This window comes from Diadema antillarum, unplaced genomic scaffold (genome assembly GCF_040938485.1).
Source record: "Diadema antillarum isolate AM-2024a unplaced genomic scaffold, OU_Dant_1.0 seq00000348_RagTag, whole genome shotgun sequence".
Taxonomy (NCBI): domain Eukaryota; kingdom Metazoa; phylum Echinodermata; class Echinoidea; order Diadematoida; family Diadematidae; genus Diadema; species Diadema antillarum.
In genome coordinates, this window is record NW_027271358.1 from 120616 (window position 1) to 236685 (window position 116070).

The 116070-nt window shown below is 37.9% G+C and overlaps 6 protein-coding genes across 6 annotated transcripts; 5 read left to right on the top strand and 1 right to left on the bottom strand.

Moving 5' to 3' along the window:
* Positions 1-8695: 8695 nt before the first annotated feature.
* Positions 8696-17000, top strand: LOC139730999 (ubiquitin-conjugating enzyme E2 variant 2-like). The gene is made up of 4 exons (XM_071641870.1): positions 8696-8855; positions 12896-13041; positions 15107-15232; positions 16860-17000. Exons 1-4 carry the CDS (start codon positions 8843-8845, stop codon positions 16998-17000), a joined length of 426 nt encoding a protein of 141 aa, XP_071497971.1. The 5' UTR covers positions 8696-8842.
* A 13926-nt stretch (positions 17001-30926) lies between these two features.
* LOC139731000 (ubiquitin-conjugating enzyme E2 variant 2-like) lies at positions 30927-38391 on the bottom strand. Its single transcript, XM_071641871.1, has 5 exons — positions 38288-38391; positions 35576-35721; positions 34719-34841; positions 33131-33317; positions 30927-32182 (listed from the first exon to the last, which is right to left on the bottom strand). Exons 1-4 carry the CDS (start codon positions 38295-38297, stop codon positions 33177-33179), a joined length of 420 nt encoding a protein of 139 aa, XP_071497972.1. The 5' UTR covers positions 38298-38391; the 3' UTR covers positions 30927-32182; positions 33131-33176.
* A 6423-nt stretch (positions 38392-44814) lies between these two features.
* Positions 44815-53438, top strand: LOC139731012 (retinol dehydrogenase 12-like). Its single transcript, XM_071641888.1, has 6 exons — positions 44815-45098; positions 47197-47340; positions 48791-48982; positions 49414-49692; positions 50237-50438; positions 51306-53438. Exons 1-6 carry the CDS (start codon positions 45050-45052, stop codon positions 51406-51408), a joined length of 969 nt encoding a protein of 322 aa, XP_071497989.1. The 5' UTR covers positions 44815-45049; the 3' UTR covers positions 51409-53438.
* LOC139731028 (uncharacterized) lies at positions 51439-67452 on the top strand. Its single transcript, XM_071641910.1, has 7 exons — positions 51439-51534; positions 60253-60559; positions 64180-64282; positions 65024-65149; positions 65743-65932; positions 66913-67090; positions 67325-67452. Exons 1-7 carry the CDS (start codon positions 51439-51441, stop codon positions 67450-67452), a joined length of 1128 nt encoding a protein of 375 aa, XP_071498011.1.
* A 2808-nt stretch (positions 67453-70260) lies between these two features.
* On the top strand, positions 70261-80748 carry LOC139731001 (retinol dehydrogenase 13-like). Its single transcript, XM_071641873.1, has 6 exons — positions 70261-70458; positions 72761-72904; positions 74398-74589; positions 75918-76196; positions 77689-77890; positions 80513-80748. The coding sequence occupies exons 1-6, from the start codon at positions 70401-70403 to the stop codon at positions 80610-80612; spliced, it is 975 nt and encodes a 324-aa protein (XP_071497974.1). The 5' UTR covers positions 70261-70400; the 3' UTR covers positions 80613-80748.
* A 17620-nt stretch (positions 80749-98368) lies between these two features.
* On the top strand, positions 98369-103387 carry LOC139731029 (tetraspanin-18-like). The gene is made up of 7 exons (XM_071641911.1): positions 98369-98488; positions 99586-99792; positions 100135-100209; positions 100833-100937; positions 101635-101904; positions 102521-102604; positions 103175-103387. The coding sequence occupies exons 1-7, from the start codon at positions 98369-98371 to the stop codon at positions 103385-103387; spliced, it is 1074 nt and encodes a 357-aa protein (XP_071498012.1).
* The last annotated feature ends 12683 nt before the right edge of the window (positions 103388-116070 follow it).

Consider the following 116070-nt stretch of genomic DNA (forward strand, 5'->3'; position numbering starts at 1 on the left):
TTCTTCATATTCAAAGGAAGGGACTTTAGAAAGAAATGATATTTCGGGAAACGGATGTGTTAATGAATGTTTACCCCAGATGTAACAGATTCATGTCATTCACAGTCAGTTTTCAGACAAGTCATTTAAAAAGCTGACCCACCTGCTATAGGTCTCTCTATGCCTGTTTGATTTCAAATGTCATTTTTGTTTTGTGTGACAGAATTTATGTTTAGTTGTAATTTAGGGTCACATGACACATGTTATGCAATATCTCAGTCACCAAACCCCAAAGCACGATGCTGCTCTCGAGGAGAGGCTGCCTTTTTCACTTCAGTTTATTAATTGTTGATGTGTTTTCACTTTTGGATGTGTGTAAAGTTTTAAGTTGGGGATTTATTTTCATTTATTTTATTTGTTTATTTATTTATTTATTTTTTGACATTTCTAAATTCCTTCATTGAAAATGGGAGGGCAAATGAAGGGGAAATTTTGTACATAATGTATGTATGTCTCCATATGAATCTGTAAATAATTTGTTGTGAGATTTTTTAACACTTTCCCTTCCCTCCTCTGTCCCTATACCCACAGATTTGAAATCCCTCCGAAATTAGGTAACACTGTGTTCGGTCTATTTTTGCCAGCCCCAGTACTTCTTTCTGAATGTAACATACATGTATATGTTAAGTATTTTGTGTAATCATAAGTTACCTGAATTCCTGTGGGAATGATGCATTCAGAAATGTTTTAAATACTATCCGAGTAGAAGATAAAGGCTTCTGATGGATTCAGACAGAAGGTTTTAATCTAATCCTATTTAAAAACCAAGCAAAATTTAAAAAAAAAAAAAGAACATATTCCAATTTCTCTCAGAGACCTGGTAGCATGGAAATTCATGGGTAGCCCGATTCATTCGCTACCTACCGAGATACATTCAAAAGCCACAAGTAACACTGGTCGGCAAATGTGTGCATCGTACCATGCACTCATCGATAGCAGTCGACTCCATTCAAGATTATTTTGCTGTGTGTGTACTTACACAGAGATCTGGAACACATTAGTAGTATACCTCCAAGTTGAAATCTGACGAGGTAGAAATGTACCATGAAGTTTTCCAAAACACACACACACACACACACACACAATGTAAAAGAACTAAATAGTTCTAATGTTGAAGACCTTTGTATGGGTTCAAAGCTGCATCCGACAAACTGTGTTGAAATTAATGCAATGTAATGTACAGATATGCATTTTCTATATCATTTTTCTTCAGTGTCAGTAGAATGTTGTGACATTTGATGTGGTTTTTGTGTGTAGATTGATAAAACAGCTGTATGTTTGTCTTAACCTTGTATTGTCTGTCTTTAATCATGTGCTCTGGGCCCTGTTGCATAGAATCTCATTCCGATAGTCACTAAATACCATAGGCTAACAACAAGATACCATGGTAACAAGGAGAAAGTCTGTTAAAAAAAGCTGATGGGGACTATTGGCTAAGGTAGTTTCTGTCGTAATGAATATTATGTTCGATAGGGCTGAGATCTTTCGCTGTTGTATTCTTGTGCTGCAAACTGTAATTTGGTTCTGTTACATTATGATCGTGAATATTTACTTTGTCTTACGTCCGTAGCCGTGGAACAAATGTGTTTCTATAAACACTATTTTTTTTTAAGTTCGTGTTTGATGTTTCTTTTTTTCTTTTCTTTTTCTATATATGTGTATTCCTGAAATAGGAACCACTGCAAGTTTGGTTTCAAAACAAATGCAGTTCGTTTCCATTCTTTCCAAGCTGCAGAAAGTACTGTCAGCCATAAGCAAAGTCATCTTCTATGTGATGACAGCAAATTGTCGCTTCCTTTTCTCGACTTGTAGTGAAATACTTTCATCTTGTTTAGTACAGCTGAAATAGTCCTTCAACAGTCATCCTATGAGAACCTTGTCATTTAATAAGTCAAGAATCCTCCCAGATTGAGTTTTCCCCCAAAGTCAAAATTACCACCTCGCACTGAAGGGGGAAAAAAAACCAAACAAAACTGGAGAGAACTTGATCTACATAGGCATTGTTGACGGAGGATTTGTTATTTTGCCAACTTATATTTACTACCATTGACATGAAATAATTTCTACATTCCTTCTTCCAGTATTTATTATGACTATTTATGATTGATCTTAGCAGGTGACAGATGTAAAGATTGGACTTGGTATTACCTTGGAAACATAGGTAAAGGGCCTCAGGATGCTACGATAATTGATTATCGATTATTTATTTATGCCTATACCATGGACATGCACAAGCTGTTATCTCCTATTGTGTGTGAAATAGCCAAAATTTGGAGTAAGGGTGTAGTTCTAGTGTTTGCTCAAGGTAAGACAAATGTGTTACATGTATACATTATACTATGCAGTCATCCAGTAATCAAGACACAGTAATGCATATAGAATCATTTCATTTATTCATATCAATGATATGGAGTCTATATTATTCGGAAGGCAAATATTCTGGTCAGTACACAGATCATCATTGTGAGAGAGTAATTTTAGTGTAATGCACCATAGCTGACGCAGTCTTCATTTACAAATGATCCTGCATTTGGTCATACTTTTCCATGTCGAAGTACAGTTGTATGAAGACTAGGTGTGGGAGTATTGTACAAGTAAAGGCTACTTAAAGCGTTTTAAGATGCTCACCAGTAGTGTTAATGTAAAGATTAGAAGAAAGAATGTCATCTTTATTCTTAACACACATGAAAAGACACTCTATTAGCTAATAATACAAGGGTTCCTTTTACTGTTATCGAGGTTTTACCCATGCTGACTAAGTCAGCAATAGGTCTTTTTACACAGGTGTCTCAGATAAAGAGCCTGTGTTGTCCCTTTTTTGTGGACTGAGAATGAAAATTCATGACATTTGTCAGTGTCCATTAGAGCTCAAACTTGTTTTAGGAAAGAACATGCCTGGCCAATCTGCACAATATATATATCAGTTCCAGTCAATATAGCACCAGTATGCCATTGTGATATAATAGGCAGCGTGATAAGAACTAGAATTACAATGTACTTTGAATATGAGTTTAGGCAATTACTTGTGATGTGTATTCCAGAAATATGTGCAGTTTCAGTACTATGCAAAGTTAGGGGGTATCCCTTTCCTAGCCATCGAGGTCACATTTGTAACTAATGAAATAAGAATGCTGCTTCATTTTGTGGTTTAGTCTGTCTAGTAGCATCTAATCAGATGTCATAATCTGATGCCATGTATACATTCTTGCTGGCCAATGTCAATATGACAATTATTTGGAATGAAATATGGCTGTCTCAGTCAGTACTAAGAAAGTAGTACATGTAGTGCAAAAGGTACATGAATTGCCTATGGTGTCAATTTGATGCAGCTGAGATTCCTTCAGAAGAGGTCAAAGGTCAACCATTTTGAAAGACAGGCACCTCAAGTATTGGAATTAGAAATTGTGGTTAGGTGAATAAACACCTTACTTTGTTGAAGTGTATACAAGTTTTAATTAGCCAAAGAATGAGGCCAATACAGTTACACCAATGAAGAAGTATGGCATGATGATGTGGTTTTGGTTGTTTTGATTTTATTTATTTTTTTGTACGACATACAGCATTACAATTTCTAAAAAAATAAGAATTGGGACCCAAGACGTTACAACCTACCCTGAATAGGGTGTCAGTATACATTGTACCTGTATTTCATCGCCTTGAAATAACCTTTGATCATCCATAGGCTGTTTGATTCCTCATTGAAATCCTAATGTGAAACAAATTATTGGTCCGGGTAATTCCACCCGAAGAAAATGAACTGTCCTATAAAGGATTTCCAATCATACTGTCAACATGGAATATTTTGCAGTGTGGGAATTTCCTAAAAATTCTGCACTCTTCTGAACTTTGATAAAATCATGAAGTACTTCCATAATCAATTTCTATTGTAAATCTTCACCACGTAGAGTTACATTATACAGTGGCTCCAAAACATTATCTTTTACATGGACTCTTAATTTACGGAACACCATTGTAACAAACTGTCATTTTAACAGAGTATATTGTCTTGCGCCAGTTCAAAGTTTCATAGTACAATGTATTTTGTTGCTTTTAAAACCCCGACATCACAAACTTTGGATAATATAAGAAAATTATTTTTTTGATAGCAAGGAGTTGTAATAAGAGTCCACTCCATCAAAGGTTCAGTAAATTAGAATAAAATTAAAGCAGTCAACAAAAACATGGCAATAGAAAGAGCAGCTGATCTGATTTTATGAACAGCACCTGACTTTTAGATTGGACAAATTAGTTCAGATGATTAGTATACCAGTATATCATATTTAGAACATTATAGGAACAAGTTTTTGTCGTCACTTGAGCAGAAGGCAGATAAAATGCACCTGCATATGGAAGTCAAATTTTGAATGTATCAGAGACCGGTACCTGCTTCAAAGAACTGTTAGTTTGAACTTCTGCAAGGGTTCCCAAGTGTTTATAGCCTGGTGTTTCTTAAGCATCTTTGACTGGCTTCCTTATAACTTTTTTGACTCCAATAAATGAGTAGTGGCATGAGTAGATAATCCTGAATTGTAGCCACAAGGTAGCTTCTGTGGTGTACCCAGTGTATCAAGTAAAGAGTGTAAGACTGTTAATGGTCAGTATGGTATTACAGTTATTTCCATCTGTCTGTTTGCAGAGTATTCTATAGTGTTTTTATGCAGTTACTTTGGACCACAAACAATTTAATCTGCACAGTTTGTCTGACCATGTAGTGCATAACATTAACCCGTTGAGGACGAGTCCCGAGTATACTCGGGCAGGTGTCTATGGGAAATGCGTGTTGTAGCAAAATCAAACCGTCCTCAACGGGTTAATAAGTATTGCATTCCTTGTGGTATAATATTGCTGCTGTAAGGAGAGATATGTATCCTCAAAGTGAATGACAACTTAGAGCAATTCTATTCTATCTATACAATCTCCAAATATAACCGGTAGTAGCTGTGTGCAGTCACAAATAACTGTAGCTGAAGCGCATGAATAAAGCTGAAATATAGTCTGTGTAGAGAGTATAGACCAAATTATAAAATATGTTATGAAAATGGCTTTCTACCAATATAGTATTCAGAATAAGTATCTTACAAATAATGTAATGGATGGCACTATTCGTCAATAATGTTTTTTCACTTTGCAAAGGAATAGTTACAGTAGCTAAAAACCCTTGACTTCTTGCAGTAATGTAACATTGCAATTTTTCACTGAAGTGTGAATGAACAGCTCAAAACATTGCAGGATTAATGTGGCAGTGTTTCTTATTGAGAATGTTGGTTCTGCTATATTTAACTTTGCCAACCTGTTAAAGGGGAAATTAACATCCTGACCCAGGGCTGTCATTGCACCTTTTTTCTTTTTCTGTGAATGCCAGGAGCCTTTTATGGCCGATTACAGTCACACTTTATGTGGTGTAACATAGCACCCATGGTAATTTCATTTTTTAATTTTTGACCCAGTATATACACATTGTGTGTGACTTCAGTACATTTATTTGTATGATTATGCCTACGTGTATATGGGAATGCTGTCTCATGAGTGAATAACAACAAGAGGGGAATATATCCCAAATAAAATATGTGTGATTTGGAGCCATCTTCTCAGCGTTTTGTGCTTTGATGCAGTCTTATGGCCTCGGCACACCAAGCATGGTAACGGCCAACAGTGTGGTGTTTTGCTATGGTGCGCCAAACGCAGAGCTGCCAACTAGTACTGATTTTCAGTAATTTCTACTGAAATTGGACAAGAATACTGAAGGTTACAAGCAAATTACTGATTTTAGAAATCATTGTCTGTGATAAATTCTATAGCACTGTTAAGGATTACTGATTTTCACTCAAAAAAGGTGCAAATTACTGATTTTCAGCCATCAAAGTACTGAAAGGCTTCTACAAAAGTTGGCAGCTCTGCAAACGGAACCATATCTGGTTATGTTTCAATTGAGTATCACTTCCCTGCTGATAATTGTGTTTCAAAATAAATCTTTAACCAGTTGTGTTGTTGCTCTCGATTTTGACATAAGTATGATTTTTTTTCATGATTTTTGTATCGAGTTATAGATTTTTTAAGAGAACCAGACATGATTCATTTTGGCACACCATAGCAAAACACCAGACTGCTGCTGTTACCATGTTACCATGTTTGGTGTGCTGGCACCTTTACACTGTGCTTGTGTCCCAATTTTTATTTTTTTTTTTTTCGGTTTCCTTCTGTTTGTGCTTGTGTCTATGTCTGTGGGTGTGAACATGTGTATGTGTGTGTGTGTGTGTGTGTGTGTGTGTGTGTGTGTGTGTGTGTGTGTGTTTGTTTGTGTGTATGCCTGTGCATTTGTAAGAGATGGATTTGCGTGAGAGTCACAAAAATTATAAAGAAAATTGTCATTTTCCTCGCATAACAAAAGACCACTAGACTTGCCTCTTTCAAAAGGCAGGGCAAATGATTACCCTTGATGTACCTCAGTGACAAGTCGAGTACTGTAGAATGATTAGTGTTTCCATAAATTGTAATTTCGCAAGAGCCAAGATTAGCGAAATTAAAAATGCATGCAAAAGCTATTGTCTACACTATATGCATTGAATGCCACAGGCACTTCGCAAAAATTTCATGCCACTAAAATATGAAGGGTTTGTTCGCAAAAAACGATAAGTCCATTTTTGAAGATTTTGAAGTCCGGTCTCTGTCATAAAGTACAAAATAATACCTTTTAAATAATATATTGGTCATTACATATTAAGGTACATTTTTGAAGTTATGGTCAAAAGAAGCAAAAATATTCTTATTATTCTCTTTATTTTTCTTGACCTTTAATTGCAAATATCTCCATTTGGCAAATATGGACTTCATATCATGTTTGAGAGTAATGTACCGGTACTGTAAAACGAGGAATTTTCATGTGCATTTTAATTTCGCGAATTTCGCGAGCGCCAAGATTCGCGAAATTAAAATGCACGCGAAAGTTCTTGTCTACACTATATGCATTGAATGTCAGTGGCAGTTCGCGAAAATTTCATGCCGCAAAAAAGGCCATCGGCTACAATTCGCGAAAAATTAATGCCGCGAATATATCATGTTTTACAGTATACTTCCCCTTCCCCACTCAAAAAAAAAAAAAAAAAAACTGTGAAATTTTGTTAAATTCTTTTGTATCTTCATTATCGTTCTATGCATTTAACATCACAAACTGTAGTAGTCTTCTCATCCAGTGATGGCAGCACTGAAACTTCAAAAATTCACAACTTTTGAACGGATTGTGTGATTTTCCTCAAACTCTCTGGTGTGTTCTGCTAATAAATTGCTACATTCACTCAATCCACACATACACTTTACATACACACACACACACACACACACACACATACATACAATTTGTACACTTACACATACACACATACACACACATACATATATACATGAAGAGTTTGTTCGCAAAAACCGATAAGTCCATTTTTGAAGATTTTGAAGTACGGTCACTGTCATAAAGTACAAAATGATACCTTTTAAATGATATATTGGTCACTACGTATAAAGGTACATTTTTGAAGTTATGGTCAAAAGAAGCAAAAATTTTCCTATTATTCCCTTTATTTTTCTTGACCTTTAATCGCAAATATCTCCATTTGGCAAATATGGACTTATCGGTTTTTGCAAACAAACTCTTCACATACACATGCACATACGCACTCACATACACATATGTGTGCACATACACACACGCATACACATTTCTGATAAGAATGAATGTGATATAGGAAATTTATTCATTTATTTATTTATTCTTCATTTATTTATTTATCTATTTATCTATTTATCTATTTATTTATTTCACCAGGTAAAGAATAAAGGATACATATCATAAAACATTACAAACATGAAACAAAAACCAGAATGAACATGTCGTCCAACAAAGAGAATACATCCAAAAGAGAATGTCTTTTTAGTCGGTGATGGCATCTGTTGGATGACATGTGTTCCTTCAATTTGTAGAGCTTTGTGAATATCCCTGCAAGTAAAGGTCCTATTTAAATTGGTAAGGAATAAGGAATGAAGATGTACTGAACGAGAAAAGATAAATGTATCTAATTTGAAAACATGTTTTCTGCAGAATGCAGTTGCAAGCGTCATCAATACAAGGTACTTGTATCTCGTGGAATGTCACAGAGGTTTCAACTAAACCACTTTCTTCAATCCAGGTTTCAGGCAGTGTCTACTGGTAGACCCTATAGTTGGCTTATATACACACCCCTACAAAATTCTCATTCTTATTTTTGTCATATAAAAGTAACACTTTATTTCCCTAATTTTTCCTTCTCCTTTTCCCCCTTCTCTTCCTTCTTCTTCTCCTTTTTTTCTTACTTCGTTTTGTTAATCTCCATCATTTCTCTCTTCTTCTCTTTCTTCTCTTTCCTCTTCTTTTCCTTCTTCCTGCTTCTTCTATTTTTCTTCTTCTCCTAATCCTCCTCCCCTTCTTGCTTCTTCTTCTCCTTCTCCTTCTCCTTCTCTTCTTCTTCTTCTTTTCTTCATTCTTTTTTTTTTTCCTTCACCTTGAATATTGGTTTTATCTCCATCCATCTTCCAGTGTACATGGTTATTGCTGATAAGTTGAGAGGGCGCTATCATACTTCTGTTGCTACTTGTATCGCGATGATGAAGGAGTAGCGGTACGGTAATTGTACGTCGTGCTGCTGTCTGTGTGTAGTCCTCGCTGTGTCCAGCAAGTGTACGTGTGCATTAGTGTATAGAGACTCTGTGAACGTGAAGGCGGACAATTCTGAAGTGAAACGAAGATACTTGACGACGTGATAAGTGTTTTTCCAAAATGTCGGGAGGAGGTAAAGCATTGTTTTATTATCCGTTAGTTTCACAACGTCTGTATTAACTGCAAATGATAGTAAGTGTGATATATTTATGACCGGAGACGACAATTACGGGACACCGAGCGGGTCATGATTTACTCTGAACGTGTGTTAAAATACTGTTGCAATGTTGTGTTGTTCGGGTTGTGCCTATCGAATCCGTGCTGCATGCTGCTTTAAATTGTAGTTCAGTGGTGGTGGTGTGTATTTTACTCTAACTATTAAAGTTTATTTGTCAGTTAAATTACTAATACTAAATATATCTACTAACTAGAGTTCTAGTGGTAGTACTATAGTATAGGCCTAGATTTCTACTTTGATGGGATACCTGGATCAAGCGGATCAGGTCCCTGTTGCATAAAAAAACCCTTACTGCTGGACTTACCGCTCCTTTCTAGCGGTAAGTCTTCAAATTAGCGGTAAATTCTATAATCCTTGATGCTGATTGGCTGTGACACCTGATTTTGACGGTAGTTACCATTGAAATTCAATGACAATGGTAAGTTTTATGCAACGGGCCACAGGTCTAACTCTAACGCCCGTAACGGTTAGGGACCCAATTCAATTGTCTAACATTGTTAGAGTCTAACTTCTATAAAATAAGTGCAGTGAAAATTTATAGGATTGTAATGTTGTTTCCACCTTGTCTCGGCTCTGACTCTGAGTCTCAGTTGAGCTGGGCGTTGTAAACCCATCACCGTAATCAATCTGGGAAACCTGCTGATGAGGGGTGCTCCCGCTCATCAAGACCCCTCCGCCTCATGAGCATCCCGTCCATGCCCATGCTCATGAGACCCCCGGGCCGGGATGAACTGCTCATACTTGTGTCATGAGGCCCCTGGTTCACTTTTCATCCATCTCACATCTGACATATATTTTGTTGCAATTTTGCACAGTGATTTTTTGTTACACACACCACATGACCACTGCACTGTCCATGATTGAAAAGAAGAAAAAAATTCTGTCTGCGCTTTTTGACAGAAATCAAGTTTTTTAATCAACCGACGTGCAGCGACCCATCAAAACAAGGATGCCAGCGGGTCCCCTCAATGCAGGGCTGCTGCACCTATTGGCCTCATCCAGCTCGAAAGTTTTGGTGCTTTTTTTCTGCGGCTATCACCTCTCCACGCACGAATCAGCCTCGCTTGGATGAAGCTGAAGTCTGACATCATTTTACAAAGAATCGTAAAGAGAAAAACAAAGCCAGAACTAACCTCATCTTGTACATACTGGTACATTACAAATTACTATAATACCATTCCACACTGATGGAGTGGGTACCGGTACTCGAATTTGTCAGCAAACTAATGACTTTGTAGGTATTTAGGGTTCACTTTCTTGGTAAATTCTGCTGCACAAGCCTTTGGGTGCCTTTCGTGCATGCAAGCTGTGGGATTTTCAGAGCGAGCTTGCAGGGATGCCAAGTTCAAAAGAAATTTATGAGTGAGATTTTTATGACTCTGCATCTCGGCGAGCGGATGTGCGCGCAGCCTCCCCCCCCCCCCCCCCCCCTTCCTGGACTCCCACGGCAGGGAGCTTTTTCAATTTTTAGCTCTTAATGGTGCAATCAGGTGCATACTTAAGTGACTATTTTTTACTTATTTTGAAAGACGGAAGGAAAATATGCCTTCAATTGTAACTATCACTTTGAGTATCCTTGTAACCATCCTTTGAGCTATGCTCCTTATTATGTGCCCAAATTGCAGACTTTGACCAATGCGTGAGAAAAAATGGGTGCCATGCGTGAGATCGTGAGACGACCCCTAAATGCTTGAGTCTCACTCAGAATGCGTGAGACTTGGTAGCTCTGAGCTTGTGCACGCTGGTGAGGAGATTTCTGTAGGCCTACATAGCATTTTATTGAACTTGGGGCCTCATGAGCAGCTCGCCCCGTGGGCTTCATGAGCATGGCCAGGGTGCTCATGAGGTGGGGGAATCCTTGTGAGCAGGAGCACCCCTCATGAGTGGGTATCCTAGACTGTAATTAGGCCCTATGTAACTTATATTAGTATTACATACACAGCAGAGCAAGGCAGGTATAGAGTGGTCTGAGTGATACAGGGTCTAACTAGATTTTCTAGAAATTTTTTTAAGATAAATCTGCCTCTTGCTCGGTGGCCTCTTGTTAAAATCTGTTGATAAAGAGGCTCAATAATCAGGTACGAGAGTAATCTGCCCTCCTCTACCCTGAACACTTGCTTGCGAAACGATTAGTGTTTAACTGCTGGATGTAGATAAAGACTATTCGGCAGTGTGCTAGCGCGGAAGTAACATCTTTTTCAACATTTAATAGCGGTTAGGAAGTGTGAAATCCATGACCATAGTACCGTAGTAGACACCTACAGTGATTGTCAATAGGCGTTTTCACATCAGCCCGATAAAAATCCAAGCTCGAGATATTTTTCGCAGAAAATAGTCAGCAAAATAGTGCGCTATTTCGAAGCATGGGGCTGATGTGAAAACGCCTAATCAGTTGCAATGAAAATACCTCGACGGAAGAATTTCATGAATTTGAATACACCTGCAGTGACTTGAGAGAGGAGTGTGTTTTGTATGTTTAAAAATACACAGATTATAAAGGATAATACACTTCAGGCAAAATGACATAGTGTATCCAGGTAGAGGGTTGACACAATTTAGAATGTTGAAGATGAACCATGTATGACCCTGCATCACAAAACCAACAAAAAGTCGCCAGACATGCATTTTTAGTTAAGAACAAATTTTGGAAGAGCAGACTCAAAGCTTTGAAATGAGGTATAACTCAATTCAAATGGACTCTCCTAACCTATCTAAATATTGGAAAGAAAGGCCACACCCTGGAAAGTGTGAACTGAGAAAAAAAGGCTCTGAAGTATAGGGTCTATTAAAGCACTTAATCTTTACCAAGCTGTGCTAGCTGTGGGATGAATGGAACAAAAAACAGGATGTTGATCACCTGAGCAACAACAGTGAAGAGATTATCAGATTAAGCTGAAATTGAGCATGCTTCATTAACACATTTTGTAAATCCTTAATGCCAACTTCAATGCAGTAGCATCACTCTTTACAAAGTTATTGGAGCTGAAAGTGAAGAGAATGGACAATGTTTTAAAGAAATGAAAAGAAGGCTCTATGAGAAACACCTAACCACACTATTCCACCAACACGTGTTTGAGAAAAACTGCTGAAAACAGAAGTTCCTGTTTGTTTTATGATCCCAAACTTTAACATAATGTAGAAGAAGGGTTTGCTCTTTCAGAAAATATGAAAAACTCAAGATTGGTTAGGTTGACCATTTCACCCATTTTCAGTCCTCACACAAAATCAGTGCATGCGACTTTTTGTTCGTTTTGTGATGCACTGTCACATATACAAGCGTACACTGTATTTGTACACATACAGTACACATACAGTGTAAGTTGGGGAGTATCAGTCCAATAGAGTTTGTGAAAGAGTGGTTAGTTGTCAGGAAAGTACCTGGATAGACTGTGTATTTCTATTCAGGATGAGTGGCTACATGTAGCTATCTGTATGAATGTGAGTGAAGATAGAAGTACAAGACAGCTTTGTAATATTTCATAATTAAATAATAATTGTTTTAGTCAGGTGGTGGGAATGAACGTATACAATTGTACATATGATACAAATTGTACCTTAAAAAACAACAGTATAAACAAACAGTGATTGAAGGCCCAAAGGCCATCATTCTAAAGATTACTGTAAACACCATATATTTAGCGAGTCTAAATTTTTGCGTATCGGGACTTCCCGACGATTTAGCGAGTGATTGAATACGTGATCATGGAGTGCTCTACTGAACTGAAAAATGTATATGTGTGCGTCACATTCATATCGGGAGCAGAGTCATTATTTTCGTGTGTCTTTAATTTTGCGAAAAGCACCCGACTCGCAAAATTTGCGAAAATGAAAACCTTGTGAAATATTTGGCGTATACAGTGCCTTCTCCCTACATACTTGTAGTGAATCTTTATTGGACATTGCATGACTTGTTCTTGTTTCCTCCTTTCACCCAGATTTTGTTGTACCAAGAAACTTCCGCCTACTGGAAGAGCTGGAGGAAGGCCAGAAAGGAGGGGATGGTACCAGCAGCTGGGGGCTGCTCAATGATGACGACATGTCTCTCTCGGAGTGGACGGGCATGATCCTGGGACCACCAAGGGTAGGGACCTTGGTCCCGTTTTATGAAACTTGTTATCAGTGACAACTGCCACTTTCTGTGACAAATTTGCTCTTGGCCTATCAGATGCAAGGATTTCAGTAGCTTATAACAACTGTGACAACTTGTCAGTGATAACAAGTTTTATGAAATGGGGCCCTGGTATCTTGAGAATTATTTCGTTTTGGCATTAGTATGATTACCAACTCTCTTGGTACACTGCGAAGCAGTCCAAACACCGTCAGCTATCACCTCGGGTACGTTAGACTGTTTCAAAGATACTGTGTGTGTGTGTGTAATTCTTACTAATGCCCTCATTTATGTGCATTATTTATATAATTACATGATGGTAGGAAAATAGGAGGGATGTTGGTGTTGTATGTGTTGTATGGTGTTGTATGTGACTACATGTAGATATTCTATGGTGATAGTCTAAGCGTCTTGCTCAAAATTAACAGCATGCTGAAAATAGTTGTGCAAATATGTTTCATGCATAAAAGATCTGTAATTTTACTATTAGTCTGGCGAAAGATTCATCCTTTGACTGCAGCTCTCTCATCGTGGGTGAAGTATTCTACAACAACAAAAAAAGGGGGCAAGATAACATAGAGCAGCTAGAATCATAGAGCTTCCAGGGACTTGAGCCAGCCTGCAGCCTGAAGGAGCTTTATGTCTATTAAGTAATTTGTGCTTCATGCATACAACAGCCTTGCTCAATATCAAGATTGTATTGTCCCCGCTGAACGAGTTCGAGCAGGGGACTATGAAACGGGCTCCGTATGTGTGTGTCCGTGTGTGCGTCCGTGTGTGATCAAAATCTTCAATTTGCTACTTCTCTGTCATTTATGAGCCGATTTTGATTCTGTTTGCTTTATATGATAGCACTACGTGGGAGCTTTGAAACTTGTACACAGAATTTCAGTTGTGACCTTTGACCTCGACCTTTGACCTATATTGTACATTTTGCTACAAAATGCTACTCCTTCGCCATTTCTAACCCGATTTCGATTCCGTTTGCTTTATGTGATGGCACTAGTTGAGGGCTTCAAAACTTCTTCACAGAATTTTGACCTTTGACTCCTTTGACCTTTGACCTTGATTTTTTGACCTGTATTGTACATTTTGCTACAAAATGCTACTCCTTCGCCATTTCTAACCCGATTTCGTTTCCGTTTGCTTTATGTGATGGCACTAGGTGAGGGCTTCAAAACTTGTATACAGAATTTTGACCTTTGACTTCTTTGACCTTTGACCTTGATTTTTGACCTATATTGTACATTTTGCTACAAAATGCTACTCCTTCGCCATTTCTAACCCGATTTCGATCCTGTTTGCTTTATGTGATGGCACTAGGTGAGGGCTTCAAAACTGATACACAGAATTTTGACCTTTGACTTCTTTGACCTTTGCCCTTGATTTTTGACATATATTGTACAATGGCTACAAAATGCTACTCCTTCGCCATTTCTAACCCGATTTCGATTCCGTTTGCTTTATGTGATGGCACCAGGTGAGGGCTACAAAACTTCTACACAGAATTTTGACCTTTGACTTCTTTGACCTTTGACCTTGATTTTTGACCTGTATTGTACATTTTGCTACAAAATGCTACTTCCGGCGGGGACATATATTACGCACCGCGTAATTTCTACTTTTCCTTGTTTTTCATGAGACATGTCGAACATGAATCTTTCTGGACCACACTGGTCTGGTGTAGTGTAGCTTGGTTTTGTGTAGTGTGGTATAGTATCGTGTAGCATGGACTAAGGGGGTAATGCAGTGTAGTTTAGTATAATGCTTTTTAGGGTCATGTTGTGTTTAGTATTTGGTGTGACATAGTGCTCTTCAGTGATTGGTACCACGATTTGGGTTCTGTGTGCATGAAATGCAAACATTAAAGGTTCTAAATGATGACATTTCTCATAAATGTAATTGTTAGAGTATATTCACTTTCATCCAAAATTATATCTGTTTAGGGACTTCTGGCATTGGGTCAAAGAATCCGTTTCTTAAAAGTTCAGTTGATGATGATAATTTTTTTTCCCTCCGTCTTGCTTTGCCCCCACAGACTGTTTATGAGGGTAGGATTTACAACCTGGAGATACGATGTGGACCCAAATACCCAGACCACCCACCAACAGTTTGCTTCACAACACGTATCGCCATCTCTTGCGTCAATCCACAGACAGGGGAGGTATGTTAGCACATTCAGGCTCACTTTTGTGGCTAATTAGATGGATTTGCCATTTCGCACAATCCCAGTGGCAAGCTTTTCCTTACACTGATGTTGTGTCCACCATGAAAAGATGTTGAAATATACATAAAATGCCCATTGTTGCCCGAGATGTTATTCTTTGATATTGCTTTGGTTATTGTAGAACCTTGCTTGATTGCTTTTTCATAGAAATACTGGCCATCATTTTCACACAATTGAAATTGAAACAAAGTCAAAATGTTGTGTTCCTTCAATGGAAAATATGTAATGTTCCTTTAATGGAAAATATGTAATGATCCTTCTATGGCAGAAATGTTCAACATTTCAGCAATGTTTGTTGGCCTGAGAATACTCATATTCCAGTGAAGAAATTTCTAATGTTAACATTTTGTGATAGTTAGATCATGTGTAATTTCTGTGATAATCAAAGATTTCTGCAAAATCTTTAAGATCCAAACACAGAAGGGTTCTTTTCAGGTATTGTGATAATTTTGAATGAGGATATAGGTTCTTCAGTGTGCTATACCAAACTTGCAGTGTTATTATATAAAGAAACAAAGTGATCACAACAAAAAGATATATTTAAATGAGCATGAACTTTACAGCTATGTTGGGGCATCCAAATCAAGAAAGACATTAAAGGGACAGTGACACAGCATGCAGTCATAATAAAACACTTTGTGTCATATCTTTTTGCTCTCTCCTACAAGAGCATTGTGGATGTCATCACATTTCTATTTCTGTTAGTATGGATAATGACAATTTCCGGTCCTTGGTGTGACACTGGAAAGACTGCTAACTCTTTATGTGCCATGTTAGCACGCTCGACTCAGTTGATGGCGTACCAACTTCGCATATTTTGCTCAAACGCACAATCCCGCCCAAAACGATCTATAAATCGCCAAATGCTGCTGTACATTGAAAGCATTTCTCGCGATTCCATGCCTTTCATATGTAGCTTGCATTTTAAGTGGTGATTGACAATCAAGGGGTATTCCCTAGTGGATTTGCGAGAAAATTCTTAGTTTCCATTTCTGTTCTGTGTGCACAAGTCGTACACGCCTCTATGATAATCTAGGTACTGGTCATTTGAAAGAAAAGCAAGCATAGATTTGTCATACAATTTACATCAAAGCGAAGCTTGGCATATTCTCTACCATTTTGCTCATTACAAGTCCAGGGTTAACAAATTTTAAAGGTTACATAGATTTGAAAAGCAAAACGATTTCCTAAAGCATGGGTATGTTGCAATCTCAGAATATTAAAAGTTGCTCACAGGGAGTTTACATCATGGCACATAAAGAGTTAGATTAACTTCAGTAACATAACTAAGGCTGCTTTACATTCTATTACTTTTTATCTGTCTTCTTGAATTTTGTCTGTTCCCTCTATCTATCTACCTACATGTATCCATCTGTCTATCTATCTGTCTGTCTATCTATCTATCTATCTATCTATCTATCTATATATCTATCTATCTATCTATCTATCTATCTATCTATCTATCTATCTATCTATCTATCTATCTAATCTATTTATCTTTCTCATTCTCTGAAGGTGTCTCCCTATATGTCTCTGTCATTTTTTTTCTTGTGTGTATCAACAGGTGATACGGAACACTCTACCAAGTCTAGCACGATGGCAGAGGAGTTACACAATTAAGACCGTCTTACAAGACATCAAGCGTTGTATGACCACCAAAGAGAATGCAAAATTATCCCAACCTCCAGAGGGAAGCAGGTTTTAGCACCGTCACATCAATTATTATTAGTTTTTTTAGTCTTTTTTTCTCTCTATCTATCTTCCTCTCCTCTCACACTATCTATCTATTTATCTATCTATCTATCTATCTATCTATCTATCTGTCTATCTATCTATCTCTGTATCTATCAGTCTATCTATCTATCTATCTATCTATCTATCTATCTATCTATCTAGCTATCTATCTAGCTATCTATCTATCTACCGGTATCTATCTATTTCTTGCCCTCATGTTTCTTTCTCTCTGTAAGGAAGGAGGTTGTTATGAAGTTGGAGTCATAGTGTAAATATCATCTGGTATATGCTGAGAGCCATAACTCTGAGATGCTTGTAACCGGGTCTAGGGCAATTACCCCCTGGGCAATTACCCCGCACCCTTTCCCTGGCCCTAATGCTAATCCTAATCCTGAACCTAACCCTAACCCTATTCCAAGCTCCTAACCCTAAACCTAACCCTAACCCTAATCTGTACTCTAACCTTAGCACTAACCAGTATTTGGCCGGGGGGTAATTGCCCTCTGGGGGTAATTGCCCTGATACGCTTGTAACCATTCCCATTGATGATACCTCCCCCATCAGCCTGCATCATTTCATCGGTTCTCCTTCTGATGCTTCTCTCCCTCTCACACCCATCTCCTTCTATGTCTTTCTGTCTATTTCTCACCTTCTCTCTATCTCTCCCTTTCCATGTATTTCTCTAGGTCTGTCTCATCCTACCATGTATGTAATTTTTTGCCATCGCTGTTATATTTGATATTGTTGTAAGTCTCGGTTAATTTCCTGAGACAAAAACACTTGGGGTGTTTGCCAGCCCATAGGCTATCGTGACAGAATACTAATGAAAGTTTACATAATTGTACTCAGTTTTGAATGGTTTGGGCCCGAGCAGTGCATGAATAGCCCCAGTTGGTGAAAAGTTCTGACATGACAGCTAAGCTGTTGTTAATTCCATGTTTTCTCAGACACCAGACACACTTTGTCATGTACAGTTGTTTCATAATATTTCATATATTTATTCATTTATTAGATTCTTTCTCTTCCTGTTTTTATACGTCTTGGCTGACTCAGGCTAAATATGCAAGTGCGTACAGCAGAGAATTTTGCAGCACTGTTAGCTCATCATTTACACCGTAATTTGAGTACTCAGACTTCTCGTGCTACAATGTACAGTGTATCAATGTCTTCAGTACATACATTTTAATACAGTTTGCATGGGACTTGGCCAGTAACAAACAAACCAACCAAACAAAATTTAGCACTTTGTGATTGCAGCTTGGTTGGGTGCAGAGCTCCTGTGAGGTTTTGATTACCATGCATAGTGTGAGAGTACATTAGGTTTTTCTTTCTTCTTGATTGCATTATTCTGGATTGGATAAAGCACCGTCGATCAAGGCAATGGTTGTCTATCAGTGTGTCTGGCTTGACATATGTCGATCGTTGCATCGTAACCTTTGGACATTTGCAGTCAAATATGGTTAATTAAGCAGAACTTGGTACATGTATATTGAAGTGCGATCATACAGAGATGAGGAGACTAAATTTTGGAGTCCTTGTTGGGTGAACGGAGTGCACTGGTCTCAGGGAACGTCTTAAATGTCACACTTTTTACGACCAGTTCAATCAGTATTTGGTGCAGGGGTAATTAAGAAAGGTTAAACTTTGAACAAATCCAACTAAGGAGAAAAAGATTAAGCTCAGAGTCTCCAGTTTCCTTGTATGGGAATCTATCAAATGCTTTGGGAAAGATAGTCAAAGGATTCAGTGCCGTAGTGGTTTGAATGTTTTCTTTTAGGAGGGGGTGTGCAAATTCACAGAGATTATTTGTTGCTTTTTGCATCCAAATGCAGGGTGTGGGGTTAAAAAGTCAAATGTTCAGATTGTTTTGTCCAGAAGATGATACAACATGTTCAGTGAGTGGAGATACATCTTTTATTTTTCTGGTAAAAATTCTAAATGTAATATTGAGATTGGTGACTTTTTGGATCATAGGTCAAAGGTCAAGTTGCAATATTTGACAGTCTTTGTGTCATTACCTTCATAGAGAAAATAAAGCACAATGTTTAGGTCACACTTTATTAGGAAAGTACATTGTAAAGGTTTAAAACTAGACACATGAATAAGAGACATAATATGAAGTACCATGTCAAATATGTGGAGTTTCTGGTATCTTGTGGGAAGAGGTTAGGGCATGTAATTTGCAGGTTTGGAAAACATTAGTCCACACTTACAGTGTTATATCATGTCACATGTATGAGACTGGGCAAATACTGTTGCTCTTGTGGGTGAGGAATGTATTGTAGCATGTACAAATTTATTAGCCCACTCCTTTTTCTTTCTTTTTTTTGTCTGTGTGTGTTTACAGATGTATAACTCAAACTAATGTGATAGGGTGAAGTTTTTTGTGTGATGTGCATACATACACAAATTATTAAAGTCATTGCAACTTGCTGATTGTAGAAAAGTTTAATTATTTTCAAGTGAAAAACCTATTTTGCGCATGAGCAGAAGAGTACAAAGAGATGATTTGTACTCTGGAGGATCTTGATACTGTTTCTGTAACCCACAGAAGGTTTGAGAATTCTACGTCTTGATTGAAACATGCCATCAAACTGTGTGCCATTCGGTGATGCACTCGTAAATAGCGTTGGTAAGGGGAAAAGGATGAAAGAGACAAAGGTTTTGGAGAATCCCTACCTCTAGCATGTACATGTAGATGTGCTACAACCAGGATGTAAATGTATTATTTTTGGAGCAGACCTGCATTTGAAATGGTCTTTCAAAATTATTATTATATGTGTTATTCTTTCTTTTATCATTGGTTTAATGTATGCCATATTTACCTGTTCTAACTTTGACTTTAAGATGCCCATATATTTATTAGAAAGGCACACAGTAATGTAGACTAAAGTAGCATAAACATGTCTGTTTCGAATGTGATTTTTGCCATGGCTGCCATGTTGGACATACTTTTTTTTTTCTGTGTTTAGAATATGGCCTGGGTCTGAAGAGTACAGACTAATCATTGTTTCTTAAGTTTTATCATTTTTAAGAAAGAGGGAGTGTGAGAATGTGTGTGTGTGTATTCAGAAGAAAGATGCTTAGTTTTCTGTTATCAGCCTGTAGTGTGTAAATTCAAAGAAGAATGTATAAAAATCACATACATTTGTACCAGCTCTGGACATTTTGGATATAGCACACCATGTCCCGTGTCTGGTGTATGAATTTCAGCTGCTGCACTGGTTCTGTTTGTTTTGTGAGCGCAAAATTGTCTACTACAGTGGAACCTTGTTATAATGAGGTCAGACATAGCCAAGATACCTGGTATAACGAGGGCATTTTGCAGGAGGCATTCCATTTATATTCTCCTGGGTATATCCCGGATATAACGAGAAAAGTTCAGTGGTATGAAGCGGCTCCTGAAAATGGGGTTCCCTGTAGTCGTATATTGCATTATAGATGTGAGCATTTTTATTTTTTCCTGACACTTTCTTATCAAATGCTTGCTATGGACTTGCATCTAAGCAACCTCGATCAAATGCCAATTCTTGTCTCTGCTCATCATAAACATCAAGCCCCCCCCCCCCCCATTGTGTCAATGCATATCGAGAATGTTAATCAACATAGTCGCATTTTTCTTAAGTCATCTGTACTTCAGTTGGTCTGATATATGCACACTTACAAACTGTAATTATGTGTATCATACGTGTAAGCATGAATTTCTAGTTAAAAAAAAAAAAAAAAAAGAGCTACTTTGGTACCACATGAACTTCTATAGGCAACTGGATGTTAATCATTACTATGTACTCTATATCTCGATCAGAAATGTAGAACTGATAGCTGTAAAAACATGGGGCGGATGCATAGATACTCTCAGACATTTTCAAAGACTTGTTCGTTCCACAAATCCTCCAGGATAAAATGTTGTTATAAGGAGTGTGAAGTTGAAACTTGCTATGGCATGTAAAGTAGCAAACATGATGCAAGTATGTAAGCTGTCGGCAGACCGAGTACGCCTACTACTTGCAAGTAATGCCTGACATTTAACATGAAAAAGCTTGGTTGTGCTCATTGTACTTATTTGTGTCTATTTAAACGCTCACTCATTGTAATCTATATAATATGGGAAGCTTTGTTTAAGTACTTTGAGTTAAAAATCTATTGGAAAAGAGACAAATTGCAAAACGGATTGCATTTGCAGCAAGAATGTTCGTTCAGTATCCATGTGCGAATGACAGCTATCAATTCAAGCAATGCATGCTGTCAGAACCACACAATTATGATTTGATCATGTCCGTGTTGTTATCTTGAGAATTTCATTTGATACATACTTTAGAAACAACACCCAAAATCAAACCAATCAAAGTATATATGGTTGCAAAGTAATTCTCTTGTATTTGTTAAGGACCTAGACATAAACATATTCTTGGAGAAATCTTTAGTGTGTGTGTTGTTTTTTTTTGTGTGTGTATGTGTGTATGTTTGGGTTTCTGTTGTTAAACACCAGAGACTGATGGCGGCCCATCAGCATTTGTAAATTAAACAACTACAGAACAGTTGTGAAGGGGCATTGTTGAGACTGAAATACCACTATGGCATTCTGTAATGGTCCCAGTTTTTACTCAAGGGGTGTCTGTAATCATCAAGCCATGGCCAACCGGTGAATGTGAGTTTGATCTGGCTGACACTCTTTGTAAAACCTCTTCTCTCTCATCTGTGTGTTGCAGCTCAGACTCAAATTTAGCAGTATCATTTTTCCTTTTCTTTCACAAGGCCAAGGTACTCTGGAAAAGAACTTTGTAGTTGATTGTAAGGTTGTTTACAACGCTGTTTCCACACTTCTACTCCAGGGTATCCTGCGGTAAAGAATTTCACGATCAAATGCAAGACTGTATTGTACGTTGCCCTGGTCACTGTGATTTTTTTTTAATTTTTTGATATATACTCCCTCTTCTGACATTGAATTGCTCATGGTTATGTGTATTGGTATTTATCTCATTCAATGTATCATCTTGAGGGATTAAAAAAAAAGGAGAAGAAAATATACAAAAAAAAAAAGAAGAAAAACATTCTGCAAGATTCTCAGAAAGTGTATGTGCGATACGGTAGAGTCACTGTATTCTAGGAACATCGCATGGTTGTGATGTGAAGTGCTAGTTTTGTGTCTATAAACTAGGGAAATGAAACTGCAACTAATAAAAGGCTTGTAATGAATCATACTCGCTTGCAATTTTTGAAGGTACACGTATTACAATTCTTCCCCTGACTGCAAAACTTGCATTCATTACTGGCAAGTGCAGGATATGTCAAACTGTTGGAGACCATTAAAAGTACTTTGTTATAATGAGATCATGTGTCACATAGCTTATGTTTGCATTTCAAGTGTATTAGTATTATTATGTGTAGCAATATATAAACATGTATGTTTATATATTTGATTATGTACAGTCAACCTCCCATAAATTGAATCAGTTGGGACTGAAGAAAATGGTTTGACTCGCACAAATTTTGAGAGTATGGGTATAAGAAGAGGAAATACATAAGGAAATATCAGAAATGTTATTTTGCCTCCGAGTTATTCCCAAAGCGATATTCAGCCAATCTGACATCAAAGTATGCGAGTTTAATGGTATATATATATATATATATATATATATATATATATATATATATATAAACATGTTGCGAATTCACTTATTGGCTCCAATGTAACGAAGAATAAACCGGAAATGCAATATTTCGCCAATATGTAAGAAAGAATGAGTTTATTGAGCAACTCAAATTTTCGGCGGCTTCCATCCACCTTCTTCCGCGTCGAGACTCCTGAAGAAGGTGGATGGAAGCCACCGAAAATTTGAGTTGCTCAATAAACTCATTCTTTCTTATATATTGGCGAAATATTGCATTACCGGTTTATTCTTCGTTTTATATATATATATATATATATATATATATATAGATATATAGATATACATATATATGATATACATGAATATATACATATATGTATATATATATATATATATATATATATATATATATATATACGTATACACAAACACACACCATTTTCTCTCTTTTGTCATATCTCAAATATACGGATTGCTTTCTTGTTTTGTTATTCTTAATACTTATATACAGCATGAAATGTCGTATATTAAGGCATACTGTGAACATGGACATTTTCGCTGTGAGGAAATCTTTGTACATTTAGCACAACCAAAAATGCACGAAAATAAAAGCATGTGCATATTTTTGCTTGCCATATGTTCCAGTAATTAATGTCATGATTAGGTGGAATTACAACATGCTAAATTCATCTTGCCCAGCAGAGCGTGAAAAATTACTCGTGCGAAAATATCCATGTTTAGAGGACATGTATCTTTCAAACACATTGTGATAACATTTCTTCGCATGCACCCTTTTTACACAGAAAGGGGCACATGTACTGGTTGACTTCTGGATGTACATGAGCAAACATTGATGCACACAGAAGTGATGTTTAAGTTAAAATACATGTACGTACTATAAGAATGGATATTTTTGCGAAGTAATTTTTTTGCGCTTGGCTAGGTAAGATAAATTTCGGGTACAGTACTCTCCGCATAATCAGGTAGGCTCATGCAGAGCATTTCTTACCCGATTAAGAGGAGTACCCGATTAACAGAAGAACACGTCTCATTCACAGTATTGACACCCACAATGTGAATTTACTTGCATTCTACACTGCACCAAACACCTACACTGTATGCTTAACACGTCTGCTTGCATGGCACATTACATAACTTATACTTGCTATGTCACGAGCAATAATTTATACTCTTTTTATGGGGTTACTTTTCGAGAAGTGACTGGGGAAAAGCAAAATTATGGAGCTGGTGCATGGCCTGATTTTCGTTGCAAACTTCTCGTATCGTGAATATTGTTGCGGAGCAAGGGAGGAGCGCAAGTGTGTTCAACTCCTGTCTGTCTATGCTATTGTGATCAGTGCCAGCTACATGTGTAATGTTCGTTTTCGTGTGGCAAGTTGGTACGTGTACACGCGTTTTCAAGTTTAATCACTCCCCAAATGATCGGTCTTCTTTGCAAAATATTAGCAGAGAATGCGATTAGCCGTGGAAAATTTGACATGCATGATTTTTTTAAGTGTTATATAAATCTGCCATACAATGTGGGTAGAAATTAGATTAGCAAAAAAATATTTACCCATTTATGCCGAGAGGCAACCCGATTATCAGGTAATTTTAATGTGCATTGGAAGTGACTCTGACATTACTACCCAATTAAACGGAGTACCCGTTTAAGCGATACCCGATTACGCGGAGAGTACTGTATTTTCAATTCCTTGGAATCAGGACAGTTAATAGCGTTACATAAAACAAGCAAAAATATTTGTGTGCTTTTATTCTCAAGGTAGTTCCTGGTTTTGCAAAAATTTCAACACCGCAAAAATTTTCAACTTTTACAGTACTTTGAAGTTTCAGGAGCATTGTGTTGATGTTTGTATGTGTGCATCTTTCCACTTCCTCGACGAGATAAAAGGGATGGCATAGTTTGGTTGAAATGGGGGAGGGGGTTCAGATTTTATTTTTTGTGAGATAATTGAAAACCACTTATGAAATATGAAAGAGCATACAATTCTAAGAGGAATTCAAAGTTAATTTGATGAAAATTGGTTTTGAAATGGCCGAGATATGCAAAAAAAAATTAGAAATGTCGCTATGGCGACTGATGCCTTCGCCATAATGCATGATTCTCCCAATAGGAGTACTGTAAAAGTGGTTTCTTTCGCGGTGGTTTTATTTTTGCGCTTTTCGCGCTTTGAGGTTGAACTGCGAATTTAACATCACGCGAAAATGTTTTGAACTCGTCGCTTGTACAACGCTATCATTACCAACCGCGAATTTAAACACACGCAAAAAAGTCTACACCGATGGAAACCGAGAAAGTTTCTGTACGCGAAAGAAACCACTTTTACAGTATAGTACAACATGTCTTCACAATGTGTGATCCATGAGTTTCACATAACTAGCAAAATATTGAAATGACAGGTTTGTCAGAAATGTCTTACCTGGGTTTGCTATAATCTTCTAAGAGTGCAGGAACACATATTTGGGGAATTGAGAATTTTTACTTGAATTCTGATGGACCTTTTTATAAGTTTATGCATTGAGTACTTTCCTAGGTATGAAGAAAGAGTGTAATGACGGTACAAAATAGATTTTTTTTTTTTTTTTTTTTTTTTTGGGGGGGGGGCATTGAATCCTGGCCTTTGACCATTAACCTCTGACCTTTGACCTTCTGGCTGGAAATTTCCTGGAGAATCTCCATTAGGTTATGCATGGCTCGACACTAACTTTTTTGTTTGGTGGCCCGATGGGGCCACAAAAATCCTAAATTTCAAATTTTTGGTGGCCCGAGAGAAAAATTTGGTGTCCCGAAAAAAAACCCAATAAAAAACATTAAAAGTCCTTTTTTTTAATGAGTCAAATATTTAAGATTTATGATAGTAAGAATGTATCTACTCATAAATAAACTTCAACAAACTTGCAACACTCACTCTGAGGCATTCATTCAGTCCTTTTCATCCATCCTTTGAACAAATTTAACTGCTAATTTCCGGCGCAAAAAGTTACAAATTTATTGACATACTTTTCAAAAAATTTTGGTGGCCCGAGGCGGGCCACCAAATTTGCCCTTTTTTAAAATTTGGTGGCCCGACTTTCATTTTTGGTGGCCCCGGGCCACCGGGCCACCGTTAGTGTCGAGCCCTGGGTTATGCATGTATTAAGTTTTGAAACTAATAATGCAAGCATTGCATATATGTGACGTGTACTAGTATATGAGGGAAAGAGTAAAATTTTGAGAAGTTGACCTTGACCTTTGACCCCTGACTATTGACTCATGACCCCTAAATTCCCTAGATAATCCCTGCCAGTCAGTACATGCGTATGTACCAAGTTCCACAAAGATATATTGAAACATTTGCGAGAAAAGTGATATTGCAATATTTTCACCTAACCTTTGACCTTTTGACCTTTGACCTTATGACATGAAACTCTCTCTGGAGAATCTTTACGCAGTAGTACATGTCCACACCAAGTTTCAAGAAAGTACCTTTGGGTATTGCATAGATATGGGGGAAATTGCAACATTTGTAGCAATTGACCTTGACTTTTTGACCTTTGATCTCTTGCCAATGTCACTAAAATCTACTCAACTAATTGTCCCATCATACATCATCCTTGGACGAAGTTTGAAGAAAGCTGCTTCATCCAGTTTTGAGTTATCACGTAAACAGATAAATTTTAGGATTTGACCTTGATCTTTGACCTTTGACCTCTGTCCAATTTCACTGACAAACTAATCAAGTAATTGTCCCATCAAACATCATCCTCCAACAAAGTTTGGTGAAATAAACTGGCTCCATCCAGTCTTGAGTTATTGCATAAACAGATACAATTTCATGATTTGACCTTCACCTTTGACCTTTAGCCAATTTCACCCAAAATCTAATCAAATAATTGCCCCATCATACTTCATACTCGGACCAAGTTTGGTAAAATTCCAGTCAATATTACTCAAGTTATCGCGTAAATGAAAGCGGACGGACGTACGGACGGACAACCCGAAAACATAATGCCTCCGGCACCACTTCGTGGCGGAGGCATAAAAAAAAAAAAACAATGTAAAACAAAGTGGTCCTAATAAAGTGGCGCATCCCACCTTTCATTGGGACCTCTTTGTTATGGGATATCTCCGCCATTTCAAAACCTATTTTCATCACATAAACTTTGATTTCCTCTAATACTATCATTAATATGAGGCATTTCTGCTGCAAGAATTAAATGTGTTGTGCTCGATGGATTATACTGCATCATTATCACCCTTCTTCTAGGAGTATCTGCCAATTTTTCAAATACAGCTGTATTGCACCGTACAAAGTAGAAAGCTATAACACTTGTAGCATATCCTTTGCAGACTTATGCACAAGCACTACAGAACTATGCAATGAAATGCTAGACCCCATTAGTTACATGTAACATAAAACATGCAGATTCACTGCCCAGTTTTTTAGCATTTGAATTTTTCAACAATATTGCAAATAATCAGATGAAATTTTGAGGAATATGGCACATTGTAAATTTGACAATTATACTGCCTTCATAACAACACTGCACTCTGCATCAACTTGCGTAATATGGACCTAGCTCCAGCAACATACTGTCTTCCATCAAGGCAAACCATTGTCATGTCAACAATGTATAAAAAAGGTCATAACCATTCAAATGCTCTCAACCGTAGCACGTATAAAGGGAACACCTAGGAAATGATGAAAACACACAAGTATCCCACATTACACACTTCATTTGACAATAGAAAGATCTCACATTTATTCTCTCTTCTGTTTTTAGTTGTCATATTTCTCACAACCTGCAAGAGATTCATAACTGACAAACTGCTATTGATACCATGCTGCAATATAAAGATAATAATCAATATTTGTGATTTCATCTACAGTAATAGTTCAATAACTAGAACTGATGACACCCATACATCATACACCTACATACACATACACACACACACACACACACACACACACATACACCTCTTTATTAAAGGCCTTCAATGCGAACCTATCCAGGGTTGCTGTCTTCACAATTGGGGCATGGACAACATCACGCAAAGCATATCATCACTGGGGTGACAAGACCTTGTATCTACAATTTTGGTGAAAATGACTTTTTTGGATTAATGGTCAGATAATCGGTTAAGTGATGTCCTGTCCAAATCCTAGATGTCTTACCCCCAAAATGAAGCCACCACGGCATGTCAAAGGAATGTCTATCCCATTGGATATGGTGCTTTGGCTGCCATGTTTTTTTGCTCTCCTGAACATTGACATTTTGTAGATACAAGGTCTTGTAGCATTGTATTCTTAGCATATCTGTTCTACCCCTCACAAGCATAAAAACTCATCTGGTACATGTATTTGTATGTTTGCGGGAGTCTAACAAGCCTTGTCATTGTCATTCAGACCACAGACATCCTATTCCCGAGACAGTGTGTGTGTGGTTTGAATTACATGCACTCCTGGAGTGGTTCACATTAGAAGACTTTAAGCATACACACTAACACCCACCCATACACACACACACACACACACACACACATATACTGACAAGCCCATACACACACATTAACACACACTATGTTATGCATTAGTCATGTGATCATGAGAATAAATCAGGTGGTATCATAAATGACTAAAAAAAGGGGGCACAAACAAAAGCTGTTTTAGTTGGTGCAATACCAATAGAAGAGAAAGAGGAAAAATAATTATTTTAGTCTTCTACAGAGGGGTCAAGTGGAATAAGATTGTATTCTAAAATCATATGAATAGGCTAATATTGCATTCTCAGTTCACGATCAAATCTCCTGTGTAAGCAACACAGTTATACTTGGAAGTCATACATGAGAAGACACAGCAAGCTTTCATTGGCTGCCGCTTACCCCACACGAATGGCAACCAAATACAAAGCTGCGTCTGGTAAAAGCTACGCTTTATCACACTGATGCTATGCAAGTGAAGTTGTGCAAAAAAACAAAAAAAAAAATCAATGTACAATGAAATAAGAACAAAAAGAAAGGAAAATATATACATCTGATCTCAACACATCTACCAGTAAATAAGAGCACGCTTTTTCACAAATAAAAAAAAAAATTGCCACACACCATTGCAAGTTGGATAGAGAATTTCACCCCCTCCTCTTCCCTTTCCGGCAAAGCTTATGCAGGGCATGACAATAGCATCGGCCCAGCGGCCCAGGGCCACTGAAAGTTGAATGCTGGGCGACCAAATTAAAAAAAAAAGGCCATCTTTTGGTGGCCTGATTGGGCGAATAAAATCTAAAATGAATGAGTACATTTTCTTTAATTTTGGGCCACTACATTTTTTTCTCGTGCCACCAAATTTCAAATTCACAGATTTTAGTGTCCCAAACGGGCCACCAGAGTAAAGAGTTAGAGTGAAGTCCTGGTTTATGCCTTGTGTACACCATTTAAAATAGAAAAGCAAAACCTATATTACTAGCGATTAAAGTGATTAATGGGGGAAAAAGTCATATACATGATGATTTGTTTGAGGTTATTTCTGTACATATTCTATGTTTTCAACAAAACATTAACAACAAAACATTAACAGAAGGGAGGAAAGTTTAAAGAGGACTAGGTATTACAACATTAAAGTCTTTTAAATCCTAGATGAAGGCAATGCTCAAAGCAAAATTATGCAGTGCATTGTGGGAAAAAATAAAAGAGATTACACACACCCAAAACTAATTGCCACACTGATGCTACTTGCACCAGTTTGCCTTATCTAGCCTGGGTCAGAGGGAATACTGTAAAACATGAAATATTTGTGGCATGAAATTTTCGCGAACTGGAGCCAATGACCTTTTAGACGGCATGAAATTTTCGCGACTTGCCACTGGCACTCAATGCATATAGTGTGGACAAGGACTTCCATGTGCATTTTAATTTCGTGAATCTTGGCTCTCGCGAAAGTCGCGAAATTAAAATGCTAGTGAACATTCCTCGTTTTACAGTATGTGGCCAGGCCTGAATGGATTTGAGAAAGTCATCTAGCATTAAACGACTTCAGAAGTAGCATAGCATGTTGGTGTTACTGTCAAGTTCACAAAATCTGAATCAATAAAGAGAAATTTGAACAAAATCATGCAAGATAAAAGAAAGTTACAGCTTTCTGAAATCCAGTGATCACTATGAGACAGTGGTGAAATTTCGGAGAAGTTGTGGGCGTCCCTTCTTTTTGTTTCTTTTGTCCTAGTAACCGAGATGATCTCCTTCACTAAAAAAACAAGATGTCACATGCAGAAATGCAATCCACTGGAAATATCATGAAGTCAGACCATAAAAATAAAGCAAATCAGTAGACATCGCAATTTAATGTACTACCAAAGTACAGAGAGCTGTCCACAACCCGCCTCTCATGTAGTAATCACCCCTGAGGATATGCTACATCTTTTTCTTTCTCCAAACGAATTTAAAAAAAAAAATAATAATAAGAGTTTCAAAAATTAAGTGCCAGAACTTCCTCATTCCACGCTTGACAGTGATACAATTTTCAAGGATTACACTTGAACATTTTCTTGAAAGTTTCTCCACATTAGAAGTTTGGATACCTTGATGTTTTTATCACAGCAAAGCTTTTAGCAATGCCCCCATTTCACTATTATAGCTGAAAACAAAAAGAGTAGGAATGAGCACATGTGAGCATGACAATCACACAATGCAAACACTCACCCCTTCCTCTCATATTAAAATCTTTGCAACGTCGACCAATGCAACTAAATTTATCCCCCTCATTTCGGGAATATTCTTAATCCCACAGACAGCCCCTGATGGACGTCACTAAGACGTTTATAGAAGTATCAATACTTTACAGTCCCAAAACCCGTCTGTGATGTCAAGGGACTCTACAACAGTGCAGTATTCAAAACCAATGGCAGCGATGATGTTTTCGCTGGCCTAACTAATCCCATCTTCGCCTCACCCAATGGTGGATGCACAGTACTCTATACGCCGAATATTTCTAGAGGTTTTTAATTTTGAGAATTTCTAGAGTCTGCTGCTATTCACGCAAAAATATTGACTCTAATGCCGATATGAATGTGACGTACGCTATTATTCTCCGATCGGTACAGAACTCCACGATCGCGAATTTAACCACCCGCCAAATTGTCGGGAAGTCCCGATTCGCGAAAATTTAGACTCACAAAATATATGGCGTATACAGTATATCATTTGCTGTAAAGAGAGATTCTATCCGCCCCACCCCCACCCCATTCCTTCTGTATGTTGTGAAAGTAATAAGTAAAAATAGCTATTGCAAACATTGTTGTGTCTGTACAATGGACATCTAGATGCAGCGAAAAATGAAAATCATGGATGTTTGTGGTGTTTCTGCACTTTGGGTAACCAATTAATTTCCCTTTGAAACAAAAAAAAAGAAGAAATCAGTTGATTGTCAATATCAAGAGTAGATACCATTCCAAAAATCAGCTTCAAACTTCAGTTCCAAGGGCTCTTCTTTCTTAATTTATTTACTGTTCATTTCTTCTGTCTTTTTCCTTTTTTGCTGAACGATTATGCAGTGTGTCAGTGATCTATCAAATATTTTGTAGACTCCATACCCAAGTCTTAACATATTAGAGCCACTGAAGCTTCGATGTGAAATGCCCTGATATTTTGTGCAGTATATCATATGCATAGCACAGACTGCAAAATATCTTGGTATTGTATAAAGGCTATTTAAATTTCTTCCTTTTAAACAGAGCTGAATGCACATGAATCCATGGTAATGCATACATGCATACACACACATAACCAATCCAGTCCCTTGTGGTCATTGTTACCAGAAGAAAAAAAAAAGCACATTGTAAAAATGCTTGTTCCAAGATAAGACTACTGACGTTGTTTGAGCATGACGAATGGTTACATAAAAATCAAATACTAGGGTCATGATGGCAGCGCTTGTTAAGATGGGAAAACTGGGAAGTTTCCAGTGTGAATGACCTCCTTTGAACATATATTAGATTCCATGCTCCACCTATGACCCATTTCGCATGATATCATCAACCGACTGCTTACATCTGGTATATGCACAATGTTGCTCATTGACAAACACAGGTGGCACAATCAATTCTGACAGTAGGAGTTTCCCCAACCCACAATAGCCCTGGCATCACTCTTGTTTTATTAACCGAGACCATTTTGGCATAATTCACAAAAAGATACCTTCCGCTCAGATCGAAACTACACAACAAAAATTTGACATCATTCTTCACACGTCATGATTCTGCAAAGCAGGAGTTGGGGAAAAACAAACAAACAAATTGACAAACAAAATAAGAGCTTAAAATCACTAATAGCAAACACCAGAGGGTATACAAGATTACTCATAAAATTGCTGTATACTCTGTACAAGAAATAGTCGTCTTTTTTTTTTTAATTGGATGACTGCGCCTCACTTTCGATGTTATCCCACGTATCCCCACCAGTCCGCCGGCGCAAAGGAGTAGGCCATAGTGCGTTTCCCCCATATATAGCTCATTGATCGCTTCTTTAGTCTCTCAATTCTTTATCCTGCAAAACACACATAGAAGAAATAACCAATTACATATTTCATTTGATGAAATACTCATTTCTGATTGGTTGGAGACTGGTTGAATGAATGATGGATGACTGGTTGTATGACTGTACGTGATTCACATATTAGAGTTCATAAGCAGTGGTGGATCAACAAATTTTGCAAAAGGGGGGTGCAATAAATATTTCCGGTGCCACTTCCAGGTTTAATCAGCTGACAAGCAAAAAAAGAAGGCTTCTGTGCAATTAGTTTCAATTTCTCGTGCCACTTCTAGGTTTCATCGGCTGACAAGCAAAAAGAAAAGGGGGCTTCAGCACAAATTTTGGGTTAGCAATGAGTATGTGTTTCAATGCACATATTCCCCGACAAGTGACTGATTTTGCTATTTGTGGTTTCCAAATGCCCCCAGCCGGCAGCGAATTCTACTGGACCACCATTGTTCCTCCATGTTACTGAGGCTTTAATGGCTAATTCTGTTCCAGTTAGTCTTGTACAAAAGAGGAAATTATTCAAAGCACAAAAGTGAAAATTTTATTAAAATCAGATAAATATCAAGAAAGCTATATTTAAAAATTATTCAGTCAGGAGCGACGTTATGGTAGATATGCTTTTACAGCAAAAGACAAACACAAACACACACACACACAACACACACACACACACACACACACACACACAAATAAAAAATTAAAAATTGTCAGGTGATGACATCACTGGGAATTATTCCCAATGATGTCACCACCCGACAACATTGTTTTGATAGCACCCAACATACGAAATTCATAATAAAGTCCCTGTAAAGTATATGATTCAATAAAAATAAAAACCCTTTGATAAATGAAGTATATCATTGGTAAGCTGAGTGACAAACCTTTGCCCTCTTTGAACAAACTAAAGAAGATGAATACAAAGGATTATGGAAAGGCTGGACAGAAGACACCAACCTTGTACCACTCCACCTTACACACTGACCAGCAAGCCCCGGGAGGGTCAGTAGGAGGCATTTTCACCGGGCTGCTGCAGCTTTGAATTCTCCTTGGCGGCCATACTCTGTCGGATGTTTGTGAGGATCGTCTTGATGGTGTAGTTGCGCTGCCAGTGCTTGAGTGAATCCAGTTTCTTTGACATTACCTGATCAGACAAGATGTAGGGAGTATATGTATATTGCCTCAGTTCTTCTGCTGTCATATTCAAGTAGGCGAGACTATCCTGCCGCACCATTTTGTGTAGCACGAAATATAATCAGTGTTATTGTACATTTGTGATTTCTGTGAGTCTGATGTAAAGCAACCATGTTGTTATTGTTGTTGTTATGCAGGGCTCGACACTAACAGTGGCCCGGTGGCCCGGGGCCACCAAAAATGAAAGTCGGGCCACCAAATTTCAGAAAAGGGCAAATTTGGTGGCCCACCTCGGGCCACCAAAGTGTGTCAATAAATTCGTAACTTTTTGCGCCGGAAATGCATAAATGCATGCAGTGAGTGTGCGACTTATCCAAAAAAAAAATGGACTTTTATCAATGTTTGGTTTTTTTTTCGGGCCACCAAATTTTCCTCTCGGGCCACCAAAAATTTGATATTGATGATTTTGGTGGCCCCATCGGGCCACCGAAAAATAAAGTTAGTGTCGAGCCCTGTGTTATGGTTTGCTGTTTTGTTGTTGTTGTTCTTGTTGTTCTTGTATTGAAATGCTGGATGTATAACACAGTCCAACTTCCATTCGCCAGCTATCTCCATACAGTAGTATTCCGTACAGAAACATGTTACGAATTTTATACAAAAATGAGTAAAATGTTTCAATTCTGGAAAAATGGGCTATAACTTTGAGTAGGCTAGCATAGATTACATCGCCATTGCATGGTACCCTACTTTCGCTACCACTGGGTTGGCACCTACATGTACATAAACATTAAAACAGGCACAGCAAAGTTACTCTTTAATCTGTTGCTTTTTGTTCCTGAGATTGTAAAATTTCAAATCACAGTACTTATCTGTTTCAATATTTGACTTTTATAAAAAGCACAACACCTGTCCTACCTGTACAATCACGCATTCATTTCATGGTAATACATTAATCTGGATGTTCAGGCCATAAATGCAAACATGTTTAAACCATTGAGGATGGGCTGATTTTGCTACAACAAGCATTTCCCCACAGACACAGTCATGCCCGAGTAAACTCCAGACTCGTCTTCAACAGCTTCATGAAACAGTTCTCATCAGCAAGAGGTGCGGGTATAAAACGAATTAGCTTAAAAACCTGGACACTATTTCATGAAAGTTCTCAGTTTCTGACAATTTGTCAGTTTCTGACAATTATACCATAGGAACAGTCAGCGATTAGAGCTTCTCAGCCAATCAAAACCAACAATTACACTGAAATTATCAGAGACTGACAACTTGTCAGGGCTGACAACTTTTAACATGAAATGGTGCCCTGGTACAATCTAGGAAGTATGGATATTTTATTTTGTGTCAGATATCACTGTTATGCTAAAAAATATGAAATTTTTGACGATTTGACAACACTCACATTTCCATTGGCGTCCACACAGGACAGGTTGATCCGTGACAAGAACCTGACCGTGGGGGCTTCATCCGGATAGTTTGGTCCACAGTATAACTTGAGGCTGAATATCCTGTTCTCATATGGCGTCTGAAACGTACCACACAAGCAGATCATTGGATGGAGAGATTGTAAGAAATAAAAAATTGGATTGCTGTGATTTCCAAAGCCAGAATGACAACAGGCTGACACGAGTCTTTGGAGATGAATTTGGACTGCAATGGCTAAATTTTTGTTACGGTGTTCCTTTCATCTATGAAATCAATACATTTATCACGGTAACAAAAAATGTGAAGAATAAAATATAAAGAAACTAATTGGGTCAAATATGAGTGCATTCCCATTACCATGATTTCAAGAATGCAGCATTTTCCTGCAGTATAGTATTTGATTCACGCTCAAATTTGCCCATGGAGCTAACAAATTGTCACAATGCTGTGTCAGATTTTCAGACTGTCAAAAAAATTGCCATGGAAGTCACCACTGTTAATGAGAAACCTAGTAGGCTGTAAGAAAACAGGGTGAACACAACAAAACAAGACAGCACGTAATAGGCTGTAACAAAACTTGGAGGTGGCCTGTAGTAAGGTCCGTAGTAGGACACGACAGAAAATATACTGTAGTCTAGCCTGTCCAGACACTCTGACATGGCGTCTGATAGCTACGTGTTAACTGGAGAGAGGACTGGAACAAACAAAACTTGAATTGGGGGGGGGGGGGGGGGAGGAAAATATCCCACCTATTGTACCCACGGCGCACTACCTATTGAGCAAACAGGGCTGCCGTGGCTGCCGGGAACATGGTGTCAATGAAGCATAACTCACCCTAGCGGGGCCGAGGATCATCCCGTTCCATTTCTTCATGTCCATGTCATCATCATCTTCCAGGCCCCAGCTCACCATCCCGTCTCCCCCCTTCTGCCCCTCCTCCAACTCTTCAAGGAGACGGAAGTTCCTCGGTACTACAGCCGCTGTGTGCAAACAGACAAGAGGGGAAAAAATTGTACAGGGGTAGATGGAGATACCTGGCATCAGCGAGCAATGTCTCATTTGTCAAGTCCTTCAAACAGACATGCATCCATTGAGGCTCTTAAAGAGGTAATCTTTTCAACTACAATGTATACAAGTTCATGTACACAAAGCAGTGAAGTGTATTGTCATTATTTTGACTTGACAATAGACTTTGAATTGTAACTGCACTAAGCATTAACAAAGCTAAGTGCTAGGCAAAGGACAAGAAACAGTGGCAGAGGTAATGTCCTCTCATATCCACATCCTTCTATTATCTCAAATTCCACATCCCCAAATTGCATCAAAATCACAGGAATTACTACTAAATACTTAGTAGCTTATTTCCTATCACTGATGCCTACATTTCAACCAAGTGGTTATCAGGAAGCAATGATACTGACATCAACTTTCATGTTGTCGTTCATAACAACCTACTCTTTGCGAGTGATCGCGACATATGCTGCCTGCACAAGCTGAAAATGAAATTAGCCATCCAACATTAAGTGATGTACTTTCAAGTGACAAAATAACTGAGCAAGTTGAATGAAGTCGGTTGAGAAGTAAACTTCCAAGAGCACACATGAACACAGAGGGAGGTAGACACACATATTTGTCAAATGACTTCTTTAAACTTGCCATATTTAATCATTGTACACTGATTTTTAAGCTCCTGATGTGAAAGATTTGTCAAATTATAATATTTGATGGCTAACTTCAGACTGTGCAGGCACTGTATACATAGCACAATTGCTCACAATCAAGCAATGACGTGGAAGTCAACGTCCATGCCATGTCAACACTTCCCAATATTGGTTCAAATTTACACGAGTGATGAAAAATAAGCTATGATGTACTTCATGTGATTTTGGAGTAATTTGGTTAAAGGTGCATGGTCCCGGTCTTTTAGTCAAATGCGTACGCCGGCGCACGGCGCAAGTTTCCTATAGAGACCTACGCTATCGACTCCTCTTTAACGCTTACGCTGTGGCCCACTTCCCCCGAGCCCGAAGAAGTCCGATTCACTGTAGTCAGTGGTCCGATCACAGTTCGGCTCATGATTCCACTAGGGGAAAACCGCTTTAGCAAACTTCTTTTGTGATGTCATAATAACAAGCACATATGCACGCACCCCGGCATTATTACAGACTGCGCGAGGCGCAGAAAAGACAAGGGAGGCAACGTTACTCAGCAACACCTACGCACTTTACTCTTGATGACAGTTCAACTTCGGTTATCGTGTCAATGCTAATGGTGATCGGCAGTATCGTCAACAGCGCCCTCTACACTACCGGGACTTTGCACCTTTAAGCAGAATTTGAAATATCTACATGTATACGAAAGTATACTATTTATGCAGATATATATACGAAAGAAACTGCCAGCACCCTAATGCAATAATGGAACTGAAAAATGAAATGCAATCATGCAAAGAAAGAATACAAGCTGAATGTATGACGATAGTTCAGTTCATTGACGAAACAGATCTTAAACTTTTAAAAATGATGGACTACAGCAAAATATGTTGACAGATACAATGTTTGTATACAGTCAAACGCAGCACGCAGGAGAAAATTAACTAAAACAACAAAAAAACAGACGCATCGAGATCACTTTCTTTCTTCAACTTTTTACTGTTAAGCCGACGTAATTATTGTGGTTAAACACCAAACAAGCCGCTGTATCACAGACTACAACGATCGATCATCATCATTATATCGCTTTTCCACATAATCGATCATCAATCATGCTACGCTGATACAGCCGTCGATCGGCGTACTTTTGAGTCAAAATTAGCTACTTTTCTTCTGTAATTGGCTATGAAATTTCATGAAACCATCAGATATGGTTCATCTTGACATTTCTGATACTATAGCCACGAAAAGTTTTTATTGACAAATTAAGGAAGGAAATGGTTGGTGTGCATGGTGTGCATTTCTACATGATTACCCCAGTATTTTTTTAATTTGGTGGGACAGCGTATTTTTAACCTCGGTCCCATGCCTACATCTCCCCCAGTCCCATCACAAGCCGTATAATCAGCCCTAATCGCAATCAGCCCATATGTACAGTAGGCCAACTAGGCCTAAGCGCCTACACAGCATAGAAGAAGCGTATGTGTGTACACTAGGTGGCAGACTTTCGAAAGCAGCACCAGCAGCTAGCAGGGAACGCATGACGAAAAATGGATAAATAAGCTCATCCTACATGTCTTTAATTACTTAATTTACCCTGAATTACAGTCAGAAGTGGTATTTCTAAGAGGCTGATATTTAGAGTTTTATGTTCTTCTTTATTTCAAGGGATTGCTTCCCCATTTGAAATAATTTCTCAAGTAATTCACTCTCCACAGCACAACTACATCAAGTCCCACGTATTCGATTTCATGTATCTATCACTATCATGAACGGGTTCTATTTATCGAAAGTACTATCTTGCATCATAACAACAGGCATCTGAAAAGAGACAAACAAAGAATTATTACAAAAACTACTGCCTACATCTACACTGGAGTAGATTTATACGTACTTCCTGCCATTGTTGAAAATATAGTAGCACAAATTCCGGGTTAGTTCCGGACCGCTCCTCAGATACTGCAGTCCTCAAGATAAATAGCACCCGCACTGCATGCATGCGCCAAGAGTACTTACAAGCGCAGCACAGTACAGTACTGGTAGTACCGACCACAGAGATGGCAACCGCACGCGCGCACACACCCTTGTGTCATGGACATTATTTCGTTGTCATTGCCGAAAGGCGATTGAACAAAGTGACAAGGGCCCCTACATATTTGCAGCAAAACGAGAAATGAGACAATGAGAAATCTCTCCGGTAGGCCCATAGATAACCAAAATTGGTTAAAACAGACGAATAAGTTACTACACAAGTAGTATTTAGTGGATATAATTACACAGTGGTGCACTTCAAATGGATAAGTGATTATGATTAGTTTCTTATTTTGTTGATTTATATATTTTTATTATATCTTACTATAGGCAACTATTTGCTGTTCAAAACACTTCTAAAGATTCACGAAAATATGCTCACGTTTCTAAAGATTTACTGTTGAGTAATTTGAAATTTGAATGTTTTTTTTCACTATAAATATTTTTGCACATATAAGTTATTCTCCTTTTGTGCTAGTGTATTAAGACTACAAAAGTACAACAGTACTATAGTTAATTTTTCCATAAGTTTGTTTGATTGTACACTTTTTTGTTATTTACATTAAATGTTTGGACTTATTGTTATCTATTATATTTCATCGCACTTTGAACCTTGTTACTGGTAAGATTTGAGGTTAATTTTGTACAGCGTTTAGTCTTATTTATGATATATATTTTCTTGATAAAAGGGTGGAGTGTAAGGTCGTCAAATACATGGACACTTCGATCCGCAGGTGATGCAAACTTTTTGAAATCCCACCTTCTTTACACCCTTTTTGATATTACAGAAACCTCGTTTGACTGCCACAATCTGCTTTCAAGGATTATAATTGTCTCTCATTGGCTCTCTGGACGGTAAGGAAATTTCTTTTGTTGTTGTTTCAATAGTGGTGGTGGTCGTGGCGTTGTTGCTGTTGTTTTTGCTGTTTCTGTTGTTGTTGTGGGCTTTTTTCATCTCAGAGTGTACGCATGAATTTATTCATCAATTTACAAATATTTCTAATTGGTGTCAGTCCCAAAATGTTTTGCAAATAGGCAAAGTAATGGACCACCGGAAATAGATGTCCGGTCATCTCTTGTTGTTGTTGTTGTTGTTGTTGTTCTTCTTCTTCTTCTTCTTCTTCTTCTTCTTCTTCTTTTTCTTCTTTTTTCTCCCTTACATAACGTTTGCATAACAGTGAAACATGTCAAGAAGCGTAAAGTTCTGACAGTTCGTGCAAGCGTACTTTTAGCATTCACTTCATTCTCTTCAGGTGTGAGGAGGGTATGGGAAGTGGTAAGCATTAATTGGCTGTACATGCTTCAAGTTATGTGATTGTAATTGACAATCAGTCACCACTTCAGTCGGACAACATATCTTTCGTTCGTCATTCTCTTTTAGTTGGTTGAGTTGCTGCTTGGTTGTTGTTTCTATGTAAACTCATAAAACAAATTACTATTATAGTTTGTATGTCTATCAAGATGAAGGGATGACAATCTTGTCGTCCCATTGACCCACCCTTGGCCAAGAGAGGGCGCACTATAATCACTGTAATCAGTGCCGTATATTAATATACGGCACTGACTGTAATCAGAGCCTTCCAAGGCTCTTGACTGTAATACATTGTAGCAGGCTCTGACTGTTGACTGTAACCAGTGCCGTATTAGTAGGCCTATACTAATGCACTGACTGTAATCAGCGACTATAACCCTGTACTGGCCGTCTGCGACCAAATATATTTGTGCGTACATTTTGGGGGGGTCAGTCGTTTTTATGTCTTATCGATGATCTTATTTTCATTTTTATTTTTTGTTCCATATGTTCATAATTAATGTGTAATTTGTATAGTTTGTAATAAAAAAAATCAATAAAACATACAAATACCAAAAAAAAAGTTTATATAGGGACCAATGCAATAATTAATTCTTGGGTCAGTCAGAGAAATATTGCTCGTAGCTACGTACGTTGGAATCTATCCCCCCCCCCCCCCCCGAAGTTTGTGAAACAAGAAAGGGTTTTTTGTTTGCTGCAAGGAACAGGTTGTTGTTGTTGTTTTTTGTTTGTTTTTTCATTTGCTGCATAACACCGAAACCTCAGTTATTCCATGATCTGTATTATGTTATGTTATATTATATTATATTATATTATATTATATTATATTATATTATATTATATTATATTATATTACATTATATTATATTGTATTATATTATATTACATTATATCATATTAAATTATATTATATTATATCATACTATATCATATTATATTCATTTATATCATAATTATATAATATCATATTACATTGTATATTATATAATATCATGTTATATTATATCATTTTTATCATTTCATTTCATTCATATCATTTTCAACAAAAATTATTATATAAAATTTGGATACACATGATAACATGACAATGTGATAAAACTATAGGAAACTGTGAACTGAGATACAATAAATTTCATGGCAAATACCTTAAACACAAGTGGTTAATACAAGTGTGATTAGAGTGAATTTTGACATCCTATCTTTTTTATTTATGATTTAATTGATTTTCAGAATTCATATAAACACTAAAAAGGAAGGGGAAAAACAAGAATTCATCAAAGACTTATAATAAGAAATAGGCAGAAAATGCCTAACAAAACATAAACATGCACCTGATTAAAAGTGAAAAAAAAAGAAAAAACAATTTTACTTGAGGGCCTAAAGGTAGTGAAATATGGGAAAATTAGATATATAAAAAAACCTGAATCAATTTTCACTAAGCAAGATGATGTTAGTTAGGTTTACAGACCAAATAAAACACCACGTTCAAATATGCTTACACATGAATTATATGATATGCATGTTACATAAAATTAGGATATTGATGTTCATGTAGGATATAGGAAACGAGTACAACTAATTGTGTTATAATACAAAATATACCTTAATGCGCATGAATAATATGTGTGGTCTTTATTCTCAACACGTGAAGCGGAAGTTAAAGGGATGGTACAGTATTGGTGGAGATGAGAATTGGGCTTTTAACTTTTTACGAGATACCAAGAAAACACTTATGGTATAGTACAGAGCACATCATTTTAAGAGGAATTCAAAGTTTATTTGATGAAAATCGGGTTTGGCATGACTAAAACATCCAAAAACAAAGAAAAACAAAGCGATCGTAAAAAAGTGTGGGTCCCACACTTATTAGAATCACTCTGTTTTGGGTATCTCAGCCATTTTAAAACCAATTTTCATCAAATAAACATTGAATTCCTCATAGAATTACATGCTCTTTCATATTTCGAAAGAGGTTTTTCATTATCTCATCAAAAAATGTTAGAAACCTGAAATTAGTTCTCAACCAAAACTATACGATCCCTTTAAAGCAAGGCAAGAGTGTTTTCATAGATCTCCTTAATTCCATCTGCCAGCAACTGGCACTCTCCGCTAGTACCTATATTGCTTTCCCCCTCTTCCTCCTCCTCCTCCCAAAACTGCTATATCACCCCACCTCGTGTTTACTATTGCTATGGGATATACCCACACTCCCGATACTAATGTGATTTCTACTACTATAAGAGCACAACAACAACTTCTTATACTACAACTATAATACTATCTCTATTACTGCTACCACTTTACAACTACAATGTATCACTATACTGCTACTGCTACTACTATTACTACTACTTCTATGTAAAACTGTATTACTTTAATCTACTAGTATACTGGACCCTCCTGTAAAACAGCGGGACCATAATGGTCCTCTTCGCTGAGCGAGGCTATCCAGCCGTATTATTTATGAGTTTTTGTATCACATGATTTGTAATGTTGATTTTTATATTTACGGAAATAAATTACCACCATACCATGTTTAATATTACTGCTACTATTAGGCCTACTACTACTACTACTACTACTACTACTACTTTTGCCGTTACTAGTACTACTACTTCTTCTGGCTACTACTACTACTACTACTACTGCTACTACTACTGCCACCACCACTATGTAGCTACCGACTATACGACAGCTGCTGCTGCTGCTGCTACATTTTCTCGACGCACTTTGACATTATGCTACCACACAATCATACTGCCACTGGATTATACTTAGAGTATTGCTTCTCTTATACTTTTATCATTACTACTGGTGTGGTTCTTTTTTACTACTAACTGCTGTGTACTACATCTGTCTCTACAATCGTTACCTTATTGAATAGTATTATAATTGCTATCACCATTATCGCGACTATTCTATCCGATTTGCTTTACGTTGTGTTGTTTTGGTTTATGTGTTGGTTTGTTGTTGTTGTTGTTGTTGTTGTTGTTATTGTTGTTGTTGTTGTTGTTGTTTTGGTTTATGTGTTGGTTTGTTGTTGTTCTTGTTGTTGTTCTTGTTGTTGTTGTTGTTGTTGTTGTTGTTGTTGTTGTTGTTGTTGTTAGAGTTAGTGTTGTTTTTTAGGGCTGATAGGCCAATTCCTCTTTAGGGTATGACATTACTTTTTACGGTTAGCCTTAGGACTCATCCATAATATAGAATTATCTGCATCATTTTGCGTCATGCTTGCCAAATCTATAACAGTAAACAGCCAACCAGAACACAGAAAAGAAAAAGACAAGTATCCAAATTATCCTAATCAGACAGTTTAACAATATTACTTCATGAGAGCTGGACTTATTGTTCTTTCTTAATTTCTGACTCTATCAAAACCGTTGAGCATACTATCATTATATCCTCATGTCGCTGAATAGTGAATACCACTTGATATCTATTTACTCAAACTATGCAGTGTAAACATGAACAAATTTTTGCTGATTCATCGTGCTCAGAACGGAAGGTCGCCTAGATCTTCGAACACAGCTGCTATATAGCATTTTCGTGCGTGCCAGGTCTGTTAGTATATATGGGGGGTGGCTTGGTTTCAGACTATATTTGATATTGTCTGGGTGAAGTTTTGTACTTTGGCCGTCTGCTGTATACCTGATCTATTCAAACGGTAAACCGAAACACCTGAAAGAATACATAAAATTTTATGCAGAATCAGAAAACGGAACTTATGTGTACTAGAATTATAATACATCAACTAAAGATATCTTTCTCTCGCTCGGTCTGCCTCTCTCTCCCTATCTCTCCCCCTCTTTCTCTCCCTCACTTTCTCCCCCCCCCCCCCCTCTCTCTCTCTCTCAATCACTTCAAGAACCATTTGGTTAATTATCACCAAATTACTGTTGTTGATACTTTGCTCAGGAAAGATGATGAGGATATAATCCTGCTCTTAACATATTGTTGATTTTGTGTCCAAGCTGAAATCACACTTCATTCGTGGAATGCTACTAATACAGCCTCCGAGTTATTCAATTGCCCATAGGGTTAAAACGCGACTCAGTCACGTGCATGACTCTACTGAGTGAGCGACTCGTTAAAATTGTTTAAACTACCGATATGGCGTGAAACGGAGAAAAGGAACCACACGAAAGTTTACCAAACTTGATGATGTCTGTACATTTTTTTCTGTTCCGTTTTCCTTAATCGAATCAGTTTAGAAACATTACAAATATAGAATAGTACCAAGAGAAAATCATTTTGCAAAACAACCACTGAAGAGAAATTATCATGCTAAGGGGAAAAACAATAACTGGTTTCATATTCAAAACTTCGGTAACTATACAAAAGATAACCATTTATACGCAAACCATTTTGCTCTCATGAATACAATCTACCTCCTACAAATAGATCCTGACAATTCGGTTGATTTGATAAACTTTTTGAACGGTGAAATTTGAAGCTAAACTGAAATAGCTCCCCTCCCCCCTCCCCCCCCCCCCCGCCCTTTTTCCGCGTGACCCCCGACCCCGACCCCTGGACGAGGTAAAGGAGGCAAATTAAGGCTTGGCGTGGGATAGTCTGGTTTCCAGACCCTTTGCCAACTGGACTCCGCGGCGACGAAGTCGCCGCCTTTGGAGGCGCGACAAAATCAACTTAAACTATACTAGTTTTCGACGTTGAGGGCGTCAATATCATGAATAGCGAAATAGTATGGGCAGAGGGTCTGGAAGCCAGACTAGGCGTGGGAGGAGCTAGAGCGTCATTGCAAGATTCTTCGTGATATCCGTCAGACCAATTTTCGAGCGCAAGATATTTGACTGCGTACTCTGACCCTTTAAAAAGGCTACACGTGGAACTTGACTCCTCAATAAATCACACACGGAAGCCAGTGTGTCATGTTATTACAATCAATCACGCATGCACGAAGCCTCTAAAGTACATCAAGCAGACTCGAAATGTAGTGTTTCTAGAATCATCAACAACGAGGTGCGCAAACGTATTATTTCAGGCAAATCGCGCATCCACCGCACTTCGCATCGGGAATCATGTGTGTACGAAGGTCATATATCTAGACACGTTCACCAAACATATTTAGCAAATGTATTGATCACGGTATACTGAAGCCCGGAACGGCAGTGAACTTGATCTAGTGATCTCGTGCGAAATCGCATCTAAGCAGAGTGTCAGTCAGCCTTTTCAGTGCCACTGCCGAAAGTGCACCTCTATACCGATTGTGTAGATTCGTGTGTTTGCTTCCCTATTTTCCCCCTCCCCCGAAACTTCTAGATCTCAATCAACGATAAAACTTGGCTTGATAACATCATGGCAGGGTGCTGTTCTTTCACCACGGTAGCTGTAGGTGGTTTGGCAGGTAAGTTTATGCTTTTTGCTTTCTTTCAGTTTGATGAACAATATGCTTGATCCTCTTCGCTCTCATCCCAGTCCACCGTATCGATGGAAAAGGCCTTCTCTACTCGGGTTGATCAGGAAACTTCAACAGGTATACGAGTGCAGTCTGGTGCGACGACGTACGTGGGCACTATATCCGAATGTGTATTTAGGTCATCATATTCGATAGTTTCCTATAGTCCTTTTGGTTCTGTATTTCTATTGTGTGTGTATTTTGTGTGAGTTTCCGCGGTGGTGCTTTTGATGCAAGTGACGAAATTAATATAGCCGTTCTACTGCATAGCGCTATCCTGGAAAACCCGTGCGAGATTCGCTCATCACTAATACAACAAGAAAGACCACTTTTCGAGGTAATTAGCAATATCTACCTGAAAGAGGGAAAGAAATTTAATACCGTAATGAGAAACCATTGTTCTAACATACTGTGACTTCTTATCTTATTTACATGTTTTATTTATGTTGATATTGTATAAATTACTAGTACTGCATGTTTTTCTACTTATGTAATATATTGCATTTGTCATTGCTTATAGGGCCTACATTTGGAATTTTGGTTTGAATTTGTATTTGTTTGAATGCAGAAATAGATCAAACCAAAACCAAACTCAAAAGTCAAAGCGTAATGATCATGGAGGAGGTATCGCTAGGTATAAGATGAGGGCCCATGCGCATCACCCCCGTACACGGGGGGGGGGGGGGGGGAGAGAGGGGGAGGGGGAGGGATAGGAGGGGCGCTATAATAAAGGGGCGGGGCGTAAAGGGGCGGGGCGCTAAGGGAGTGTAAGCGCAATCATGTTTATAGGGCTGGCAGTCTTCCAGACATGATTTTGACCTAATGCACTGACTCCAGCTACACTTATGCAAACAGTTCTCCAATGTTTGTTACATTAACATTCCTCGCCAGATTTGAATGACTAATGTTGATGATGGTAATTGAATCTACATTTGGATTGGCAGTATTAATGATAATGATGATAGAATTACCATAAACTTGTCATTATTCTTCAACTATCTAATCACTAGTGTTATAAATAACAAAATGACGGTACACTGATGAAAATTTTGAATCCTGCACGAGGATTTGCTACCTTTCATCAGCAATTTTCTTTGCGTTTCTCTAGTCCAAAATGATCCGTTTCAAACTCAGCTGACGATTTTACCCCTACCCCATCCCCCTTCCTTGCTGCAAGAAGACGAACTTGTAGAGGGCTGTGTAAGGGATTTTAGGGGGGTTTTTTCCCGACATGTTTGTTAATTCACAGGTCAGCAGTTGCGATCTTAACAAATTTAATTTGTAGAGGGAGACAAAGAGAAGAAACTCGCACCTGATTTTAGTTTTGCTGTCGATGTCCGATGTGTTGTTGTCACTTGATATAAACTTTTCTCCGCCCATATAATGGTAACATTTTTCTGTACCTTATTAAAATAGTTTTTGAGAGGAATGTATATTACAAGTTCTGCCTTCTATTCTTCCCCTTCATTTTTCAACATTTGGAAAAATATTATGTAAATATCACGTAACTTAGCCTCTCAATGTATTGTGTGTTTGTATTGTATGTCTATATAATGTATATAGAATATGTATATTGCTTGTTAGCATTTGTTTTATATACATTCATATTATTTGATGAATATTGAAAATAAATAAATGAAATGAAATAAAATGAAATGAAAATTGATGCTGATAACATTGATGACGGAGGTAGTAAAACTTCGATAACAGAAGGAAATCGGTCTGCTACCATGGAGTTACAAGGCAAGGGTCAACTTGCTCATTTGAATATTCATAAGGACTGGTCAAAATGTTTTCCGAAAAAAAAAAGAAGTGAAATTTCAAAATGTCATAACTTCCTTATTTCTTATCCGATATTAGACATTTTTTGTCAGAAAAAAAAATAAAGTGAAGGGAGGAGTGACTTGCGTAGAGATAGAATAGAATTAGAAAGGGGAGAAGGAAAGGAGGTGTTTGCCTGTTTGTTTACAAGCAGAAATCTCTCTCTTTGCCCCCCCCCCCCCTCTCTCTCTCTCTCTCTCTCTCTCTATTTCTCTATCTCCTGCAGTTGCAATCTGCTTCTACTTCTTCAGACGCTTCCTGCAGGGAGGGCGCTGTTACAGCAAGGCGCGACTTGACGGCAAGACGGTGATCATCACGGGATGTAATACAGGCATCGGCAAAGAGTCGGCTAAGGACCTAGCCAAGCGAGGTGGGCGTCTGTACTTTACCATTGTAGATATGCGTGTTATATTATACGAATAATTTATGAGTTGTGAGTGCATAGGGCACGAATATCGCACGAGGCGCGAGATAAGCCACTGGTCTATTCAACAAGGCGCGTAGCGCCGCGTTGAATAGACCAGTGGCGAATCTCGCGCCGAGTGCGGTATTACGTGCCCAAATGTACGAACAAAATCATAAATTATTCGTTTTATACAACACCTTGTCCACAATCACAGTACTAAATTAGTGACCGCCAACTCAGGAAGGCCCAAAAATAAATGTAACAATTAGGCCGAGAATTGTAAACCACCCTGTGTACTGCTTTCAAACACTCGTCATGATTCGACCACACAGTCACAGGAATCACAAACTCCGCAGGGTCTATACCCATTCTACGCTACGTTAGATCGAGTTAGGTCTGACTGTTAGGCCGATCTGATATGTCGGCAGATCTAGTAGTAGTCTAGACTTTGTCTATTTCCGAAAATGATTTTGTATAAAAACACAGAAAAATAATCAAATTACGGTTTCTCAACTTGAAATGAAGTCTTGATTTTGGGATCACTGTGGCCCACGTAGCAGATCAGAGTCAAAAGTAAAAACACAGCAGTAGGTATAAAGGCCGCCATACATGCAACTAGCTAGGTGAAGTAGCTGCGCGTACACGTTAACGTTGCAGTACTCCGATCCCCGCCGCGCCTGGTCTGAGAGACTTACAGCGCAGCGCAGCCGGCCAGCACGTAGTTTGCTGGCGCTTTGCTAGTGTGAGCCACAGAAGTTCAGTCTGTGAGGGCCATGCATTAGTAGCCCCCCGCGAAGCCGTGCTATAGTACCGTCGAGCCGTGCAATAGGCCCATGCCAGGGGCCTATATATTGAACGGCTGTCACTCTCAATGAGTTTGATAGGTATTTTCTATTGAACGTCATGTGACATGTTCTTGGCCAATCACAATTCGACATCATTCTGAGGTGTTGTATAATACATTTTCATATTCATTTCTTTTATATTTTAAACATGGATTCTTCTAGAAATAAAGATTTTCCATAGTCATGTTGTTGTTGTTGTTGCTCTTTCAAAAGTTGTGATGCCTTGTTTTGACGGGGCTCAAAATCAACATTTCAACGTTCTTTTTTTCAACATCTCTTGGCAACCTTTTGTCTAACTCATGTTTCAGGAAACCATGCAGCCTTATCAGGAGAATATAATCTAATCAATCGGCATTCAATGGGTATTATTAGATTTGCGGGATCAGTTCCTAAGGGTGTCCAAACCTTGTATACCACTTACCATGGCTCCAGACCATCTGCACGTACTATTATTTTTGCTTAAAATATTAACGCCCTCTAAGTAGTAAGTACACAAGATGTAGCAGGTTAATCCTCCTCCTCTTCATAAGATATGGTTAAGACATCCTTTGTATTTGCTTCCCATAAAGGAGCCCGTGTCATCATGGCGTGTCGTGACCTGAAGAAGGCCGAGGAGGCTCAGCTATGGGTCATCAGAGAGTCTGGAAACAAGAACGTAGTGGTCAAGAAACTGGACCTGGCCTCGATGAAATCCATCCGGGACTTTGCCGCCGAGATCAAGAGAGAGGAGAAACATCTGGAGATCCTGCTCAACAACGCAGGTATAATATTGTATGAAAAACAGCATTTCTACCCAGCAGTTGACCAGTCTATCCCATTCTGTCCATCCACAGAGCGCCATCAACGTTAAGCTTTCGATTAACCCTTTGTGCGCTTTGAATGTCCAATTGGCACAAAGCACTGTACACAAAGTCCAAAGTCCCTCACACAAGAGGGTTGAAAAAAGATGGCACTTAATTATATTGATATACCGTGCACGTTTACTAGGAATTCATACACGATAAAGAAAGGTTCCTGTTTATGAGCATCGGTGATGAAATCATTATCATGTCCTGAAATACAAAGAATTCTTTAATATCATGTTAAAAGATCCACATCACATAAATACCTATTACTTCAGTGGAAACATGATAGTACATTGTATTCGGTAAGCTTGGCAATGATTCTGTTGGATGACTTTTTACCCCTCTAGGAATCATGATGTGTCCTCATTGGAAGACAGATGACGGGTTTGAGATGCAGTTCGGAGTCAACCACCTGGGTCATTTTCTCCTGACCCACCTGCTACTCGACCTCCTCAAGGCCTCAGCCCCGAGTCGCATCGTCAACGTGTCGTCCAGTGCTCACAAGTTCGGCAAGATGCATTTTGATGACATCATGCTCACTAAGAAGTACAGTTCCATGGCCTCCTACGGCCAGAGCAAGCTTGCCAACGTTCTCTTCACCAGGGAGCTAGCCAAGAAACTGAAAGGTAAACAGACTGTTGAAGATTTTTAAGTGAATTCAAAATTTGACTCCAAGTCAGGTCATTACATTTGTTTTCTCCTAACACCAACAATTGAACCACTGTAACCATTCTCGATACGAAAACTTTATCGGTGTTAAGTGCTATGCCATAAACACAAATGTAAGATTCGCGCCGTTCCATATTATTATTTTGTTGATGAGCAGCACATGACATAGAGCATTTTTTGTCATAACGTGTCACCATATCCACAAAATAATTAAATTTAATCTCAACATGTCAATCCAGTTTGATCTGTTAGGCCTTGACCATAGCCGCATCCCGAATCACGCCAGTTGGTGTACGAATTTCTTATTTTCCAGCTTTTGTAAAGGCCTTGGATAGGACTACAAACCTAATGTCACCCGGATCACGTCTGTAACCACATGATAAGCAGTATAGTATTCACACCAACCCATGTAGCGTACAATGTATGCAATGTACATTGAAAGCCAATTAAGTATAAAATGAATATTAAGCCCGTGTTTATGTTTGTTTGTTTTCGATCCAGGCACGGGTGTAACCTGTTACTCCCTCCACCCTGGAGGGGTAGACACCGACCTCCAGCGCCACTCTGGTACCTATGGCATCATCCTGAAACTCCTCATGCCGGTTATGCGCCTCTTCTTTAAGACGGCGGAGCAAGGGGCGCAGACCAACATCTACTGTTGCGTAGATGAGAAGGCTGCCAACGAGACTGGCCTCTACTACAGGTGTGATGGGTTATACCAGTTCTTGTCATATTAATGTACTTATAATATATTGTTATCTATATTCCTGATTATATTTCATTTATGGTTGTGATCATTTTACCCACATAAAGTCGGAGATTATATAAAAAGGAAGAAAATGCTTGTAAAACCAACTTTGGCATTATTGTTACCTTTACAGTTTTCTAATTTTTCACTCTTTTTGAAAATATATTCCTTTTAATAATGAAGTACATGTATATATGACAAACTATATATATCAATTTAAAGTGTAGCATTTAGCAAATCCGTATCTGTCAAAAGAAAAAAAAAACATTTTCCCGACATTATTTGGCCTTCGTGATGAAGCATCACATTTATTCATTGAGTGCTGTTATCATTTATTCAGAATCATTTTTTGGTTTTGTCGGCACTTGTTGCTTCACAACCACCGATAATGCTTCTGCTATTGTCATCGTTGCTTTTTGTTTGTTTGTTTGTTTGTTTGTTTGTTTGTTTGTTTAATGCCCGTTTGGTCTACTTGTCACTTCTTCTAATGCCCCGTTTGGCTACTTATCGTTTCGTCTAATGACCAGATGGTCTAATTGCCATTTTGTCTAACAAAACTGTGGGTATTAGACGAATTGGGCAAAGCCCATCCGGAAGTATATATAGACCAACTGGTAATGAGGCTAAGTGGCAATTGGACTTAAAGGTCATTAGACGAAGTGATTGTAGACGAAACAGGATTAGATACATGTAATGTAGGTTAAAACTTAATGGCAATTAAACAAAGTGGTAGTAGACCAAGTGACAGTTCACCCCCACGACTAAATTGTGAATTAGTGTATTATAATCTCATTCTCATTTCTTTCGCGTTGTTTCTCATAGTGACTGTGCCCCGGCATCTGAAAGTGCAGCTGCCAAGGACGATGAAGCCGCCGAAAAGCTGTGGAAACTGAGCGTTGAACTGGTTCGATTAGACCAGCAGTAAGAGTATATAGATCTAACGCAGCATGATGACATGGCAGGGGAATATGTCCGAAGATGGAGAAACGTGTCTAAGGATGGAGAAATATGTCCGAGGGTGGTGGAACGTAGGATAGAGAGTTTTAGGAATGTGAGTAGCAAAGACGAGTTATTGAGGGAGTAGTAAGAGAATTAAGGTGTTATACATAGAAGAAAAAAAGTGGGGAGGGGGAGTGAATGTGGAGGTAACCTTAGAAATTGAAATAATGAGTCTCAACGTCAAAACTGAAGTCGTAAATGCACTAATATGAATGTATAAAAAAACGAACTTAATTTCGGAGACAATAATGATTGTTTTGGGAAATCTGAGAATACGTCATTTGAAGATAGAGAAAATAAAGTGTTTGAAAGAAACTGAGTAACACTGTCAAACTTTGTTCCGCTTGGACATGATTTCCTAATGGAGAATCACATGGAAGTTTCTAGATTGGGCAGTGTTGTGGCAAAAAAAAAAAAAAAAAATCCAGCATTAAAAGAATAGTAAACGTTACACAAATTCAATGCCATTCTTAAGGGTTATAAGAAGTGAACAAATAGTTACACGTTAAAAAGTCACTGATATTCGACTTAACATTGTGCTTACTGTATGATTTGTCTTAACACCAGCCTAGACCTACATAAAAATGTATGGAGATCGTACATTGCGTGTACACTAGGAAGTCCGGTCTTATATTTCCACTCTGTTAAGTGTTAACCGTCATAGCTTCATATTTTGGCAGTGTCAGAGGCAATGGCAGCATATCTACACAGCTCGGACTTTTTCCAGTGGGAAACATTGTTAAACTGTGCTTGATTGGTGCAATACTGTCTATGTACCGTTCGTGCATATCTGCTAAAATGGAATACGCATAGTTCGAGAGAAGTTTTATGAATCGCTCTGTCTACAAAGAATTTTACACTGTCATTTTTTGACAGCATTCTAAGACCACTGTCTCAAGCTCATTTGCTTATGCACTGATGAATACATTTTCAATATGTCATTCCGAAGGCCGCTATTCCGGAGTTTCGTTATACCAAAATCCGAAAATGGAAGAAAGGGGGTTTGTTATTCTCATGGTTCGTTGGTACGCACCTTCTTTTCAATTACGGATTAAGAAACCTCATTTCATTTTCGGATTAACGAAGCTTTGGAATAACGAACCTTCAGAATAAAAGACCTTATCTCATTAAAAAAAAAAATCTTCGGAAAGACAAAACCAATTTTATAATCGAATCAACATACCGCCGGGATAACGGATCTTATTTCATTTTTGATGATTGACGAACATTCGGAGTAACGAACTTTGTTTCATTTTAAGATTAACGAACCTTGGAGATAACTAAACTTTATTTTATTTTTTAGATTAACGAACATTCGGAATGACGAACCTTATTCCATTTTTGGATTGACAATCCTTCCAAATAACGAGATTTCGGAATTACAAACATCACCCGATAGAGTCGCGATTGTCACAGAAAACTAGTCACTGTATTATTGTTATATATGCAATAATTTGCTGCCTTTCTTTTGCTTTTCATTGCTTTTTAAAATGTATGGAGAAGCATATTTGCATTTGCATAGGCATATTGTCATCACAGTTTGAACGTATGCCACATCTTTCGCCTTTGTTTACATTACTATTCTCGGTGAGAAGTAACTTCATTACAATTGATTTTACTAAATCTTCTCCTGAAATATTCCTCTGGTTGTTTGAAAATATCTGTAATTGTATATAATTTGCTCAGTTTGCCATGTCTGTATATAATTGTATGTGGGTCTTAGAAAATGCACGGTATTAATTTGATCTTTCGAGCTGCTTAGAAGTGGAGAAGAAAACACTTAAACTTGTAGATATTAGTTTTAATGTAGGAAATCTTTCTTCCCATCTAAAGTTTTGTTGTTTTTCTTGAGAAGAGGTAATATTGGTAAAACACATCATTATTATAATGAGTGTAATGTGATTGTTCGACTGAAATATAAAACGTGCCTTCCACTGGGGGCAGAAAATCTATAAATTTGTCAAGTTTGGTCATTCGGTGTGTGTCGCACACGTTCACGCGTTATCAGCTAAACATAAAAGTGACCCGTAGGTAATTGCTGTCATTTGTAGTCCATTGTGAGTCGTGCATGCGTCGTACGTCGTCCGTCATGCATCTTCCGTCTTGTTCAAACGCGTTGCATTTTCAATTGTTGAAAACCCCATGACGAATTATCAGCAAACTCGGCAGCTAGCATTACTACTACTACTACTAATAATGCTACATTTATAAAGCGCATAATAAGCACATGCTTCTCTATGCACTGTACAATGAAGGCAAAGATACAACATACAAACAAATGACTAACAAATATAACAATCAACATAATAAATACAATGAATAACAAAAGGATAATGAATGTTTATCTTAATCAAGGAAGACGAAAAAGGTGAGTTTTCAGACTGGATTTGAAATTTGCAAAACTGGATGCCCGTCGAATGTTGTGTGAGAGATTGTTCCAAAGATTAGGTCCAGCAACTGCAAAAGATCTGCCCCCGTAATATGACGTGTAGGTTCTGGGTGTGTGAAGAAGCGCTTGGGTGCTTGAGCGAAGGTTGCGAGGAGGGTAATACTGCTTGACCAAATCTGCCAGATAATTTATGTTGGGGAAGAACTATGTTGTGCCTTGTAGGTCAGCAATATGAGCTTGAACTAGGTGGTTAGGATCTCAATTAATTGTTCATGCCGTGGCGGATCCAGGGGGGGGGGGGGGCGCACCTGTGCGCCCCCCCCCCCTCTTTATTGTCGGATAAAACAAAAGAAATGAAAAGAAAAAAAATGGGGGGGGGGGTGTGCCCCCTTTGATTTTGCAATGGCACCGCCCCTTTACGAAATTCCTTTAGATCTGCCCGAAATGGGCATCATGTCTCCCCTCCCCCAAATTAATTAAATAGTAATGATAATAATAAGCCGGGAAGTTTTGCTTGTACATGGTTGCACTGGTATGGTTAATGGAGGATGCAAAACAGAGAAACTACAATTTTGTATTTATTTGGGACAGAATAGGGTGGTTTGTTGTATCGTGTATTTTGTTGCGTCAGACATCATGACAACGATTTCAACGATAGCCTCTGCATCTAAGACAATAATAATAAATGTTCGTATTATCGCTCAGACAGGCGGTGCCAGTAACCTACCTGTAAGTTTGTGTTTTTACCTATAAATAAAGTATAAGTACGTACGGTTAAGCCTTACTATTACTTGCCAAACCTTGTATTGTGAAAATTGTGTTTGTTAGATTTTGTAAAATCGATCTAGCCAGTGACATTTTGTGCATAAGTTGTTTCATTTCCTGTAATATGTTATTGTTGTATACCCGCATATCCCTATAGGGTCATTGAGCTACTAAAGTAAAGTAAACTTAACTAAATTAAATGGAAAGGAAAGCTCAGAGACTTCGAATACGTCACGTGACGGCCGCAGCACGTTATGCATACCTTGGGTATTCGCTGGTCATACAGCTTTCAACATCCGCCGGACAGTCGCTGGTAGCTTGTATGCCCAGCGTCCGTTGGATGGAGGCGCGGGCTTTTCTTCGATCCTTTCAATATGCTAGTAATATACAATATCGACTGCTACAGAGGGAGATAGTAAAACTATTTGCACCGAGGTGATTTCTCAACAGCGCTATCCCGAGAAGAGGTTGAGGGACATAGTACTGTTGAAAAATCACCGAGGAAAAATAGTTTTGCCATGGCCCGAAAGAAAGCAGTCGATATTTGTTTTATATCCCTCTCGAGCATTTTACTATAGAGTGATGACAAGGTTCCCTTTTGGAAATCTGAAGCCGTGGCAGTGCAGCAGCAGTGCGTGCAGCGCGTAGCGAACGACACCGCTGCGCTGTCAGCGCAGGGCCCCATTTCATAAAATGTTGATGATAGCAGCTCTTGGTGGAATGGCAGTTGTCATAGTAACAACAAGAATCCAGCCTCCTGATTGGCGGTTGCTATGGGAAGTTGCCATTCCAGCAAGAGTTGCTATTATATCAACTTTTATGAAATGGGGCTCTGGTCTTTGAGGAATTTCGAAAACACAAAAAGAAGAAGAAGGTGTCTGCTACGCACTTGGTAGCCGTATAGACGACTATCATGTGGTGCGCGTTCATCAAAACGGGAGGCAAAGATCAAGTCGCGTGTAATAGTCGCTCATAGATACCCCTCGGCATTAACATCGGTGCCGCAGATGAGCGAATTTGCCTGACATAAACTACCATGATAACGGTATAGTATAGTCAGAACTATGAGACGTTTTGTGCGTTATCCCATCTTTACTCGGATGTTCATAACCAAGAGGAGCCGGCCATCTTACCCTCGTCACCAAGTAATATTGGCAGCACTAAAAGTAAGTAGTCATGTGATACGGAAAAGACTGGTACAATTTTGCCCAACGCGTATAACATTATAACGTCTTTTGTTGTCACGGTATAGACGCTTAGTTCGTTATTTCAGTTCAGTTTAATTCAGGTCATTGGATCAATTATACTTCATGTGAAATCCATATTCATTTGTCCTATGAAATAAAAACATAAAAAACAAGTTATACAAGTAACAACGTAACCATCGGAGTTCAAAATCAAAGCAGTGGCATAATAAAGATGTTTAAGGTGCATTCCAGCGTCTTTTGTTAATTATGCTAGTACAATAGCTGTGATTGACGGAAGGATGCCATTCACATCAGCGTCTAATTGGTTTAGGTAGGTTCTTTTGTGAACGTATCAAAGTAATTTGAAGAGAAATGGTTGAAAATGCTGATAAAATATAGCATGGCATGTATAGATATTCATTTGGCCACATAAGTGATGTTGAGGGTTTCATGAATCAACACAAGTCAACATGTAATTGCAATATGGTATTATTATAGTATCATATATATTATTATGGTATTAAACGCATATGTCATCTTTAAACATGACCGTGATCAATTCATATGTACTTTGACATATTAATATTCTTTACACAATCATGTGCACAATAAGAAATAATTTTGCAGAAATTTTGTAGGAAAAGGGACACAAACTTGCACCTTTCACGGTGATGTGCTGGCTCCAACCAGGGAGGTGTTCACCTCCCTGCTCCAACTCAGTGCGGGCGCAAGTTTGCCACTTAGCATATAGTCTGCATGCATGAGTCGCATTTACAAGTTCAATAATATGTCGATGAGTTATGCGGCGAACAAATTGATGATCTCACCCAAATTGCCTTTATTTCGTATAGGCTGTATCATATTTCTCGTACTATGACCATGGCCCAACTCTTATGTAAACATATCTTTTTTTATCATTACGAATGAGAATAATACGTACATATATTTCATGGCATAATTATCTATAAGTATACACGTGGAAGAGAGGGTTATCAATAAGTAAATCGCTTGACGTGGACAACAGTGGCCTTTAGACAATAAGCAGATTGTTACAATTATTCTATCTACATATATATTTAACTGAAGGAACAGAACGCATACACATGTAGTTTAACTGAAGAGTACAACACAAGGAGGATTTACCTGAACAAAACTAAACCCGAGAATATCTAAAGGGACAGGAATAAGGGGGTACACGAATATATAGGAAAGTATAGAGAGCTAGAACAGAACAGAAGGGAAGGAAGGCGATAGTATAGTGTTCAGGAGTTGGGAGCTTTATGAAGGAAAGTAAAACAGACTAATACTATTATCTAAATATTCCTATTTTAAACAATAACAATTTTCAATAAACCAATGGACATGATAATTAACATCCGAAATGTATACCATCAAAGTAATAATATCGGGCGATAATACAAAGATTGGGTCACGAATGTCAGTAGGCAACATGATAACTTTCATGGTCATATAATACGACAACTATCAGAGCCAAGACTTCCTGCCTTATGTTGCTTAAAAAAGCAAAACAAAACAAACTTTGATACCCTTAAACCACTACTAGAAACTTGCGGTCTCCTGAATGATTATCATAAAGAATTCCCAAACAATGCATTTGATGGAATGCTCCTTCATTTAAAATTTCATAGATAATGCGCTGACCTTTAATTCCTTTGTGAAATATACGAGTTACCCAAAATGTTCACGTCACTTTAGACTGCTGCATATTCCATAAGTGTACATTGAATTAATTCAGCGATATTGGGTAGAGGACGTCAATGTTGTACACAAAGTATTTGCCATATTTTGCTATTCAGGAAATAAACGAGTTAAGTTAAAAAAGCAACCAAAAAAAAAAAAGGTGTTGCAGGAAAAACAAATGGCTATGTGAAAGCTCCAATATTTCATTCAATTGATATCTGTGTTATCATCCATATATCATGTTCTCACTGGCACCTTCCACGTATACCTTACAATTTCTGACCAGCTTGTGAAAAAGAAAAAAAAATGTTTCCTGAATTAAGGGCCAGAGAAAACCAACTTAAAATACGATAAAAAAAGACCCGTCTTACCTAAAAGAGGAAGTGGAACTGGGTGCAAAAGATACGAAAATCTCATAAAATCTCTTTGATGACTTGCGTTTTACATATGAAAATGGCCTAATTGATTGCTGTACCTTTTCGGCCGAGAACACCAAAGGTTTCACAACAAAATTCGTCTCAATAAGCTCATACCTTGGTGTTAAAAAAAAAAAAAAAAAAAAAAAAAAAAAAAAAAAAAAAAAAAAACTTTCTCAGATTATAAAGTTATGGAAAGACGTTCGGATGATAAACTCACAAACGTGAAGACTAGAATCGTGGGTTAGTTTATGCCACTATACCAATCAAACAAAACAGATGACCTGCAATGCACGTATAGAATTCATGGTGGATGTATTAACTTATTATTTTTACAGCATCAGTCGTTTGAAAAGCTGGATGATGTCGTAAAAGAGTGGTATATTGCCTCAAATATCTCGCTGCACTTCGTCAGGTTATGGAAAATGAATTTAGATATATATAGATTATGATACCAACCTGAAGGAGAGAAGTTACCAGCCCACAAGTGTGCTTATCTGGTAAAAGCAAAAAGGTCACTGCACGATTGCATGTCGAAAAATTATAATTGACGGGAGTACTATCAGTGAAGAAAGAGTATACATATGCATGTACACAATAAGGTTTAAAAAAAAATGCTTCATGAAAAAGGTCAGAAATATATTAAGACGATAGTAAGAGATTGCCCTGAAAACCGTAAGCAATCCTCTACTTACTAAAAAAAAAAAACAGACGCTATTTGCTGGTAGTCATTTCTCTTGGAAGAATGAGTCTATAAAGTGTAAGTCACAGCAAAGCAAAATGAATAGAATTGAAAAGGAAGAAAATAGCAACTTATATATCTAGCCGTGTCCATAAAATTGAAGATATCGCCACTTATCCACTTTTGCCATTTATCTTGATTTCATGGAGTTGAATAGCCAGACGGGATAGGATGACAGCACGTACAGCACCATACACACAAAGCTTTCTAGATTTCTTTGTTCGTCTTTCATTTCTTCGATATTCTTAGAGATGAGACTCATTATTAATACTGGACGATCTGCAAGCATTCAAAGCATGAGATATATTCTAACAAATAACAACAATAACATGAAAGGAAACCAAAACCCAAAGAACAATGTGGATTGAATGAAAGCATTATTAGAATATATCAGAGAAAGTTTGACGAAAATCGGACAATCGATGCAAAAGTTAAGAATTTTTAAAGTTTTGGTGTTGAAACCACTGAATAAGGAGCCTACTCCAGATTATGACATCATGTGTGGACAACAATATAAAGAAAATGATAAAGAAAATTCAACATATTTTCACTTTTCTAGCTTAATGAATCAGCATTAATGACTAACCTCTTTCAGAAAGCATGGGGAATGATAATTATTACCCTTAACATTTGTCGGTAACAAGTTGTCGGAATGCATAATTTTCATGGAAAATGAATTTTCGGGGAATTCTTCTCTTATTTTCTTCATATTGTTGTCCACACATGACATCATAAACGCTAGAAGTCTCCTTATCCAGTCATTACAACACCAACAGTTTGAAAATTCATAAGTTTTGCATCGATTGTCCGATTTTCCTCAAACTTTCACTGATGTGTTCTCAAAATGTTGCCGCTTTCACTCAATCCGCGTTACTCTTTGGGTTATGGTTTCCTTTAAAATCATCGCACATTGGGAGCATCTCTGTTGTCTGATATTGGGCAGTTAACATTTACAAGGACTTGACTCACAACCAATAAAACTAGACCAATAATAATGTTACACCTAAGATTAATTAAACTGTATAAGCCTGAAATAACTAAATCTTAGGGTGCAAGAAAAAAAAGTTATCAATTATCATTCTTTGAGATTACCAAGATTTTTTTTTTTTATTATGAAAATGATAATATTCTATGCAACATGTTCATATCATAACTGAGTGCTTGATAGAGACATCTTTTCTATACATTCTCGTATTCAAGAACAGGGAGGGCGATTTCCCCTCCAACTCCAAAATTTTCGTATCTCAGTGGAATTAATCCTCCTTCCACAGCTGTGTATAATACATAATACAGTGTAGATCTGTAAGTTATATCATGGATCTATACATGGTTATATCTACTGCATGGTAACAGTGAAGATTTGAACAGCTTATGACGATCCACTAAAAAATGTGCACATAAATGCCTATTCCAAGTACGATACACCATTTTGATATGTGAATGTGTATGATATATACATATATATATATATATATATATATATATATATATATATATGTGTGTGTGTGTGTGTGTGTGTGTGTGTGTTTTGTGAATGAATCAAATCCAATCAAATCAAATCAAACCACAGACAAGGTCGGATCGATGTCACACATCTCTTCGGAGGGGATCGCGGCGATTCATTCTCGACGGCGATGTGGACTATGCCCTCAGGCAAGACATGGGGGAGAACTTCCGGAAGCGCATTGCCACTATCTCCACCCTTGGGACTACTTTTGACATGGTGTACGGAGAATGGCCTGGCGTGAATAAAGAGGGCAACGAGTGTCCAGTAGTAATCTGCGTCCACGGGGTTCCAGCAACATACGGAGCGTATCGTCCAATCGGCATCCGCATAGCAGCTAGGGGTTATCGGGTGTTGGCTGTGAATTTTCCAGGTGAGCTAAGGGAGGATCTCATCACGTCTTGTTCAGTTGCAATGAATACTAAACTCCACTGGTCATACAAATTGAGGTTAATCAATACTGTAAAATCACCCCAAAGGAACAGTCATGTTTTATTAAACTAAGAGAGTTAATGAATTTAGGATTGTACGGGGGGGGGCGTGGGGAGGCGGGGAGTTGTACCAGAAAATTGAGGTGAAGGCAGTGGCGTATCTGGGGGGGGGGGGGGGGGGCAAGGGGGGCACGTGCCCCGGGCGCCACTCCTTGGGGGCGCAAAAAACGAAAAAAAAAACGAAAAAAAACGAAAAAAAAAACGAAGAAGAAGAAGAAAAAAGAAAAAAGAAAAGAAGAAGAAAAAAAAAACTCGCCCCGAAGGGGGGGGGGGGGGGGGCAGAAAACCAAATCAAACAAGATAAGAACAAAACATGATGACGCGGACAACATGACAATGTTTATTGTGTTCACACAAGAATTCCATGTTCTGTCAGCTGAAATACAAAAATTTTCGGCTCGCTCGCTGCGTTCGCTCGCCAAAATTCATATAAATAAAGAAGGTTAGAACAAAACGTGATGATGACGCGGACAAAATGACAATGCCTATTGTGTTCACCCATGTCATTTTATATTTAGCAGGCAAAATGTTTCACGGAGCAGCGGCTGCAATTTCTTTCCCTCTGAAGCGATCGCCAATTGGATCAAAAGAAGGCGCCAACGGTTTCAAACATACGGGGGGGGGCGCAAAAAAATCAAGCAAGGTAAGAACAAAACGTAATGATGACGCGGAAATATGCAAATTTCGGCTCACTCGCTCGTACAGTTTAGAGTATTTTTTTCAAGTCCACAGTTTGTTGGTATAAATCTATAAGGCCGTCACTATATCTTGATTAGGATTGTAAGATTAAATAAGCAAGAATTCAATGTTTTGTAAGCTGAAATACAAAAAATTTCGGCTCGCTCGCTGCGCTCGCTCGCCAAAATTTATCCAAAAAAAAAAAGAGAGAAGAAGATAAGAACAAAGCATGACGATGACGCGCACAAAATGACAATGCCTATTGTGTTTACACATGTCATTTTATATTTAGCATGGATAAATGTTACACGGAGCAGCGGCTGCAATTTCATTCGTTCTGAAGCGATCGCCGATTCGATCAAGAGAGGACGCCAACGGTCTCGAACATGATTATGGGGGGGGGCGCAAAAAAAATCAGAAAAGATAAGAACAAAACGTAATGATGACGCGGAAATATACAAATTTCGGCTCACTCGCTCGTACTAATTTAGAGTACTAGTATTGTAAGTCCTCAGTTTGTTGGTACAAATCGTTATCTATAAGGTCGTCACTATAATTTATCTTGATTAGAATTGTAAGATTTAATAAGCAAAAAATGACAAGAATTCCATGTGTTGTAAGCTGAAATACAAAAATTTTCGGCTCGCTCGCTGCGCTCGCTCGCCAAAATTTATCAAAAAAAAAAGAAAGAAAGAAAAAAGAGATAAGAACAAAACGTGATGATCACGTGGAAATATACAAATTTTGGCTAACTCGCGCGTACTAATTTAGAGTACTTTTTAAATTCCTCATGCAGTTTGTTGATATAAATCGTTATAAGGCCGTCACTATATGGAATTGTAAGATTTGACTAGCAAAAAATGACAAGAATTGCATGTTTTGTAAGCTGACATACCAACATTTTAGGCTCGCTCGCTGCGCTCGCTCGCCAAAATTTATCAAAATTCATTACATTTAAATCACCCTCAAAAGATCCCTTTTAAGTGCTTGAAAACGCATATCATGCGGACTTTGTTTAAAGTCCCTACCGGGATGGGGTTGGGGTTGAACACTTTCTCAGAAATTAGGGGCGCAATTTTCGCGCTTGCCCCGGGCGCCGTTTTCCCTAGATACGCCACTGGGTGAAGGTCCTTTTCTTTTTAGGTGATCCGAGTATCCTCTCGGATTCGGATCACTTTCTGTTTCTGTACGGATTCTTTGTTCTTCTTCTTTTTCTTCTTCTTCTTCTTTATTTCTTTATTTCTCCTCAAATGTTGTGCAGAGGTTAACTCAAAAAGTTCTTCGACTTTCAATTTCAAACTTGCACCGTATATGTATCATGTCCCAAAGATGACAGATCTAATGTATCATTGTGATTGGTCGACCGTGCATGACGTCACTATGACGTCATTATCTAAAATCACATTTTCGTTCATATCTCAATAATGGAATGGAATTTCTCAATGAAATTTACGTCTCATATAGCTCAAATCAAGCTCTTATCACCCATTTCTTCAAAATTTATCTCTACACCCAAAACGTACGCGTACGCGCGCGTTGAAATGTTGACATGCTCCAATCGAGCTCAAAATTTTTTGCACACGTTTCATTTAGTTTGTTTTTCTTTTTGCTTGTTAGGTGAAGGAACCCGGAAGTGGATGAAGGCCATTTTTTTTTTTGCTTGCTTGTCAGCTGATGAAACCCGGAAATGGCGCTAGAAATATAAACTGCCCCCCTCCCCCTTTCAAAAACGTTGTGCCGTTCCTGTAAAGGATGTGATTGTAATGATGCGGAATACATGGTGCTATAGATCTTTGAATTCGATCCAATCGACCTACGGGCAAATAATCATGGGGAAAATCGATTACTGAGGACGAAATAATCAACACTCTCCGCCTTGAGGAGTATATATGCTCCTCCTATGGAGCGGACCAGGTACCATACAGTTCCTGTTAGAAAGAGTACAATGGAAACTCTCTGAATATTTAAATTTGAAGATCTACTAAAAACAGGAATTCTTCCCCTTTCAAAATCACGGTAAGAATGTTGCATGCACTTGCACCTTTAACCGTCACTTCTTCATGACATCATCAATCTCAAGATAGCTCTAATCCCTTACGCCAACTTTAGGGACCAACAAAAAGTAGTCACCCCTATACGGTCACAATTCGCAAGTCCAACACCCAGCTCGATCTTTCTTCTTACATCCATCCCCCTCAAAAAAAAAAATGATTGTTTCTTAATATTCCTATGACACGTATAACCAGCAGTAATGGCACATTATTGCTGAATGATGCCATTGATAAAGGAAATAAGAAATTGACTTATTTTGCGATTAATATCTTCATACATTATGCTCATATTATCTAAGGATCGCTTTTCATCTTCTTGACTTTCAATTCAATTTAGTTCAACCTAGCTTTTATTTCCATCCAACAGAAAAGTATATAATACAATAATTACAAAGTATACATTCATGAATCATGATATTGATGGCTCCACCAGATCCAAAATCTGCCAGGTTTATTTTACAAGTTACTTTCTTTAAGCCGTCAAGTCCACCCACAGATAATCACACAATTATAGTTCCACAGCTATGTGAAATAGAATAATATGTCAGGCAATCCGCAGAAACAAGAAAAACTCATTAAGATCCTCGAGGCTGTGAATGAAATTCTGTGCAGTGGAAGCGTCGTCTGAGTCAAAGTAAAATAAAAGGAGAAACACCTTCTTTAAATTCAAATCAAATTTCATTTCCAATATCACATTCTATTTTTGATTCAAAAATGTAAATATTTGGCTTAAATGCTTTATCTAAGTACCCTATAATGTTTACCCATCCCAGGAAATGGTTACACAGAGATCGATGCCAGAAGCGCCTACGACTACACCACACAGCATAAGGCACAAATTGTCAAGGCGTTCATTTTTGCCCTCACACTAGAAAGGTTAGTAACTTATGACGAACAGTTGAAAGGAAAAATAAATAAATGTAAGTAAGCACAAACATGTACAAAGAGATTACCGTACTTCAGATCCTACATAGACCAGTATCATAGTCATACAAGCCTTCGACAAAATTCGTTTATTTTGTTCGTTTGTTTTGTTTGTTTAATTTTTATATTTGAGAAGATGGCTTGATAGCCCATGTCCAGCAGCACTATACAGTAGCCATACAAGCTGGTCTTCCATAGGGACCAGCTTGATATCTGTTTACAAAGTGAGTAGACCAAATGTACGAAGTAAGAGAACAAAGTAAGTGAGCTCAGCGATCAACTGAGTGAAATGATTCATAATGATAACGATATAAGCATGTTTGATATAATGTAGGATAAAGTGAATACATACATTATAACAAATTTGAGCGTACAAAATAAAGTAAGTGTAGATCAATAATACAAACTGAGTTGCAAAGCGTGCAACATCAGTATAATGGATACAACCAGTTAAGTCCAAAATAGGTGTTAGGCACTTGTGTTTGCTGTCCTTGACAAAAAAACAAACAAACCGATAAATGTTACACAAATAAACAACAGATAAACAAACAAACAACTCGACAAACATTCGAGATTGATTCAGTGTATGAGTGAGGGTTTGGTTCCTGTTATGCACTCGTTTTGACAGTTTTACTGGACAAGAGGTAGATATGTTCCTGTGTTCCTGTGTACCTGATCCTTTCTATTTCGTAGAGTTGCTATGGTGATTGGTCACTCTTCAGGCTGCATGGTGGTCACCAGCATGGCAGCTGACCCCGAGCTGGACGGAGTGGTACAATCCGTAGGAATGATCTGTGGTACCGGTACCACACCGAACAGGTCAGTCTAATCATTAAAGGGATTGTATATAGTTTTGGTTAAGATGGGGACTCAGGTTTTAACTTTTTGCGAGATAATCTCAAAACACTTCTTAATGAAATATCAAGAGCATACAATTTTTAGAGGAGTAAAGAGTGTATTTGATGGATATCGATCAGTGCCAGTCAGTGTCAGTCTTGTCTTATGTGTGTTTTTATGTCCTATCTCAACTCTGTCTTTTTAGTGGGCTTCGGAATTGTTTTATTCTGTATCGAATCTATAATTTCTGTGTTGATTGAATTCCTCAGAGAGGCCAACACAAACATTGTCTTTTCAATAGGCCCCTCCATTTTTCATTTCATTTTTTTTTTCATTTTTTACAACGTTATTTATTTTGATTATTATATTTGTAACACCGTTTCATCAATTCTAATGTTTCGCTGTTTTTGTATAGGGCCTACTGTGATTATTTCACAATGCATTGCTTCCATCATTCTTTGTTCTAAAAAGTCAGTTATATGTTTTATAATTTGCCGAAAACTACAAATGAATTCGAATTGAATGGAATTGAATTACATTGTATTAAAATTTCTCTCTTTTTCCTTCTCTCGTAGGATACAAAAGAGATATACCACGATTCCATACCTCCCGTATCTTCTGTATAGAGCAGTCTTTCTGCCCATCATTGGACCAGTCATTCTGCATGTAGTCTCCAACATGGTATATCGGCTCGGCTTCAGGGCAAGAACGCGGGAAGCACAGGTTCTTGCCCTTCACGAAACAGCTATGCAACGATTTGATTTGGTAAAATAAAATTTGGTATAAGCTTTGGTATGACAAAAGCATTGATACACTGAGCCCGAATTCCTGAGGTGGAAAAATTCGTGCTTTGAATATAGAAAACCGGTGATGTTCCTCACGTCGAAGGTTCGTAAATCCGAAAATGAAAGAAGGTTCGTTATTCCGAAGGTTCGTAATTCCGAAAGACACAAATTCCCTATACCTATATAGAGTTTAGTTTCAAATCCGAAGATAAAAAAGAATTTGTTAATCCGAAAATTTGTGGTAATAATCCGAAGATTTGTTATTCCTGAAATAAAAAAGGTTCCTCACAAAATGTTCCTTAAGGTTCGATTAAGGTTCATTATCCGAAAATGTAGAGACTATACCAAAGAATTTTACCGAACTTACCGTCGGAATAATTGACCCTCCGAATACAAGACTCTTTTTCTCATTTTCGGTTTCAATGGTAACAAACCTTCGGAATAACGAACCTTGTATCATTTTCAGAATAACGAACCTTTCGAGCTTGCTTTTGTCTGTTTACTAGATAGGTTACTCAACGTTATTTCGAAGGTTCTGTAATCCTATAAGGTTCGTTATTCCAAAATAAACAATTTCAAATGAATTACCTATTTTTTTATATTGCCTTCCAAAATGTCGTCATGAATCGTAGTAGCCTTTTTATCCAGCGATGACGACACGAAAACTTAAAAAATGCATAACTTTTGATAAAAGGCAGGTGGGAGAGAGTTAACTACCATAATTGTACCTAAATAAATACAATTCTCTGAATTTCACAAATTTGTTTTAAAGGAACAATTGATCCATATAGCAGCGTGCAGCAGTACTGTTAATTACCTGTTACCTTTTTTTTAAATAAAAGTAATCTATCTCGTAAGATTTGATGTGTATTGCCCCATGCAATAATTCCGTAGATGAGATATGGAAGTATCTATGGAAGTATCAATGCGAATCTTATGTAATTTTGTGCTTCTTGTCAGTTTATCGAGGATTTGAAAGAGTTGAGAAGGAAGCAGTTCCCACTCCTTCTCTTCTACTGCCTGGATGACACCGTTTTTGAGCCAGACAAGACTCGTGTCACCATAGCAACCCTCGGCATAACTGAAGATGGAGTCAAGACGTATGACGCCGACAACCGATCACTCGAAGCCTTCCTAGGTATAAAGACAGTTCACTATATCGTGCCGTAATATGCCACAAAGTCGGGTTTCCATCCCACAACTATTGTATTGTTGTAAATATCAAATCCATCTCTGCATTATAAAGGAACATTTTAGAATGTGTTAGCTCTGAACATAATTATCTTCATATCCAAATATCCTTTCTTAATATGAAAATAGGGAAAGGAGATTCATATTTAGCTTTAAGTGCTATTTTTTTCCTGTCAAACAGAAGGGACTCTGCAAAGAGTGGTCTGCTGTGAGAGGGGATCACACCGACTGCATTTCACTCAACCGGAACTGACCGTCAATGAGCTCGTCTCCTTCCTCTCAGTACTTCAGAAAGAAGAAGCGGGCTGACTAGATTCCAAGGATGGGTGAAATGAATGGGAACAGAAAGTATTTCTTCACAGGCTACAGTTCCCCGTAGTTTTGAAGTGATATGTCAATTTGGAGAGAACTGACTCGAATATTGCTTCCAAGTGGTGATTGAGAAATTGTTAGTTTTTGTTGCGTGTCAAGGAAGAGTAATGTTACCTATTGTTGAATACTGGAAGCCACGCGTAATAATCACAAACAGAATTACTATACTTTGGTACATGCTTTGCGTGTCTGGGACATTTCTTCCTCTTTCTTTTTTTTTCATGTTCTTTTGGAATTGAAATATTCCATGAAAATCAAACCAGCCATTTTTTATACTGAGTCTCTTACGAACCTATACAAAACATATCATGCAAAAGAAATGCATATATTCTAATCATACCTAGATTTATGTATTGTGCAGCTTAGAATACAGTCTTATGATTACATTTTTTTTGTATTTCTTTTATTTCTGCATTTAAAGTCAGTCTGAACTTTTGATCATGTGGTGTAAATAATGTATTCACCCTCCCACATGTACCCACTGATTTTTTTTTTCATTTGATTTATAAGAACTGCTTTAATTAAAAGCTGAAGAGGTATATACATCTGTGTGAAAAACACATTTCTTTGTGTATGAGCACCATATCACTGTATCAGAACCCAATTTATCGTAAGCCAATGTAACTCAATGCTAAGAGCTGTCGCGTGGTGCATGTTTAACGTTTATCTACTGTACATTATATTAAATAAAATGGGTTTGATACTGACATTGCTCTCAAATGCACCGTCTATTTCACTATGGCACTAGCGTCATGTTACCATATTTAGACTGTCATTGTGCGTTCTTTTGGTAAATTCTGACGAAGGTCGAAGGTCGTATAGAACGAAAGCTGAGAGCTATACGTCCATTTCAAAACTAATTTCTTTCATATAGATCTATCATATATATATATATATATATATATATATATATTCAATTTCAATTCAATTCAATCGTTTATTTATTTCCATCAAAAAAGTACATGCTACATGTGTCAATTTGCCTATCATCCAGCTTGGAAGAGCAGTTCATTGAACACAGTGTAAAATAGGGCCTAATATGCACGCATGGTATTATAGCAACAACAAAAAAGGAACTATGCAGACTTTGTCATGGTCACAAAAAAGAAGAAGTAAATATTACTGTGGAAAAGAGTGTTCCATAAAAAAAAATAATAAGCTTATGGGAACGTGGAACACTGAAAAGAAAACAACAGCAACACCAATATACCAATAAGACGTATTTATATTAAATTCATCTGTGTACCATTGTACTTTGGTCATTGATATATTATTTTTGATGCTGATAACACAAGCATACTATGAACAAAACTTGTTTTAGGATGCAAATAAAGTACATTCTAACAGAGCAATATTATGGCACAGACACTATTAATTTGGCCGTGTGTACCAGGAAATGTGACCAAAAGATACGACATACACGCGGTCACGCAAAACAACAACAACACCAAAACACAGAAACGACAGAAATGAAGAAAAATACGCATACCCTATACGCAATTACTGGACAACGAAGAACAATGAAGAACGAGGAAAGAGGAGCAGGGAAGAATGGAGTAAAGAAAAGGAAGAGGAAAGGAATGGAAGAGGTCTGTTGACACGCTACTCAATCTCAAGGGGGAAAAAAGGTAAAAATATGGAGGATTTTCATAAACACAATTAACTGGTATAATATAATGTGGAAAGAAAAAAACATTTTCAGTTTACATTTGAATGTGAAACTTAACAGATTCTTTTAAACTCATACAGTGTAATCCAAGCTATTCCAATATAGGGAGATAATTATGGTAATATATAACTGCTCCTAATCGTCTCGATTGGATTTTTTTTTTTATTTGCTTTTTCTATATACTGTGACCAGCGTCTGCATATAGGCTCATCAACGGATACCTTAATTTCAATGGCTTTAACTTAAAAAAAAAAAAAAAAAAATGTGTGCAAAACATTACAGCGTGGTTTTAAAGGAATCATATTATTATATTGGTTGAGACCTGACTTCAGGTTTCTAACATTTTTTTGGTGAGATAATGAGATACCTCTTATGAAATATGAAATAGCATGTAATTCCTACTAATGAGGAATTCAACGTTTATTTGATGAAAATTGGTTTTGAAATGGCTGAGATATCCAAAACAGAGCGATTCTTCTAAAGTGTGGGGCCAACCTTTTATTACGATCGCTTTGTTTTACTTTGTTGTTGGATGTTTAAGTCATTCCAAACCCGACTTTCATCAAATAAGCTTTGAATTCCTCTTACAATGGTATGCTCAGTATTATTTCATAAGTGTTTTCTTGGTATCTCACAAAAAGTAAAAAGCCCAATTCCCATCTCCACCAATACTGTACCATCCCTTTGAATTAAAGAAAATCGACAACTTCACCTTGTCTAAAACAGAACTGATGATCGAGAAAAAAAAAAGTTTATGGGAAAAGCTGAAATTAAACTACGGACTATTGTTGTACTTAAAATTCATTTTCGCTGATATCTATAATTATTTAGTATAACATGACTGTATGCGCATCAAAATTTAAACTGCCCTATTTATACGCAGCTTGTGAAAGAACGGAGCGCTAAGTGACCGAAGCTTGTTGAGGTTGTGACGTCACACATTGAGTCGAGTCGGATCGTGCGAACTCTCAGTCCGTTGAAAAATTACGTACAGTTATAAGAGGAGTCACGTTCACTGCCTTCTCATAATTATACACGATACACAGCTGTCCCAGCTGCTCCAGCGGCCCCGCGTACTTATCCAGGACACCATTGCCCGCCTGCCATACACATATCGTTTAATGCGTGTCTAAACTGCCGCCCGAGTCGAGCCCGAACTGATAGCCTACTGTGACAGAATCCGCGCCCAAAAATCCACTTCATATTCTGGAGTCAGATGAACACTATGACAGGACCATTCTCACCCACCACCGCAGTTGCTGGCATTTTGACTGGTAAGGAGATACACCATTCTTGTTTAATTAAATTCATAATCAGAGGTTCATACTGGAAATCTACTCCGGCTGGTAATAGTGTAGTCTGGGTCAGTGCCAACTCGCCCTATCCTAGATTTCGGCCACAAATTCAAGGCCGAGTCGAGACCATGGGTTCCTGTGTACGGTAGGTCAAAAACGTTCAAGGAGATTATCTCAAACATATTTTTTACTCATTTCCTGAATCATGTCCTGTTTACTTGACCAATGCACGATAGGTCGGAAACAATTCAAGAATTCTTCACAGATTTTCCTTCATATTGTAGCCTGTTTATTTGACCTTTTATTTCTTCTGCATGTCTGCCTCTTTTTCTTTCTTTTTTTTTATTTGACTTTGATTTTCAATCCGTGTGTTCTAATAGGGCCGAGTTGTCCACCTGGCCGACTTAGCAGGTACCCAGCGTTAATGCGTAGAGTACGTGCACGTACCTTGTAATCTTGTGCAGACGACACTTCTTTACCGTGAGACGGTGAGAGATGATGATGCAAGAGATTATATTATCATCTGTATAGGACATTTTAGCGGCGCATTAGAAACGCGTATTGTAGTCCGCTCAATTTTTACCGTTCGATATCAGAGCATATTGAACGAAACGCATAGGCCAACGTATTAATTCTCCATAGGCTACCGTTGTTACTTGCCGTTCAAGATCACACCATATTCAATTCTGTCTCATCTATCGTGCGAGCGCTTGCTGAATGCGCAAACGCTTGCTACTAGTGCGCGTCATTTTGTATATATTTGTATTATATTTGTATATATGTTAATTCTTATTAGAAATTTTCTATTTTGTGTATTTTCAATTGACATTGTACTCCCATACCTCATGAGGGTCGTTGAGTAATAAATCAAACTTCAAACTTCAAACTTCAAACTTGTTACAATTCACAAGCGCGCAGACATCTTGCTAGTTGTTTGTTTCATAAGCAGTTTTAGGGGCTTCCCCTTTTCAGCGCTGGGATGTGACTGCCGAGTCAACTTCCAAGACGAGTAGAAGCCGGGTAATTTTGTGCAGTTTATGCTTGCTCTGCTTGATTGTATAGATGATAATATTCATATTGGATGGCTTGATTCATGGAATACCAGGGAATATTGCACTCGTTAGGGTCAATATTGGACTGATCTTCGATTCGTGCAATATTGGCCCTAACTCGTGCAATATTCCCTGGTATCCCATTCATAGCCATCCAATATAATATAATCAATATTAGGGGCATGCTGCAAAATGACGATAGTACATTAACAGAAACACACCAGACACAAATGTTGAGGTGGTACATACATGTATTATATTATTTGAACCCTGGAAGAAGCACTCGTGGAGGTCGTATTACTATGGGCACCAGATTGAGTCGATGACCTTGACTTGTGCGACAGCTAGAGGACGCAGAATATAAACTTTAGACTATCAATCATGGTAAAGATATTATACGGTATTATTTTGTGGTTATATCCCATAACGCTGTATGCGACACGAATTGGCATAAGAAACGCCACCATCTGAAGAGGGCAGAGGAGGAGAAAGAAGAGATAATGCATTGATGTATTATGTAGGTATATACTTCATTATATCATCTTCTTTCTCCTCCTGCGTATGTGATATATATTCACGTATTGTATATATATATAGATACGAGTTGACAGAGATATTCATGCAATTACAATGGGTATTCCATTGGATCAATGCCTTGAAGAAAATGACATTGTAAAGTATAACGTTAGTAATAGGGTCGTTTCTATGGGGGAAAAACTACAACTATAAAGTTTTTTCCTTATAGACTTATCATGTTGAGAGTGGGCTATAATTCTGAAATTTGTTCTAATTCACCATTTTGTACAACCTGCCATGTTTCACGTAATGTGGAGGGGAGAACTAATATATGAAAATCACAAATATTGAGTTTTACGTGTGACAACGTTCAGCTTATGATGCTTGCCATTTCTACCATTTTGCTAGTTTACACAATTTCAATATTTCAATATTTCAATCTCACAATGTCCATGACTGCAATTATCTCTTTTCCTTGTTTTCCTCCCCCAAAAGTATGCCTCCCCCCCCCCCCCCCCGGTTGTCATGGCCCCTGCTATGCCTCTGGTCAAGGAAGTCTTTTTACGCTTCCTTGCTCTGACTAGCCTTTAACTGTTAGGTTGCCAAAGTTGCAATTTTGCACCACAAAATACACACAAATTCCATAGAGCAGCAATTCGTATGACATGTAGAGTTAATGTTACTGAAGTATTCCTCGCAATCCCTCTACCCAGCTGCCGTTGCCGTAGTGTTCACGAGACGATGGCTGCAGGGAGGGCGCTGTTACAGCAAGGCGCGGCTTGACGGCAAGACGGTGATCATCACGGGAGCCAATACAGGCATCGGAAAAGAGTCGGCTAAGGACTTAGCAAAACGAGGTGGGCCTTCTAGTGTTTGGGATCTTTTTTCTTTACTCTAAGACTGGTTCCCGAGTGCACAGTCTGAGTGGAATCGATGGAAGTTGGGTCAAACTACAGTCCGACCTCTCTTATCCGGGTATGTCGGGACCGGCGCTAATTAAATGGATAAGGGATTTGGCCGGATATGGGAGACTCAATCTTTTCTGTCCATGTTCTTGCTGTGATTTGGGGGTAGTGAATGTGTGTTAGTATGTTGAGAATAATAAATAATTCAGTGAGTTTGTGTAGGAGTTTTATTTGAGTTTGAAATCCCGTTTCCCCCGTAATCATCACATTGAAGAAAAAAATCACGCCGAGATTGCATCCGGCTAATACAGAGATCCGGATAAAGGGAGGCCGGATAGGAGAGGTCGAACTGTAAATCAAGTGACGTTCCCGTATACTGGAATGATTGTCATTGGTTCGCTTATGTGTACTTCACTGTTTCATCGCAAGATATTAATACTGAGGTAAGGCTCTTGCAGTATATAATTAGAAAGCTATCATGGCAAAGTCCTGATCTGTCTTTATTTTATCTATTATTACATTAATTCTTTTAGTTCATTTTGCATTATTCAGTTTATTGGCGCATTAAAAAAAAATAACGTTTTTAATTTTTTTCCCCGAAATTGAATGAAGAGACATTGGACCATAGAACAGTATTTTACAATTCCAAGATCAGTTGATTGAAAAAAAAAAAATGAGTGAAAACAAACAAATAGTAGGGTAACCTGAATGAAATTATGTTTTATCAAGATTGGACTTACAGCATGGCGAAATTTTCAAGTTTCCTATGGTGTCACGAAGCATTGATAATCAGTCACAATCGCGCATGCGCATTGAGTGAGGTGAAAACGCCATTGCCTTAAAGGTCTCCTAATGACCCTGCCACAAATCTGCCCCAAATCAAATTTTATCCTTTCGCCATGAAATCAAAGAACAAGGCATAATTTGCAGAGTCGAATAACAAAACTTTAATAGTATTTCTGTGGTAAGGTCATAACTCTGCTTTTACAATAATTTGATATCCCTTCAGATTAATTTAATTCGATTTCATCAAACCTTTTATGAGTTTCCATGAGTTTATTCGGATCATTAATATCAGCTCACATATAGAGTGGTATTTTACTATCAGTCGCCTTTAAAGGTCTCAACTTCCAACGAAACTACAAGAAATTGCAAAGTTTCAAGAAACTAATTATGGTTAGAATTCTATTCGAAACTGCAAAGTTTCAAGTCACTATTTTTGGACAGACTATAAAAGAAAATAAAGGATTATGATTGTAGTAAATTATTTCTAGAATGGACTTCTTTACACAACTGAAATTTCAAGAAAATATTTCTAATATAGACTCCGATACCAAATTGCAAAATCTAAAGAACTTTTTTTTTTAATGGTCAAGACTCCTGTATACAAAATATGTAATCTTTTCTAAGGTCTATTCGTGAGATCCTCCTCTTTATACGTCCAGGAGCCCGTGTCATCATGGCGTGTCGTGACCTGAAGAAGGCCGAGGAGGCACAGCTATGGGTCATCAGGGAGTCAGGAAACAAGAACGTAGTGGTCAGGAAACTGGACCTGGCCTCGATGAAGTCCATCCGAGACTTTGCCGCCGAGATCAAAAGAGAGGAAGAACGCCTCGACATCCTACTCAACAACGCAGGTATGATAGAGCGATGACCAGTCTTTACTTAAAGGAATCTGAAAAAAAAACAGAACGAAGAAAACAAACTCCTTTAAAAAGAGTTCATCTAAAAACACCACAACCAGAAAACCGAAGTAACAAAAAGATGGAAGAAGCACTTGCTTACACCATCCGAAATGATAAGGACACATTAATGTATTGCATGATCATGTGTGCCTTTTTGCAAAAGTAAATAAATGTATACTTCTTTGTGTGTGTGTGTGTGTGTGTGTGTATATATGTTGTTTTTTTCTACACAGATATACTGCTTACGCAAGTTGCATCTAATTACTTTGTTCTTGATGAAATAACATCGTTTGTATTCTTTGGCGCTGTATGGGATCGACTAGGCAAATTAATTTCCATGATCACACTGTCAGAGAACTTGTTCAAACTTTGTTATCCTATAATGCATGTAACAATGATTATTCACAAGCTAGTGTAAATATTGGGGGGGGGGACTTAGTGTTCACACAATTACGTTGTGCTTATGATTATGTACAATTTTATTGTTGAAAACGGAAAATGAATAAAATGAATGAAATGAAATACGACAATAATGTTACCGAAAATAAAGGTAATAGTTATCATTCAGAGTACGACAATTTTGCTTTTTACATAAATGCTTGTACAAAGGTCATGATACTATATTCTACCGTTGAGGAGAATTAATGACGTGCGAAACTGATATCCCTCTGAGACCCAGGTATATCTAGATTACCACCGCCTGGAGCCGCCGCGCCAACTCAGGCAATGGTGTGATAATGACATCAGTCATTAGAACTATGAGAAGAATGATGATAATAACAATGACAATAATGATAACTAATGATAACTAATGATAATCCTCATGATCGTCATTATCTTCATGATCGTCATTTTCTTCCAATACAGTGGACTCCCGTTGCAACGAAGTCCTCGGGACCGGCAGTTTTCTTTCGTTATATCGAAATTTCGTATAACCGAACAAATAAACAATAAAAATACATAAAGTGGATAACATTACGGCCCGAATTTCACTTCGCTATAACCGTCTTCGTTATAATGGGAGTGCACTGTTGTAGTAGTCGTAAGAGTTGTGCAACTAATGGTAACAGTGTTACTGGTGATTATCATAAAAGTAATAATATAAAAACATGCAAAATACTACTAGGAATTACCTTTCCATGACAATATTGATGATATTATTTTCATGTGCTGGGTTAAAATACATCATGTATTTTACGTAGTGACCAAAAAAAAAAATGTGGTAACCATGGAAACGCGACTTGGTAATGATGTTGTTAGATGAACTTTGACCTCTCCAGGAATCATGATGTGTCCTCATTGGAAGACGGAGGATGGGTTTGAGATGCAGTTCGGGGTCAATCACCTGGGTCACTTTCTCCTGACCAACCTCTTACTCGATCTCATCAAGGCCTCAGCCCCGAGTCGCATCGTCAACGTGTCGTCGGTCGGTCACCAGTTCGGCCGCATGCACTTCGACGATATCATGTTGGAGAAGAAGTATGATTCCATCGTCTCCTACGGTCAGAGCAAGCTAGCCAACATCCTCTTCACTAGGGAACTGGCCAAAAGGCTCTCAGGTAAAAAGGTCTTATTTTGTTGCCGCGTTTAACCGTTTGTGCGCTTAGAGTGCCGACTGAATCTGAAAACCCCCATATTATTGTACACACTGTCCGAATTCCGTGGTACGGAAAGTGTTAACGTTCATCAGTGCGGTTCAAACTAGAATAATAGTTTTGTTTATAATTTCTTGATGATGTATAATGTACTTTATAGATAGTTGGAAATTAGGCACAATGGATAAAAGATCAGTTTGCATCATTAAAGAAAAATATATTGAACAATCAAGACGTGAAAATCATATAAAGTAAACTATACGACTTCTGTCAGACAAATACCAACAATCAAGCAAACAACGTATTTTTCTTTTCTTGTTTTTCAACGCAAAGACCCGGTTTTCAGCCTTCGGAAATATCTTAACAAAATAGTTGAGGTTTAAGGAACTAGGAATGAAAAGAAATGTAGAGCCTACGGTTATGATAAGAAATAAAAGTATGCATATCAAATATAAGATGATAAGCGATTAGAAGTTACAATAAACAAATATAGCAACAAATGGATTACAGAAACTTCATTACGAACTGTACCCATTTTTGTTTTTACATCATGTGAACCGTTTTTCACAACGTAGCTTTATTTTCCGTTTCTGATTAAATATCCTCACAATGTCATAGATAGTCTTTTTTCTTTTTCTTTTTCGTGGCTTTGATGCTGCATGAAAGTCAAAATGTGGCACGCAATAAGAGCAATAAGGACGCACCTCCCATAAACGATGACAAAATTGAGGTATACAGTATTCTTTCAAAATTAGTATTTTGTAACATGGTTTTACTTGAAGTGACAGTGTAAACTATCACGCAATGATACACAAAGTCATTCATGCGATGTGGAATCGTATCGCAATATTCACCTCCAACAGAATACTGCGGGAGGTCGAGCGGGTTCGAGTCATCAGCTACATTAATTTGTGTATACATACGTCTTTCGGCGACATTTTACAGCAGGACAAACATATTGAGTTCTTTCTTGTCTTTGTTTTGTTTGTCCATGATATCTCAATAGCATCACGTTCTCTTAAAGAGTCGTCGTCGTCGTTGTTGTTGTTGTTGTTGTTGATGATGATGATCATGGTCCTTATTAACACACCTAGTATAACAATTCGACAGAAAAAAAAAGTATTCATGGTCACTTCGCTCGCAAGACACAAAACTAAGGAGAATCTTTTGTCCAGATGACGTCACACTCATGTGATCAACCATTGTGTGAAGATTACTCACAAGAGGTTAAATAATATACCTCCAATCAAAAGTCAATTTTCTCCGTGATACCAAGGGTTTTTAGTTTGTTTACTTGTTTGTTTCTTTGCTTGCACAGTGGACGCTGATTTGTAGTATTCAATTTATGGCAATTATTGTTAAGATGACCATCCCGAATAAATTATCCTTTGTAATGACAGTCACGTGTTGAAGGACACACCTCTTTCTTTCCAACTGCAAATCCTCCTCTTTCCAGGGACGGGTGTCACATGTTACTCTCTACATCCGGGCGCCGTGGACACCGATCTACAGCGTCACATGACCTCATACAGCTGGCTCTTCGTGCCTATCCATCCCATCATGCGTCTCTTCTACAAGACGGCCGAGCGCGGCGCGCAGACCAACATTTACTGCTGCGTGGATGAAAAGGCGGCTAACGAAACTGGGCTCTACTATAGGTGGGAATTATAATCAAACAACTTTAGGATGTGTAATGATTCAAATTCATGAAATTCTTCCGTCGAGATGTTTTTACATCTCGACGGAATACGCATAGCTCCCGCTGCATGCTATAAGGACACTTGCTGTCGGGCGGAAGCTCGGTGTTCTAGTGGAGATGACGCCTGTTCGGAGATCAGGAGGTCGTAGGTTCGAATCCTGCTCGAGTATATACGCCCATGATTTTTTTTTATCATGGCTACTACTAAAATACTGATCAATTCAGTGCTTATTTACGTCGATGTAGGGCGATTTGTCAATCGGTTGCAACCTTAGGATGTGCAAACATGGGTTAATAGGCACCGTTGCTTGATACCATGATAAAGGAAACAGTTTCCTGGGTGATATCTGAATGAGGTGAAACCATAATCATCCTTGACGAATTTCTCAAGAAGTCTTTTTGTTTGTCGTTTTTGGCGAAATGTCATATAGGGTCTAATTACAGAATCAATTTCAAAAGTCCACTGCACAGTTTGGGTGATGTCATCCATAATCTTTAGATGTTAACCCGTCAAACTGCATCTTTTTTTTCGGCCAATACAATAGCAGTAACAATTCTGAATAAAGAATTGGATCAATAATTATTATTGTTCCTGGGTTACTGAATTCATGAGCTAACATACTAGCACATGGCACATGAACGTTTTTTTTTTTTTCTTCTTTTCCTAGTTGATCAACGTGATTATCGCCCTAACGCGTGTCATGATTGTACTTTATATACATGTATATATATATTTTTTTTCATAATCATCGTTGTGTTATCAATATCCTAGAAATGCGGGGACTATGATACCAAACTGAATCAAAACAACATGACTGCTTCGCCAGTGGCCGAGGGATGGCGCTCTGTGCCTGCCTTCCTCAGTGCCATATATTAAGAGAATCTGGCCAACTGCTAATTTGGACGCCATGTCGTTACCGCGCGTATTACGCGTCACAGGATTAGCGTGTACGCTCAGACGTAACAAAATAACCAAGCCAAATAAGGGGCAGTTAACAATGGGCATTGCGTATGAGCGCACTTCAGTAACGACATGGCGCCTGTAGATCACGGGACCAGCTTTTGACCGATCACAGGCTTCAAAACACTTGAGCCAAAAACCGAGTTGGCCAGACTCTCTTTATATACGGCACTGGCCTTCCTGCAACCGACTTTTAACCCTTTTTTAAAGCCCAAACAAAGTTCTGGTACGCCTGCAAAAGTTATCAAATTTCGCTCCCAAATGTGAACGTATGCTTAGGAAATGTGCAGGATAACGATGTTATAACAAGATATTCGATGGGTAACGACGAAAATGCCAAATATTAACCAAAAAGGTTCAGTCTCAGTACTTACCCGAACGGGGTCCGGCTAAACTCGGACTCGGGGATAACTCGGCTTCGCTTTGACGGCGGGATGAGTTGTAATGGTTGTCCCTCTGATTGTACAGTGTTGTCCTATGGGAGCGGCCTGTATAAACTAGCGCTTCGTGTTCTGGCTACTCGCAGTAATGGTCCGAGTTGTTACAACGTGCGCATCAAAAACCTCTTTTGCGCGCATGCAAAATTAGTGTGCGCCTATCAAGCACCTCAACAATCAAAGACGCTTGATAAACAACAACAAAAACTCCAATGACCGCGCGTCTCAGCAACTGAGGACCGCGCGCTGTCATTTTTGTTTTGTTTTGTACAGGATTACGTAAGCACGCACTTTCCTGTCCATTCAGTTAGGCCTCATTTGGTATTATGCAGTGGCCAGTAGAATGTGGCGATCACGAACTGCGTGTGAATTGTCTGAAGTAGGGTCGAATTTTTCCCGAGACCGAGTTAGTCTGGAGCCTTCTGGAATAAAAGTCGGTTTTCCTACTATCATTATTTTTCTCAAAATACTCCAAACCGACTCATCATTCCGGCAAACCGCGTCAGCCAGGTAAGTTTCTGAGTGGACTCTTTCGATATATTGCAAGCAAAAATGAAATGGTGCTAGACGGGTTCTCAAGCACTTACCGAAACTTAGTTTTCACTTTAAGGCGCGGTCAGACTTATGATCGAGAAGATCGCGAAGTTTGGGCCATTGGTATGCGCGCAAGCAAAAGTGCGCCGTCCGATGGCTAGTGATTGTGACGTAACAATGCACATCTGTACATGACAATGGCCTCGCGCTTCGGAGGCACCGTCCGCAAACAGATCGAGAAGTTTCGCATGAAGCTTCGCGGGAAGTTTGCGGTCACACTGACAAAACTTCGAGATCTTAAAGATCGCGATCTTAAGCTTCTCGATCTTTTGCCAATCTGACTGCGCCTTAGTCGTGCTTTGTCATCAATTGCAGGTCATATTGCCATGAATGAGCCCAACCCACATGGTGGGCACTGAGCAAACAGATTAATCATAGTCCACAACCAACGATCGAAACTTGCTCGCGCTACAATATTCTTTGCCATCGTGTTGTCGCGAGGATGTTGCGTTGAAAATGACTCAAATTAAAATCCGTTACCGCGTTGACAAATGGGGTTGAAGAGTAATCATCAGTTTGTATTTGGGTGAACTGATAATTATATACATTCATCATCAAAAATGTCTTTTCCATTCCTGTCTGTTTGCAGTGACTGCGCCGTTAAGACCCCGTCCAAGGCCGCTCAAGATGACGCGGCGGCCAGCAAGTTATGGGAACTGAGTACAGAACTGGTCGGCTTGGAAAAATAGCGTGTGAAAAAGAACATCCTGCGAAAGAGACATGAATGAGGGTTAGGAGGAAGATGAGGAGGAATAGGAGAAGGAGGACTAGTGGAAGAAGGAGGAGGAAGAAGAAGAAGATCACATACGAGGAGGAGGAGGAGGAGAGAAGCAAAGAGGAAGACGTCTAAGATTTTTTTTTTTCTTTTGGGTCTTCTTCTATTTATTTTAATTGAGCAAGATGAAAATGAATCATGTCATTATCCCATCGGTAGCTTTGATTATTCCTAGTGATGGTATTATGGAGAGAGTATAGCATCACATTGAAGTTCTCAGTTGAGAAACAAAGTACATTTACTATAGCTTTATGATGTTCTACCTGTTGAAATATCGATTCTTGTGTGAACGTAGTTCATGATTTGTATGTTTTACAAGTGTTAGTTTGTTCTCTCTTTGAAATTGAATTTGATGTGTATGAACAAATATCTTACCGCTTTGGAAAAATATCTGAGAGCCGCAGCTGAATTGTTCGATGTGGTTCAGACAAGGGATGTTTAAGTTTATCGAATGCAAGTTTAATTCCTTCAACATAAAAACCAAGCTGTCAAGTAACTCCACGTTTCTCTTGCACATTTCTCCTGCTTTGCCCTGATAATCGGTTAAGGGGTGGTACCAGGAAAAGTTTAGAAAGCATGTTTTTATTTGACTGCAAAAAGTTAAATCATGCGCATGCAGATAATACTGATTCCTATATCCGGGCGTCGCCTTTTTGAAAGACTCAATGTTCACGTAGCAGGTTCTCGTGCGTTTTTGGTCAGAAAGTGATCCGCAAACTATTGTCCTGGACGCTGTGTATCAATGTATATGTATAATCATGGCATGTGCTTCCAGCGGCACAAACTACCGCTTCCACCGTGTGGACGCATCTGAGATGAAATACTTGTACAACCAAATAATGCCAAGTCATGTACAATATAACAACAATAAGTGTTTGTATTATCTGGAAGTTTATTCCTGCTATTAACACTGCAAAGCACACGTACTGTCTTCTTTATTTCTGTATGGGCATGGCTGAAATAATTATGCCCAGTTCATACCTCTGTGTCCATAATATAGACCTTTGCATTTGATTTGTGCTCACGCCAGCTGAACTGGCTGTCCGGCACTCTAAGGAGAAGTCGTGTACTAGTGTACACTGTATTGTAATAATATGCCATCAAGCCTAACCTTTAGGGCCTTCTATACGATCTTCATGGTCCATGTCCCACTTCCATGCAAGACCTAAGAGTATGCTTTTTTTTCATACGAGTACGATTTTTATACAACTTTGGCAGATTAATGAACCGTGGAAAAGTTAAACTGCTCTTGTTGCACTCCATGGTGGTGTTGCTTATTTCATGGTGTACCGGTACTTGTGTATTTAACTTCGGGTTTTCTTTAAAGAGTACTGCAGTAAATGCAGATGGAGTGAATAGGCCTTCGTGATGCAAACAAAATTAATGCACGCTGGTGACATTCATGGATTTGTATAGAATCTGCACGGATCGATGACTTGATACTCACCTGGCAATTAAGATAGATGCATAAAGATAGACGGATGGATAGATTGGTGGATAGATTTAAAGGAAGAGAAAGGAGAACGGCAAGGGAAAGAGAGGGAGAAAGGAAATAAGATTATGATAAAGGCGGATGGAGAGAAAAAGAACAAACAGATCAGACAGGCCGAAAAGCTACGCATCCACCAATGTGCAAGGAATAAAGGGGAATTCCAGTGCAGTTGAAAGTTAGTATGAATAGGAGTACTAACAATTTCTTCACACAGCAATGAACATTTTTAAAATCAAAATCGGACAAAATATAAGGAAGTTCTGAAATTTTGAAGCTTCCGCTAATTTTCAGGAAACGGTTCTTGGACAGTATATGCAAATAATGAAGTGTTGATGTCATCCCCTGATAACTTGTCATATAGTTTGTACCCAAAAAAATGAAATATCGTTTTTAATTCAAACGCATTTATGCCCCATCTCAAATCCAGATTCATCTAACTGATCATTATTCTGAAGTCGTTCAACCAGGAATAACATCATGTTTTACATGTTTTACACTTTAACAACAGAAATACTGAATTTCGGGGTTTTTTTTATACACGACCAGAGGAAAATTGTGAGGTAAAAACATCATCAGCTCACACACTTGCATATTCATATCAACTGTAAGAGAACTGTTCTGCAGAAATTAGCGAAATTTCACAATTTCATAACTTTTCATTTTCATCCAATTTTGATCATAAAATTTTCACTGTTGTACTAGTATAACTCTTCTTATTATATTTACTGTTAACTGGACAGGAATTCCTCTTGAAGGGATCTCTACAAGAGATCTTCACCCGACATGCTATACGCCCAACATAATTATCTATAATTTTACAAGGTCACCATATCTCAGTGGTGGAAGTAAGATCATCCTTTGATCATGTTTGATTGGCCCTTCAAGTATGGGTTCGTCGGTGTTTTCACGAACTGACGCTATTTCGATTTTGGTCAAAATTTTCAAAATCGAGATATTGGTACCAAATGAAAGTGCTTTCAAAACTCTACCAAATCCCAAAATTTTAGATCACAAAATTAATTATTCTTAATTTTATCAAAGAAAGAAAAAAACGACGGTACTCGAAATATCGAGAAATTGAGAAAAAGGGGTTTCACGAACCGACGCAGGAAAGATACGCCGGTTCGTGAAACCCGAATTGCTACGGTGAAGAGCAATACGGGTTTCACGAACCGTCGCAGTTGCATTATTTTGAGCTTTGTTCAACTTACTGGCCTAGAATTAGGTTTTGGCCCTAATCCAGATCTCAGAGTGAGAACCAAACCTTCTGAAAGATGAATGACGGCCTAAGCCAGCCCACTGTCCACGAGTGAAGTGAATGGTAAGCTATAATCCTATTAAAATCATGCTCAAAATAACAGTTTCAGTTGGACTACCATAACCATTAATTGCGGTAGTGTGTAGTCCCATGTATTCAATCGCGTGATGCTTATGAAGCCTAGTCTGTAAACGCCATCCAATTTCAAATTAGATCCCAAATCATATTATTTATTGTTTCTTTTCAACTTATGTCGTTACTTCTGAGACTACTGAGTACTGTAGTCGTAACGTCTGTGTGCAAGACATGCAGATTGCAAGATTTCAAAGTCTCGAAGACACTAAAAGCCTTGACTTTTGAGTTGAAAATGAAATCATGAGATTGACAAAGTAGGCGTACCGGTACTAAACAAAAAAAATAATAAAAAAGTCTAACAGTAAAACTCAAAGGAAGAGTAAAGAATAAAGTTAGACATGTTAGACTTTTACTTTCAAGTCTAACTATTAAGTCTAAGTTAAGACTTTACTTGTAATACCGGTACCAGTTACTAAAACTAAGATCAGCTGAAGTCTAAGACCAAGTCAAATTAACACAGTTCAGAGCCATACCGGTACACGGTAGTCTAGCTCTAGATCTACATCTAGACTAGTGGTAATAGTAGGTAGAGTCCACCCATTTTTTCCCCCAATCTTTACTGGTCCATTCCTGAAAAAGTTACTGGTCAGTGTCCAACAGTGATTTTTCCTGGTCAGGGACCGTCGGACCAGTGCCAGTGTGCAGCGTTGGTGTAGATGTCATCTATGAGTATGACAGTATGTGGTCTAGTGATACTACCTAACGCTAAACACTACGAGTAGTACTCTACAGGTTAGGTGGCTTTCCTGTACAGTGCAGTGTTATAGTATACTTGTGAATTCAGCCCTAGTACCGTAGGCCTACTGTGTGTAGATATGTGACATTATGTCTAATGTTAGTTCGAGTGGAGTACCTTTGAAGCACAGCGGTGGGACTTTTTTTCCCTAAAACTTGTGAATGCGGCCCAACCAAATGGCGTTTACATATTCATGCGTGATTGATAGTGATACAGTAGCGCTGTCGATTTCCACAGCATCCATACATAATCTTTTGTCCTTTCTTCTTTCCTTTTTTCCCTTTGTTCTTTCACCCTTTTTATTCTTGGAATCAAAGGACTTCTAAGAAATGTCCCTCGACTGATTTAACCAGGACTCTTGAGTCCTGGTAAACCTAACCTAACCGAGTAACCGTTAACATTTGTTAGGCCTAACATAACAGTAACACTGACTTAGCCCTGTATTGACTTTGTCTTTGGCCGACTTACTGAGATGGCGAGTCTAACTCTTTAACGTTAGTCTAAACGTAGTCGTTAGATCTGTCAGTGTCAGTGTCACCGGCTTTTGTATATGGTGCCATCTCTAACGTACGTTAACAAGTTGATGTTAGTTATCTATGTCAACTTACTGAGTCAGTAATAGTGGTACTGTCATCCTGTTGGATATCGCCGCAATATCATCCGTGACGTGTTAATTTCGTGTCACAAAGACAAAAGTTGCCAAGATCTAATAGTATTAGATGTCTAGATCTAGATGTAGTCTAGATCTATAATATAAATTTTGTGAACCACTGGTAACTTAAAAGTGAAAGGACTAGACTTCACTTAGTCTATAATTAGACCAGACATTCATGAGGCAAAGGCCTACTTAGTAGATCTATTCTTATTCTATTTTAAGAATTTAACGTCAATTCCTACTAAACTCGCCACATGTTATTTCTAAGGCCAAGGACTTCGGGTTAGTGATTTTTTTTTCATAAATACCAAACAGCAGACGTGTTTCATTCGCATTCTTGTGCAGACTTCATGAAAATATGTGCAGTATCAAAGAAATATGATGCACATGACAATGCCAGTGTTTTATAGGTGAATGGTTAATACCTTTAAAAGCTGAATGATAATGTAGAGTCTAGGTCTAATTAAGATGTTACAGTCTCTGATAAGAAACAGGTTTGATTGTCATAGACTGTTTCCCAAATGCAGGTACATGTAGTAATATTCAGCTATTTCAATGCAATGCCTTGTTTACAAATACATGTAGATTTATATTCATGTGAATGATAATTCAATTTCTACATGAGACATACCAAGTGCTAAACATAATATCTTGCATCAGTAAAATGTGTAAATGAAGAGGCAATTTGAATATGCATCAAATACGAACAGCAGCATTTTTTGACATTCTTTGATCCTGCATAGGCCTACCATTTTGTTTTATGTTTAATATAAATAGAGCAAAATAATTTCAACTTCAGTTTTGTTGGCTGATTTTTTTTTCTTCTCAAAATTAAAGTTGTATCTTGTGCCATGATGTTTGATTTTAATCAAAAGTTCTTAATTTCTTTCTTTTCTTTCAGATGACTGGTGCCATGTAGTAGCGAAGAACTGGACTGTCTCAGAAAAGAAAAGGAAAAGTACAGGGTCGTGTACATCACCAACGGATGTGAATACAATGGTAATGTAGAGTCTAGGTCTTATTAAGATGTTAAAGTCTCTGATAATAAACAAGTTTGATTGTCGTAGACTCTTTCCCAAATGCAATTAGTGATATTCAGCTTTTTCAAAGCAATGCCTTGTTTACAAGGACATGCAGATTTATTCATGTGAATAATAATTTAAATTCTACATGAGACTTACTAAGTGCTAGACATAAGATCTTGCATCATTAAAGTATGTAAAAGGCGAGACAATTTGAATATGCATAAAAAACAGCAGTATTTTTTTTGACATTCTTTGATCCTGTATACCGTTTTGTTTTATGTTTAATATAAATAGAGCAAAATAATTTCAACTACAGTTTAGTTGGCTGATTTCTTTTTCTCAAAATGAAAGTTGTATCTTGTACAGTGCACTCCCGTTATAACGAAATGCTCGGGACCGGCAGTTTTCTTTCGTTATAACGAAATTTCGTTATAACCGAACAAATACAATATATAACGAAAACAAGAAAACCACGTGTACATATCATATTCTGTTTGCTGAATACTCATCATACACTGGAAAGCTATGTGAAATGTGATGGGATAACTGTATCACAATAATAAACGCAAGTTCCCCTCAGAAACTGTGCGTGACACAAAGAGCGAACGCACAGTGGTGTGAAGCGTTCACCCATGCAGAGAAGCTATAAATGCTTGTTCCGCTACGAATTTTTGAAAGCAATTCGCATTTCGTTATAACGGAGCACATTTCTTTTGTTTTTCTTTGTCTATGGCGCTCGGAAAAGACTTCGTTATAACGGAAATTTCGCTATAACCGTGTTCGTTATAAGCGAATTTTTTACCATAGACTTTTATGGTGATTATTTTGGGACCAGAAGATTTACTTCGTTATAACGAAATTTCGTTATAACCGTGTTCGTTATAACGGGAGTGCACTGTATCATGATGTTTGATTTTAATCGAAAGTTCTTAATTTCTGTCTTTTCTTTCAGATGACTGATGCCATGCAGTAGCGAAGAGCTGGACTGTTTCAGAGAAGAAGAAAAAAGTACAGCATCTTGCTGATCATCAAGGAATGTGAATACAATGGCTTAGGAAAGAAGACAATCTACATATAGGATAGAAGGGAGAAATTGGGATGAAGGGCGACAACATAAGGACGGTATATCTACAGTGAAATGTGATTGTAAAGTGGAAACATGAAAGGAGATCCTAAGATTGAAGGTGAAAACAATGCATTCCATTCTGTGATGTAATTACAATTTTGCTACACTTTAATAACACTACAGAGAGACATTTATATCAAGGAAAGCTTCATGTGGATGTGGAACGTTAGATTTTTTTAAGTGTTCATTGGTATGTATTTCATGATAATAAATCTTGAAGGTTTTGTGTGGTAATCATAACCTTGTGATAAATCTTGATAGATTTCTAAGTGCACATTGGCAATATTTAGATGATGCTGTAATCAGATTAAGTTCTATTCTCCTTTATTCTTTTATTTATTATTTTGTTGTCTTCAACCCACTTTGAATGTGTCACGTATGATTCTTATAAACATGGGAACATGCACTCCATGTAAATGATAGGACTTATAACAATTTGACATAATTATTCAACCATCACTAGACAGTTCTGTTATAAGATGTTCTTTATCTAACTAAAATTGTAAATTATGATACGTGTATGTTCCCATGCAAACTCACAACAAAATACAGAAATTTGATTTCTTTTAATAATAATTCATTATGTCTCTAAATTTACAATTAAAGAAAGTGATTGCAGTAAGGATGTCAAACATCGTATATTAAAATAATAGATTATTCATTTGTCTCCATCCGTAGTAACGCACGCAACTGCAGTGTGCAGTTTGTAGGCTGCTGTGAAAAAAAAATCACAGGCAGCCCAAGCAGGATTCGAACCCACGACCTCTGGATTACTAGACCAGCGTCATAACCACTAGACCACCAGAGTGCCCTGGCGCTACCTTTACACATGAATAATTAAGTATAGAAGGGCTTGGGGGCGCTTCGAAGTTTACTGCTCTTATTAAATATGTACATGTCATTTGCAACTCAACTAAAGATGATTAAACACACTGAAATTCTTACTTTAAATGATATTCATAATCTGTTTTTTTTTTTCTTTAATAGCTTGGGATGTACACTTTATACACTGTATCGGTCTACATTTCGCCTACAATATGGAAAAGACGTTTGTTTTTGAACAAACAAAAAATTAAGAGTCCTTTAAAGGTGCTGTAAAACAGTGGTGTTTGTTTGTTTGTTTGTTTGTTTTTTGGTGGGGGGGGGGGGGAGGGGAGTCAAATTAGCCTTGGCCCCTCTCCGCCGTCTTTTTTTTTCCTTTAGCTGCATATTTTTTAGTCATCACATGAAAATTCGTCTGCATCCACCCCGTAGTTTTGCTGATGACCTTTCTTTTTAATTATTTTAGCCACACACAATTTTGGCTGAATTTCCCCAACCCTCTTGTGAATTTGCTAGTACATGTACTAAAACACATTCTCAGAATGTGTTTATAGTACTGGTGGATTAAGGATTCACAGGGAGGGGGGGGGGTCGGCCAAAATTTCTCTTTTCTCATAATACAAGCCTTCGGGGCGAAAGGCTGATATTATGGGCTTTCTACACACATTTTTAGATGCTAATTATTGGTTAACATGAGCATGATCATTTATGTTGTGATTAATTTGTTTCCTTATATATGTATGACTTCTATTAGAGACTTAATTGGCTTGGCACTCCTTACATCGACCTATTTTAGACACCCATTTCCCTCTCTCTCTCGTGCTTTTTCTCTACTGTCCTGTGAATAGTGTAACTACATGTACATGCAGTACCTCTTCTCTTTTGTATGATATACATCAAGTTTTTATCTGAGCATATGGGTGTTGCAGCACTCTCAAGCTTCATGCATATATGCAGCAACATCTTTGTGTGGTCATATACATACATGTAGTTATGCTTGATATATTAATTTGAGAATGTTATTCTTTCTCTTGTATATGTTCCGTCCGCACTCTATAGATGTAAATGTACGATGTAAGATTTGGTGTGCATGTTCGAACTGTGTTCCTCTTTTTGGGAACACACAAGAACTGATATAATAATGAACTTGAATTACACATATTCTTGAATCTTGATTCCATCTCCATTTGCCATTGGATATGTATTGATTTATGGAGCTCTTCCACAATTGTTATCCTTCCCATTGTCATTACTCATCTCTGAATAATTCAAATTTGATATTCTACTGAGGACCTATGTTTCTTCGATTACATAATGCACCTCTTCAATATATTGCTGCAAAAGGCATAATAAAACATGACCATTGTTATATATTTAAAATGAAGCTTGAAATTCTGATAGTGTTGATATTCATGTATTTTTAGGAGTTTATCAGTTTCGAAGAGTGCATGCAGGATGAGTTTATGTCTTTATATGATCAGGTGCAGCTATCATAGAATCTGTTGAGCAGGAAAGAGAAAGATGGAAAATGAGGAATTATGAGTGAATTCGCATGCGAGCCAAATGACAATGACACTGATAAAAATTGTGACAAAGTAAATGTCACAAATATGTGGAATAATAAGAAATAAAGAAATTAATATATTATTTCAGAGAAAGAAATAACAGAGTGCATGCATGAGTATGAAAGATGAGTAAATACAAGTAATTATTACTGACTGGCACATCTTTTTCCCAAGATTTAGCGGTATCCTTCATCTTAAAACAAACATTCATAATTATTATGAAAGAAGTGAACTGAATTTGAATTAAAAATAATGTGAAAAAATGAAAAAGTAAGTTAATTAAGTAAAAAAAAAACAGTAAAAAAATATGAAACACAGTATACCGAATACATGTATTACCATAGATGTCCAAATGCAAAAGTGTTAAATAATAATATATCCACAAAAAAAGGGGGGGCAAAGAAATCTTTGGAACGATCAACCACAGCTATAATAACAATACATGCGTGTACTAAATGAAGATGAAAACAATGACAACACTCTTTTTAGAACAATTAAGAGAAACTGGCTTGTATTATCATCTTAATTATCACTAAATGTATTGTAATCATCACAACAATCATTACATGACAATTAATTTCAATTAATAAGGTTATTGTTGATAAGCAGGTATAGCCCTAATAGTATTTGTATGTAAACACATACGAAAATGAAATAGCGACGGTTCGTAAATACACGCGTATTGCACGTTACCTATTGTACAGGCCCTACAGCGCGGGTCCCACGAACCGGCGTAATACAACTTACGTCGGTTCGTGGGACCCGCGCTTAAGTACATAACCTATGGTGCGCGCAAGAAACGATGGATTTACGAACCGACGCAGTGAGTTTGAAGACAGAAATATCGTAATTTTTTTGAATTCACACTAAAATTACACTATGGATAGGAAGAATAACTTCCACTCTCATCACCCTGTCAAAATTTTCACACACAAGACAGGAAAAGTCATTGAAAACGTTGTCTAAAACTTGTGAGATCTTTAAACGCGATTTTCTCAGAACTGCATTTTCGCTCAAAAACGAAATAGCGTCGGTTCGTGGTAACACCGACGTTATGATAATTAGCAACGAATCAATTACTGCACGATGGGTTAGTAGTTCCTGTTTCAGGTTTGCAACAGCATAACGGCATGCATGGAGAGAAGGGGGACATAAAATCTCCGTATGCGCATGGAATTTTCTGCATTTTTTCTTATCAGATATAGTGGACTTATCAGATGTATCATTATGCTAATAGTTTATGAACACACATTTTGTGTGTGTGTGTGTGTGTGTGTGTGTGTGTGTGTGTGTGTGTGTGTGTGTCCCATCTGTGACTGATATTATCATACAAGTGCACTAAGAATCGCCAAAAGAGATACATTATATAAAGTAATTTTTTATTTCATTGTGTACTGTGAGCAGTAAAGGGTCAGGATCTGGTAAGGTATTAGTATGTATAAAAAGATATCAGGGTAGACATTCTGGGCTTTTTATCCTCTCAAGCATGAAGTTCATGGAGTTTAACGCATTTAGATTTGGCAGCCCTAATCGTAATTTGGATGAACGTGTGCAATCAGTGTGGATTGCCAAATTCCTAACTTACCTCAAGAGCGATGGATTGTGCCTTTATTGGTCATGTTGGATACTTAAAGACGCTCTTATAGGGGATGATTATGATGATGTTGAACATTATTATTGTTGAAAGCAAGAGATCAGTAAGTATAGATGAGTGAAGATATGGAGTACGATATTTCTTCATTTTGTCTTCCTCTTCACGTCAAGTGAAATTTTTAAGATCGCAACTGCTGATAAATATTACATGTCTGTAAAAAGAGATTTTTTTTGTCCGACATGTCTGTTCAAAATGTAGATCAGAATCAGATGTTGCGATCTTTAAAAAATCATTTGTACAGAGGGAGACAAATTGAATAGAAATCATATCCCATCATCATTGTTGTTATCTTTGTCATTATGTATTCTGTACTGCTACTTGTACCACTATGTGTCGTACGATCTTACTATTCAAATTCTATCGTTAATAAAAGCAATAAATACTCTCTCAGACCGCATTCTTTGAAAGCGTCAAATCGTGTGTGGCCTTCAATATTGATGATGATATAAATATGTTTCAATCCAATTCTCCATTCTTATGGCATTTCAATTCGCGATCACTTCTTTCACCCCTATTTCATTCTTTCGTCCACGCCCTCTTCCATCCAGCGATGTTTACCTCTTGCCACCTCCGCCAGTGTGCTACCACTACCAGTGAAGATGAGTTTCCTTAAGTCCATGTACTTTTCCCTCGCCGTTTTACGCCGTCGAACATGGGAGGGTCACGTAGGAAAACCCGTAGACGGAAAAAGAAAAAAAAAATAGTCGTCAAAGGAATTCGCACGCTTGGGCGCGCTCATTGTCGACAACCCCTACGACTTTCTGCGCTCTCATTGTTCGTGCGCAGCGAAGACGCGATGAGTAAAAGGAGAAGAACTGGGCAGGGCACACGAGCCAAGCCGAGACGCTCTCTCCACGCTCTCTACCCCTCCATTCACGGCTAAGTATTCTCTATAAAAAGGCCTATACAAGTAGCTGGTATACAAAGTGACAAATTCAACCTTTCAACCTCGCATTTTCCACATAGAAGAAGAGGGAAGGACTGAATGGCAAAGGTACCTTTGCTGTAGTAAGCTAAGAGGGGCGGTGACAAGCTATAGGGGATCGTGGTCATTTTTTGAGCAAACACGTCGGATCGTCGGCTTCTTGAAAGCATCAACGCTTTCCTCGTTGGGCTACTTCGTAAAAATCATGTGATACTCCGGGATCCCGTTTCCGTTTTTAGCGTTATGGTTTTGATATCTCTCGCCATTTGATATCTCAACGCCAACACCGACGTCGCTTTAAACTGACGCGTCTGCTACACACCTGCAGGTATGTATTTACACTGTGCTATACCAAAAAAGAGTGAATTCGTTCTTTAAAGTACCTCGAGGTCTTTGTTTGCTACTGACAGTATGGTCGTAATACGGACCAAAGGAGTTTATCTTGTTTACGAGAAAGCCCACCTAATACTTAATACATCGAAATGGTTCCGTCCTTCTGAAACAAACACTGGGCTGTTTACAGAGTGATCGAAATAATATGCAACATATTCAATTGAGATGTCAGTTATTATATAGATATTAGTACTTACGTAAAGGTAATGCCTTTTTAATTGTCAATGCGTGAACGATTGCAGTCATCAAACTTTTTTTAATTTTATGTTTGAGCAGTTTAGCTTCTTTGATTCTCTTTTCCTATTCGCATCATTCAACCGTTTTTGCTGGAGTAGTATAAAGAGGGACGAATATTTGGGTATATGTAGAGCGTCTATCTACACGTATTATGAAGATCAGTTTATATGAAGTTATACGTGCTCTTCACACTTGTGATTGCCACCTTTACTAATTTTTCTAGCACTATTATAGAAACCTGGGTATCGTCTTGAAGTGGACAACATAATCATGCAGGCAAGAGTTCCATATGTGCCCCAGCTAAAATTGACCAAAAAAAGTGATACCGTATGTACAAGTTATATGATTAAATTCAGGTGGCTTTAGGAATAGTATAGGCCAAGGGTAATGCGGACCTTGCATTCCCAGGTTAGTGGGGGTACATACAAATGTAAGTATATATCTTCATTATACATATATACAAATACTAACTAGTATTTTATCCATTTTAAGTCGCATATTCATGCAATGATAGTATGTTGTGCGTGTTGTAGTTTACTTTCTTAAAGATGGGAACAAACAACACCGATTTCCTCTGCATTATGACGGCATAAAAGCAATAAAGGACATGAAATTAATCTTACATTATTCTTTTTATCACAAAATCTTTCCGTTCCAGTCTTTGCTTGCAAAAAGTGAATAAATTTAGTTTTGAATATAATATGTACACGTAAGTGCCGCATCAATACACATAAATGCACTATACGACATGCTCAACACGTAGAGAAAAAAAAATACCCCCAGAAATAGAAATATGACATTTACTCATGTACATGTACAAGTTGTATATTGTTGGAATACTTTTGGTACCGCCCAGCTTCCTTTGTCATTGAACTATTAAAATCAATGGATGTACATTGTAAGTAAGCACTATGGCTTTGTTAAATTCACCATATTGAAAGTGTTTTCAATTTGACATGTCTAATTTAAGAAAATGAACACCGCTATCACACAAAGGAAATCAATTTCTTTTTTAAGAAAGCACTTCAAAACTTATGTTTTAGAACAAAAGGGCCTGCAGTAAGTGGATCATCGCCTGTTAGTGTTAAAAGTGAATATATACAGTACATGTATATAAGGCCCATGGGCCTTATATGCTAAAAGCGTTATACGTACAGACATCTGTTTGATACACAAGTAGATCTTCACTGTATTGTACATTATACTTCATATAAGCATGCTAAATTCAACATAATAACATACTACATTCTAAATATAAGTATAGGCCCTGTATACATTGGCATAATGATATGAATATAATAGATCTTTCAGATAAATTGATATTGATGATTCAGGTGAAGGCCGTTAGTTATTTCTCATCAAATATTATGTATTGCTAAGGGTTGCTGATTTATGACCTTTAGCACTTACAATACAACATAGCTCACACCATATGGGTTAAATGGTGCGAGATACAGAAAGACTTAATACACATTAAGAATGTAAAATAATTTTATGCATATTTCTACGTATGGCTTATACAAATGCTGAGTTCGGTGTAAAAAAAAAACCCACATTTAGTTTTGCTAAAATGCAGTAGATTTTCTTTCATTCTACTCCAGAAGACAATATAGATCAGTCACAGCGGCGAAATAAAATGCTCGTCGGTACTACATGACGTAAACCCGTATACATACATTGTAAGGATGTAAGTTCAGATATTTTTGTTCAGGCTGATAATAAAGCGGCTTGGGGAATTCTTCGTATCAAATAGGGTTACTGAAGTGTACATGTATACTAGCTAGCGTAAGCGTGTGATACGAGTGTTAGACACGTTACACATGTGCGGATGAGAAGGACATCAAAAAAGCCTTGTTAGCCTTGAAAACACAGATCCCTTTAACAAAAATATGAAGAAGAAAGGAAGGCGAGATAACCCTTGCGTTGCATTCTAACGAGTATGATATCAAAACATTTCAATGATGTTCCAAGGCCGGGATATCTGAGGAGTTCGAACCCCTCCGAACAATAATGGAGTCTCGTTTTAATAACAAAGGGAAGCTATGGGCGTTATCTGCGCATTTATAGAACAGTTGACCCTTCCTAAGACTGTACAATGTCTTCACTGACAAAAGCATGTCATTCGTGTGTCGTAAACAGGGCCTTGGGGCTTTTATCTGCTGTTTATTATAGACCACATTCGCTTATTTAAGTATCACGGAAAACGCCCTATTTCATGGAATATCTGGTTAAAGTGAGAAGCAAAAGACTTGGGCGAGTTTTAGGTGTTACAAAAAAAAAACAGCGGATGGATGATGTGTAAGAATAAGGGTTCATGAATATATTGGAAAAGGGAGATATCAGGAATTTGAAATGATGCTGTTTCAGACTGGCACAAGCAAGATTTGTTTTTCTTGTACGTGTGAGCTTTATGCTATCATGTCTTTATTTCTGCATCACAATGTAAACGAAAAGAAAAACAAAAACAAAACGAGTATGATGGTTCTGGAGTATAGGCTTACAAGATTCGATAATACACTGATAAACAAAGAATAAATACCTGTGTTAAAGCCTCTCCCATATTCCTTTTTTTCTTGAAAAAAAAAAAACCAACAAGTCGCAAATCTCATATTGCTGTTAGTATTCATAAATCTTGTTCCAGGATAAATCATGTACCTTAGTGGTTTCTTAAAGTAAAATTAGGGTCACTGTTCGTCATAATTCATAAGAAAATAAGATAACAATGCAGTTTTTCTTTCATGATTTGGTGATCTTGATCATTAAATTTACGCTTCGGTCCGATTGGATGTGGTATACATTACATTAACAAGGGATGGTGGCTGAAATCAATACGATCAATTCGTTGATATAGTGATAGCCAACCAATATCGCTATCGTTTCCAATGTAGGCCTACTTTTTATACTCGAAACTGCCTTTTTCCTCCATTTTTAGTATTCTTTGATTGTGTGTTTGTGGCGTGTTTGTGACTGTATGCGAATTAGCCATAGCTACATTATGCTCTATAATGGTGTATTGGATATACCTTTGATATGTGCATATTCTATGATTATTGGTTTGTTTAGTGTGTGGTTTTGGTGAATATTCTCAACAGGTCACAATATGTGTTGTTTTTTATCCTTTCTTCAGGAATAAGGGCTCCAATCAGAATACAAGCGCATGTTGATTCTCTAGAGATGTGTTTTGATATCATTTAGTACGCGCTGTCATGGCTTTTAATTTACCGAATGAATGAATGAACGAATGAATGAATGAATGAATGAATGAATGAATGAATGAATGAATGAATGAAAAAGGGGGACAAAGTATATAAGTTTTAAAGAATATGTATTCTGGGATCATTATTTGTGTAGGCCCCTACTAATTCAAGGTGATAAGAAACTGGTATCTTGGCCTATATTGTAAGTTAAAAGCAGATATTCATGACAAAATGTAAGTAGATGATAAGAGGTCATCCCAACAAGACCGATACCCTTGAGTCATACAGCCCATGAGTTCGACACTAGGCAAATAAAGCCCATGAGACCGACACTAGGTAAAACCAGCCCACGAGTTCGATAGATACAACACGGGGTTTAATGTGTCGGTCTCGTGGGCCTTGTTTGCTTAGTGTCGAACTCATGGGCTGTATGATTCGTGGGCTGTATACTTAAGTAACTCGTAGGCTGTATGACCCGTGGGTGTTAGTCTCCTGACGTGCACCCAATAATATTACGGACTTCAACATAGATGTATATTGCCACGATGTTTGAGACGCACCTTACAGTATTGACGACAAGAATTTCATATATTACTGGTATTATTTCTGGAACTGGAAAACCACTATGGCACTCAATGACGTATATCACCAAAATGTTCTTCTTTTCACCCGAATTCTAGATTTCAGAGTAAAAAGATGCTTTATAATTTTGTCGAAAACAACGCTTGTATACCTCTAATACACCGGTTTTCAGCTAAACCAGTCGAAATCACAAAAAGCGTGACTATTCATCTTCCCGTTGTTGTTAGAATCCTCTACCAACTAAAAATGGGAGCTAAAGATTAGCATCATAAGTTGCACTTGCCACTTGGCGCTCAAAAAAACAGAAACTGCCCGCTATAGCTTAAGTACGACTGAAGAAGGCACTCTCTGTGGTGTAGGCCTCTACACCTTTTGCGAATGAAAGTATCAAGCAGTGCTAAATAGTCTACAAATCAATTTCTGAAGAGCCATTGTCCTGCTTGAAAAGCACGTCACCTAAAATGGTCGGAAAAATAAGGAAAAGAGACACTCTCGCACAATCGGAGGAATGTTTACGAAAGGGCGTTCAATAAAACACGGCTTGTTTGGCTCGCTCGTTCTCAATAGCTGATCGCTCGGGACACACGCAGCACAACGGTAGGCTTTTATAACAATACACAAGCAAGCGGTGAAATGCCCGACGCACAGCGATGCATGGGCGCCACTATTGCTTTGTCAATGCATATTACACTAGTAATCTGCAGTCCAGAGCAATGGACGGCTTTCCAGTTAAAAAAAAAAAAAGCTATAGGACTACTGAAAGTGTCACTTTCTAACATGTTTGATTACCTAACATCCGTATTTAGTACTTTAATGCACCGGTGAGCATGCAACGTACTGTATGTGTTAAATACAACTGTACTGTAAAATGAAGAATCACTCTTGGTTCTAGCTTCTTTGATTCAGAACACAATTTGTCTGACTTGTTGATCTTTCTCAGCTATTTTTTTTTCTTTTCATATTGAAATCGAAGTAGGGAGATCTAAAGTTTTTCTGCCGTAGCTCTTTCTCGTCATCATTGTTATTCCTTCCTTGCTTATGAATGTATCAGCATGTTCATCATTTTGGAAGAGAATTGCTAGCAATAATATCAAGACTCCCTTTAACAGATCCTATATTTATACTCTGAAATTCATTGCATTTACATGGACACGCTGGTCGCTTTTTATGCGTAACAAGACTAGTCAGAACATGAAATCTTTAAACTTTCAGTCAAGACGTATCCAAACAAGAAAATGTTATTCCTTTTTTACCTTCACCGCATTCAACAGTTTCTAAACAATGCAGATTTAGAGCTTTGGCGTTGAAAGGCTTTTGTCATTTTTGTTTCTCGATTGCCATGATGTTATCCATCCCCATACTGATGGAGATTTTTACATCTGTATCAGCGTATTTTTTAGGCCTCGTTTGTATTCATCCGCTCTTTTTTTCTTTCTTTTTTCGTAAATTTCATATTTTTCAGTTGCACCCCCATATCTCAAATTTTACCGTATCTCCTTGTGCGCGATATAAAACAAATTAGAAGTTTTTGTATATAGGAAGATGAATGAAATATAAAAAAGGTTAAACACCCCAACCCCCCTAAAAAAAACAAAAAAAAAAACGGAGGATCGATTTTAGCTTGTTCAAGCCTGAATAAAAAGGCAACAAGGCTACAGCGAATCTTGATTTTAAAGATACAAGTATTTAACCCTTACCCTAACACCCCTATGCACTGTACAATGAAAATTATACGTCAGAATGTTCGATATTATGTTAGTTGGGTTATCGTGGACACTGTACAGTGTCTCAACTTGCCTCTCAGTCTCCCCAGTCATCTTATTGGTCGATTGTGTTGCCATGGTTACAGATCGTCTATTGGGCCGAGGATGGAGAAAGAGCAGCAATATGAATCCAAAACCACCAATGAGATCGCGAGTAGAGGGTATCTTGAGGTCGAGGAGACGCGGATGGTAACCTATGCGCACGTATTCAACGGAATCTTGTTTGTGAGTACCTTTTACCACATTTCTATGGACTTTATCTTGAACTACAATTATACAGGCCCGAATATTCACGAAGGTGGTACAATTGAAACCATGGTTTAAATCATGGACAAAGACCGTAATTTTGTATGGGGAGCCAAGTGTCGCATGGCCTATTTCGTTACGAAATCAGTCATTTCGTCGACGAAACGACGATTTCGTTACAGAAATGATCATTTCGTCGACGAAATGTTAACATATCGTAAACGAAATGAACATTTCGTCGACGAAATGACTGATTCCGTAACGAAATAGGCCATGGGACACTTGGCGCCCCATATAAAACTGCAGTCTTTGTCCATGGTTTCAACCATGGTTTCAATAATTAAAACCATGGTTGTGATTATAATTGTACCACCTTCGAGAATTCGGGCCATAAAGTTTTATCGATTAATCATTCATGATAGACTCGCAATGGGCATGATAGGGTCCTGTATTATGACAGCGTGACAAAGGTGCCAAGCTGAAATCTACACGTAGATAGAAGACTACTTAGAGAACACAATTTCAGCCGTTCAATCATTTACATGCATGGTACTCTATATAGAGGGAGCACTTTAGTTATCGAAACAAATGGATACCATCAAAATATGATGTTATTGCTAAGATTAGTGTCATATTCAAACCGTCTTTTTTCAAATCAAATCCCATGAATGAGCGCATTTTACCTTCTGCTGTGTCAACAAAAATCGACAAAATTTAGAATTGATAATTTCCCGCATTGTTCTAGCTGACTCTAACGTAAGGCTAATAAGCTAATGTGTAAATTCAAATATATATTTTTGATATGAATTTTGCTTGCATCGTCATGGTAACGTCAAAGTGAAATATACCACAATTTGTATTATATTGAATCATTATAATGAAATCGACATTTCTCCCCAAACCGCACCTTCCTGTTGTTTTTAAGGAAGAAGAGAAAGAGAGAAAAGAATGGGGCCCTATATATCAAATAATTTGCCCCAAATTTGCAGCTTCCTCCTTTGGCCCTTGTCCATCCACCCTCTCTTACCCCTAAAATTCCTCCTCCACCCCCTCGGTCCCTCCTGCCCCATCCATAGTTTGCTGGTCTCGGAGCAATCGCTATCTCACTATGGGTGTGGATCGAAATCTCGTGGTTCGACTCCCGCGATGGTATCATCGACCTCATGGGCCCGCTCTACTACGTGTCCAACTTCACACCGGTTGCCGAAGGGGGCGTCCTGTTCTTCGTCGTCATGATCGGAGCAGTGGGTCTCTGCTCCCGTTCCCGTTGTACGCTCGTATGGGTAAGAATATCAACCGGCGGATTTTAAAATGCGATTGACAATCGGGGTCGATTCAGTGATGTATACCTGTTTATTGAAGGAGGGGACGTGTGTAGAGCAGTTTGCACTCGAGAAGCGAGAAGTCAATCAAGAAAATTACCGAAGACGATGTACTAGTAATATTTACACGAATCATTGCGAAAGGCGTATGTGGAAATTAGTTGTAACTCAAAGAAGCGAAACATTCGAAGGCTTGTGTGCAAATACTATGCACTGACGTCAACCCAATAAAGACGCTTGCCTTCTTCATTACGCCACAGCAAGCCTTTGATATCTATTTCGTTTTTTCTCCTTTCTACACAGTATTTTGGCCTGCTGTTGCTACTCTGTGCTGTGTCGCTGGTTCTTGCAATAATCTCCCTGACTCTCTTCTTTGAGGTAAGATTCACCGATCAATGTAGAGGCCCTTAATTTACAACAGAAGTTCACCAGTCCAAATGAAACCGTTCATACGATTTTTTTTTCGACAGTATCGGGAAATAAAAGAATGTATTTCGGATGTTTTCCATGTCTCACTTCATTAGTTCCAATCATACAGCCATATACAAGTAGGCCTGTAAACCATCCGCTGTACGATAAGTATTCAAGTTGTTTCCCTGTCACAGTGCACTCCCGTTATAATGAACACGGTTATAACGAAATTCCGGTTACAACAAAGTACAAATTCAGGCCGCAACATTATCCATTTTATGTATTTTTATTGTTTATTTGTTCGGTTATAACGAAATTTCGATATAACGAAAGAAAACTGCCGGTCCCGAGGACTTCGTTATAACGGGAGTCCACTGTAATTATCAGAGAGAGAGAGAGAGAGAGTGTGTGTGTGTGTGTGTGTATGTGTATCTGCATGCACGGGTGAACTTATAAAGAGATGAAATTACAGATAGACGGTGAACGAAAACCGGAAAAGTCTTTAGATCGATTGAAATGCAAGTGCTGACTTAATCATTTTTTCTTCTTCTCCTTTGCCTTCCATTTCGTTTTCTTCTTCACGATCTCAGTTGACGGACACGATAAAATCGTCTATGCTGTCTAGAATACGGGATCACTATGATACTCAGGGCCATGAAACCACCACGAAATACATAGACGATATTCAAATAGAAGTGAGTATTGAAATACAGTCTCCACATACCTAGACCTTCCCCTCACACTTCAGTTCACATGCATACAAAAAAAAGTCATGTACTTGTTACGTATATTATACTCTTGCAGGCCTGACTGCAGAATTCTTCCCTTTGGATACGAATATCTGGACGGAATTAAACCAATATTGTATGTTGCCAAAATAAGAAAATGTTTCCAAAAGAAAAGGTAGTATTTCACATAATCAAGTGGTAACTCAGCAAAGCACTCGACGACCAGTCCTTTAGAGCCACATGGTATAACTACTATATGTTCATAGATTAATGACGATATCCAGTAGGGTCCCCTAACTTTTTATACAGTGGGCCTACATCACAGTGGATACTGGATTACATGTATTTTTTAATCTTATTTGTCTGCCCATCACCTTCCTTTTCTTTTCTTTTTTCTTTAATTGTTCAACACCCAAAGCTTATACGCTTTGCTGCTTTCACAGTGTTTCTCTCGTTAATGTTTTGATTGTTTGAGTTAGCTAAAGATTCAATTGAGTGTCATATTTCTATTTGCACTTCTACATTTCAGTAGACGTATTTCTGCTACGGGTTATCAGCTGTTATTCATACCCTACCCTCAATCGACTCTGTGTAACCTTCGTCAAGTATAAATGTCATACTTCTAAGTGTTAATATAGCATCTCTTTTTTTGTGTCTTCTAAAGTTCCAATGCTGCGGATCGACAAGCTATTCCGACTGGGCGTCCTCCCAGTGGTACCAAAACCAAAACAACTCAAGAGCCCGGGGTGCCGACGTCCCCCGCATTCCTTCGTCTTGCTGCGTTCAGGAAAACATCACGTTGACGTCGACGTCCTCCTCATCGTCATCTTCGACATCGCCATCGTCAATGGAGCCGATTTTTGTCAACGAAACAGCGTGTATGCTCGGCGTTGGTGATGATGGGACGTTGCCGAACATGTACATGTATTCTAGGGTAGGTCATACGTCAGGGAGAAAAGTGAATTTTAGAATTTTAATTTTGATATGAATTAATGGGATTGTGTATGACGCAATGTTATACGTCGCGGTGCATATCCGACATTCAAGCAGGTGAATTCCCAAGGATTCAAGAGGACAGAAGTCCAGAAAATATTCATTTGCAAGACCATCAAGCAGAAGGAAAATTGATGCAATAAACGGCAGCCTACATAATAATCAACAGACTGGATCGGGAATTTTGAAAGTACAGTAAAGACCTGTCTTAGCGACCACCTGTCTATAGCGGCCACCTGTCGTATACGACCACTAAGAACAATTCACTCCGAGATGAAAAAAATAAAGAAATGCATGTTAAAAACCTGTTTATGAAATAGCGGTCACCTGTCTTTCACGACCGCTTTTTTCCTGTCCCTTGGGTGGCCGCTAGACAGGTTTGACTGTATAAGAGTTATGATAATGTCTCTTTCAGAAGGCTCATGATGTATTATTTTCCTCTACAGCCGAACACTTGGTCTCAAATATACTCAGTACTACATAGTCTTTGAGAAAATGTGTGCGACAACGTAAATCCCTCTACATAAAAATGATGTTGGTGTCTTCTACCCTTCCAGGGTTGCCATCAGTACATCAAAGACCCAATCGATGTCCAGATCCTCACTCTCGCCATCCTCGGCATCGCCCTCTTCATCGTTCAGGTACGTCGTCTTTAGTGTTGGGCTCTTCCTCCAGGCAGCGCACATCTGAATCATGAATTCTCCAGAGAAGCGATTCAAAATAAATAAATGAAGAGTATTCTCGTTAAATGCATGACAGACATGACAGAGTTCTTTCGATTTATGTTTTTGATTTAAAATGAACCACTGTGTGCCACTTCAGTGTAGAAATTTTGAGGACCGCTTCACTGTATCTCTACACCGAAATCGATTGTTATAGCGTCGATCGAAACACAAACTTTGTGTCTGTTTCTGCGTAAGTTTACGCTGTTCTGCAATATCCCTATGGTCCAAGCTCGTGAGATGAAATTAATTTTCTAGACTAAGTCGTCGTTAAGCCGGGCTTATTCATGTAAAAAAAAATGTAGGCCTACTGCTCGTTTGGGCACGGTTTGAATTAAAATCCATTTTGACATCGTTTTTAAAAAGTATATTATTTGTTCGTTTAAACGTACTCACTCACACACACACACACACACACACACACACAAACAAACAGCAACACTAATTGGTATACACTGTGTACTTCTTTTTTCTTTCCCTTTGGTCCAGTCCGTGTGCGTTGGCGTGCTCATAAACCTCTTCAAGAAGATGGGGCCGCAGTCGCCGGCGCAGATGAATTTCCAGGAATCGGACACGGCCCGTCAGACCCTGGACAAACTCGACTACTGGCTCGATCGCGAGACCGAGGAGATCAAGCGACAGAGCGCCCAGAGAAAGAAGGCACTTCGGAAGAGCATAAAGTCTTTGACAGAGAAGACGTAGCAATCCGCTTCTATCTCGCAGGGACACGAATTTCTTCGCGTGGGACTATTAAACATTCTCAACATGGTTGTCCCGATGTCCAGTTCACGTCTGTCTGTGAAATCCACTGATTGGAAACGATATGCAGATATCATTGGTCTGCGTGTCGCCTTTTTTGTCATCTCATCGAAATTTATCTCGCTGATGAGGACACTTTTGGACTTTATACCCAGGCCTAGGCCTAGACCCTCGATGTCTACAAAGAAATTGCTGCAAATTTACCAACACGATCGCTGTGTAAGCGGTTTAGACATGCTCGTAGACGGTCCTGTCTATTTTTGACAAACACTTGCCCCATTTGCATAATGCAAGTGGTTCGAGAACTTGCTCTGACATTTATAATGTCACTGAATGCCGGTGAATGAGAGCACTTGGGTAAAGTAGGCCTACTAATGAAACGTTACTGACTGCAAATCGGACCATGTCACAAATTACATTGTCTGGTGGACTTCAGATAATGTGAGGATTATTTTCTACCTGTATTCTTACTAGTATCTGAATGCGCGTTATCGTTCAATGTTGTTAAAATTGCACTGAATGATTGTGCCTCTGCAGAAAATGTATACTCTAGGAGCGTACTTGTTACGTACTACGATAGAATTCCCTGCACGTCTCACAAAATATTCGGTACCAAAGTGTAAGAAGGCCTAGGCCTACTTGTATCGGAGCGCGAGCGCGCTCGCGCAAAGGGAATACTAGTACCTATGAACTTTAATTCAGTCGTCAAAAGATGGCGCTATTGATCATAAAAAGAATGCTTAGTTTCACCATTAATGTTTTATCGGGTAATCATGTATTTTGATGATTTCACTGTCACGATTTATGTTATTGCTTATGAAAAAAAAACCTAACCTGCCTTGTATTGGTTTCATCGTATACATTTTTGAAGTCTGTGATACGAGGTAGTCTTTCTCATGTGAAACATCGATTTTATCTAATATAAGTGTACTCAATTAATAAAGTTTCGTAAGTGAGAATGTGAATGGTTGTATGAAAAAAAAAGACGCACTATATGAAACTATGGGACATAGAATATGCATTGGATCATAGGAAAATGAGTACAAGGAATAATTTCAAAGCCTGTAAAAACAAGGCGATTGTAATGACATAAAACCAAATCTAAACCTTATTCATATTAATATGAACAAAAATGCACCTTGCTTGTCTTAAATTATATCGACCAATGTAACAAAATAGCACCATTTCGTTCCCTTTGTTGTTGGTCACGCTTTAACTCTCTTTGTGCCAGAAGGAAGCTGCTGCTTAGCAAACTTTGTGACGATTGCACAAATTTTAATCGCTGGCAGCCAAGGGCTTAAACAACGCTACATGGATGCATTATAACATTAGCATACAGTGTAATAATGTTGTCACTCATTTTGGGTAAGGTAAAGCAATAACTTTTTTCGATAAAACATGTATTTTATGTAATTAAAGTGAGTAAGATATACAACATCTCGCCCAGCTTGTTGCAGTATTGTCTTCAATTGTGGCGACTACTCTAGATGCATAATGCTATGTTGTTGTTGTTGTTGTTGTTGTTGTTGTTGTTGTTTTAAAAAAGGAAAAGCTAAGATCATCTTAAAACGTATCTTGTCCCAAACAATACAGACGTCAAATCAGACCACAATAAATCTTAAACAAAGCAAACATTACTATTTACATCGTTATGAAACATAGTCTCTAGGATGGAGCTCATAATACATCGTAAATGTCTCCACGAGGGTGCTTATAATGGATGTCTCCACAGGGGAGCTCATAGTGAATGTCTCCAAGAAGGAGCTCATAATAAAAAGATCAATGAATACTCTTATGACAGTATCCACGCTGATGAATTACCTGACTTTCATCAGCCAAACAGGAATAGCTACCACACATGCACACACACACACGCACACACACGCACACACACATTATTATTATTATGGAGGATCATCCCAGAGTGATATTGAAATATGGGGATCAACTTTACCAAAAACAAAGAGAAAAAACAGTTATGTGTATTGCAAGATAAAGGAAAGAAAATACAATAGCTGTCATTGATTCGAAGACAAATATAACGTCGTACTATTTCCCTCATACCAGGGTCTGCTATAGTGATCCAAATACATGTAACAGGAGGGCATTTCATGAAACATTTTGGTCTGATATTTTTCTGACAAACTGTTACAAGCTACTGAAATCTTTGCATCTGATTGGCTGAAAGCAAATTTGTCCGACAACTTTGTCGGACAAAATGCTTCATGAAATGCCCCCATTATAATGTAACCTTCTGTCCTTATTTTGTTGCTGAATATAGTCGAGCGCTGTTATACCAACTTGAAAGTTATCTTATGGGGCTTGAGGTACAGGGGCTAACGAACCCTATTTCATTTTCGGATAAACTAACTTTCGGGATAACAAACCTTATTTCATTTTTGGATTAACGAATCTTTCTAATAACAAGTCTTGTTTCATTTTAGGATTGAAGAGTGGATATATATGAATATTATGCCAAATAACTTGTGTAGGCGTATTGCTCTAAACACATTTGCATTATACTTCCAGACAAACACGAGCACAAGCCAAGCTGCTTTGGTTTCGGTGACCACAAATAATGATATCATGATACACTATCCGATATTCTAAACCCAATCACAAGAGCTGTTGTTTGCACCCACCCCCCCCCCCCCGAAAAAAACCCTTACAAAACAAAACAAAACAAAACATAAAAACCAGCAAACAAACAAACAAAACCGAAAAATCGCACATGCAACAACAATCACAAAATCATGGCCGCGATGTAAAAAAATCCCAGGGGGGGGGGGGGGGACATTGCAAGACTCATGGGGAAAAGGTAGAGTGGGCGTAGTTCAAGACCAAAACAACAACAACAAAAACATTTTGTTCAAATCATGGTATGTATAATGGTATATGTCACAATACAGGACAAGAATTGACTCTTCACTCTAGTGCCCATCAGAACGCAACCCTATACGTAAATAAACTTACCGATCAGGAGGGGGTGTAGAAAACAGTAGGGGAAAAATGTACAAACATTGACATTAGCCGCGGTCACACCGAGTGGCAATAAGTCTTCCATGCAGGGTAGTCGCGGCCAAAATGTGAGATCCATCCTGCGATTGTATTATTCTAGAAGTGCGCCCTCAACGTTGCCATCCACTCGCTGTCAAGCTGTAACATTATCAATTCGCGAGAAAATTTATTTCATGCCGCGAATGTATCACGTTTTACGGTAGTTGGAGCGATGCTCAGCCGGGAATATGAATAATTATGCTTTAGGATTAGGGTTAGAGTTTACTCAGTTTAGGATGAGGGTTAGGGTTAGGGTTTGAGTAACGTTGATCTCGGTGTCCTAGGGTAATAAACTGAGTAAACTCTAGCCCTCCTCGGCTGAGCATCGCTCCAACATATGCTTCCCTTTCAAGCTCGGGTAGAGGTCTCAACTATACACCCTCCAGCTGGCCATGAGACGGTAATAGATAATGTGTGTGCATATTTTGACTCATTAGGCGTTTTCACATTAGCCCGATGTTTCGAAATAGCGCGCTATTTTCCGACTTGGGAAGTTCAAAAATATCTCGAGCTTGGATTTTTTTCGGGCTGTTGTGAAAACGCCTTAAGTCACAGAGAGGGGTGATAATTCTTCAGAGATACGCACTAAAGATATTGATAAAAACTATGTATGATAATAGTAATACCTAAAAATTCCTATCGATGCTCAAGAGAATGTTAACAGATCGTTTAAAAAAACCACACACATTTAATCAACAAGTTAATGACATAAAGACGAATGATATGCTGGATGTATACTAACCCAGTGGCGGATCCAGAGAGGGGCGCAACCGGCGCACGCCCCCCCCCCTTTATTTGTCATTAAAAACAACAGAAATAAAAAGAAAAAAATGAAATGAAACCCGGAAGTGGCACCAGAAATATTAGTCACGCCCCCCCCCCCTTTTACAGAATTCCTGGATCCGCCCCTGCTAACCCCTCGCATTCTGAAAAAGTTTAGTTATGAGTTCCTCTTTACTAGAAAAATAAAAGTATGTAAAATTCTCTTTGTTCTTCAACATCGTTCATCGGGTAATCTTTTGAAGCCTTTTATCCAGCAAAGACGGTACATGATAGTTTGAAAATAAAAAAATGTGAAATTCGTAACTATCAAATGGATAGTCTGCTTTCCCTTAAACTTTACTAGGGTATGCAGCTAATATTTGATAATTTTGATCATGATCTTAATAATAATCGTATATTTTGGGCATCGTACTATTCAGGGGTATATTCCCCTTAAACAGGTGTGACCTATGGCGAACTATTACATAATCACATATCATTAATGGTTCTCTTATATTGCAAAACCATGAGAGGCCGAATCGAAGTAATTAACTTTGCAACCAAACTTCCCCTGCTGGATTATCTGAGAATAATTATTTTTGCCTTAAACCAACCTCTAAATCTGATGCTATGTGTGCCGATTAGTAACACTTGAAAAGGAGCTGTAATCATGTGGAGTATTGTTCAGCTAAAGGACGCAATAGAATGTCAAGCATCCAGTAGATTTATACTATTATCAAGTACAGTACATTTCACTTGTCATGAACTGGTACTGAACAAGAGAATCTATGATGCTTTGTCTTTGAAAAGCATTGTGTGCCTGAAACCACCTTAGAGCTGCAAAGGGCCTATTAGGTTGAAGTGATTTTACTTTCTAATACCTTTTGAATCCGTTTTTGCTTTGTTAACCTCCAGACGAAAGGACAGGGCGTCGAAACTGCATGGGTATAGATTATCTATCCAACTTGACATATTGCTTTGAAGGAGAAGGTCTTCTCTTGATTCTATAATGGTTTTATAAGTGCCTAGTTATACGTTTATCACCATTTTATACAACAGAGCTGTATATAGGCATATCTCGTGAATCGTATTACTAGACCAGTATCCGGACATTGAAGACAATCATCGGAAGCGACGAAAATATACACCGCTTTTTCAGAAAGATTAATACCTTATCACGTATACATTGGATTGATATCATACGCGTAATTTAAGAATAGTGATTCGTCGATCACTTCGTCGGTGTTACCACGAACCGACGCTATTTCGTTTTTGAGCGAAAATGCAGTTCTGAGAAAATCGCGTTTAAAGATCTCACAAGTTTTAGACAACGTTTTCAATGACTTTTCCTGTCTTGTGTGTGAAAATTTTGACAGGGTGATGAGAGTGGAAGTTATTCTTCCTATCCATAGTGTAATTTTAGTGTGAATTCAAAAAATTTACGATATTTCTGTCTTCAAACTCACTGCGTCGGTTCGTAAATCCATCGTTTCTTGCGCGCACCATAGGTTATGTACTTAAGCGCGGGTCCCACGAACCGACGTAAGTTGTATTACGCCGGTTCGTGGGACCCGCGCTGTAGGGCCTGTACAATAGGTAACGTGCAATACGCGTGTATTTACGAACCGTCGCTATTTCATTTTCGTATGTGTTTACATACAAATACTATTAGGGCTATACCTGCTTATCAACAATAACCTTATTAATTGAAATTAATTGTCATGTAATGATTGTTGTGATGATTACAATACATTTAGTGATAACTAAGATGATAATACAAGCCAGTTTCTCTTGATTGTTCTAAAAAGAGTGTTGTCATTGTTTTCATCTTCATTTAGTACACGCATGTATTGTTATTATAGCTGTGGTTGATCGTTCCAAAGATTTCTTTGCCCCCCCTTTTTTTGTGGATATATTATTATTTAACACTTTTGCGTTTGGACATCTATGGTAATACATGTATTCGGTATACCGTGTTTCATATTTTTTTACTGTTTTTTTTTTACTTAATTAACTTACTTTTTCATTTTTTCACATTATTTTTAATTCAAATTTAGTTCACTTCTTTCATAATAATTATGAATGTTTGTTCTAAGATGAAGGATACCGCTAAATCTTGGGAAAAAGATGTGCCAGTCAGTAATAATTACTTGTATTTACTCATCTTTCATACTCATGCATGCACTCTGTTATTTCTTTCTCTGAAATAATATATTAATTTCTTTATTTCTTATTATTCCACATATTTGTGACATTTACTTTGTCACAATTTTTATCAGTGTCATTGTCATTTGGCTCGCATGCGAATTCACTCATAATTCCTCATTTTCCATCTTTCTCTTTCCTGCTCAACAGATTCTATGATAGCTGCACCTGATCATATAAAGACATAAACTCATCCTGCATGCACTCTTCGAAACTGATAAACTCCTAAAAATACATGAATATCAACACTATCAGAATTTCAAGCTTCATTTTAAATATATAACAATGGTCATGTTTTATTATGCCTTTTGCAGCAATATATTGAAGAGGTGCATTATGTAATCGAAGAAACATAGGTCCTCAGTAGAATATCAAATTTGAATTATTCAGAGATGAGTAATGACAATGGGAAGGATAACAATTGTGGAAGAGCTCCATAAATCAATACATATCCAATGGCAAATGGAGATGGAATCAAGATTCAAGAATATGTGTAATTCAAGTTCATTATTATATCAGTTCTTGTGTGTTCACAAAAAGAGGAACACAGTTCGAACATGCACACCAAATCTTACATCGTACATTTACATCTATAGAGTGCGGACGGAACATATACAAGAGAAAGAATAACATTCTCAAATTAATATATCAAGCATAACTACATGTATGTATATGACCACACAAAGATGTTGCTGCATACAGGTTTTAAATATGCATGAAGCTTGAGAGTGCTGCAACACCCATATGCTCAGATAAAAACTTGATGTATATCATACAAAAGAGAAGAGGTACTGCATGTACATGTAGTTACACTATTCACAGGACAGTAGAGAAAAAGCACGAGAGAGAGAGGGAAATGGGTGTCTAAAATAGGTCGATGTAAGGAGTGCCAAGCCAATTAAGTCTCTAATAGAAGTCATACATATATAAGGAAACAAATTAATCACAACATAAATGATCATGCTCATGTTAACCAATAATTAGCATCTAAAAATGTGTGTAGAAAGCCCATAATATCAGCCTTTCGCCCCGAAGGCTTGTATTATGAGAAAAGAGAAATTTTGGCCGACCCCCCCCCCCCCCCCTCCCTGTGAATCCTTAATCCACCAGTACTATAAACACATTCTGAGAATGTGTTTTAGTACATGTACTAGCAAATTCACAAGAGGGTTGGGGAAATTCAGCCAAAATTGTGTGTGGCTAAAATAATTAAAAAGAAAGGTCATCAGCAAAACTACGGGGTGGATGCAGACGAATTTTCATGTGATGACTAAAAAATATGCAGCTAAAGGAAAAAAAAAAGACGGCGGAGAGGGGCCAAGGCTAATTTGACTCCCCTCCCCCCCCCACCAAAAAACAAACAAACAAACAAACACCACTGTTTTACAGCACCTTTAAAGGACTCTTAATTTTTTGTTTGTTCAAAAACAAACGTCTTTTCCATATTGTAGGCGAAATGTAGACCGATACAGTGTATAAAGTGTACATCCCAAGCTATTAAAGAAAAAAAAACAGATTATGAATATCATTTAAAGTAAGAATTTCAGTGTGTTTAATCATCTTTAGTTGAGTTGCAAATGACATGTACATATTTAATAAGAGCAGTAAACTTCGAAGCGCCCCCAAGCCCTTCTATACTTAATTATTCATGTGTAAAGGTAGCGCCAGGGCACTCTGGTGGTCTAGTGGTTATGACGCTGGTCTAGTAATCCAGAGGTCGTGGGTTCGAATCCTGCTTGGGCTGCCTGTGATTTTTTTTTCACAGCAGCCTACAAACTGCACACTGCAGTTGCGTGCGTTACTACGGATGGAGACAAATGAATAATCTATTATTTTAATATACGATGTTTGACATCCTTATTGCAATCACTTTCTTTAATTGTAAATTTAGAGACATAATGAATTATTATTAAAAGAAATCAAATTTCTGTATTTTGTTGTGAGTTTGCATGGGAACATACACGTATCATAATTTACAATTTTAGTTATATAAAGAACATCTTATAACAGAACTGTCTAGTGATGGTTGAATAATTATGTCAAATTGTTATAAGTCCTATCATTTACATGGAGTGCATGTTCCCATGTTTATAAGAATCATACGTGACACATTCAAAGTGGGTTGAAGACAACAAAATAATAAATAAAAGAATAAAGGAGAATAGAACTTAATCTGATTACAGCATCATCTAAATATTGCCAATGTGCACTTAGAAATCTATCAAGATTTATCACAAGGTTATGATTACCACACAAAACCTTCAAGATTTATTATCATGAAATACATACCAATGAACACTTAAAAAAATCTAACGTTCCACATCCACATGAAGCTTTCCTTGATATAAATGTCTCTCTGTAGTGTTATTAAAGTGTAGCAAAATTGTAATTACGACATCACAGAATGGAATGCATCGTTTTCACCTTCAATCTTAGGATCTCCTTTCATGTTTCCACTTTACAATCACATTTCACTGTAGATATACCGTCCTTATGTTGTCGCCCTTCATCCCAATTTCTCCCTTCTATCCTATCTGTAGATTGTCTTCTTTCCTAAGCCATTGTATTCACATTCCTTGATGATCAGCACGATGCTGTACTTTTTTCTTCTTCTCTGAAACAGTCCAGCTCTTCGCTACTGCATGGCATCAGTCATCTGAAAGAAAAGACAGAAATTAAGAACTTTCGATTAAAATCAAACATCATGATACAAGATACAACTTTCATTTTGAGAAAAAGAAATCAGCCAACTAAACTGTAGTTGAAATTATTTTGCTCTATTTATATTAAACATAAAACAAAACGGTATACAGGATCAAAGAATGTCAAAAAAAATACTGCTGTTTTTGATGCATATTCAAATTGTCTCGCCTTTTACATACTTTAATGATGCAAGATCTTATGTCTAGCACTTAGTAAGTCTCATGTAGAATTTAAATTATTATTCACATGAATAAATCTGCATGTCCTTGTAAACAAGGCATTGCTTTGAAAAAGCTGAATATCACTAATTGCATTTGGGAAAGAGTCTACGACAATCAAACTTGTTTATTATCAGAGACTTTAACATCTTAATAAGACCTAGACTCTACATTACCATTGTATTCACATCCGTTGGTGATGTACACGACCCTGTACTTTTCCTTTTCTTTTCTGAGACAGTCCAGTTCTTCGCTACTACATGGCACCAGTCATCTGAAAGAAAAGAAAGAAATTAAGAACTTTTGATTAAAATCAAACATCATGGCACAAGATACAACTTTAATTTTGAGAAGAAAAAAAAATCAGCCAACAAAACTGAAGTTGAAATTATTTTGCTCTATTTATATTAAACATAAAACAAAATGGTAGGCCTATGCAGGATCAAAGAATGTCAAAAAATGCTGCTGTTCGTACTGTATTTGATGCATATTCAAATTGCCTCTTCATTTACACATTTTACTGATGCAAGATATTATGTTTAGCACTTGGTATGTCTCATGTAGAAATTGAATTATCATTCACATGAATATAAATCTACATGTATTTGTAAACAAGGCATTGCATTGAAATAGCTGAATATTACTACATGTACCTGCATTTGGGAAACAGTCTATGACAATCAAACCTGTTTCTTATCAGAGACTGTAACATCTTAATTAGACCTAGACTCTACATTATCATTCAGCTTTTAAAGGTATTAACCATTCACCTATAAAACACTGGCATTGTCATGTGCATCATATTTCTTTGATACTGCACATATTTTCATGAAGTCTGCACAAGAATGCAAATGAAACACGTCTGCTGTTTGGTATTTATGAAAAAAAAAATCACTAACCCGAAGTCCTTGGCCTTAGAAATAACATGTGGCGAGTTTAGTAGGAATTGACGTTAAATTCTTAAAATAGAATAAGAATAGATCTACTAAGTAGGCCTTTGCCTCATGAATGTCTGGTCTAATTATAGACTAAGTGAAGTCTAGACCTTTCACTTTTAAGTTACCAGTGGTTCACAAAATTTATATTATAGATCTAGACTACATCTAGATCTAGACATCTAATACTATTAGATCTTGGCAACTTTTGTCTTTGTGACACGAAATTAACACGTCACGGATGATATTGCGGCGATATCCAACAGGATGACAGTACCACTATTACTGACTCAGTAAGTTGACATAGATAACTAACATCAACTTGTTAACGTACGTTAGAGATGGCACCATATACAAAAGCCGGTGACACTGACACTGACAGATCTAACGACTACGTTAGACTAACGTTAAAGAGTTAGACTCGCCATCTCAGTAAGTCGGCCAAAGACAAAGTCAATACAGGGCTAAGTCAGTGTTACTGTTATGTTAGGCCTAACAAATGTTAACGGTTACTCGGTTAGGTTAGGTTTACCAGGACTCAAGAGTCCTGGTTAAATCAGTCGAGGGACATTTCTTAGAAGTCCTTCGATTCCAAGAATAAAAAGGGTGAAAGAACAAAGGGAAAAAAGGAAAGAAGAAAGGACAAAAGATTATGTATGGATGCTGTGGAAATCGACAGCGCTACTGTATCACTATCAATCACGCATGAATATGTAAACGCCATTTGGTTGGGCCGCATTCACAAGTTTTAGGGAAAAAAAGTCCCACCGCTGTGCTTCAAAGGTACTCCACTCGAACTAACATTAGACATAATGTCACGTATCTACACACAGTACGGTACTAGGGCTGAATTCACAAGTATACTATAACACTGCACTGTACAGGAAAGCCACCTAACCTGTAGAGTACTACTCGTAGTGTTTAGCGTTAGGTAGTATCACTAGACCACATACTGTCATAGATGACATCTACACCAACGCTGCACACTGGCACTGGTCCGACGGTCCCTGACCAGGAAAAATCACTGTTGGACACTGACCAGTAACTTTTTCAGGAATGGACCAGTAAAGATTGGGGGAAAAAATGGGTGGACTCTACCTACTATTACCACTAGTCTAGATGTAGATCTAGAGCTAGACTACCGTGTACCGGTATGGCTCTGAACTGTGTTAATTTGACTTGGTCTTAGACTTCAGCTGATCTTAGTTTTAGTAACTGGTACCGGTATTACAAGTAAAGTCTTAACTTAGACTTAATAGTTAGACTTGAAAGTAAAAGTCTAACATGTCTAACTTTATTCTTTACTCTTCCTTTGAGTTTTACTGTTAGACTTTTTATTATTTTTTTTGTTTAGTACGCCTACTTTGTCAATCTCATGATTTCATTTTCAACTCAAAAGTCAAGGCTTTTAGTGTCTTCGAGACTTTGAAATCTTGCAATCTGCATGTCTTGCACACAGACGTTACGACTACAGTACTCAGTAGTCTCAGAAGTAACGACATAAGTTGAAAAGAAACAATAAATAATATGATTTGGGATCTAATTTGAAATTGGATGGCGTTTACAGACTAGGCTTCATAAGCATCACGCGATTGAATACATGGGACTACACACTACCGCAATTAATGGTTATGGTAGTCCAACTGAAACTGTTATTTTGAGCATGATTTTAATAGGATTATAGCTTACCATTCACTTCACTCGTGGACAGTGGGCTGGCTTAGGCCGTCATTCATCTTTCAGAAGGTTTGGTTCTCACTCTGAGATCTGGATTAGGGCCAAAACCTAATTCTAGGCCAGTAAGTTGAACAAAGCTCAAAATAATGCAACTGCGACGGTTCGTGAAACCCGCATTGCTCTTCACCGTAGCAATTCGGGTTTCACGAACCGGCGTATCTTTCCTGCGTCGGTTCGTGAAACCCCTTTTTCTCAATTTCTCGATATTTCGAGTACCGTCGTTTTTTTCTTTCTTTGATAAAATTAAGAATAATTAATTTTGTGATCTAAAATTTTGGGATTTGGTAGAGTTTTGAAAGCACTTTCATTTGGTACCAATATCTCGATTTTGAAAATTTTGACCAAAATCGAAATAGCGTCAGTTCGTGAAAACACCGACGACTTATTGTAGGTATGTATACAGCAACTCGTTCTCTCCCTCATCGGATAGGCCTATCATATAGGTGTTATCACAGTGCTCAAGCAATAATTAATCTCCCTTTACTTGCGTACATATTATATCTAATCTTCCAGGGCCCTGTTTCATAAAGCTGTTCGTAAAGTTACGAACAACTCTATGAAACACCCCCAGGTCTGTTAAATATCATTATTAATGGTTACGAGATACAACTTATCAATTTTCTGTCACACATATGGATGTAAACATGACCTTAGGCATTTTGTTTCACAACGTCACCAAATCAGTCGTAGGTTTCATAAATTATTTAGTTTCGTCTTTTTTCCCCATTATTTTGCGTAAGAGCACCTGGAAGACTTTAAAGTGCAATTTTACTCAATATTTAATTTGATTTCTTTGTCAAAATATAGAATAATATCGTACCAACAGAATGGTAGATGCGCTGTAAAGATCGGCTTGATATAGAATAAGTAAACGATTGAATAATGAATGTTACACTTTTTACATTATTGATCTTTTTTTTAATTCTTTATTCATGAGCATGTATACCGGAATATGTTTCGGTATAATATTCTACTCTCCGTATGACCCCAATGGAACACCATGCAGCAT

Coding starts and splice junctions, on each gene's coding strand:
- LOC139730999 (XM_071641870.1), top strand. Junction 13,042..15,106: donor TGATCCTGGGACCACCAAGG/GTAGGGACCTTG, acceptor TTGCCCCCACAG/ACTGTTTATGAGGGTAGGAT. Junction 15,233..16,859: donor TCAATCCACAGACAGGGGAG/GTATGTTAGCAC, acceptor GTGTATCAACAG/GTGATACGGAACACTCTACC.
- LOC139731029 (XM_071641911.1), top strand. CDS start 98,369: ATGGAGAAAGAGCAGCAATATGAATCCAAAACCACCAATGAGATCGCG. Junction 98,489..99,585: donor TATTCAACGGAATCTTGTTT/GTGAGTACCTTT, acceptor CCCCATCCATAG/TTTGCTGGTCTCGGAGCAAT. Junction 100,210..100,832: donor CCCTGACTCTCTTCTTTGAG/GTAAGATTCACC, acceptor TCACGATCTCAG/TTGACGGACACGATAAAATC.
- LOC139731012 (XM_071641888.1), top strand. CDS start 45,050: ATGGCAGGGTGCTGTTCTTTCACCACGGTAGCTGTAGGTGGTTTGGCA. Junction 45,099..47,196: donor AGCTGTAGGTGGTTTGGCAG/GTAAGTTTATGC, acceptor TATCTCCTGCAG/TTGCAATCTGCTTCTACTTC. Junction 50,439..51,305: donor GAGACTGGCCTCTACTACAG/GTGTGATGGGTT, acceptor TGTTTCTCATAG/TGACTGTGCCCCGGCATCTG.
- LOC139731028 (XM_071641910.1), top strand. CDS start 51,439: ATGGCAGGGGAATATGTCCGAAGATGGAGAAACGTGTCTAAGGATGGA. Junction 51,535..60,252: donor GGATAGAGAGTTTTAGGAAT/GTGAGTAGCAAA, acceptor ATCAAACCACAG/ACAAGGTCGGATCGATGTCA. Junction 65,150..65,742: donor ACCGGTACCACACCGAACAG/GTCAGTCTAATC, acceptor CTTCTCTCGTAG/GATACAAAAGAGATATACCA.
- LOC139731001 (XM_071641873.1), top strand. CDS start 70,401: ATGAACACTATGACAGGACCATTCTCACCCACCACCGCAGTTGCTGGC. Junction 70,459..72,760: donor AGTTGCTGGCATTTTGACTG/GTAAGGAGATAC, acceptor CCCTCTACCCAG/CTGCCGTTGCCGTAGTGTTC. Junction 74,590..75,917: donor CATCCTACTCAACAACGCAG/GTATGATAGAGC, acceptor TGACCTCTCCAG/GAATCATGATGTGTCCTCAT.
- LOC139731000 (XM_071641871.1), bottom strand. Junction 34,842..35,575: donor TGATCCTCGGCCCCGCTAGG/GTGAGTTATGCT, acceptor GGTACGTTTCAG/ACGCCATATGAGAACAGGAT. Junction 33,318..34,718: donor GTGTGGACGCCAATGGAAAT/GTGAGTGTTGTC, acceptor TTGTCTGATCAG/GTAATGTCAAAGAAACTGGA.